Raw genomic sequence first — 144,179 nt, 5'->3', positions numbered from 1 at the left:
AAAGAATGTAAAACTGAATCACTTTGCTGTGTACCAGAAACTAACACAACATTGTAAATCAATTATACTTCAATTTTTAAAAATCAACAACAAAAAAGTATAATAGTAATAGCCTTCAAATTAAACAGAGATTTGGCAGGCAGCTGGAAGAACAGACTTCGAGCTCTCAGACAGGGACAGGATAGCCAAGGTCTGCACAGGGGTTTTACATCAGTTTAATATAGCTCTGTTTGATTAGGTTTGGATTTTTTATTTTTTCCTTCTCTTCTGATTTTAAGTTGATGGGGGAGATTAGCACAATAAAAGGACTCTACAAAATCAACTAATGTTTTTCTACTGAACTTAACTCAAGGGTGGACTGCTTAAAGTCCTGTCTTATCTGCTCAAATTCCTTTAGAAACTTCCTGGTTCATTCAGAGTAAATGCAAAGTGCAAGCTGATGTCCTGAAAGGGCACAGATGACTATCTCCCCTTTACCCTTGCACCTCGCCTCCTTCTACTCCTTACTCTGCCCTAGGCACACAGGGATTGTTTTTCTTCCCATACCCTGAGCTTGTCCCCTATCCTCTTGGGATTCTTTGCACTTTCTAGGCCCTCCCCTGAAATGGTCTCCATCAACTCACTCTCTAGGCTCAACATTTCATTTTCCTCCAGGCTTGATTTAAAAGGCCTCCTGTCCATGATGTCTCAGCAATTGTAGCCATTGGAAGCATAAGATTCTAACTATGTGTTTTATGATTTTCAGCTCACAGAGAGCCTCTGTCCAGATTGAACAAACTGGGAGGACTAGTATACTTGGCATAAATTAAAGAATATCTAAAAATCTTTCACACCAATGTGCTGACTAAATCATTCTCACCCTAGCCTTACAGGCCCCCAAAAATATGACAAATTGTCACTCACTTAAAATAAACAGGGGGGTGGTCAGTGGATAGGCATTTTTGATGTTACTACAAAGAGAGAGAAAAAAAGAGAAACTGTCAAAGTTCAGGCTATAATTATTCTCAAAAGTGTTTATGAAATACAGAATAGAGGATGAATTTATACACAGAGCAGTGAAACATTTTGAAGCTATTTGTATGTTTTTGTCTATTTGAGGCACATTCAAATAAGAGAAACTATAGTTCCACAAATTAGAAAAAAGTAAATCAAATAAATTCCATGCACTGAATATTATCTGCTTTGCTTCTGTAGCCCTGAAATGGACCAGATAACTAAGTGTGGACTGGGTGTCAGGGCACTTGCTTTCTTGTTCTGGTTTGTAAGTCAACACTACTTGAATGTGAACAGGATTCTTCACCTCTTGACACTGCCCTTAGTAGAATCTTTTCATAGAAAAATAGAATAAGGGGAGAAGTTAATTTTTACAGGGTTTAAGTATAAGATAGGCATTTTCAATATAAATTTTAAAAAAGCTTTCAGAAAGCATTCTATTTTACTTCAGTTCAGTCGCTCAGTTGTGCCCAACACTTGGTGATCCCATGAACCACAGCACACCAGGCCTCCCTGTCCATAACCAAATCCCGGAGTCCACCCAAACCCATGTCCATCGAGTCGGTGATGCCATCCAACCATCTCATCCTCTGTCGTCCCCTTCTTCTCCTGCCCTCAATCTTTCCCAGCATCAGGGTCTTTTCCAATGAGTCAGCTCTTTGCATCAGGTGGCCAAAGTATTGGCGTTTAAGCTTCAACATCAGTCCTTCCAATGAACACCCAGGACTGATCTCCTTTAGGATGGACTGGTGGATCTCCTTGAAGTCCAAGGGACTCTCAAGAGTCTTCAACACCACAGTTCAAAAGCATCAATTCTTCAGCACTCAGCTTTTTTATAGTCCAATTCTCACATCCATACATGACTACTGGAAAAACCATAGCCTTGACTAGATGGACCTTTGATGGCAAGGTAATGTTTCTGCTTTTTAATATGCTCTCTAGGTTGGTCATAACTTTCCTTCCAAGGAGTAAGCGTCTTTTAATTTCATGGCTGCAGTCACCATCTGCAGTGATTTTGGAGCCCCAAAAAATAGTCTGACACTGTCTCCACTGTTTCCCCACCTATTTGCCATGAAGTGATAGGACCAGATGCCATGATCTTAGTTTTCTGAATGTTGAGCTTTATGTCAGCTTTTTCACTCTCCTCTTTCACTTTCATCCAGAGACTTTAGTTCTTCACTTTCTGCCATAAGGGTGGTGTCATCTGCATATCTGAGGTTATTGATATTTCTCCCGGCAATTGTGATTCCAGCTAATGATTCTTCTAGCCCAGTGTTTCTCATGATGTACTCTGCATAGAAGTTAAATAAGCAGGGTGACAATATACAGCCTTGACATACTCCTTTTCCTATGTGGAACCAGTCTGTTGTTCCATGTCCAGTTCTAACTGTTGCTACATGATCTGCATACAGATTTCTCAAGAGGCAGGTCAGTTGGTCTGGTATTCCTATCTCTTTCAGAGTTTTCCATAGTTTATTGTGATCTACACAGTCAAAGGCTTTGGCATAGTCAATAAAGCAGAAATAGATGTTTTTCTGGAACTCTCTTGCTTTTTCCATGATCCAGCGGATGTTGGCAATTTGATCTCTGGTTCCTCTGCCTTTTCTAAAACCAGCTTGAACATCAGGAAGTTCACGGTTCACATATTGCTGAAGCCTGGCTTGGAGAATTTTGAGCATCACTTTACTAGCGTGTGAGATGAGTGCAATTGTGCAGTAGTTTGAGCATTCTTTGTCATTGCCTTTCTTTGGGATTGGAATGAAAACAGACCTTTTCCAGTCCTGTGGCCATGGCTGAGTTTTCCAAATTTGTTGACATATTGAGTGCAGCACTTTCGCAGCATCGTCTTTCAGGATTTGAAATAGCTCAACTGGAATTCCATCACCTCCACTAGCTTTGTTCATAGTGATGCTTCCTAAGACCCACTTGAATTCACATTCCAGGATTACATTATTACTAATATTATTATGGCCATTGCGAAAATTAAAATAGGTTGCAGGTCTTATCTGGGCTCTACTATTGCCTAGCTATGTAACTTTGAATCCAACGGTGAACTTGACCTCTGTGTCTTGTTCTCGTTCTTATAAGGAGGACTGATTGCCAACTGTGCTTGGTTGCCAGGTGAATCAGGCATCCTGCAAGCTAAATTCCTAGCTTGTGTAATATGTTCAATAACTAGAGATTGAGGTTATCACTTTTACTCCAGATTCCTAATTTTCTCATTTAATTATCCCAGGATGTAGGCAGGGTATAGGACTTTTTTCAATGGAGAATCTATTCCAGGACATCTAGATGCTATGATGCCTCATTAAGGTTTGACACTGATGTTTGAAGCTGTACAGCATAAGCTGTAGAGTTAAAGGGACACTGATGTGACCTCCTTTCCCTCTGTTGATATCACCGAAATTGCCAGTAATGAAGGAAGAGTGATCCAGAAACACCAGCTTCAGAGGCTAGCAAAGAAGAGGAAGCCCTGTTGAGCACCCCTGCCAAGGACATGACTGTAGGAATGCTGAAAGGTTGGAAGAGTGATATGGTTGATCATCTATTCTGGAGCCACTCCTTCTCCTCAAATCCTCTATTTTAGAGAAGCCCAAATATTTTGAGATGAAATGTGTGTGTTGTCATTTCAATTATTTTAAATTAATCCACCAAGGCTGAGAAAGTGGATGCTGAACTCAGGCAAAAAGACCAATATTTATCTGTGGCACTGCTTCATACAGCTGAGACTGTGAAGCCTATGCTTTGGCTTAGTCACCATGCTCTGCTAATCTTCTATAAGCTCTCACATCAGGGACCCTTCACTCCCTCATGAAAGCACACATTTCAACATACACACTTGTGTAATAAACAGATGTATATTCATTCTTCACAACCCAGAAATAGTGACTCATTTTGTTTTATATTATTTTTCCCTTTCCCTTGCCCCAGGGGAAGTTTGATTATCACTCCCATTTTTGCTATTACTATACCTGGTAGCTCAGCTGGTAAAGAATCCATCTGCGATGCAGGAGACCCTGGTTTGATTCATGGGCCAGGAAGATCTACTGGAGAAGGGATAGGCTACCCACTCCAGTATTCTTGGGCTTCCCTGGTGACTCAGACAGTAAAGAATCCACCTGTAATGTGGGATATCTGGATTCAGTCCCTGGGTTGGGAAGATTCCTTGGAGAAGGACATGGCAACCCACTCCAGTATTCTTACCTGGAGAATCCCCATGGACAGCGAGCCTGGTGGGCTGCAGTCCATGGGATTGCAAAGAGTCAGACATGACTGAGCAACTAAACAGCAACATACGTTCTATTGACTGTTAATATGGATGGACCTAGAGTCTTTCACATAGAGTGAAGTAAGTAAGTCAGAAACAGAAAAGCAAATATAGTATATTAGTGCATATATGTGAAATCTGGAAAAATGGTACTTTATGAGCCTATTTACAGTGAAGGAGCAGAGACACAGGCGTAGAGAATGGACATGTGAGCACAGATGGGGAAGGAGAGAATGGGATGGATTGGGAGAATATTATTGACATATATACACCACAATGTGTAAAATAGATAGCTAGTAAGAACCTGCTACATAGTAAAAGAAACTCAGCTTAGTGCTTGTTAATGACCTAGAAATGTGGGTTGGGGCATGAAGGAGGGAGTGAGGCTTAAGAGGAAGGGGACAGTAATATACTAATAGCTGATATAAACTTTTGTACAGCAGAAACTAACACAACATTATAAAGCAAATTTACTGCAATAAAAATAAGCAAATAAAATAAAATATTTACATCATGTCTTATAGTTATCTACTTTCAAGTCTGTGTATAAGTGAGTGGGAGTTCCTTGCAGATGATTTTACTCATACATTTGTTATTTGTCTAAGTTTCTCTAAAGTTATTCATAACGTCTATCCCATATTGGGGTGCTAAATAATTGTTGGTTAAGAAACTATATGATTACACACTACAAGGTTAGATATAGAAGATGGTTTTGAAGAGGAAAACAATGAGAAATGAACAACTGTATAAGCCAATCTCACCATAATTCTTATACATTGTCTCATGAACCTAACATAAATCTTAGCACATTTCTTCTTCTGATAAACTGCAGATGACGTGACAATGAAGTGTGGTGGTTGCACAGTCACATACTTATAGTCACGTTTCTATGGTTCTAGTTTTATCAGATTCTCTATTTGAATTTTCACATTTATAGTGTATTATTTTCCTAAAGGAACAGATGCGTTTTAATTGCAAGATGAATCCAGATTCATCAATTTGCTTGGAGGTCAGTTGGATAGAGATGCAGTGCTGGTGAGACTTGGAAGCAGATCCATAACATTTATGCTGTGGTAGATTTCACACACTGCTTAGCCTCTGGTGCTCCATTGAATCCCACTTTTCCTAATTGCAAAGTCTCCGGTGAGACTGCTCCTCGGTTATACCTATTACATTTGCAATTTGACACGTGTTTGTGGAACTGTCTGTGTCCTCTCCAACTAGACTATAAATTCCTTAAGGGAATGAAATGTATTACCTTTCCTTATCATAGGATATATAACATCTATTGCATGCTTAGTAAATAATAAATTATATATAAAAATAATGATATCTTCCAATCATTGAAGTGATGATTGCTCCAGTAATTGATTGGGAAGCAATATAGAGCACTACATCCCAAAATGAGGTGCTACAAAGTGTTGCTTTGGGTGTTTTCTATAAATGCATCTTTGGTCAGACTTAGAGCAATAATGAAGTTAAGAATAAAAACAACAGTAACAACAAACCACAACATCAAAAACAAAAGTGAGTTAGCAGTAGTAATGAGGATGATGGCTATAGTGTGAGGGCCCACAAGGTTCTGAAGGTGATTTCATATAACATTTCAAATCCATACCACAAAGTCAAGATTGGTTGTAAGTTCTGCATTACAGAAAGACAACTTAATGCTGGAATCCAGATATATTTGACTTTATTTTGTGTCATTTTATTTTAAGACACTTCTTCTTCAACATTTCATCAATATGAACATTTCTTTCTTTTTAATTTATTTATTTTAATTGGGGGCTAATTACTTTACAGTATTGTAGTGGTGGGGGACACATGTACACCCATGGCTGATTCATGTCAATGTATTGCAAAAACCACTACAATATGAGCATTTCTAAGCTCGATTTAGACACAAAAAAAGGTAGGCATTATCGATAGTTTTGAAAAGACATCTGTAATGTTATACAATGATATAATGGATTTGTTCATGAGTCATGAGGAGAAGGGGACGACAGAGGATGAGATGGCTGGATGGCATCACTGACTCGATGGACGTGAGTTTGAATGAACTCTGGGAGTTGGTGATAGACAGGGAGGCCTGGCGTGCTGCAATTCATGGGATCGCAAAGAGTCGGACATAACTGAGCAACTGAACTGAACTGAACACCATTATTGATATAATAGTGCTTGATAAGTGTTTGTGAAAGTCAAATTTAACTGTTTCTACCGTCTCCTCTTAAAAATGGATGGGATTCATTCAAGTAAAAGATTACTGACTTGCTTATGATCATGGCAAATGTAAAAGAATTCACTACACCTGTTTTCTAAGCTCATTTATTCTCATCACATATCTACAAAGTTCTGAAGATGAAAAAGTCCAGCTTGGTAATATTAACTTGTGTGCTCAGTTGCTTAGTCATGTCTAACTTTTTGTGACCCTATGGACTGTAGCCCACCAGGCTCCTCTGTCCATGGATTTTCCAGGCAAGAATACTGGAGTGGGTTTCCATTTCCTTCTCCAGGGGATCTTCCCAATCCAGAAATTGAACCCGCATCTCTTACGTCTCCTGCATTTCCCAGTGAACCCTAGAGAAGCCCAATATTAACTTATTGATATTTAATTATTCTATTAGAGGCTATCCTTGTTATAAAACTTATCATTTAAAAATGGATGATTTAGTGATTTTTCACATTAGATAAGTTTAATTTTATTTACAAATTATGGAGTCATAATTTAGAAGTACTATTCCATTGGCAAAGTCAGTCTCTGTAAGATCTTTCATTGTCTAAAACATGAATAGTTAACAAATTGAGGAAAGCTGTGGTTAATTTTTGAGACTGAAAAACTTAGTGCTCTGAGATGTCTTGGCTGCTCCTTGGTTTTTAATTCTTTTGTCAGAAATCATTCAGAACACTCAGAATCTGTACATACTTATGATGAGAAGGAAGGGGGAGGGAAGAGGACCATTAAGCCTACCCATTCTTGCTGCTGCCACTGCTTTCCAAGCATTTCCTGTCATAATTGAAAACCTGATTTAACCATTGCTGAGATCTTCAGCCTTATTGAACCCAGAAGAATCTGCCTTCACAATGAGTCATCAGAGTGAAATATATGAGCATGGAGTTTGTAGTCTTGATTTCCTTTCAAGAGCCAGCTCTGTAACTTACTAAGTTTAATATTTGAAGAAAATAATTCATTTTTACCTGAGCCTCTGTTTTTTCATCTCTAAAAACAGGGCTAAGAATCACACTTCATAGTATTGTAGGGCGCTATCAATAGCTATGAAAAGTACCTTACAAATTATAAAACATAGATTTATGAGTTTGTGTTTTGAAGTCAAGAGACAGAGGAGAAACTTTCTAAGGTCCCTTCAGTTATTTGACTACTGAACACTTTTAAGGTCCAGTTAAAAGCAAGAAAAATATTTCAGTGTCTTCCAGGTCTGAGCTCTATTGTTCTGTTATGGGCATGCATTCTTAGCAAGTTACTTCACTTTTAAGATTTTTAATGTTCTTATCTGCATGCAAAATGGGAAGGAAATTCTCCACAGGTGTATTTGTAAGGATCTGGTAATAAAGGATAGAAATACTAATAATACACATCTATTTTTAAAAAGACACTTTTTTGCTTTACGCTGGCAATTTATGCTAGGCCCTGTAGAAAACTTACTGGATTCATGATTAATAAAAGCAAAATAAAAATCAAAAGGTAAAATTAAGAAAAAAGGTACAGTAGGAAACAATTCTAAAGATCGTGAGCAGCATCTTTATAGTTTGTGTAGGAATAAATTGGACTTGAATTTAATGTGTTTCCATGACAATCAATATTACTTTTCTATCCGATGAGGACATTAAACAAAAAAGAGATGAAGTACAGAGCACATACTGGCATCCCTCTGGGGGAATTTGTGGACTAGTCATGTCTTTGGTACAGATGAAGGGCTGAGGGAGAAAATTGGCTGACACATTTCATATTTTCAAAAACATGAGGAAAAACCAGCTTGCTCATCCCTTTGGAAGTAAAATGTTAAACAAATAAGTGGAAATATGGCACTGCACCATGCATGATTGGGGAATGATTTACAGCCTCGGATACATCCTGATTTCAGGACAAGATCTTGCTAATTTTCTTCCCTGAACCACATTTGGACAAGTGTGCTTTTAAAGATAACTGTAATAAAATCTTATGTTTCAGGTCATACACTGTTTACTTCTAGAACCCTGGAGGAAGACATGTTTTTTCTTGGTACTTTCCTTGAAAGATCCCCTTTATGATTACCTTCTCTGGGTGGTCTCTGACCCCAACTCAGGGTCAAGGACTCACTCCCAGGCTGACTGAAATGCCCTCCTCTACACACCCATCATACATTCATCATTGCCATAAACACAAAGTATTGATGTTCTATGGCTTCTCTTTCCTCCATCAGAATATTAATTTTTAGGGCATGCACTAAACTCATTTTTTATCTTTGTGTTCCCAGAACCTAGCAAATAAGTCAGCATAGGAGCTTAGTTAGAATTTACTAGATAAATGAATGCTCATCTATATCCATACTTACCCTTCTTAGATATGTTGTGGTTTCATTGTCACCAGAGGCAAGTTCTCAGAGAGAACAACAGACAAGTATTATTTGGGATTGTAATCATAATTTGTAAAAATCCCCTTTGAATGCCCTTAGGTATAGAGAACTTGGAACATCTTTCTTAGCTTGTTGGTTGTGTGATATTCAAATACTAAGATTATCAAAAATCAAGATATACCTCTCAATCAGTCTAACTTGAATCCTCAATTAGAGAATGCAATAGTGTAAACAGACTTGAAATGGGAAGATGATGTTTTTATTTTTATTTATTTATTTATTTTCACTATCCTAAAGGAAATCAACCCTGAGTATTTTTTGGAAGGACTGATGCTGAATCTTGAATACTTTGGCAATCTGATGAAGAGCCAAGTCATTGGAAAAGACCTTGATGCTGGGAAATATTGAGGGCAAGGGGAGAAGGGGACAATAGACGATGAGATAGTTAGATAGCATCACTGACTCAATGGACACGAATTTGATCAAACTCTGGAAGACAGCAAAGGACAGGAAAGCCTGGAGTGCTGCAGTCCATGGGATAGCAAAGAGCGGACACGACTTAGTGACTGAACAGCAAGGGGATAGCAAAAGTTAAACTCACAGGGTATGTTGAGAATACAAAGGAGGATTATATGTCAAAGTTACAGTTCAGTACCAAGCACACAGTATATGCTTGTTTCTGTTATTGCCTTACTCCTATCCCAGCTTATAACTTTTGCTGTATGTTTATAACATATCTTACACTAGAAGTTGTAGTAGATAGTCTAAGACATCAAAACTAGATCTAGTTTATGGGCAGGCTCCATGGAAACTTCTAAATAAAGTAAAGATCCCTTTCATGTAAAAAGATCACTTGCTCCGAAGGTAATGTCAAGCTTAGAGAAGGTCTATCTCTAGTACTGTATGGTAGCCTAGGCTTTGGAAATGTGAAGACCTGCTTTCATACTTGGATTCTGCCCTTTACTAGCTGTTTATTTTGTGGTAGGTCATGCAACTCTCTCTCAGTTTCTTCATCTTTAAAACAAGATCATTATAAAGATTAAGTTAGAATTTAGCTCTGTGAGTCCTGGAATTATATTGATCTTAGTCACTGTCCATAACCCTAGATCCTGGCACTGTACATATAGTAAGTTCTTGATCCTTATTTCTGGAGTTAATGAACAGATGGGTTTGCTTACATAAGCTTCTTTATGCCTTAACAAACTCATATTGAAACCCACAGAGTCCTTACTGGTACAGAAATTACTTCAACTCATATGAGACTAAGTATATTTTCTCAGAATACTGCCTGTTTGCCTAACTACCTCCTTGGCTTGTTCACAAATTGACCTTAGCCTCCAGGCCAATTCCACAACTAGCTTTAAATGTTTTTCTATTTTTAATGTTCGTCTAAAAGGCAATCTACTCACAGAAACTTTTCTTTCCATCACCTTGATGTGTCTGTGTCTAGTAAATCAATCTCCCTCTTGCCTTTCCCAATTCTCCACCAAAAATTGCTACATAATCACCACTACACTTTGTACAGAGTGCCAATATTATATAGCATACAGTCTATTGTATAGACTGCTATTTTATGAGCCTATACAATATTGTAATCCTGCACTTTCTTATTTATCTCCCACTCTAGCATGCGTGCTAAGTTGCTTCAGTCATGTCTGACTCTTCATGATGCACACGAAGTGGACTGCAGCCCACCAGGCTCCTCTGTCCATAGGATTCTCCAGGCAAGAATACTAGAATGCGTTGCCATGTCCTCCTCCAGAGAAATCTTCCAGACCCAGGGATCAAACCCACATCTCTTATGTCTCCTGCATTGGCAGGCAGGTTCTTTACCACTAGTGCCACTAGTAAGCCCTTTCTACTCTATCAGTTCAGTTCAGTTCAGTTGCTCAGTCATGTCCAATTCTTTGCGACCCCATGAATCGCAGCACACCAGGTCTCCCTGTCCATCACCAGTTCTCGGAGTTCACTCAGACTCACATCCATCAAGTCAGTGATGCCATCCAGCCATCTCATCCTCTGTCATCTCCTTCTCCTCCTGCCCCTAATCCCTCCCAGCATCAGAGTTTTTTCCAATGAGTCAGCTCTTCACATGAGGTGGCCAAAGTACTGGAGTTTCAGCTTTAGCATCATTCCTTCCAAAGGAATCCCAGGGCTGATCTCCTTGAGTATGGACTGGTTGGATCTCCTTGCAGTCCAAGGGACTCTCAAGAGTCTTCTCCAACACCACATTTCAAAAGCATCAATTCTTCAGTGCTCAGCTTTCTTCACAGTCCAACTCACATCCATACATGACCACTGGAAAAACCATAGCCTTGACTAGACGAAGCTTTGTTGGCAAAGCAATGTCTCTGCTTTTGAATATGCTATCTAGGTTGGTCATAACTTTCCTTCCAAGGAGCAAGTGTCTTTTAATTTCATGGCTGCAGTCACCATCTGCAGTGATTTTGGAGCCCCCAAAAATAAAGTCTGACACTGTTTCCACTGTTTCTCCATCTATTTCCCATGAAGAGATGGGACCAGATGCTATGATCTTAGTTTTCTGAATGTTGAGTTTTAAGCCAACTTTTTCACTCTCCTCTTTCACCTTCATCAAGAGGCTTTTTAGTTCCTCTTCACTTTCTGCCATAAGGGTGGTGATCCAGAATTTGTTAATCCCAGTACTCTAGCCTTGACTGTCAATAAACGTTAAGTGACTGAAGTTTTCTTAGGAGACAACAATTTTTTTTTTCCAGGACAGAATCTTGATACTTTTCATCTCTTTAAAGCTCAAAAAACAAACAAACAAAAAAAAAAAACAAGCAAAAAATAGTCCTTATGGGAAAAACTCATAATTGTCCTCAAATATCTGTTCTCTCTGTCTTCCATGATAATAGAAAACTAATTTTTAACAAAGCAGAAGGGTGGCCAAACTAAAACTACACTATAAAGTAGGTGCATGTGGTTTAGTTGTGTCCAGCAGGTTGGGGAAATTATGCTGTTGCAATTTCTAGGAAATTCTTTAAAAGACATCTCCAAGTGCATTTTACCTTCTTTACCTCTTCCTTAATCTTGCTGCCTGGAACACGAAGATGATGGTTGGAGCCCTAGCTGCCATTTTAACCCAAGAGAAAATATCCTGGGGTATAGTAGTGAGCTAGGTTGAGTTGTAGTCTATTTCTGGAGTCGAATTGCTATATCATCTTGGACATCATATAAAGTATTTTACACTGTGGAAGATATACATATATATTTGCTTAACCATTGTTATCCTCATAACTTATAAGCAAACTTAAATAATGTGTGCAAACTTTTTTTCCTGTATTAAATTATTTTCAGAATTTATTCTTATTTATACATCTTTAATCATCCACATTCCTGGGAAATGTTTAGAGATAAAGTACAAATCTAGCTTACCAATAGTTCTTTAGAGGACTGTAGTGAGGAAAGCATAGTCCAAGAAACAATCAAAATATTGGAATTAATCAAAATGAAATGCTGTATTTTCCACTATGTTATCAATAGTTTGCAATTGGGATACAAAATAGATTCAAAAAACTCAGTTTTTTACTTTGCCCTCTCCACTCTTACAGCACAATTGAGGAATGGAAATCCAGACAGGTGTAAAATCCTCTCTAGATCTGTTATCCTGTGGGATACAGACTAAATATACTGGGATTCAGAGAAGGAAAACAGAATTTAGGTCTTTGTCAGTGAAGGAAAAGAGTCCACATTCTTCTACTTGTAACACTCAGGCTGCTTTGACCAACCATTTTAATATTCTGTATGAAACCATTTGTCATCTCTGATGTTGACTATTCTGAGAAGTGAAAGAATATAAGCAAAGATTGGAGATGGGAATAAAAAAAGCATGTTTTAAGAATATGGCTAAACATGAGTAGGGGATATACTCTGTGGGAGAGGGCAAGGGTTTGATGATTTGGGATAATAGCACTGAAACATGTATAATATCATATGTGAAACGAATAGCCAGTCCAGGTTCAATGCAGGATACAGGATGCTTGGGGCTGGTGTACTGGGATGACCCAGAGGGATGGTATGGGGAGGGAGGTGGGAGGGGGTTTCAGGATGGGGAACATGTGTATACCCGTGGCGGATTCATGTTGATGTATGGCAAAACCAATACAATATTGTAAAGTGATTAGCCTCCAATTAAAATAAATAAATTTATATTAAAAATTAAAAAATAAAAGGCATACCAAAAAAAAAAAGAAATAAAGCATTACTGATAAAAAAAAAAAGTGAATGGCGATATTACCTCTAGAGGGTAAGGGTGTTTATGTCCTTGGACTCAATGATGTGATCCTTGCAAACTTCTTTTCTTCAAAATAGGCCACAAACTCTTTCATCTCATTTTTGTCTAATGATTTTAGTAGCCTCTTGATCCCCAAAGAGCTTGGCACTTACAATCTAGATGTGAACACACATATACTATCTCTAATGAATTATAATAAGAACTATGATAGAAATATGTACAGCGTACAGTGGGAGTAGGGAAACAAGAACCTCTGAATCTACTTGGATGAAGAGTAGTTAAGAGGGAGTAAAAAATCAGTGATTAATCTTAAGGCAAAATTAGTTCACAAAACAAAAGGTAGGCTAAGAAGGAATGATAGCAGAATAATAAAAACTCTTGAAAATGGTTGTTATTGTTAAATATCAAGAGGTAACCTCAGGTGGAAAAGAGTAAGCCACATGCAATAAATAGCACAGAGAAGGAGAGAATTAGACTAGATGGGATTTTTGTTTTTAATTTTAGCACAAACTTGCTTTCATTATAGAAATTTTCATTTTTATCTATGGGTGACTAGGCTTGGTTTTGGAAATTGTAGGGGCAAAACACTCCACTTTGCCATTTTGGGGGAGCAGTCTGTTTTACTTTCTAATAATTTAAATCAGTATAAAATCAAAATCATCATCAGTATTGGACTTAAATATGCCTACCTACAACTTGGTAGAGTTTAAATATTTGGACTTTGGTGCTAAATGAGTTGGCTCACGTCTCAGCTTTACTACTTAGCTAAGTAGTCCTTTTATAGTTGCTTAACATCTCAGAACTTTTTACCTCAACTATTAAATATAGAGATATATACAATTATATTCTAACTATCACACTGTATTTGAGTTAAATAGATGCTATAAAGAAACTAGCACACAGTGGGTTCTAAAACCTGTTCAGTTCAGTCACTCAATCATGTCTGACTCTTTGCGACCCCATGAATCGCAGCACACCAGGCCTCCCTGTCCATCACCAACTCCCGGAGTTCACTCAAACTCATGTCCATCGAGTCGGTGATGCCATCCAGCCATCTCATCCTCTGTCGTCCCCTTCTCATCCTGCCCCCAATCCCTCCCAGCATCAGAGTCTTTTCCAATGAGCCAGCTCTTCACATGAGGTGGCCAAAGTACTGGAGTTTCAGCTTCAGCATCAGTCCTTCCAAAGAACACCCAGGACTGATCTCCTTTAGTATGGACTGGTTGGATCTCCTTGCAGTCTGAGGGACTCTCAAGAGTCTTCTCCAACACCACAGTTCAAAAGCATCAATTCTTTGGTGCTCAGCCTTCTTCACAGTCCAACTCTCACATCCATATATGACCACAGGAAAAACCATAGCCTTGACTAGACGGATCTTTGTTGGCAAAGTAATGTCTCTGCTTTTGAATATGTTATCTAAGTTGGTCATAACTTTCCTTCCAAGGAGTAAGCCTCTTTTAATTTCATGGCTGCAATCACTATCTGCAGTGATTTTGGAGCTCAAAAAATAAAGTCTGCCACTGTTTCCCCATCTATTTCCCATGAAGTGATGGGACCAGATGCCATGATCTTAGTTTTCTAAAACCTGTTAGTTACTCCTATTTCATCTTCCTTTAAGTCTTATTGTAGGACCTTTCAATCAGCTACTAATATTACTACATTATCTTTCTTTTTAGTTCATCATGATATCTATTTTTCAATATGAAGCTGATATGCAAATGAGTTTTCTTTGTGCTTTTGCACAGGGTTGGGATAAGTTTAAATAAAGGCATCTTGTCATAGCCACTGCTCTTCAAATGATTAACCGATCAAGCCTCTGGCTCAGCTGGTGGCCATGCTTTTGAGTAATTATTTTATTCACTGGCACTGCTTTTAATAGCTTGCTACATGCTATGAGGAGAATCCATCCCAATAAATTTAAATGAAATACTTTATGGAAAGACCAATAAACAGACAACAGAAAGCTGGTTCAAAATAATAATTAATATATTATTGACTCCCTCAGTAAGAGCTGGGTTTCTCATTTTAAAGATACTCTCTGGATTCTGCTTAGAGTCCTAAATATCTAACTCTTCATTTTTGCTTATAAAAATAATGTAGGTTTCAAAGCATACATTTCATTTGGTTAAAAATGAAGGACCCCTGGCTTGCAACATCCAACTTTTTATTTACCGCTATACTTTGCAGACTTATGACATAATGTGGATGTTGATAGAAAAATCATCTCCAATAAGTATTAAGTAGAGCTTGTCTTCCCAGTGAAGCCCATTTTATCTTTCAAGATTCAACTTAAACATTGTCTGTGTGATAAGACTTTCCCTGAAGTCTCCTCACTCCTGCCAGGTCAGGCCCACACTTCCCATCCTTGGTTACTTCCAACCTACCCCAAATTAGATCTCTCACAGTGTCAGTGATACTGTGTTTTGGTTTTGCTTTATATTCTTCTCACCTATGACTACTAGACTCTGAAATCCATAAGGGAAAAGACAGTTTTAAAGTCATATCATGTTTCTTTCTTTTTTTGTTAGCTCTTTATTTTTTATTGGATTATAATCACTGTACAAGGTTGTGTTAGTGTCTGCTGTACAATGAAGTGAATCAGCCACGTGTATGCATATATTCCTTCCCTCTTAAAACTCCCTCCCACCCCCACCATCTCACCCCTCTAGGGCAACTCAGAGGACCAGATTCAGCTCCTTGTGCTGTATAGCAGCTTCCCACTAGCTCTCTGTCTTACACACTATAGTATATATACGTCAGTTCTACTCTCCCAAAGATGGTACAGATGAAATTGTTTGCAGAGCAAGAATAGAGAAACAGACACAGAGAATAGACATGTAGACATGGGAGGGGGTGAGACGAATTAGGAGAGTAGGATTGACATCTTATTTTTGATTACTAGAAAAATTCTGGGGTAATGCAAATGTCTATATTTCACATAAATACATTTTCCTATTTTCAAGTTAACATGTACAATTTGTTGATGACTGCCCCACTGTGTATATTGTCCTGGAATAAGGTTGACAGATTAAATGTAAACTAGATACTTCATCAAATTTGAATGTCAAATAAACAAACAGTAATTGTTTAGTAAAAGCATGTCTCAGATGCTGCATTCAAATTTAACTGAGCATCTGGTATTCTTTCCTAAACTTGGCAATCCTTTCCCGAGGTGGAGAAAATTGGTATGATTTAGGTGAAAGAACAATTTTAGATGTACTTTAGTGATGTATTTAACTCCATTTTACCAAAGAGAAGTCCCCCTGGTTCATGAAAAATTTCTTAAGTGCCTCTGCGAATGGAAGGGAATGCTAAAGACAGCTTTGCTTCATGAGGCAATTGACACCAATACACCACTTAGGAGGAATTCTGTAGAATTTAGAACATATCTGTAATCTGACTGATATAACAGGACCTGGATCCTCTTGTTCCAAATTTGAGCAAATAGATAAGAACTGAGTTACAAACCAGATGAATTTCACACTCTCTTTCATGGATCTAAATGGCAAGCTGCTTTCTGGTTTACCACCAATCTTCCTTCTCTCCATGTCTCCTTTACTACAACTGTTAATACTAACAACTGAAATTTTTTACAAATATTCAAATAAGCACCCAAGACACTTTTACAGCTGAATTTTATATCAACTATGTAATTGTTAATGATATTTAGTTTTCTCCAGCTTCTGTGTGAAAAGGAGCTCATCACTTCTAGAGCCAGAACTTGCATCTTGGAGAAGAAAATTGTTTAAAAGCCTTTCCATTAACATTAGGTAGAATGTTGCCTTCCTATAACTTATATCCATAATACCTAGCTATGATTTTTGGAGCTACAAACAGTGATGTTTCTCCCCACATTGTATCATTTCAAATAACACAAAATATTTATTTTCTGTAACCATATCTTCTAAAAAATACTTACCCATAGTTCAAAGAGCTGAACAGATGCTCTCTTGACATTATTTTATCTCCAGTGCCTAGCAGAGTACCTGATGTATTATGGTAGCTCAATATGCATTTGCAAGGTATACAAATAAACCTTTCCTCTCCTGGCTCAGGGGGCTTCCCAGGTGGCTCAATGGTAAAGAATCCACCTGCAATGCAGGAGATGTGGGTTCAATCCCTGGGTCAGAAAGATCCCCTGGAAAATGAAATGGCAACCCACTCCAGTATTCTTGCCTGGAAAATTCTATGGACTAAGGAGCCTGGCAGGCTACAGTCCATGGAGTCACAAAAGGGTCACCTACAACTTAGTGACTAAACAACTCTTGACTTAGAAACTTAAAAGTGAAAAGAAAACTCCATGAGGTCAGTAAATCACATGATCATATTTGGATAGCATTCATTCAGTTAATCATTCACTTAACAAACAATTTTTGAGCACTTAAACTCTCTTTCAGGTAGGGATCTGTCTCCCAGTGAGTGTGGTGGTAAGTAAGAGAGACAAGGTTTCTACTTCAAAGATATGATGCTTTCTGTCCAAGTCCTCAATGATCTTCTTAAGGCAGTCAAAATTCACAGTTATTTTTAAAGTCTATTTAAGAATGCTACCAGATCAGGAACAATACATCAAACTATGGTAGGTGAAAACTAGACTTAGATTGTTTCAAGCCACTGGCTATTTAAAAGTTTTCTGTTTATGCAGCTAGATTTACTTTTATTAAGCAGATATCATGTCTTTCCCCTGTTATGGACACATGACAGATGACCCAGAGGTATCATTTGATTATTCTGTTTTGGAACATGTGATTCTTTTTATCCATTAGAGTCTTGATTTCATACCAGGAAGATAATCTGGTAATGCTTCATGTCCTTCCCCTGCTGAGAACTCACCCATCTTAAGTGCCTAATTGTCAACAAAAATTCCCTTTGTCCTTGTTGTGTCCAGGCCAGGATATCAGTTTCCTTTCAACTCTTTTCCTATATCTGATACCTCAACATAGAATTTTGTTATCACGCCCTGTGTCTGTGGCTGAGGGTCAAATGAAATCAGCTGGCAGAAATAAAGGGCTTGCCAAACAGGGTCCAGCCACGCAATAATTGTGCAGCAGCCCTTGCCAGGCTGTCGGCCATGGTATAAAGCAAGAGCCCTGAGACTTTGCATCCGAAGACTAAGTTCTATCCCTAAATCTTTCACTTTCCACCTGTGGAACCCAACACAAGTCACTAAACTGTGACTCAGTTTCTTCCTGTATAGAGTTGGAATAATGTTCATTAAGATAAATGAAATAATTCATATTTCCTTTAGAAGTCCTAGCAAATAGTAATTTTCCAATGCATGTTGGCCCCCTTTTCCCCTTCACATGGTAACTGAGAGATAAAATGAGAATTTATAAGCACAAAGGCTTAGTAGAATAATAACACTCACAGGGAATCCATTCACATGCTTATCCCCTTCCTCTTTATATCTAAAAGGGCTCAAAGTATAGAATTTAGGTTTTGAGTTTTATTCAAAACATTGCTAGAAGCCTGCAGAGACCCCAGTATAGGACTCCAGGGATCAAGAGATTATAGACAGGTTTAATAAGACCTATCTCCTACTAAACTTCAAAATGCATTGTAAAGCTTAAGTCTAACTGTGTTTTCCAGTAGTCGTTACCTTATGAGAATATGCACTAATATGTCAACATTTTTAAAAATATAATTATGGTTTAAGAAAATCTCATGATTAAGTCAGTGGGTAAAATTATTTCAATTAATGAGGTTGGGAAGAACTAATCATAGTCCTTAACACTAGTAATTTTGTTAATTCTATACAAATGCTTCAAGTTAGGTCTCATGATTATACACAGTTGATTTGCTTGTTATCTATCTGTGCTATCCAATGCTGAGAAATAGAAGAAGCTGTCATGACCAAGTCTACTGTTCTGATATATAAGACCCTGTAAATATCAAGAGCTTGCAGTAAGGATTAATTATGCATTGGTTTCACAGAGATTGTCAAAATGTTCATGGTGAAAAAGCTCTTCTCTCAAAACCACTAAAAAAATCCCATTTTCCGATAACTTTTTTTTTCACTCCTGGAGAGAAAAATATAGGCATTGATATTAGAAACAAGGGAGGCTTTTGTCATTAGAGTATTTTCTTTGTGCAAAGTATTCTGTAGAAATAATTTCTTTGTAAAGAAACGTTTCTTCAAAAATTTCCATTGGATTTATCAAGACAATTGCTTTCTTATTTTAAAATAACACATGGCACCTACAGCCATATGCATTTTAACTCTATTGACAGAAATATAATGTGCTTTCTAGAACCCAATTAATGGGGAAAATCATTTTAAGATAAATAGAATATCTTTATGAAAGCATTATAAAAATCTAAATAACATTCCCCCCTCCCCCAGAAAACTTAAAAGAGCTCTTTTGTCTCTGGATTGTATGCAATGAATAATGTCATCACAAATGCTTGACTGGGTTTTCTTGCCCAAGAATAAAAGAAAAAGAGAGAGAGAACGAGAAAGGTAGGTCTGAAATTTTCAATGCTCTTTTATTAATGTATCAATATTCTCAACTATAAACCAGGATTCTACTGCAAGTCATGCTTTGAGCATCAGATGAGGTAGTTAACTCTCCAACATGGTGAACGCATAGAATTTGTTAGCAGCAGCAGCATCATGTGGTTACTATGTATCCATATTTTAGATTCAGGGTTTTAAAATCACTAACTCAAAATTCTTCTTGGTAACCACATACAGAAATCATCCATAGAATTATTAATAAGGAATTACCTTTCAGAATAGAAATTGGTTAATCATATTGAAAAAAAAGTCAGAGTTTTAGTCTAGTCTTCAGCAATAAAATAGCTCATAAACCAGTAAGTAAAAATAAGTGATAATTACCATGAAAGGATGTTTTATTCTGTACAAAGTGGTTTCATTTATAATAGTTCACTTGATTCTAACAACCAACTGGCAAAATCATTATTATTAGCAAGCCAGATTAACTGATAAAGATAACTGACTAATTCAAACACACAAAAATAACACTCATTCAAACACAGACAGATAACAGATGCCATTACTAAACTTGAGTTACCTGACTCCTGAACTCCAGATTCCATTTATGAACACCATTGAAGAATTCTGAAAGGGTCCTAATCAGTGCTGAGTTATTGAAACGCTCTGTTTTGCAAATATCCTGGAGTCTAGTTCATGTGTAAAAGAGAAAGAAGAAAAGGAGACAAACAGAAGGCTGAATCCGCTCCTTGAGGTGGCCCAGAGGATATGCTTAGATGGAGTGATGCTAAGATAAGGTGGTTTCGTTGTTATTTAGTCAGCAAGTCATGTGCAATTCTTTGAGATCCCATGGATGGTAACCTACTAGGCTCTTCTGTCCATGAGATTTCCCAAGCAAGAATACTGGAATGGGTGGCCACTCAGTTCAGTCAGTTTAGTTCAGTCGCTCAATCGTGTCCGACTCTTTGCGACCCCATGAATCGCAGCACGCCAGGCCTCCCTGTCCATCACCAACTCCCGGAGTTCACTCAAACTCACGTCCATCGAGTCGGTGATGCCATCCAGCCATCTCATCCTCTGTTGTCCCCTTTTCCTCCTGCCCCCAATCCCTCCCAGCATCCTAAATGATCATATCCTAGGTATTCACAAGATATAATTCAATCGTTCACGCAGCAATTATGTGAGAAGCTGTGGATTAGTCAGGGAATATAATTTTTTTTTCAAATATTTATTTACTTATTTGACTGTGCCAGCTCTTAAGTGCAGAATGCAGGATCTCTCTCTCTCTCTCTCTCTCTTTTTTTTAATGTATGGCAGGATCTTTAGTTGCAGCATGTGGGATCTAATCTCCCGACCAGGGATCAAACCTTAGCCTCCTGTTTTGGGAGTGCAGAGTCTTAGTCACTGGACCACCAGCAAAGTCCCAGGGAATATAATTTTAATAAGAAACTGTTCCTACCATCAAAACACTTGCCATCTTGGGAAGAAGACAGACAGATAAACTAAACAGTTGAATTGGGTCATAAAGTTCAAGGCTCTGGTAAGGGACACAAGGTCAACAACAGCTCAGCTGTTCTGGAACTGAGGATGAAAAGAAGACAGTGTGTGTGTGTGTGTGGTGGTAAGGGGAGCCTGAGGTTCCAATACAGTTAGAGTAAGTGGGACTGGTTGCCCAGGGCTGTTTTTGGGTGGCAGTTTACTAAATGAAAGTATTGAGTCATTGCCGAATTTAGAATTTTCTAGAATTTTAGAGTTTTCTAGAATTTAGAGTTTTCTAGAAAAAAGTTTTGACTTTATAAAAACAAATGAAAAGACAAAAACCTTAGAATAGAATATAAAACTTATCTTAACACACACACACACACCCCACTACCTCTTCTCTATCCTTACTATACCTGGTGAGTTGTTTGCATGTTAAAAAATATCCTGAGTCATGAACACGAGCTAGCAAGTAAATAAAATAGCAATGGAACAATGAGCTACATATTTATACAACTGAAATAAACCTTTCCAAAATGGACACATTACTGCTCACACATGAAAAATGTGAAAATACAAAGCCAAAATAAAGTGAGGTTTGCTAAACAAAATTCCCTATTAAAGGGAAAATAGCTTCAGCAAGCTGTTTCCCAACACATTTACAAGTTATTGTGACCCTCTAAGATCCAAAGAAATTAAATGATTCTTTAAAAGTTGCATAATCTTAACCTACGAGTCTTAGTCATGCCACATATTAGACTGTAGGAACTATGTATATTACTTGCCCTATAATTTTGTTGAAGAAAAGCATAAGGTAAATGCATATTCATTCATTCCGTACTTATTCATCATCTACTATATACTATTGACTGTGAGAACTCCTGGAGGTATAACACAAATGTCCATATTCCACTGAAGGGAGAGACATAATCAGAGAACTACTCATACAACCTAAAATATGACACAAATGTATTTATGAGACAGAAACAGACTCACAGACAGAAAAACATACTGTGGTTGCCAAGGGGGGAGAGGGGCAGGGGAGGGATGGTGTGGGAGTTCGGACCAGCAGAGGTGAATACTATACACAGCACAGGAAGACAACAAGGTCAAGGGCTCCCCCGGTGGCTGTGGTAAAGGACCCGCCTGCCAGTGCAAGAGACATGCGATCCAGAAAGAGCCCTGGAGAAGGAAATGGCAACTCACTCCAGTATGCTTGTGTAGAGATCCCCATGGACAGAGGAGGCGTGCTATATTAGTCCAAGGGGCTGCAAAATCAGACATGACTTAACAACTGAACAGCAACAACCTACTACTGTATACAGGGAACTATATTCAATATCTATGATAAATCACAATGGAAAAAATATATATGTGTGTATACGAAGTCACTTCACCATGTGGCAGAAATTAACAACACTGTAAATCAACTATACTTCAATAAAATATTTTTTTTAAGTCACACATATAAATAACAATTAGAAATCTGTTATTACAAAAGGATGCTGCATTGTGCACACATTGTATAATAGAAAAGCAGCCTACTTGAAGGAAGAAATAAGTAAACCACAATCTGAAGATATGAAGATATGTTAGAGTTGATTAAAAATTTGGAAAGGTGAGTGATTAAGCCAGCAAGGGAATCTTCAAATTCTAGGGAGCTAGGAAAGGAAGTTTGTGACCAAAAAACAGGCAGTAACTAGGGGTCGTCAGGGGATAGGTCATGTAGTGACTTGTAGGTCAAGTTAAGCCTCTGCTATCTTTTTTCCCTCAGCAAAATCAGAAGTCATTAAAAGTTTAATGTAAGAGAAATAATTTGATCTGATTTGCTTTGCAAAAAAAAGCATCTTGATTGAAAAGGGCAAGAGTGAGTGGATGCTGTATGATAAAGCAAGTTGCAGGAGCTTGTGTTGAGGACGATAGATGTATAATTCTGTGTATCACATATGAGGGTGAGAAAGATGGAAGCTGCAAGTGAGATTCTGTGCCTTTAGATTATAAAATTAAGTGAAGCAATCATGGAGTTAGAGAATAATCAGACTGGAAATTGGGGAAGGGTGGGATGCAAGTAACCCTGTGTTATCTAGGCTGTTCTGAGTTTGAGGCATTTGGAACTAGACTTCCAAGAGAAGATGTTGAGTACATAGATGGCTGCAGGGGCCCCATGCTCAGAGATGCTTCATATGTCTAGATGTCTGTCCAGAGGGGACCAGTCACATAATAAAATATCTGTGCAAGTTTTTGCCTCAGCTGAACAATTACGGCTGGCCCCATAATTTGTCAGGTCTAGGGCCAAATGTGAGTGAAGGGCTCTGCCCGAGGGTGGGGAAGTGAATCTGTCCTCCCCATGGGCCCACTGCTTCAACTCAGGGTAGACGGATGACCCTGAAGGGATTAAACCTCTCCTCTGTGTCCAGTACCCAGATTAGGGGATGGATGACAGCTCCATGCTGACCCATCTGCTGAATGTGTGACGTCCCTGCCAGCCAAGGTCAGGGGTGTCTGCCATGCTCCCCAGCCTAAGAAACTGCACAGGGTATGCCTGACTCCAAGTCTTTCTCTCCATGTGTCCACATCAGGCAGTGGCAATGCACTGAAAGAATGTGGACCTCCCATTCCTGTTCAAATTGTGGCCCTAGGTAAGGGCGGGAACGGTTGCAGGGCAAGGAAGAGGAAGCCAGGCAGTTTGGGGCCTGGAGTACTAGTGAGCAGAAGGCAAATAACAGAGAATCCAACCTTAGAGACGTGGAAAGGAGATGGGAGCAAGTATCACACATGAACCAAAGCCCCTTTCCCCGGACGATCTTCCACTGTGCCATCAGAATTCACTTACAAATTCAAAGATCAAATAGTTAAGAATTTCAAGATGGTAATCACTGGGCTTTACGTCTCAAGCAAAGTGCCTTTCCGAGCGCCAAGCTCTGAGCCCTGTCCTGGTCACATGCTTTTGAAACTAGCTCTGCTAACCTGCAAAATAAAGTGTTATAAGCCCTAAGTCACAGAGGCGCCAGGGTTTTTCCTAAATGCTGAGTGTCGCACACGCACTGTGGTTTTTGAATTATTCCTGTTTGGTTTAATCATCTTGACCTTCAAAATTCCAGCCGATGCTAATAATATGGGTTGCAGTTAAAAATTAGGACATGTTTCCAAAAATCCTAAGTCAAAGAAGGAAACATTTATGAAGTACTTACTAAATGCCAGATATTATTATAGATAAATTCATACTAAATCATAACGTCTTCCTTCTGAAGTGAAATTATCACAATTATTAATTCAGTGGCTCTTTACCAAATAATGCATATTGAGTATCTACTACATTGCAGACACTGAGGTACTAGTTTGTCCTTCCCCTGTACTGGGCATATAATTTCATTTGATCCTCATAACTCAGCAAAGTCACTATTTTTATCTCCATTTTTTAGATGGTAACATTTGATGCTTAAGGAGATTGAACAACTTGCCCCAGTTCTCACAATACATAAGTATCAGAGGTGGGACTCAAACCAGTGTTTCTGTGACTCTGAACTATAAATCGTTCTCATAAGTTATCTGTATCAGATGTAAGGCTTGGAATTGTTCTCCATTTCAGCTTTATAAATGTTCCTTCTTAGATAACACCATTTTTATTGAAAGACAGAGGAACAAAATTCCTATTGTTTGGTGACGCTGGATACTGCTCTGTAATTCTAATCCAGCATGCTCTTCAATTTGACCAGTGAGGTAGGTGGTCAGGACAGGGGAGAGAGGCTTCCACCCAGTTTGGTGTCTGGTTTAGATATATATGTGTCTTTCTGGTTGAACTGGTTACTTCAGTGGCTTTCAATTACTTACACAGATTTCATTTGGTTCTTTTTTATTATATTCATTGCTCAGTCTGAATTAACTGTTCCTTTGGCTGGTTTGGTTTACGTATGATATAGATGTGTGCATGTGTTCATGCTGTCGCTCCAGTTGTGTCCAACCCTTTGTGACCCCATAGACTGTAGCCCGTCAAGCTCCTCTGTCCATGGGATTTCCCAGGCAAGAATACTGGAGAGGGTTGCTAGCTCCTACTCCAGGGGACCTTTCCAACTCAGGGATCGAACCTGCAGCTCCTGCGCTGGCAGGCAGATTCTTTACCACTGAGCCATCTGGGAAGCCCTAGAACATAGATGGTTTTACTTTAATATCCACATTGGTAAATATCTTCAATTCGTCCCCCACCCTAAAACAAAAGGTAGGCAAGTTTGTGCAAGAGAAGGAGATGTTTGTTTACTGAGAGATTCTACTGTCCAAGGAAGTTTCTGTTATCTCATTTAATCCTCACAACTCCTTTAGATATCGGGTATCACTATTCCCATTTTATATGAAGAAACTTAGAGGAAAAATGACATAGCCAAAAAATATCTATTTAATTAACACATAATAAGCATCTACTTTGTGTCATGTGTAGTGTTACTCAGTGAACATAATGACATATAAAAGAGATACCACTAATAAGCAACAGATGGGGTCCGGAATGCAAAGCTCTCTGGCATCAAAGCTCAGACTTCCTCCCAAACAGAAGGGTGAGTGCCATTCATTTTTAAAATTTTTGCCATTGCCCAGCATACTGTTACATACATGGTAGATGTGCTATAAAGGCTGAATTTAAAGATTATTTTCCAAATTCTGGTTATTAAACAAGGAGCACTTTCTTAAGTTTGCAGAGATTGAGTTCAGACTGAGCTAGCACAGAAAAACAATTGAACATATATCCTAATGTGGAGGAAAGACCAGCTGCAATTGTCCCTGGATGTCACTGGCCTCAGCACATTGCTAATGAGAGCCCCGTCATCTGTTTGATGGCTTGTGTGGTCCCGTTAGTTTTATGTTCTTCTGTGGCCAGAGACTAAACCCCTCACCCCAGCCAGCTGTCTCTGCAATTTATTTTGCTGATGATTAGGAAGTCTAAGCCAAAAAGTGTGGTTAGATTCACTTAGAATCACAGACCTTCAACACAGAAAAGGCTTTAGAGATTATATAGTTCATCCTAATATTGTAAATGAGGAAACAGACAAAGGTTATGGGAGTTTTTCAAAGACACATAGTTAGGCAGTAGCAGAGCCAAGGTTAGAGCATGTATCTCTTCACTACTGTATAAAGCCATACCAGGAACCTGACCACAAAGACAGGTTGTAGTGTCCTCTTTACATCTATTATTGTATAACTTTTAATGATACTCTTCATTCAGATAATGATTTGTAGTTTAGAAAGTTCTTTAATCTTCACAGTAATTTGGGGGTGTGGTTAGGGAAGGTATGATCATTTCAATTTTACAAATGAGAAAGCTGATATTGACTTTCATCTGGTTAGAAGCATCATTAGGTCTATGCTAGGCCTCTAATCCACCTCATGCGAAGAACTGACTCATTTGAAAAGACCCTGATGCTGGGAAAGATTGAAGGCAGGAGGAGAAGAGGACGGCAGGTGATGAGATGGTTGGATGGCATCACCAACTCTATGGACATAGTTTGAGTAAACTATGGGAGTTGGTGATGGACAGGGAGGCCTGGCATGTTCCAGTCCATGGGGTTGCAAAGAGTCGAACACAACTGAGAGACTGAACTGAACTGAACTGAGGGCTCTAATTCTCACCCTCTGAATTTTTACCTATTGCTCTCCCTTAATACCATGTTCCTTGAGTAGGTGATATTTTTAAGTAATCAATAAGATTCTAGGAGATTATTTGGAATCTAGTAATCCTTTCTTCCAGATAGTCACTATCATGTCATTGACAGAGACTGAGAAACAAACAAGGAAGAGCTTGATTCTACCCGTGATGAGCTGGGTGATCTCAGCCAAGCCATTTAACTTCTCTTTTTGTACTCTAAAATTGAATTAATAATATAATTGCTATATTTAGCCTACAAATAAAATGATCTACACAAATCCTATAAACACAGTGCTTTGTAATAATTGTAGACTCAGGGATATTTGTAAAGTCTCAGATTTGAGAGCCTAAGTAGCCATGGCTACTTAGCTCGAAGTTCTACTTAATACCAAGTTCTTCTGGGATAATTTGTATATATCTTTTTCTCTCTAAGACTTTCTTTATTTTTCTTGACTTAAATTGTTTCAAGCAAATTTGAATATATCAAATAAATTCTTTATTTCTTTATAGAAATAAAAAATATGAGATAAAATTTAAATCTGATTGCCATATAGTTATAATTACATACAAATATGAAATTGCTAAATACACCATCACTTGGTGGTGGTGGTTTAGTCACTAAGTCATGTCTGACTCTTGCAACCCCATGGACTGCAGCTCCCCAGGCTCCTCTGTCCATGGGATTCTCCAGTCAAGATTATTGGAGTGGGTGGCCATTTCCTTCTCTAACAATGTCACTTAAATATATAAAAATAAAGTATTAGGTTTAAAAAATATTGTTTTAATGTTGGGTCAATTTCTTTCTTTCAAATAGTAAAACAGTTTAAACAATGTGATGGAAGAAAGGGAATAAAGATGTGATATGACATGTGACAGTGAAAATAATTAAGTCAAAGATAGAATAAGAAAATATTAATTTATTTTTCCAACGAGTAAATGTTTGAAGAACTATTGCTTGCCAACAATGGTGTTTTTCCTTAAGGTGCCTCTAGTTTAATGAGAAAAATAAGCAAGAGAAGAGATATTTGCCAAGCAGAGTGATGTGACATAAAGCAGGAGAATGGCATTTGCTGAACAAAGGAGAGGTTGATTCAATGTGCTTGTGAAGGGCAGGGAAGGTTTCACAAATAGGAGACATCTGAGCTGATATTTGAAGAATAACTATTTTCACCAGGCAGGTAAAAACAAAGATAGTCAAGGACAAAGAAAAAGCATGTGCAAACTCAAGGAAAAATAAAGCAGCATAGAAGAAACAACATCAGTGGTTTTTGCTTTAGATGTTTTTCTGAAATTCTCTACTTAGAATTTTCTTCCCATCTTAATTTTTTGGGGGAAAGCATTTTCATTGTTCTTTTACCTTTTTTTTTTTTTTTTTAAATTGAAGCATAGTTAATTTACAATGTTGTGCTAGTTTCTGGTGACAGCAAAGTGATTCAGCTCTATCTATATACACACACCTATATATATATTATTTTTCGTATTCTTCTCCATCTTGATTTAATGCAGGATAGTGCATATAGTTCCCTGTCCTATGCAGTAGGACTTTGTTGTTCATCTATTTTACATATAGGCTCTTTCATTCTTTGAGACTTCTTTCACAGATCAATCTTTGAATCCTCAGTTTAAACTTAATGTCTCTTCTTTCGCTCCAATAGTATCTTGTTTCTATCTCTATAACTGGGAGCACTGTATTAAATGTATGTGCGTACCTGTTTGTTCCACTAGTATCTTAGCATCTCATATATGGGGATTACCTCATTTATTTGATGCTCAAATTACACACCACTGTTCTTAGAACATGCTAGCACTTCAAATGTTAATTAAATCACATGTGATAAAACTGTAACAATAATTTTTCCCATGCGTGAGAGGGAAGGATTTTTTTAACGTCAAGTTAAAAAGTCCATTCACATCGATTTCAAATGTAAGAGGGCATACAGAACTTTTTTTGCTCTCAGTTCTCTACAGAGCTGTTTTTAACCAACTATAAGCCCAACCAGGGAAGGACAAGAAAATATCCCGATGAGCTGTAAGGTTTTCAAAACAGTTCTTAACAATTAACCATCCCTCACTTGTTATAGCCTTTAACCAGTACTGCCAATTTCTCCTGCCATTTCCACCCAACCATAATAGCATTTTAATTTAAAAAAATCATTATTATCTGTAGGTTTTACAGATACCATGGAAATATCTTTTTTCTCATCTATATCATTACACATTTCAAAGCTGAACAGAATTATTTGTTTTAAAACCAGAGCTATGAAAATAGTTTTCATCAATACAAAAGCAGTAATCTTGTCCTTAAAATTTACCATCAAGGATAAATGCAGCAGCACGATGTCTATAAACATCTCCATATCTTTCTCAGAATAAAGTGCTCTTTTATTTCCATCATGCTGAGATCGTCAGTCTTTGATATAGTAATGGGAAGAAAATAACATCGAGAAGGTTAAGAATCACAGTTCCACAGCAATGTTATGGAGCCTCTTGTGATTCAGTTGAGTCGCTCAGTCGTGTCCGGCTCTTTGTGACCCCATGAATTGCAGCACGCCAGGCTTCCCTGTCCATCACCAACTCCCAGAGTTCACTCAGACTCACGTCCATCGAGTCAGTGATGCCATCTAGCTATCTCATCCTCTGTCATCCCCTTCTCCTCCTGCCCCCAATCCCTCCCAGCATCAGAGTCTTTTCCAATGAGTCAACTCTTCACATGAGGTGGTCAAAGTACTGGAGTTTCAGCTTTAACATCATTCTCTCTAAAAAAGTCCCAGGGCTGATCTCCTTCAGAATGGACTGGTTGGATCTCCTTGCAGTCCAAGGGACTCTCAAGAGTCTTCTCCGACACCACAGTTTAAAAGCATCAATTCTTTGGCCCTCAGCCTTCTTCACAGTCCAACTTTCACATCCATACATGACCACTGGAAAAACCATAGCCTTGACTAGATGGACCTTTGTTGGCAAAGTAATGTCTCTGCTTTTGAATATGCTATCTAGGTTGGTCATAACTTTCCTTCCAAGGAGTAAGTGTCTTTTAATTTAATGGCTGCAGTCACCATCTGCAGTGATTTTGGAGCCCAAAAAAATAAAGTCTGACACTGTTTCCACTGTTTCCCCATCTATTTCCCATGAAGTGATGGGACCGGATGCCTTAGTACATGACAATACAGAGACACTAGTCTTCAAGTCCTTAGTTAAATATTTATTGAGCATCCACTATCAAACTCATGGTGAGAACTAAAAGGAAAAATAATGCAGTTTCAATTCTTCAATGTTTCTTATTTTATATTAAAAAGACATTCAAAATTACCTTTCATATTTTTAAACACTCAACAAGGAATAGGTGTGATGATCATAGGTGTCTACTGAATGGGCATCTCCTCTGCTTCAGCCTCAGTGATGGATCCTCTCATATATTATCACATATAATATTTAAGAGCTTCCCTGGTGATTCAAGCAGTAAAGAATCTGGCTGCAATAGAGGAGACCCAGGTCCTATCCCTGAGTCAGGAAACTGCCATGGTGAAGTAAATGGCAACCCTCTCCAGTATTCTTGCCTGGAGTATTCCATGGACAGAGGAGCCTGGCAGGCTATAGTCCATGGGGTCACAAAGTGACCACTGAGTGATTAACACTTTCACTTTCAGAATATTTAAAACTAACCACAAGATGTAGCTTTTCCCCTTTCCATGGAATTTGAAGATTCAGGGAGTCTAAGAAAGTTGTTTTCTATCAAGCAACCGGTCAGAGCAAAGTGATCATTATATCCAGTGCCCAAACTCCTGCATACTGCCAGCTTTTTATGAATAATTCTTTTGGAACACAGTCACACTTATTCATTTATTTATTGTGTATGACTGCTTTTGCACTAAAACAGGTTTGCAGAGTTGTGATGGAGGCTATGTGTCCAGAAAGGCTTAAATTGCTTCCCTCTGGCCATACTGAAAGAAACTGCTGAATTATGCTCTAGAGCATAAAACAATGAAGGGGAATACATTTATTCAGCACTGCTACGCTATCCTATCTATGTTTAGGCCTCTATCAATACTCAAAATATAAGCTCTTGGGTCCTTTCTTGAAGGACTTCACAATTTATCCAACTGGTAAAAGATATAAAAACATAAGATAACCACATAACTATTTTGTATCAATTATTTACCCTCTTCCTCTTCCTACAGAATAAAAAAAAATATGCTTTATACATAAATTTATTTTTACTGACCTGGCAACCTTAACATTCGAGAAATGGTCAAAGGAAACTGTGAAAGGCATAGATAGTCACAGACGTTTATTCTTTTATTTTTCTAACATATCACTAGACTACATTTCACAGCTTCTTTTGCAGTTGTGGGCTTCCCTGGTAGCTCAGACTGTAAAGAATCTGCCTGCAATACACAAGATCCAGGCTTGATCCCTGGGTCAGGAAGATCCCCTGAAGGAGGAAATGGCAACCCACTCCAGTATTCTTGCCTGGAGAATTCCATGGATGGGCTATAGTCCATGGAGTCACAAAGAGTCAGACATGACTAAGTAACTAACACTTTCATTTTGCAGAACTTAGCCATATGCCTGAGTTCGAGTAAACAGGTTATGAACAGAAGTAGTATGTATTATTTTGAGGCCAAGATTTTCAAGAGTTGTCTGTGTTCCCTAAATGCCCCACACTAGCGGCCCTGAGAGAAAGGGACAATGGTGACAAGACCATAGAAGATGCTGAACCCAGAACAAGACAGGTCTCTATAAGAAGAGAACACCTTACAGTGAAGAAATCTCCACCTGAGGCTGTAGTTTGAGCCATTATACATTTTAGGCCTATTTGTTATTGCAGAATATCCTATGCTAAATAATAGAAAATCAGTACCTCGAAGTTATGTGTTGTTGTTGACAAAAATATAAACTATGTGGTATTGGAAAGTGATAAGGAGGTGTTAACTGGAGCCTGGAAAGGTAGAAATTCATTTAATTCAGTGGTAAAATGCATGGTAAAGCTTTTATCTCTAATAATTTGAAAGGTAGACCAGATGCCAGTAAGTCTCCAGCTCAAGTGGATAAAATGGAAAACCAAAATACTAGTATGTGTTAGCTATCATGTTACCATGTTAAGCAAGATATTAAGCAAAACAGATGAGCTCCATCAAGAATTGGTTACACTGAGAGCATACTGGAAGGAAACAGAGAACCCAGAACAGAGAATTTGCCGAGTTAGAAAAGTTTATTGTTTTGGGATTTAAAATATTGGGTTGGCCAAAAAGATCATTTAGGTTTTTCAAAGAACTTTGTGGCTAACCCAAGAGTAGGAATGAGATTGACACATACTTTGAGTAGTAGAAGACTATCAACAATTCTAAATTAAACAGAGGATTAAATTGTTTGGTAAAAATCAAATGAAAAATGGGAGAGAAAGGGATGGGGAAGGAAAGAAACAGAAACAGAGAAGGGGTATGTATGGCATTAAAGAAGCAGCAAAGAAATATACAGATATAAGATCTTTGTTTATGAAAGAGATTTGGTTGTTTTAACTGACTATATGTTAACATGACACAAGAAAACCAATGGATTAAAATTCCCTCCTAAGTTATCAAGGAAGTTTATATTGCCCCAAAGCCCTTGATTCTAAAATGGTTCTCAGGCCTCTAAATATTCACTGACAAGCAGTAGTCTAAACGCTTTATTATGTAAAACCCACTTCAGATCTCCATTCAGGACACTGGACAAGAAAGAACTCTCCAGAACTGAGAAGCAGGAACCATGCAGAAATGCAGAAAGGGAATTATCTAGGAGAGCACATTCAGTTTCTATTTAACAAACTGTTTCTGCTTCACTTTTTCATACAAATCAAGTATCAAGATTCCATCAATGTTGTGGACCAGTGACTGCTATGGTTTCCACATTCTTATTTTTCTAAAGATGAGTTTTTTAAGCGTGGGTGCCCTGTCTTGTACCTACCATTGCATAGTGTGCAGCATACATGTGTTTACAGGCTTCTAGAAGACAAAAGTCCTATCCAAACCCACACAATAAGTTTGCACACTTGCACACTACCAAAACACCCTAGTCTTTGAGATGGAAACTTTAACTCAATGGGAAAGATGACTATGGTAACACCCACTGACTTCTGTTTAAGATACGTGGACTAGCAAGGTCATGGTTTCTCAGAATCCGATTAGTAGAGATGTCACTACTAAGAAGAGTCTGATATAATTTATGTAAATTCCCTCTTTTCTAAATAAACACACTTAATGATACAGAACCCGTGTGCTTTGGGCATTTACTTAATAGATATCGAGTTCTTACTAAGTCAAAATGCTCAGGAAAGAGGTAAGAAGGGAATTACCAGTGGATAAAGATCTGTGTGTAAGAAACTGTACTGGAGATGAATCCACTTCTGAACAACTGTCTGATTACCTTCCTTTCAACTTTCACTTTTTTTTCATTTCTTTCTATGAAGGCAGCTTCTCTTCTGTATTTTCAAACTATCTAAGCTCTATTTCCTTCCACATTTCGAGATCCAAATTCTTTTCTAGGCTTCTTTCCCACTTGTCTTTTGAAAAATATCTAATTTCTTAAAGACTTCAGATAGCAAATCAGTGCTGCATTTAAATTAATTTCAGTTGTTTTGCAATACTCAGTGGCAAAGATATGGGAAGAAACTTGCGCCTGTTGATTGATGAGTACTAGCAATAAATCCAAAGTGAGCCTCTATAGGATTAAAGAATTTAAAGTAGTAAAGATTTTTAAAATTGATTGCAGGAAATTATTCAGAGTTGTTACATCCCATGTAGTTAAACAGAGTCTTCTTTAGAAGTGCTTCTACATGCAGATGATTAATTATACTGCAAACTTCCATGGGATTCCTTACAAGTCTTTTATATTGAAGCTGCTTATCCCTCCCAAATATACCTCCCCCTAACTAGAATACTGTTAGTTTTTATCAGTAACATTATTTAATTGTGTCACTATTCTTTAGACCTCAAATGCCACTTCATATCAGAAATAGAGAGTTGTCAATCTCTAAGGCATATATTTTAGTTCGCTGATTCCTAGAATGTCGACATTCACTCTTGCCATCTCTTGTTTGACCACTTTCAATTTGCCTTGATTCATGGACCTGACATTCCGGGTTCCTATGCAATATTGCTCTTTACAGCATCGGACCTTGCTTTTATCACCAGTCACATCCACAGCTGGGTATTGTTTTTGCTTTGGCTCCATCCCTTCATTCTTTCTGGAGTTATTTCAAATCCTGAAAGATGATGCTGTGAAAGTTCTGTACTCAATATGCCAGCAAATTTGGAAAACACAGCAGTGGCCACAGGACTGGAAAAGGTCAGCTTTCATCCAATCCCAAAGAAAGGCAATGCCAAAGAATGCTCAAACTACCGCACAATTGCACTCATCCCACACGCTAGTAAAGCAATGCTCAAAATTCTCCAAGCCAGGCTTCAGCAATAAGTGAACCGTGAACTTCCAGATGTTCAAGCTGGTTTTAGAAAAGGCAGAGGAACCAGAGATCAAATTGCCAACATCCACTGGATCATGGAAAAAGCAAGAGAGTTCCAGAAAAACATCTATTTCTGCTTTATTGACTATGCCAAAGCCTTTGACTGTGTGGATCACAATAAACTGTGGAAAATTCTGAAAGAGATGGGAATATCAGGCCACCTGATCTGCCTCTTGAGAAATTTGTATGCAGGTCAGGAAGCAACAGTTAGAACTGGACATGGAACAACAGACTGATTCCAAATAGGAAAAGGAGTACGTCAAGACTGTATATTGTCACCCTGCTTATTTAACTTCTATGCAGGGTACATCATGAGAAATGCTGGATTGGAAGAAGCACAAGCTGGAATCAAGATAGCTGGGAGAAATATCAATAACCTCAGATATGCAGATGACACCATCCTTATGGCAGAAAGTGAAGAGGAACTCAAAAGCCTCTTGAAGAAAGTGCAAGTGGAGAGTGAAAAAGTTGGCTTAAAGCTCAAAAACGAAGATCATGGCATCCAGTCCCATCACTTCATGGCAAATAGATGGGGAAACAGTGGAAACAGTGTCAGACTTTATTTTTTGGGGCTCCAAAATCACTGCAGATGGTGACTGCAGCCATGAAATTAAAAGACGTTTACTTCTTGGAAGGAAAGTTATGACCAACCTAGATAGCATATTCAAAAGCAGAGATATTACTTTGCCAACAAAGGTCCATCTAGTCAAGGCTATGGTTTTTCCAGTGGTCATGTATGGATGTGAGAGTTGGACTGTGAAGAAGTCTGAGCGCCAAAGAATTGATGCTTTTGAACTATGGTGTTGGAGAAGACTCTTGAGAGTCCCTTGGACTGCAAGGAGATCCAACCAGTCCATTCTGAAGGAGATCAGCCCTGGGATTTCTTTGGAGGGAATGATGCTGAAGCTGAAACTCCAGTACTTTGGCCACCTCATGCAAAGAGTTGACTCATTGGAAAAGACTCTGATGCTGGGAGGGATTGGGGGCAGGAGGAGAAGGGGATGACAGAGGATGAGATAGCTGGATGGCATCACCGACTCAATGGACATGAGTCTGAGTGAACTCCGGGAATTGGTGATGGACAGGGAGGCCTGGCGTGCTGCGATTCATGGGGTCACAAAGAGTCTGACACGACTGAGCGACGGAACTGAACTGAACTGAAAGGCATATATTAAAGACTATATATGGAAACCATGACAGGCTATTAAGCCTAGAAATATTATAGAGGTTGATTTTTTAACTAGTTAGTGAAAGAAACTTCTAGATCTTTAAATCTATCTAGTAAATAATGTTGCCATTCTTCAGTATCACACCATTAACAATATTATTTTTGCCATTGGCATCTTTTCTTCAACATTCTTTACCTAAAATAGTGGCTCCGGTCAAAACAAAGAGTACTTCTAGGATAGTTAACACATGTTAAATATTGAGTTAATATTTCAGTCTTTATGCCTGACATTCATAGATTTAAATTTCACCCAAAACTAATACAAACAGTCACAGGAGACATAGAAACAGACAAGTAGTTTTGAGAACTATATCATACATACCCATAATTCATTGACTGCAATTATAAATTAAGAAGTTAATTACATTTATTTAAATATTGAATCATTTCATTATAGTTTTGAAATGGCATTATCAATTCTTCACTGACAATAGGGAAGGTATTTTCTTATGATAGCTGATATCTTGTCTTTTTACATTTTTGACCTTGGTGAATTCATTTCACAACACTTGTTATCAGTTCCCTCATCTGTAGAATAAATAACTGAAATTTTACATTCTAATATAAGTGTTTTAGGTCAATGTTAACATATGAGAATTTGGACTTTTGGTATTTTAAAATATTCAGTAATAAACACTCAGAATTATTTTGTAAGCACCTTTGGAGTTACATGCAGTAAGTTCTCTTAGGGGCAAACTGATAGATTATATGACATCTGATCTAAATTGTCTTATCCAAGGAGCTTATATTAAAAGGAGTGGTCCATCCTTCTGTGATAAAAGATATCAAATGAACCCAGTCCCCAAAAATGATCATGATAAAAGTCAACAAAGACCCCTTCCTTGCTCTATGTGTCTATACCATAGTGAATATGTCTACTCTCACAAGTATCTAAACTACCAGAGAGTATGACTCTTACCTATACATCTCCTATCAGACTACATGGTCTTCTCTAGGTGCTTAATAAATGCTGAGTAGGTTTATCTAAATCCAAACTATATAGTTATTTCAGCTTTGTTTGAAATCAAAATATGATAAACTACATATGCCTACATGTCTACACATTTGCAGATATGTGGATATAGATTCATGTATGTGTATAACAAGAACATATTGAATGTCTATCATCCTGTAAGAAAACTTGATTATTTCTTAATTGAAAGAGAATGAGAAAGAGAGGCTTAATTTTTAACTTGAACTGAAAAAGTAAGGTATGAGTGAGGGGAGCTTGAAAAGTGAAGTCACTCAGTCGTGTCGACTCTTTGTGACCCCATGGACTGTAGCCAGCCAGGCTCCTCCACCTATGGGGTTTTCCAGGCCAGAGTGCTGGAGTGGACTGCCATTTCCTTCTCCAGGGGATCTTCCTGACCCAGGAATCAAACCCAGGTCTCCGGCGTTGCAGGCAGACGCTTTACCGTCTAAGCCATGAGAGGAGCTTGGTATAGTATAAACTGAAAAGCCACAAAATTGAGCTCCTACTCTAATCTCATGAGCATCTAGGAGGTGGCCTGAGGTGAAAGTGAAAGTGGCACTTAGTCAGGTCAGATTCTTTGCAACCCCATGGACTATAGTCCACCAGGCTCCTCTGTCTGTGGGATTCTCTGGGCAAGAATACTGGAGTGGTGTGCCATTCCCTTCTCCAGATCGGAGGTAAGTCGCTTAAAATCCCTAATCCTCAATACCCTCATGTATAAACCAAATTGCAAAGATTACTGTGAAGCGCAAAATCCATGTAAAAAATGGTTAAGAAAAATCTATTTATTAGTGTAGATTGTGTCTGAAATTGCAAATGTGCAGAGAACATATAGTTACGAAAGTCAATGAACAAGAATCTAATGCATATTTGTAAGGGACTACTAATTAACAAATATGTTTAAACACTCATGCAAACACATGCCTATAGATGGAAATATACTTACCCACATAGCACGCAGATGCATTCACTAAAGACACCACCATAACACACACATCAAAGTATTTATGTCCGTAGGTACAATTATTCCTAAGAAAACTCCTCCCAAAGAAGAAACTCATACAAAACTAATTTGCTCTTTCATCTAATTCTTTATTTAATAAAGTCAAATGTCATTCAGTAAGGTTCCCTGCTTTGATCAGACATTCAGACAACAAGTAAAACTTCTTAGAAAAAGGTACAAAGTGTATTAAATTTAGCCTCTTCAATAGTGATAGGCATTGGCATCATACCCACCTCAATCAGGCAAGTACTCAAGCTGCCCTCAAATGAGAAGGTGCCCTTCCAGACTCTGCGGGTCTCTGGTATTGACCTGCCCCATTCTCATTCAAGATATTAATACAAGATTTCTGCTCCAATTAGGTCATTTTTGTAATCTTTTGACACATTGGCACTATTCTTTTCACACCTAGCATATTCTAACCAGGCTTATTTTATCCAACTTTTTTGCAATAATTGCTTCTGCTTAATTATGTCACACAAGACTCTGTGGCCCAAGACAGATCACATTAAGTAACAAGCCATAGCATCCATTCTTTGTTCGGAGGGCTTCCTCTTTACTATTTCATTCAATACCCTAAGAACCCTTCCCGTGGGGCGGGCACTATTATTTCCATTTAATAGATGAGGGGATTGAGGTTCAGAATGGGTCAAATTACCCAAAGTAATTTTCAGATAATTTGGTAAAGCCAAAATTCAACTCTCAGAGAGCCAAGAGGTCTACTGCTCTGTTAGGAGAACCGTCTTGATCCTTGTAACAATATAACCTTCTATCCTTTCACCTGTAGTGTTTCTGTCAGGGTTAATGGATAAAACTCAACTAAGAAAGGTACTCAGCACATTGTCAGCATGTAGCGGGAATTCTATAATGTTGAAGGACTCCATAATGTTAACAGGAGTAGTAATATCCTGCTACTAGACTAGTAGCAGTAGTGATAACAGGCGTAGCAACAGCAGCAGTAACCCAGTACTAGTAGTGAGTGGAAGCTCATAAATACTTTATTAGATTCTCAGAGTGTCTTCTGTCCTAAACATGTCTCATTTGTAAGTTATCAAATGAAGAACAAAGATGTAAGTAATTCTGACTAAAGATATGTAATTATCTATTTAAAACAAAGCTCTGGAATTGCCTGCATAAAAGGAAAGACAGTTTAAACAGTTCTTCACATCTCTTTCTGCCTTAGGCATTTAGCATGATTTCATTAATGGCAGACAAAAAAAAAAAAAAAAAAATCCCTTCCTAGGGATTATATCCTTATCTTAAAGCTCTCTTTGGTACTAATTTCAATGTTTTATAGAATCTTTTGATTTAATAATATCTTGAAAATCTATGTGATATGTGTTCACAGAAAAGCGTGGATCCACATGGAAAATAGGAAGTTTCCAGTGTTTTTGTGAAATAAAGCTTTCAGTAACAAAAGCAGCCTGAGCTCTTTTGTGGTACAGTCCAGGTCATTTTTTTTTTTTTTTTTAACCTTTATATCCCCAGGAGCTAGAAAGGAAGCACATGGCTATTGAATTCATTCTCAATGCTTCCAACCCCCTCTACTTCTGCCAATGTTTTTTGAATAGTTTATTCATCTAACCTGTTTCTTTGGAACCAGCATCAGAAGATGCCATGGTACCACTGAAAGACGGAAAGCATGTATGTCTGAGGTCAGTTTCCTCCTAAAAAGACACTCATGCTTTTCAAGGCCAAGAAAGAGTTAAAATGCCTACTTGCTGAGAATTCTTCTGTGTGAAATGAATGGAAGCCTTCAAAAATGACAGAGTAGTGTTTAAATTCTGACCCCATCACTTTGGAGCTATATTACATTCACCCAGTAAGTTTCCCTTCCTAAACCTCAGTGTTTTTATGTCCCAAACAAGCATGATACTATCTATCTTTCTCCATGGCTATGTAGATTACACTGGATATACTGGTAAATACACTGGAAGCAAAGCTCTTAGAATGTTGCTTCATATATAGTGAACGGGAGGGGCAGGGATTAGTTGCTTCTATTTTGCCCATCTTTGCACTTACCAGGGACACATGGTAAGAAGTTACTCTTGACCAATCAATAGTAATAACAATCACAATACCAGCTTATATAGTCCTCCTGTGCCAGACATTTTTCTATGCAATCCTATTCAACACTTACATTAAGCAGATAAGGTAATTTTGGCACAAGATTAAATACCAAACCACTGATTCTTTACCAGCTGAGCCACAAGAGAAGCCCAAATGACAGGTTAGACCTGTGCAATCTGGCTGCAGATGTGACTCTTTTATATGTTACCATGGGAATGTTGATAGGCAGTGAGAAACTGCAATGGAAAGGTAATGAATGTGAGCTCTGTGTAGTGACCAGCTACACAGTTTCCTTCAATGGGCCTGCTCTTCCCCAGCACACGTCCTGTTAGCGACATGGAAAAGTCCTGCTGAGGTCTTCTACCCACTGATGCCTGATATGATCTAAATGATCTTCAGTTTCCTTTTCTGTTCCTGCAGATCTTTGCAGATCCTGTTGTCAATTTCCCTGCCTCTCTTTCCCAAATCTGAACCTGTATGTCTGCAAGCTGTTCTTGCCTAAGTGTTTTTCCTTTGCAGAATTGTTCAGGATCGCGTTTCCAGTTTGAACTCTGACTTTGTCTTTGAGATGGGATGTTACTTCCTCCTCTTGACTATATATATTTTGAAATCGATAGCCCTGGGGAAAAGCATCCTGCCTTTCTTCCCTAATCTCCAAGTATTCAGCCTGGTTTTCTAGTTTCAGCATAATCAGAGAATGACCATGTCATCAGTGTGACCTTTGACTGGGAAAGTGTCTAGAATTATAAGCTGGAAAAACCTACTCTCTTTTCTTTGCCTTTCTCCTGGGCCACAGCATTGTAATCCGGGAAGATCTTTCGTGTGTGCCCTTTTGATTTAACAAAAGCAGACAAAGGTTGGAAGCAAGGTGGCAGGAGATTAAGCCTGCTAAAACCAGGTGACCCCTTCTGGCTATAGGGCTTCTTCCTAAACTGGGAGAAAACTATCCCAGGAGGAATTTAGATATATCATTCTAAGTCAAAGAGAACCAGACATCGGTGTGTGAAAAAGTCAGGTATAATGCCATCTAGTGGACAGTTACAATTAATTCAAAAGTTAAAATAGTGGCTCCATTTACTGAGTCAGGCAGAGTTTGGCTATAGTTCTGAATAACTTCATCTATCCACTATATTCTCCAAGGAGTGACTGAGGACACAGGAGCATCCGTCTTAGGATGAAATTAACTAAGAAATTCTAGAACTCAGGAGCCCAGACAAGTTAGACTTCAGAGGAAAACCTATTTCTAATGGAGGGAAGGCCATGAGAAATACACTTGGACAAACAATTAAGTAAAGATGAGTCTCAGTCCTAATGATAGTGCAACACCAGGGGGTGGTAGATTTTGAGGTTTGGAGAGAAAATGTTGCCTGGGTGAACCCCATTGTCACAGAATGTTAGTCTGTGAGGATTGCCAGATTCAGTGAATAAAAATGCAGGAAACCAGTTAAATTTGTTTCTCATATAAACAACAAATCATTTTGCAGTATAATCATGTCCCAAACATTTCATGATTCATACTTATAATAAAAAAATAGCTTTTCATTTGTAATTCAAATTTAACTGGCTGCTGTGTACTTGGACTTGACTCAAAAATCCGACGGACAGCAGTATTTCCATGAAGAATTTCTTTTTGAGCATATATCAGTAAATTAATACATTTCTTTTTATGAATCCCTAGAAAAATTATAAGATATTGGAAAAAATGGGAAAAACCTTATAATTCTCCTATGATAATTAAAGTGTAATAAGCAACATAGCAACACTATAGACTTGAAAAAATCCTTTAAACTGGGCAAAAAGCAAGAACAGGACAGAAACTCTTGCTGATACTCAGAGTTTAAAGTCAAGGGAAACACTTCTAGGCACAGGATAGTAGTACATCAGAAAGAAGCCATTAATGTGTTATAAGTAAGTGTAGTCCCATCTGCTGTTAGTAATGGATTATTCTTGCAAATAAATCAAATATTAATAACTTTATATGCATAACATATTTTGCATAAATCCTATGAGTTCCAAGAAAAAAGCCAAATTTCTGGAAGCAAACTATGCAGTTGCATGGACTTCTTCACCACGTGATTTTGTGTGGTGCTGTTTATCCGCCTAGGAGATTCAAATGCTGTCTTTTTTAATACTACCCAATAGTACCCACTGGAGAAGGCAATGGCAGTACTCTTGCCACTCCAGTACTCTTGCCTGGAAAATCCCATGGACGAAGGAGCCTGGTGGGCTGCTGTCTATGGGGTCGCACAGAGTCGGACACAACTGAAGCGACTTAGCAGCAGCAGCGCTCGCTAGTGCTTTCCATTGTTTGACTATTTGCTATAGGCTACAATTCGTTGCACCTATCACATCCATAATAATGACTAGCGAGTCTCCAAGTGGGTCCCCAGTGACTCTCTCCTCTTGGTATCCACACCTCCTACAATGTACTGGAGTTGGTCTCTGGGCTCAAGAGAATATGGCAGAAGTGTGATATGTCACTGGAGAGTGTCTCTAAGGGCATTTTGACTGCTCTTTCTCCCTTGCTTTCTTGTTCTCCCTCTCATTCTCTCTCATCACCACTAGCTCTGGGGGAAAAACATGGTGTAAACAACCCTTAAAAAGGCCCATATAGTACTATGTAGACCATAGGTTCCCAATCCAGTTCTCATCAGGTCAAGAAATATATGAGCCATGAAAACCTTCCAATTCCTGGTAGTGGAATCCCTGACAGATAGTAATCACTCCCTGGATTAGGACCCTGTGGTCTGTATGGTGCTGAGTGCTTTGATTTGAGGTTGGACAAGTCAAGTCTGGAGAATGGAGGCAAGGATCTTTTTTTTTTTTTTCTCCCCAATGAAAAATAAGTTTATTCATTCCTGTGGCATAAAACTGTATGCTTCGAGTTTTGAAAAACTCTTGGAAAGATTTTTCTGTCTCTTCTGGTTGTGGAAGTCTTTTCTCTGCAACCAGTTGTTGAGATGCTTGAAGAAGTGGTAGTCAGTTGGCAAGAGTTCAGGTGAATATTGGGCTTCCTAGCTGGTGCAGTGCTAAAGAAACTGCCTGCCAACTCAAGAGACGCAGGTTCAATTCCTGGGTTAGGAAGATCCCCTGGAGTAGGAAATGGCAACTCACTTCAGTATTTTTGCATGGAAAATCATAAGGACAGCCCACTGGTGGGCTACAGTCCATGGGGTCACAAAGAGTTGGACACGACTGAGCACATATGGAGGATGAGGCAAAACTCTGTACTCCAATTCATTCAACAGCTGAAGTGTTGTCTGTGCGACATGTGGTTGGGCATTGTCTGCAGAAGAATTGGGCCCTTTCTATTGGCCAATGCTGACTGCAGGCATTGAGGTTTTCAGGTTTTCAGTGCATCTCATCAAGGTCATGGTCACTGTTTGGTGGTCTGCTGCTGGTCTGATCCATGACAGCTTTCTGAATCCTAGCGAAACCATTAGTAAATCCGAGAAGTATGGAGGCAAGGATCTTAAAAGAGGCAGATAAACTCAAAGCGTTCTTTCTCTAGACTCTGAATCTTTTCATATAGCCACTGAAAATACTGTACTGTCTTTAAAGTTTTAATATACTTGAATTGCATCTGCTTTATGATTTAGACTTTCTTAATATTTTTGTTTTTATATAATATACCCAGATCCTGTACCGCTTATTTTTGAATATCCATATTCCAGGTTTCTTCCTGAGAATTTTACAGACCTAACAGAGTTTCCTGATCCCAGTGTCATGGAAAGAAACTCAAGAGCTTTGAAGTGTGAACATTCCAGGTAAGGTGCTGATCTTTACTAGCTTTAGTACTTAACACTCCTGGTTCTTAGACCATTCGTTTGTTAAATAGGGCTAATAACACTTATGGGCTATATGAGAACAGAAAAAAAAAACTTCAATACGTTTGTCAAACAAGATTCTGATAAAGATAATTTATAATATTGCTATATCATTCAGTTATTATATCTACTGCTCTTGATGTTCATACAACAGATGTCTCAAATGTAGTATTTAAGCATAACATACATAAGTTTCACAGACTAAACAATTAACCCAGTGCCCAGGATAGCAAACAGAACAGTTTTGTCATCCTGAAAGTTCCTGTATCCATGTCCTCTCCTCTTTTAGGCAGAAACCATGTCCACAAGAGCAGTCCCATCATGAGTTCTAACATACTGATGAGTTTTGACAATTTTTGAACTTGACAACGACCTTCTAAATCCTCAAATCTGTCTGATTAAGGTAAGAACTTTGAGATGGAGTAAGTGACCTAGATTATTCAGATGAGCCCAAATGATCACTTGAGTCTGTAAAAGCAGAGAAACTGTCCTGGATATGATTGGTAAGGGAGAGAGAGAGAAAGCAGAGAGAAAAATAGAGAGAGAGAAAAGGAGAGACAGAAAGAGATATAGGTAGAGAGAGACACAGAAAGATGACAGAAATACACAAAGAAAGAAGGATAGGCAGAGAGATAGAGAGACAGACACAGAGATAATGAGGGAAGAAGGGTAAGATAATCCCACATTCCTGGCATTGTCACCTACAAACTGGTACTTGCCATCTACCTCTATGAGAATCAAATTCTGAGCCTCTGCAGCTGCTGACCTTCAACACACCTGAAAAGAGTTCAAAATGGAGATCAGGAATAAGGTACACTGGGTTCTAGGAAAAACTGGCAGAACAGGTGTTTAGAGAGTTTTTAGGAGAAGATTTTATGAGCCTAATTCTTGCATTACCTTGTATCTAAAAAAGCACTAAAATCCTTCTTGGTGACATCTGCTCCTCATGACTAGCAGTAACCTTCATGAGAGTATCCATAAACGTCTGCAAAAATGTGTGTCTGATTGCATGTACATCTCTTCACCAACATCACATATATACTCACCCGACCACAACCATCATTTTGGAGAAGTTTCTCAGAGCTACCTGAAATGCTGTCTCTGAGTTAATAGTCCTCACAACTGACAGCTCTCATGTGTGTGTGTGTTTTGTTTTGTCAGTCGACGCTGCACACTATGAGTGAGAGTCCCTTCTGAAACTACTTCCAGCTTCTGCATTCCTCAAGTCCTGGCCTCTTCCTCCATTATTAACAATAAAGGAAGAAGGTAGGGCCTGAGGAATGCAGAAAGCTTCTAGAAGATAGGAAATGGTAAACCACTCCAGTATTCTTGCCTTGAGAATCCCATGGACAGAGAAGCCTTGTAGGCTACAGTCCACGGGGTCGCAGAGAGTCGGACACGACTGAGCGACTTCACCTTCACCTTCTAGAAGATAGGAATGACTTTAGAAGGGACTGTCACCTACAACGTGCAGAAAGGAACATTAGACACTTTTATTTTAGCCCAAAGAGACCTGATGAGTCTTTGGTTTTAAAGAACTGTGAGATAACATATTTGTATTTCTTTAAGTCACTCAGTTTGTGCTGATTTGTTACAGCAGCAATAAGAAACTGATACAGGTTTATCCATGGGCTGGAACTGCTGAGTCATAGGGTAGGCTTTCACTCAACTTTATTGGAAACTGTCAAACACTTTTAGGTGGTTTTACCAGTCTATACTTCCACTAAGAGTACATGAGAATTCTAGTTCCTCTAGAATTCATTTAGAATTTTCTTTTGTCATTTTGACTTTTCTAGGAAAATCATACATACTGCCGTTCTATTTTGCATTTCTCCAATAATAAATGAGGTCAAACACTTTTCATGTTTATGGGACAAGCAATGATATCCCATCTTGTGATGACTGGCAAATCTTTCATCTATTTTTAATGTTTGAAGTGAAGGTGAAGTGAAGTCAGTCAGTCATGTTCGACTCTTTGTGACCCCGTGGACTGTAGCCTGCCAGGCTCCTCTGTCCACGAGATTCTCCAGGCAAGAATACTGTAGTGGGTTGCTATATCCTTCTCCAGGGCATCTTCCCAACCCAGGGATTGAACCCAGGTCTCCTGCATTGCAGGCAGACGCTTTAACCTCTGAGCCACCAGGGAAGCCCCGATTATGTTTACTCCTTACACAAGTCTAAGAGATTTTTTAAAAATATTCCAGATGAGTCATTTTTTCATGAGTCATTTTTCAAATGCAGTATCATCAATATCTTCATGTTTTCTTCTAGTCTTTTCATTTGTCTTCTACCATCTTACTGGTTGATGAAGACAAAACAAAAGATTAATATGTTCTTAACATCTTTGTATACTGTTAAAGGAAGTTTTTCCTATTCCAAAAATCATAAAGATTTTCTCCTATGATTTTTTTTTCTAAGTGCTTTATTTTTTACCTTTTATGTTCAGATATGCAACTGTCTTTAAGGCAAAAGTTATTTAAAAAAATCAGAACAGTGTTTTAAAGGATTTTTTTTTTTAATGTGGACCATCTTTAAAGTCATCATTGAATTTGTTACAATATTGCTTCTATTCTTTATGCTTTGGTTTTTGGTCATGAAGTGCATGAGATCTTAGCTCCCTAACTTGGGATCAATCCCACACCCCCTGTGTTGGGGGGTGAAGTCTTAACCACTGGACCATCAGGGAAGTCCCAAGACAAAATGTTTGAATATATATACACACACACACACACACACACACACATATATATTTGCAATTGAGAAAGGTCAAATGGGGTATGGAGATTTAAACATCAAATATAAAACAAGAGAAGAGAGTAAATTTTCATCTTCTGCTATGCTGATCTACAAAAGAAGTCTTCCCTGATACTCCAAAGTCAAATGAATCATTCCCTTTCTTAGACCCAGCATTGCTCAACATCACTCATGAAATGTACTTCATAACAATTGGAGATATTGTATGCAGTTGTACTTGGAGTCTTCTCCTCTGGATTGTTAGCTTCTGTGATCGATGGCTGCATCATTATTCATCTTTATGGGTCTCACAGAGTTAGCCCAGCATAAAACTGCTGGTGCACCATTATATGGTTGTTAAAAGAAAGGAAGGATAACCATAAATTTCTTTGCTTTACATCTACAGTTTGCATGGTAGCAGTACTCACTCTATGACTCAAAAAAGTAATGAAAGAAAGTGAAAGGGAAGTCGCTCAGTCGTGTTCAACTCTGTGACCCCGTGGACTGTAGCCCACCAGGCTCCTCTGCCCATTGGATTTTCCAGGCAAGAGTACTGGAGTGGGTTGCCATTTCCTTCTCCAGGGGATCTTCCCGACCCAGGGATTGAACCCAAGTCTCCTGCATTGTAGGCAGACGCTTTACCATCTGAGCCACCAGGGAAGTCAAAACATGTATTACAGTTCAAGGGACTTTTGGGTTTTATTATTTATTTATTTTGACCACACCACATGGCATGTGGGATCTTAGTTCCCAGACCAGGAATTGAAGCTGTGCCCCCTGCATTGGAAGCAGAGTCTTAACCATTAGACCACATGGGAAGTACCCCCCCCCCAAAAAAAAAGTAATGAAAAAATTTATTTTAAAATGGCATAAAAATGATCTGAGAAAACAAAAGTCTTAGAGAAAAAGAGGTGTTTTTTAGATAACCATTTGAACAGACATGTTAACATTTTATAGTTTTCTGTTCTCAGGTTTGTTTTTGGTGACTTGTACTTAAAATGCATATCAGGTTAATGGAGCCTGTAATCTTGAACTAAATTTTTTTAATTAATTTATTTTTTATTGACGGATAATTGCTTTACAGAATTTTGCTGTTTTCTGTCAAACTTCAACATGAATCAGCCACAGGTATACATATATCCCCTCCCTTTTGAACCTCCCTCCCATCTCCCTTCCCTCCCCATCCCACTCCTCTAGGTGGATACAGAGCCCTTGTTTGAGTTTTGTGAGCCAACGGGAATTTGTTGAACTACATTTTATGTTGTCAGCATCTCTAGTCAATCCATTTACAGACTCAGACTGCCATCAGAGAGCCATATGTGTTGGCTGAAAGTGCCTTCCCCTGTATTCTTTCTCATTGGTTCTTTATCAAGTTCATAAGATGTGCTTCCCTGTTATCTGGTATATTTACTGTTTTTTTTTTTTCTCCCTAAATTACTGGTCCCATAACCATGAAGTTTTCTATCATTAAAAAATACACTGATAATAGTGCTCTGGGATATGTTTTAATTGCCCCTTGTCTTACTTCATTAACTTGTTAAAGTCCACACGATATCTGTGCAACAAGATGAATTCAGTTTACCACTTAGACTCACCCATTTCTACACTCACACATTCTTGGTGTTTTAAGGATTCCTAGTCTAATTGTTCTTCTACTGGGATAGTAGAAAAACCAAAGATTTGAAATGTGAAAGGCACTGATTCAAATTCTAGCTTTCTCACTTACTAGCTCATATCCTAGTATTTATGAACAAACTTAAACTCATTTAACTTCTATTCTTTTAGTAAATGATTATTATGAAGACCCCCCCCCCCCCACCAAAATGCTTTTTGTTTAGCTCAATGTCTATAAAACACTCTGTCTTTAGTAAATGCTAGTTCCTTCTTCCTTCCTGGGGAAATAAAGTTAAAGGTAGATAAAGGACCCTGAATGAACATTTCAAAATGTATAGGAGGCTACTAGGAACCAATTAGGATTCTTGAGAAAAATATTAGTTTGATAAAATTTGAGAAGAGAGGGAATACTCCAGTGACAATGAAGGCTAGAGAAAGTAAAAGAAAATCTTTATAGAGTAAGAAGCTACCACTGATGAGTAAAGAAAGAGGGAGTGTTAGAGTAACGGTGCTCTGGAAAAGGCATGCCCTGCTTGTATGTGTTGACATTCCAGTGATCAGTGTTAGAATTCTTTCCTGACCAAACAAAACTTGGATGATTAGATTTGCCCTGGTGGCAGAGGAAGTTCTTTATCCCCCAGGATAGAGAGTCTAGGGCATGCGTGCTGAGTCGCTTCAGTCGTGGTGTTCAACTCTTTGTGACCCTATGGACTGTAGCCCGCCAGGCTCCTCTGTCCATTAAATTCTCCAGGCAAGAATTTGCCATGCTCTCCTCCAGGGGACCTTCCTGACCTGGGGATAGAACTCGCATCTTTTGCATCTCCTGCATTGGTAGGCAGGTTCTTTACCACAAGTGCCACCTGGGAAGCCCAGAGAATCTAGTGGACACCAGATAAATTGAAGGCATGGAGTGTTAATGGAATGTTAGACTCTTATCATAGCACTCACAGTAAGAAATTACCAAGACCTAGAACAGAACATCTGCTGTCACAGGAATAAAGAGGCAAATTCCTATCATGGCCAAAGGACATATAACTGAATAAATTAGTTGCATTAAAATTTAAACATCATAAAATAATTTCATCACAAATACTTGCACAGAGTTAACTATTGAAGTATCTCTTTGCATATGATAATTCACCCCAAATACATTTCTTGTCTAAATCCTGCTTTACAAGTATTAGAGCCACGAAAGAGATCAGTCCTGGGTGTTCTTCAGAAGAACTGATGCTAAAGCTGAAACTCCAATACTTTGGCCACCTCATGCAAAGAGTCGACTCATTGGAAAAGACTCTGACACCAGAAGGGATTGGGGGCAGGAGGAGAAGGGGATGACGGAGGATGAGATGGCTGGATGGCATCACCAACTCGATGGATGTGAGTTTGGGTGAACTCTGGGAGTTGGTGGTGAACAGGGAGGCCTGGCGTGCGGTGATTCATGGGATCGCAAAGAGTCGGACATGACTGAGCGACTGAACTGAACTGAACTGAAAGTCACTGTAAATATGCATGCAGCTTCAAAAACATTTTTACATGTATATATTTAAGTGAACATAATTATATTATGTATGTTGTATAAATTATAGACAAATCCATTACTTTTCATTTTATTTATTTATTTTTTACTGTAAAGATTGTTCTCAGCTTTTCCAATGGTATGGCAGCATTGCCTTACTAACCCCTCAAAAGAAGAAAGCAGATTCATTAATAGACTTTCTTGGTGGTTTGGATGATGCTGTAATTATGAATGGATTGCTGTTGACTCATCAAAGCAGTTTTAGAGATGGCCTGATGGATGAAATCCAGGTCCTGGGTATATAAGTTCATTAAAGAGTTCATTTTGCAAGCTGAAAGAGGGTGTATATCCTCGGCTAAAATTCAATTCATCTCATTTTACTATTAGCAGAAATTATTCCTGCACTTTTTAAAATAAATACCATTTACATGGAACCAACTTTGTATACATAGAACCAAATGGAAAATGTTAGTTTTCATTCCAATCCCAAAGACAGACAATGCCAAAGAATGCTCAAACTAACACACAATTGCACTCATCTTATACACTAGCCAAGTATTGCTCAAAATTCTCCAAGCCAGGCTTCAATAGTATGTGAACAATGAACTTCCAGATGTTCAAGCTGGATTTAGAAAAGGCAGAGGAATCAGAGATCAAATTGCCAACATCTGTTGGATCATCAAAAAAGTGACAGAGTTCCAGAAAAACATCGACTTTTGCTTTATTCACTATGCCAAAGCCTTTGACTGTGTGGATCACAACAAACTATGGAAAATTCTTCAAGAGATGGGAATACCAGACCACCTGACCTGCCTCTTGAGAAATCTGTATACAGGTCAAGAGTAACAGTTAGAACTGGACATGGAAAAACAGACTGGTTCCAAGTCAAGAAAGGAGTATGTCAAGGCTGTATATTGTCACCCTGCTTATTTAATTTATATGCAGAGTACATCATGAGAAATGCTGAACTGGATAAAGCACAAGCTGGAATCAAGATTGCCAGGAGAAATATCAATAACCTCAGATATGTAGATGACCCCACCCTTATGGCAGAAAGTGAAGAAGAACTAAAGAGCCTCTAGATGAAAGTAAAAAGGAGAGTGAAAAAGTTGGCTTAAAATTCAACATTCAGAAAACTAAGATCATGGTACCTGGTCCCAAAACTTAATGGCAAATAGATGGGAGAACAGTGGAAACAGTGTCAGACTTTATTTTTTTTGTCTCCAAAATCACTGCAGATGGTGATTGCAGCCATGAAATTAAAAGACACTTGCTCCTTGGAAGAAAAGCTATGACCAACCTAGACAGCATATGAAAAAACAGAGACATTACTCTGCCAACAAAGGTTCCTTCTAGTCAAAGGTATGGTTTTTCCAGTAGTCATGTATGGATGCGAAAGTTGGACTGTAAAGAAAGCTGAGCACCGAAGAATTGATGCTTTTAAACTGTGGTGTTGGAGAAGACTCTTGAGAGTTCCTTGGACTGCAAGGAGATCCAACCAGTCCATCCTCAAGGAAATCAGTCCTGAATATTCATTGGAAGGACTGATGTTGAAGCTGAAACTCCAATACTTTGGCCACCTGATGTGAAGAACTGACCTCTTGGAAAAGACCCTGATGCTGGGAAAGATTGAAGGCAGGAAGAGAAGGGGATGACAGAGGATGAGATGGTTGAATAGCATCACCGACTTAGGACATGAGTTTGATTAAACTCCAGGAGGTGGTGATGGATAGGGAGGCCGGGCGTGCTGCAGTCCATGGGGTTGCAAAGAGTCCGACCTGACTGAGGGACTGAATTGAAGTGACTGAACTTTGTATAGCTCATTTTGCACACATCACTTATAATCTTTGTAACACTGCTCAAGATGGTGCTTCCTTGGTGGCTCAGAGAGTACAACATCTGCCTATAATGCAGGAGACCTGGATTCGATCCCTGGGTCAGTAAGATTCCCTGGAGAAGGAATCCCCACTCCAGTACTCTTGCCTGGAAAATCCCATAGGCGGATGAGTCTGGTAGGCTACAGTCCATGGGGTAGCAAAGAGTCGGACACAACTTAGCTTTCTTTATTCCTTACAGGAAAATAAATGTATGGATATTAGGCAACTTGACCACACTCATAGTTAGTATGCATTAAATGCATGGTTTTAAATCTAATGGCTTTTCCACATAAGCCATGAGCGTTTGCTGTACCATATAAAATGTTCTGCATCATTACTTACAAACATTATTTGAGGTCTATGATACCAAAGTTATAGTTATCTGTGTACACAGGGATGCAAGGTAGCATGGGCGGTAAGTAGATAAATACAGATAGAAGTCATTTTCACTAGATGTACAAAAGTTTACTTTAAAAAATTTCACAATATGTATCAAAATAATTTTAGAATATCCATAGCCCCTGAAATTCCACATATGGGAAACAATTTAAGAATAGAAACAAAGATAAATACAGTTAATAATACTGTATTGTATATTTGAAAGTTGCTGAAAGAATGTATCTTAAATGTTCTCAGAACAAGAAAAAAAATACAACTATGTGCAGCGGTGAGTGTTAACTAGAGGTCGTGGTGATCCTTGTGCAATATATATACACAGATAATCATTATCTCTATACCTGAAATTAATATATGTCACTTGCTGCTGCTGCTGCTAAGTCGCTTCAGTAGTGTCCGTATCTGTGCGACCCCATAGACGGCAGCCCACTAGGCTCCTCTGTCCCTGGGATTCTCCAGGCAAGAATACTGGAGTGGGTTGCCATTTCCTTCTCCAATGCATGAAAGTAAAAATTGAAAGTGAAGTCTCTCAGTCGTGCCTGACTCCTAGCGACCCCACGAACTGCAGTCTACCAGGCTTCTCCGTCCATGGGATTTTCCAGGCAAGAGTAGTGGAGTGGGGTGCCATTACCTTCTCCGATATGTCACTCATCTCTCAGTAAAAAAAAAAAAAAAAAAGAGATGAATACAAATTTGAGCACTCAGATTTTTTTTCACATATTTTCATACATAAACTAAAAAATTAGAAAACTTCTATAACCAAAAATTAGTTAAGAGAATTGTCTGGAACATATCTGTATGATATGGCATTCTAAACACAAACACATGAAAAGATGCTCAACATCACTCATTATCAGAGAAATGCAAATCAAAACCACAATGAGGTACCATTTCACGCCAGTCAGAATGGCTGCGATTCAAAAGTCTACAAGCAATAAATGCTGGAGAGGGTGTGGAGAAAAAGGAACCCTCTTACACTGTTGGTGGGAATGCAAACTAGTCCAGCCACTATGGAGAACAGTGTGAGATTCCTTAAAAAACTGGAAATAGAATTGCTCTATGATCCAGCAATCCCACTGCTGGGCATACACACTGAGGAAACCAGAATTGGAAGAGACACATGTACCCCAATGTTCATCGCAGCACTGTTTATAATAGCCAGGACATGGAAGCAACCTAGATGTCCATCAGCAGATGAATGGATAAGAAAGCTGTGGTACATATACACAATGGAGTATTACTCAGCCATTAAAAAGAATACGTTTGCATCAGTTCTAATGAGGTGGATGAAACTGGAGCCTATTATACAGAGTGAAGTAAGCCAGAAAGAAAAACACCAATACAGTATACTAACGCATATATATGGAATTTAGAAAGATGATAACAATAACCCTGTATACGAGACAGCAAAAGAGACACTGATGTATAGAACAGTCTTTTGGACTCTGTGGGAGAGGGAGAGGGTGGGATGATTTGGGAGAATGGCATTGAAACATGTATAATATCATATATGAAACAAGTCGCCAGTCCAGGTTTGATACATGATACTGGATGCTTGAGGCTGGTGCACTGGGGTGACCCAGAGGGATGGTATGGGGAGGGAGGTGGGAGGGGGGTTCAGGATGGGGAACACATGTATACCTGTGGCGGATTCATTTTGATATATGGCAAAACCAATACAATATTGTAAAGTTAAAAAATTAAATTAAATTAAATTAAAAAAATTAAATCAGAAAAAAAAAGAATTTGGAAAAAAAAAGAATAAATAAATAAATATTTGTAAATAATATGTCATGTCCAACTCTGTGCCACCCCATAGACAGCAGCCCACCAGGCTCCCCGGTCCCTGGGATTCTCCAGGCAGGAACACTGGAATGGGTTGCCATTTCCTTCTCCAATGCATGAAAGTGAAGAGTGAAAGTGAAGTCGCTCAGTCGTGTCTGACTCTTAGCAACCCCATGGACTGCAGCCTACCAGGCTCCTGCGTCCATGGGATTTTCCAGGCAAGAGTACTGGCGTGGGGTGCCATTGTCTTCTCCGAATATACAAAGAAGGAATTATAAAATAATGTTATGCGAAAAGAAACAGAAGGTAAAACCATGTACATAAGCTGGTGAGTATTTTATATAATATGTCTGTTCATATCTTTGACCTATATCTCTTATTTATCTTCCTCCTCCATTTCCTCCTTCCTTCATACCTTCCTTCTTTCCTTCCTGTCTTCCTTTTTCCTTCCATCCTTTCTTTCTTTCCATCTATTCATCCAGATATCCATCCATCCATCCACCTTCTGACTATGGCATATATCAATGATGGTTGTCAAAGAAAATGAAATACTTTTTTTATTAAATTATTGTTTATAATTTTACTTTCTACTCTAAACATATATGTTTTCTGTTTTAAGATAAAATACACCATACCATTAAAAACAATAATGTCTGCTTGTAGTGCAGTAAAAAGACTTTCTTTTCACAGTTTTAAGGTTGTTATAGCCTGGATCATACTTGGCTAAAGTAGAAAAACGCTTATCCTGAATCAGGCAAAAAGGTACAAGGACTGGGAATAGGTAGAAATGAGGATACGGAACTAAAGGAAATTTAAAAGGAAAAAATGAGAGTAGGTGGTAATAGGTTTTTTTGAATGAATAGATAGTTCTTCTTAGAGGAACAGGGAGTGGGGAATGATAATTTTGAGAGAGAGATATATATATATACATATATATATATATAAAATAACTAAATAAGGATTATGTGTATTGTGTTAGCTCTATAAAAAAGAGTGTATGCACACTATACACTTTGTACTGAGAATTGCTGCCATCGGGTAAATAGTATTCCCTATTTAAAATTTTTATAAACCTCATTTTTTCATTGAAAGTATACTTAATTTAATATATTATACTTTTAATTGAAGTATAGTTAATTTACAATATTATATATTAGTTTTAGAGTTCCTTGGACTGCAAGAAGATCAAATCAGTCAGTCATAAAGGAAATAAATCCTGAAAATTCACTGGAGGGACAGATGCCAAAACTGAAGCTCCAATACTTTAGACACCTGATGTTAAGAGTCCACTCACTGGAAAAGACCCTGATGCTGGGGAAGACGGAAGGCAAAAGAAGAGGCTGACAGTGAATGAGATGGTTAGACAGCATCACTGACTCAATAGACAAGAACTTGAGCAAACTCTGGGAGGATAGGGAAGCCTGATGTGCTGCAGTCCATGGAGTTGCAAAGAGTAGGACATGACTTAGTGACTGAACAACAATGTTAGTTTCAGGTGTGCAACACAGTGATTAAATATTTTTATAGATTTTACTCCACTTAAATTTATTATACAACATTGGCTGAATCCACTGTATTGTAAATACCTTGTAGCTCATTTATTTTATACACAGTGGTATGTACCTTGTACTCTCCTATGCCTATCTGGCCACTCTCTCTTCCTCTCCCCACTGGTAACCACTAGCTCATTTTCTATATCTGTGAGTCTGTTTGTTTTTTGCCATGTTCATTCATCATTAATTTTTATATTCCACATGGACCATGTTTTTCCCTGGGTATATGCTCAGGAATGGGATTGCAAGGTCATATGGCAGCTCTATTTTTAGCTTCTTAAGGAAACTCCATAGTGTTTTCCATAGCAGCTGCATCAATTCACATTCCCACTAACAGTGTATTAGGATTCCTGTTTATCCATATCCTTGCCAACATTTATAATTTGTAGACATTTTGCTTCTAGTCTTTCTGATAGGTGGAAGGTAATATCTCATTGTGGTTTTGAGTTGACTATTTTTATTATTATAGTACTTTGATGATGATAGTTTTGTAATATAACTTGAAGTCACAGAGTGTGATACCTCCCACTTTAGTCTTTATTCACAAGATTGCTTTGGCTATTTGGGGTCTTTTGTGGTTCCATATATATTTTAGAATAATCAGTTCTACTGCATGAAAAATGTAATGGGTGTTTTGATAGGGATTATATTATATCTGCAGGTTGCTGTGGGTGGTATGGATATTTTAGCCATATTTGATCCTGGACTTTTGTTTGTTGGGAGCTTTTTAATCACAGATTCAATTTCAGTACTTGTATTTGGTCTGTTCATATTTTTTTTTAATTTCTTCCTGGTTCAGTCTTGGAGGACTGAACCTTTCTAAGGATTTGCCCATTTCTTCTAAGTTGTCCATTTTATTGGCATATAGCTGCTTGTGGTAGTCTTTTCCAGTTCTTTGTATCTCTCTGGTGTTGGTTGTAGCTTCTTCTTTTTCACTTCTAATATTTTTTGGTTTGGGTTTCCATAAAATGAGCTTTGTGCTTCCTATACCTAGATATCTGTTTCCTTCTTCAGATTTGGAAAGTTTTCAGCCTCAATTTTATGAAGTTCATTTTGATCTTTTTCACTCTCTTCTTCTTAAGCCTCTATAATGCCAACATCGATGCACTTGATGCTGTATCAGTGGTTTCTTAAAGTGTTCTCATTTTATAGACTTATTTTTATTTTCGCTGTTCTGATTGGATGATTTCCATTATTCTGTCTTTTAGATCACTTCAGTGTTCTGTATCACCATTTCCTGTTGTGCACCTTCTATTGTCTTTCTCACTTCAGTTATTATATACTTAATTTCTGATCTTTAAAAATATTTTCTAGTGCCTTATTAAAATGCTCACTGTGTTCATCTAACTTTTTTCCCCCAAATTCAGCTAGTATTGTTATTACCAATGCTTTGAACTTTTTATTAGGTGAATTATTTATCTGTTTCTTTAGTTTTTTCAGGGTTTCTCTCTTGTTCTTATATTTAAAACAATTTCTCTGTCTTCTCATCTTGCTTAACATTCTCTGTCTTTATGAAATTATGTAAAATAGTTTCCTATCCAGGTATGAAGGTGTGTCTTTGTGTGGGAGCCTTCTTATACAGTCCTTCTGTTCCCAGTGGTATTGTGGGAGAGCTGGATCTGACATGAACACAAGTCACATCTGCCTGCAGGGGGTGCTAGAAGCTAAACCCTTGGTAACAGTTGTGGCTGGAGAAGGAGGGGCTAGACCTGAAGGATGTGTGAGCCAGGGATTGTCAGCGGCTCAGTGGCCAGTACCCACCTACAGGGAGGCAGGGATGGGTCCCAAGTTACTGGAGAAAAAGCCCTGAAAGTTGGGTCCAGGCGGCTCCATTTCCTCTGCTCTGCTCGCTTACTGCACTGGCACCTTTACCCTAGAGGGTAGCAGTTCTCAAGCATGAGGGGCCAGAACCAGTGCCTGGTACAGGCCAGGGCCCATGCTGGGCTACTCCTGGCACACACCAGTAAAGTTTCGGACCACTCCCAGTCTGCCACCTCCATGAGTGCCAGCAAGGGTGGTCCTCTCCCCATTTGGATGCCATGTTGGGTTTTACCCAGCTCTGTCCCTCAAAACTGCACACTCTCCTTGGCATCAGTGGACCTTGCCCTGGTGGGAATCTGTTCCACAGAGCAAAAATGGTTGGCGTAGGCACTTGGCTCAAGTTGAAATATGCCCTAGGGTGGTCGTAGGAAACCAGCCAGAGTCCTGGTCCACTTCAAACTGCTTCCTTTGCTTTGTGTGGAAAGTAAACAAGTTTGCGTGTCCTCTTCAGGACTTCCTGGTGGCTTAAATGGTAAAGATTCTGCCTGCTGTGCAGGAGATCTGGGTTAGATCCCTGGGTCAGGAAGATCCCCTGGAGAAGGGAATGACAACCCACTCTACGATTCTTGCCTGGAGAATTCCATGGGCAGGGGAGCCTGGCGGTCTACAGTCCATGGCGTGGCAAAGAGTCGGACATGACTGAGCTATCAGCTAATAAGAACCAGTTTTAACATTTTCAGGTATTTTGTGACATGATTGATAAGCATAGAAATCACTAAAATTAAATTTTATACTCTTACAGTTAAATAAGTTACATTGCAAACAAAAGTAATAAGTACTCAAAAGTCATGTCTTCTTAAATATTTTGATACATTTTACTCTCAGCTATGCTCTTGAAATTATTTATATCTATTGTATCCATTGGAGAAAGGAATGGCAACCCACTCCAGTATTATTGCCTGGGAAATCCCATGGACAGAGAAGCCTGGCGGGCTGCAGTCCCTGGGATCACAAAGAGTCAGACAGGACTGAGAGACTAACAACACAATTGTATCCATGGTCTGGATATGCTATACAATGGTGTGCTACTGCAAATCTCTTTTCAGCTCCAACTTCAGTGATGCCACAATGCAACTAGAAATCAATAATTGTGAAAGTGTTCATACCATGGAAATAAATCAACAAATTCTAAAATAAGACTTTCATTTGTACCTTTCATTCCTGGAAATCTGGTTGTTAAATATTTACCAGCAACCACTGAACATATTATTTCTTTACAACTTCCTCTTTTTTCTCCAAGACATGTCCAAATATAACTTATAACTGTATTTGTCTATCATTCATTTTTCCATGATCATGGAAAAATAAAAGAAAAATCTATCACAGTCTACCTATTCCATATTTACTGAATGATAATAATTTTGGTATCATCCAGTGATATTGATACTGTGGAGGATATAAGTAAGTAAGTGAAGTCGTTTAGTCGTGTCTGACTCTTTGTGACCCCATGGACTGTAGCCTACAAGGCTCTTCTGTCCATGGGATTTTTCAGGCAAGAATACTGGAGTGGGTTGCCATTTCCTTTAAGGACAAATAAAATATAGTCCCTGACATTATGGAGGGAGAATAGATAGATATTCAAGTATACACTGCTCCAGTATTGAAATAATGCACATTTATATAAGACTGCTTGGGGCATCCCAGGTGGTGCAGTGGTAAAGGATCTGCCTGCCACTGCAGGAGATACAAGAGACATGGGTTTGATCCCTGGGTTGCAAAGATCCCCTGAAGTAGAAAATGGCAACCCACTCCAGTATTTTTGCCTGGGAAATCGATGGACAGAGGAACCTGGCAAGCTACTATCCTTGGGGTTACAAAGAATTGAATACGACTGAACACAACACATCCAAGATTGCTTAATGTTTAAAGTGTCTTTGTAAGCAATCGTCCTCATTTGATTCTCACAAACCTCAGGAAGCAAACAAGCAAACAGGTATTGTAAGTCTCAACAGAGATCAAGAACAGCACAGAGATAAAAGTAAAATCCAATCTACCTCCTTTAACTATGTGACCTGTGCCATTTGTATGCTCTACTGCTAAAAAACATTTTAGGGAGGATTTCCAAATTTCATCTACTAGACTCAATAAAACTATACCTGGATACACTGAGCTTTTCCAAGAAAACCTCAAAGGCCTATTATGGCAATCTTAAAATTATCAGTCTATTTTACAAAGTACAAGCACACAACGATTCTCTAACTCTGGATTCTCACAGCCGGGACCGGTGGATTGACAGAAGACACACACACGGCTACCCTTGAATCTGACTGTGCTTCGAGCATCTGGACACTGATGGACACATATAGTCTCCAGTCCTGAATGAAAAGCTATGAAGTGAAAAACAGTCTTTCAAACAGGACTGCTAAAAGAGACAAGATGCATCTAACGGGAGTGAGGAAGAGATAGGCTGTAACAGCGTGAAGAGGACCGCAGGAAGAAAATAACGCTTGAGAAGCCAGAAGCTCAGTCAGATCGATGATTTTAAATTGGAAAGGGAAAATATGTCACTTGCAAAAAATTGAATCAATCTGTATTTTTGTTTTTAAAGAGTGTTCAGTAGATTTCTGTGGGAAAAGTTATACAAAGGCTCAAAGAGACATGGTTGCATGGTTAGTCTCAGACCAAATCAATCCAAATATATTCCAGATAATTTAGTATAAGTTGATTAATGCCACTGTAAATGTAAATGCAACAAATAGAAAAATCATACAAAGGAAAAATGAAGTCACTGTTATTCTTGTTATTTTATTTTTTTAATGTATCCTTATCCTCTTTCTCCTTCGGTAACCTTAACTTCTTAAACTTTATCTCTTTATTTGATCATTATATAGAACACGACTATAAAATATACTGTAGTTTCTAGTTGACTCAGTACCTAAGAGATTATTGGACATATGCAGCAAATATGTCATGTTATGACATCAAAACATTTCTTTTTTCCCCAGCTTAAAAAGCAATTGATAATCCAAGTCTATCAATAAGGAAGATGAGGTTTTTTTCATGGACTCTCCAATAAGTTTTCTCTCCTTAGACAAAATACTTAAGAAATTTCACTTGACGGGGAAGAAGGGAATGCAGTATAAAAAGAAATGTGAATGAGATAATCTAAGTAATGATATCTGTTTGTAGAGTATCTTTGTTTATTTACTTTGTCTTATTTCAGTCCTTCTTTTATATCTGTATTATCATCCTCTTTTCCTTTAGCTCCAAAATTCTGCTTCATAACCTAAAGGGTATATGACTTCATTGAAAATTATGCCAGGAATGAGCCAATACTAAAGTAGTTAGTGGATAGACTCTCTCAGCGGTGTGGGAGGAGAATGAAACATTGATAACTGCATAGGCATATAGGCAGCAAGCCTGCAAAGCATAATGGGAAAGTTCAGACTTTGGAGCCTGTCTAGTCAAGGCTATGGTTTTTCCAGTAGTCATGTATGGATGTGAGAGTTGGACCATAAAGAAAGCTGAGCGCCAAAGAATTGATGCTTTTAACGGTGGTGTTGAAGACTCTTGAGAGTCCCTTGGACTTCAAGCAGATCCAAATAGTCCATCCTATAGGAAATAAGTCCTGAACATTCATTGGAAGGACTGATGTTGAAGCTGAAACTCCAATACTTTGGCCACCTGATGCAAAGAACTGACTCATTTAAAAAGACCCTGATGCTGGGAAAGATTGAAGGTGGGAGGAGAAGGGGATGACAGAGGATGAGATGGTTGGATGGCATCACTGACTCAAAGGACATGAGTTTAAGTAAGCTCCGGGAGTTGGTGATGGACAGGGAAGCCTGGCGTGCTGCAATCCATGGGGCCTCAAAGAGTCAGACACGGCTGAGTGACTGAACTGAACTGAACTAAGACTACCCTTATTTAAATCTGTTTCCTCATCTGTAAAAAAGGGCCAATAAGTGTACCAATTTTAGAAGGATTAAATAGTTAATACCTATAAAAAATCCTATAACTGCCAGAACATAGCCAAATCCATATAGTTTATATATAGTCATATATATATACATACATACACACACCCCAGTTAATGCCATATAAATTATATATTTATATAGATAATGGCATGTAAATTACATATGTAGATATAAAAGTCAATCATCATATATATGTATATGGATAGTCATGTAATTTGCAGTAACCATTTAAAATGAAAGTTGAATTTAATCAAATCAATAATTTTGTTTTAGAATTAGGAGAGAAGTAAGAATTTAATGGTAATTGTCTCATCACTTTTAGAGATTAATATGCTGACCTAGGGGCTATAGGAGGCCATAAGCTTTAAACAAAATTCATGAAAACTTTTCAAATAAGGGGATTAATTCTTTTATTAGTTATCAATGATGCATAAAAATGACCTAAAAACTTCGACTTAACCATATCATTTCTTACCTCTCACAGTTTCTATGGGTTAGATGTTCAAAATCAACCTAGTTGGATCTCTAATTAGGATCTCTAATTAGCAGATAGTGAAATGTCTGCTCAGGCCGAAATCATCCAAAAGCTCAACTGGTGCTAGGAGCCCACAGGTGGTTCACACAAGGATGGCAAATTGGTACAGGTGTGGCTTTTAGTTCCCCTCCACAAGGGCTTCTCCACAGGGCTACTTGAGGATCCTCAGGCCATAAGTTAGCTTCTAGACATAGCAAGAGCCCCAAAAGAAATATTCAATGCCTTTTAAGGCCAAATTTCAGAAGATACATTGTCATTTCTGTCACATTCTATTACTCATATGGGTCAACTAGGTACAATGTGTGAGGGGCCTACACAAGATCATAAATAACAGGAAGCAAGGGTCTTGGGAGCTATTTTCTAGGATGGCTATCACACTAATAATCAGTTCTCCTAAGGGTTGATTTAGACATGTGATCTACCCATCTGGTCTATTTATACTGTAGGACAATATATTCATTTCTGAATAAACATTTATTGGAGACTTACATGTCAAGCAAAATGTTACATATTTGGTTCCATGAATCAAAGAAAACAAAGATACAGGAGTATAGAGAAGCCAGATGCTTTTATAATAATCCAGCAGAGTCGGTGATGCAAAATACTGGACAGTACCAGTAAAAAGAGGGGGTATCTTGCTTCTTATCTCATGACTTTGGTTAGTTTAAGTTAGTCCCTCAGATTTTGAGTGATTCTAAGTTAAGGTATAAAGTTTAGAGCCTGGTTATAAGGAAAGAATCATCTATGGAATAATGGTAATCCCACCAAGTCAGAGATACATTCTGAGGCTTGGGCTCAAAACTCAGAGAACAACCAATGTGTTCATACTAACCTACAAAGAATAATGACTGACCGTGACTGAATTCACCAGGGTGCCATATGCAGGAAGTGAAGGAAAAATAACTTAAATTTTTGAGGGGTTATTATATGGAAGGAAAAAGGAACTATAAGTCACATGGAGATGGATTTCTATTCAATAAGAATAATTTTAAGGTGATTTGATTGGCTATAGCTTACATGGTTGCCTTATTTGGAAAAGCCTAGCTGGCTGTTTGTGATTGGTTGTTCATGTTTCTTTTTCTGATTCAAGTGCCTTGACATAGGCTTGGGTTTTTATTTGCTTATGCAGACCACCAAAGTATTAAAGCCAACTCAGTTGAATGGTCTCCTTATTTAATTTTTATGTAATTCTGTATATCATCTATCTAAATGTGTATATACATGATATATAATATATATTATATATATATATATAGAGAGAGAGAGAGAGAGAATAGATATATGTCCCTTGCATGTTCCCTGTATGTTCCACTGTTTGTTTTAAAAACAATAAAATGAAGTTTAAGTATGCATTATGAAAACTATAGGAGCTGAGCTTCTTATGACAATCAAGCCAATTCTCCAATGCATTCAGAGATACATACTATGTTAGTGAAATAAAAAGCTTCAGAAAACTTAAGTGGCACAAGTTTCATTTACAATAAAGATTGGACTCCCTGCCAAACTTGTCTTTCAAAAATCTAGTAAATGAGACAAAGACTTCTCCAAATTCCCTGACACCAGGCTTACACAGTATCTCCAATTTCAGAAAGGGGAGAGAGGGTAGAGTTACTTGGATTGCAGCACAGCTGCTAAATGGACTTGAACTGCAATCATCTTCTAATAAAAATATCATTAGCACATTTCAAATGGGAAGATACCTAATATCACTTCACAATTCTTATTTTAATTACCTTTTTCCTCCTCAAAATTCTAATGAAATGATTTTGCATTTACATATCTTTAATGATGTTTCAATCATCCATTATGAATATAGGCAATTTGCAACTTTTATTTAACATACTCACATGTGCACTGTTTATGAATTCCAACGTTTATTAGATAATTGACTAATTAAATCTTGTTTAGAGCTGAATTTGTTAAGCATGCCCCATAGACTTCATTTTTATTCCACTTCAATTCTGAAAGGCCTCCATGTTCTCTACTGTAAAACTCTGAATAAAAAGCCCTTATCCTCTAAGAGCTGTGGATTCCCACTAAGTTGATAAATGCATTTATCCTATTTCACTAACATCCCATGGATAATAAATATTAACAGCAGTAAGTCTTCATAGGATATTTGAAGTCACCTGGGTGTTATCATTTACTGACTCTTGCGGTTGCAATGGTATGAGGGCAATTAAATGTTGCTTTCTCCTAGGCCACTACACCAGAAGATTCTGGTTCATCGCTTAGAAATTCTTTTATTTAGTTTATAAACACACATGACATTATGACAATCACTGAGGTTATGTAAGATATTCAGAGAGATAAGAAGGCAAGAGTCTTTGGAGAAATAAATCTGAAAATACTGTGGTTTCTTTGCTTTGTTTTTATAGAATATAAGATTCCATGTTTAAGTATTAAGGGGAATTTGTCAAGCTTGGATAACTAATTCCATATTTAAATGTATTTAATTATCCAATACACAGCTGATTTTCTAAACTGTCCACACTGAATTTGCTGAATAAATGTTACAAATGAATTATATGAGGAATGATTGAAGTATTTAAAAATGCAAATACTTTCATATCTTGAGAGAAGAAAAAGTGAAACTGGAAACAATAATAGAATTTCTTAATAGTTTTCTCCTGAAACTTTGCCTGCTGATTAGAATAATGACATCAAGAGACATCACCAGTAACTACCTATCACTTAACACCAGTCTTTTTCTTACAGACCAGCTGAAACAGCTTTTGCAGAGAGAAGACACAGTGTTTTTTGATCACTGCAAGTAACATCAGGGTCACATCAAAGGTTCATCTGGGGTTTTGAATCCTCTTAAGATTAGACATACATTTTCAAACAGTATCAGACTTCCAACTTCTATTAATTTTTTTCTTTTATAAATGCCATATTCCCACCAACTATATCAAGCCATAATAATTTCAGTCACTGTAATTTTTTTAGACATGCTATCTTCTAGTATTTATATCTGCCAGTAGATATTGTGAAGAATTATTTTGAAGGACTCCATGTGGAATGGGATCATGGGTAAAGATAGGTACCATCCACTTAAGATCATGTTTATGTTAAAATGTGAGAAATAATTGTATGATAAGCCATATCCCATCTGTAGTCCTTGGGAATACAACTGAATGCCTCAACCAGTTTGTAGACTATGTTTTTATTTATTTTAACTTCCTTTATAATTAATGCTTTTTTTCCAGTTATCCATTATTACTGGATCTGGTGGGCTGCTGTCTATGGGGTTGCACAGAGTTGCACAGAGTCGGACACGACTGAAGCGACTTAGCAGCAGCAGCAGCAGCAGACATCTTATGATTAGTTCAAAGTTTTTGACACTTTAAGAATGCTTACCACAATGTAAGCAGAGTTGCTTTTGTTCACTATCTGTAGTACTTGATTTACTTATATCAACTTTTTCTTTTCCAAATGAGAATTCTTGCTCTAACTCTAGAACTTCAGAAGTGATATGTTATTAACTATCTCTTTATGGGAAACCTTATAAAACTACAGTTAATTATCCTCAAATATCTATTTGTATATCTCAACAATATCTCCACTGGTGTTTAGTGAGTCAATTCTACCTTATTTAAAATGTATGTTTATTTTTCCTTTTTGATAATCTATAAAATATTTAATGCATGTTACTTGCTTAGTCATGTCCAACAGTTTCCATGGACTGTAGCCCGCCAGGCTCCTCTGTCTGTGGAATTCTCCAGGCAAGATTACTGGAGTGGGTTCATTTCCTTCTCCAGGGGATCTTCCTGACCCAGGGATCAAATTCAGGTCTCCTGCACTGCAGGCAGATTCTTTACCATCTGAGCTATAGGGATATAGTAGTCCTTCAATAAATATAAAAGCAAACTAAACAGTTCATCTAATCTCAATAAGTTCATAGTCTAAAATGCAAAAGTAAGTATAATAATTCTCAGAAAAGAAAATATATCTTAAGTACATATAGAGTCAATGGGAAATCTTCCAACTTCTTGTTCCCATTTGAGAAAATTAGGTAAGAATAATAGAATACTCAGCTTTTAGATGTAACATCTTAGAAGTAGATGGCTTAGTCAAGCCATGTATCAGGAAAAAGATCCTTTCAGGCAGAGGGTACATAAATTGGGAATAGACATAAAGTAAGAAACTCACAACAGAGCAGTTGTCTGTAGTATAGTTGGATATTGTTAGACCCAAGATGATGGCATCCTGCTGCTGCTGAGTCACCAGTCTTGTCCGACTCTGTGCAACCCCATAGACAGCAGCCCACCAGACTCCCCCGTCCCTGGGATTCTCCAGGCAAGAACACTGGAGTGGGTTGCCATTTCCTTCTCCACTGCATGAAACTGAAAAGTGAAAGTGAAGTTGCTCGGTCATGTCCAACTCTTAGTGACCCCATGGACTGCAGCCCACCAGGCTCCTCCATCCATGGGATCCTAGAGGAATGTAAACTTCAATCAACCTTGTTTTTTCCTGGTTTTGTGAACAGAATGGGAACTACTACTCACAAACCCTTTGTGAAAGATGTTCAGAGATTAAGAGAAATAATGAATATATGAGTATATATATATACTCATATATCTATTTATAGATATATACATTCATATATATACACATATATATGATATATACATTCATATATATGAATATATATATTTATATGTGAATATATGCATATATACACAATGTGTATATATATGTTATATATATATAATTTATAGTAAATCATTTATGGTTCAGCAAAAGCAACTGAAGCAATTAACTCCTAGGTTCATGCAAGAATCATGCAAGAATATCTCTGAAACACTAAAGCATTGTAGAACTTCCTTTATGAAAAAGGTAACAAGTTTAGAGGAAACATATCAGCTTTCTTCCCTTTATAAGAGCATCATAACTGTTCATGGAAAATTTATTCCTGCCCTGTATAAATAACTCTTTGTGCTCATTTATAGATTGGTTCCACAAATTTTTCTTAAGTATCTACAATATACACTGCATACTTGTGGAAACAGTTATTAAACACACATGCACAACTGAATATAATACATTTTGAAATAGTTTGCAAAACATCTGGGAGAGAGAAAATCATGGAAAAATATACTTGAAAGAAATAATATTTATATGCGTGCTATCCTGAGTGCCTGAGAGAGTTCAGGTAAAGAAGTCATTTCTCTGCTGGGAGATTACAATGAAGTCATGAATGAGAGGTTCTACAGACACTAATTGTTGCCTTTGTAATTATTGTACATTAATTCATGCTTCAAAAGACATCTACTGATTCCTATCAAGCATGTGTATTCTATAAGTATTTTTATGATCTTGATTTAAAAAAAAAAAGTTCCTAAAGTATTTCCCCTTAAGACATACTTCTCTTCATATCAGATAAGATCAGATCAGATCAGTCCTTCAGTCGTGTCCGACTCCTTGCGACGCCATGAATCGCAGCACGTCAGGCCTCCCTGTCCATCACCAACTCCCGGAGTTCACTCAGACTCATGTCCATCGAGTCAGTGATGCCATCCAGCCATCTCATCCTCTGTCGTCCCCTTCTCCTCTTGCCCCCAATCCCTCCCAGCATCACAGTCTTTTCCAATGAGTCAACTTTTCTCAGGAGGTGGCCAAAGTACTGGAGTTTCAGCTTTAGCATCATTCCTTCCAAAGAAATCCCAGGGCTGATCTCCTTCAGAATGGATTGGTTGGATCTCCTTGCAGTCCAAGGGACTCTAAGACTCTTCTCCAACACCACAGTTCAAAAGCATCAACTCTTTGGCACTCTGCCTTCTTCACAGTCCAACTCTCACATCCATACATGACCACAGGAAAAACCATAGCCTTGACTAGACGAATCTTTGTTGGCAAAGTAATGTCTCTGCTTTTGAATATGCTATCTAGGTTTGTCATAACTTTCCTTCCAAGGAGTAAGCGTCTTTTAGTTTCATGGCTGCAGTCACCATCTGTAGTGATTTTGGAGCCCAGAAAAATAAAGTCTGACACTGTTTCCCCATCTATTTCCCATGAAGTGATGGGACCGGATGCCATGATCTTCATTTTCTGAATGTTGAGCTTTAAGCCAACTTTTTCACTCTCCACTTTCACCTTCATCAAGAGGCTTTTGAGTTCCTCTTCACTTTCTGCCATAAAGGTGGTATCATCTGCATATCTGAGGTTATTGATATTTCTCCCGGCAATCTTGATTCCAGCTTGTGTTTCTTCCAGCCCAGCATTTCTCATGATGTACTCTGCATAGAAGTTAAATAAACAGGGTGACAATATACAGCCTTGACATACTCCTTTTCCTATTTGGAACCAGTCTATTGTTCCATGTCCAGTTCTAACTGATGCTTCCTGACCTGCATACAAATTTCTCAAGAGGCAGATCAGGTGGTCTGGTATTCCCATTTCTTTCAGAATTTTCCACAGTTTATTGTGATCCACACAGGCAATGGCACCCTACTCCAGCACTCTTGCCTGGAAAATCCCATGGATGGAGGAGCCTGGTGGGCTGCAGTCTATGGGGTCGCTAAGAGTCAGACAAGACTCAGTGACTTCACTTTCACTTTTCACTTTCTTGCATTGGAAAAGGCAATGGTAATCTACTCCAGTGTTCTTGCCTGGAGAATCCCAGGGACAGGGGAGCCTCATGGGCTGCCATCTATGGGGTCGCACAGAGTCGGACACTACTGAAGCAACTTAGCAGCAGCAGCAGCAACACAGTCAAAGGCTTTGGCATAGTCAATAAAGCAGAAATAGATGTTTGTCTGGAACTCTCTTGCTTTTTCATGATCCAGTGGATGTTGGCAATTTGATCTCTGGTTCCTCTGCCTTTTCTAAAGCCAGCTTGAACATCAGGAAGTTCACAGTTCACATATTGCTGAAGCCTGGCTTGGAGAATTTTGAGCATTACTTTACTAGCGTGTGAGATGAGTGCAATTGTGCAGGTAGTTTGAGCATTCTTTGGCATTATCTTTCTTTGGGATTGGAATGAAAACTGAAATTTTCCAGTCCTGTGGCCACTGCTGAATTTTCCAGATTTGCTGGCATATTGACTGCAGCACTTGCACAGTATCATCTTTCAGGATTTGGAATAGCTCAACTGGAATTCCATCACCTCCACTAGCTTTGTTCGTAGTGATGCTTTCTAAGGCCCACTTGACTTCACATTCCAGGATGTCTGGCTCTAGGTCAGTGATCACACCATCGTGATTATCTGGGTCATGAAGATCTTTTTTGTACAGTTCTTCTGTGTATTCTTGCCATCTCTTCTTAATATCTTCTGCTTCTGTTAGGTCCATACCATTTCTGTCCTTTATCGAGCCCATCTTTGCATGAAATGTTCCTTTGGTATCTCTGATTTTCTTGAAGAGATCCCTAGCCTTTCCCATTCTGTTGTTTTCCTCTATTTCATTGCATTGATCACTGAAGAAGGCTTTCTTATCTCTTCTTGCTATTCTTTGGAACTCTGCATTCAGATGTTTATATCTTTCCTTTTCTCCTTTGCTTTTCGCTTCTCTTCTTTTCACAGCTATTTGTAAGGCCTCCCCAGACAGCCATTTTGCTTTTTTGCATTTCTTTTCCATGGGGATGGTCTTGATCCCTGTCTCCTGTACAATGTCACGAACCTCAGTCCATAGTTCATCAGGCACTCTATCTATCAGATCTAGGCCCTTAAAACTATTTCTCACTTCCACTGTATAATCATAAGGGATTTGATTTAGGTCATACCTGAATGGTCTAGTGGTTTTCCCTACTTTCTTCCATTTAAGTCTGAATTTGCCAATAAGGAGTTCATGGTCTGAGCCACAGTCAGCTCCTGGTCTTGTTTTTGCTGACTGTATAGAGCTTCTCCATCTTTGGCTGCAAAGAATATAATCAATCTGATTTCAGTGTTGATCATCTGGTGATGTCCATGTAGAGTCTTCTCTTGTGTTGTTGGAAGAGGGTGTTTGTTATGACCAGTGCATTTTCTTGGCAAAACTCTATTAGTCTTTGCCCTGCTTCATTCCGTATTCCAAGGCCAAATTTGCCTGTTACTCCAGGTGTTTCTTGACTTCCTACTTTTGCGTTCTAGTCCCCTATAATGAAAAGACATCTTTTTTGGGTGTTAGTTCTAAAAGGTCTTGTAGGTCTGCATAGAATCATTCAACTTCAGCTTCTTCAGCGTTACTGGTTGGGGCATAGACTTGGATTACTGTGATATTGAATGGTTTGCCTTGGAAACGAACAGAGATCACTCTGTCATTTTTGAGATTGCATCTAAGTACTGCATTTCAGACTCTCTTGTTGACCATGATGGCTACTCCATTTCTTCTGAGTAGTAGTAGTAGATACTTCTGCCTGTAGTAGTAGATATAATGTTCATCTGAGTTAAATTCACCCATTCCAGTCCATTTCAGTTCGCTGATTCCTAGAATGCCGACATTCACTCTTGCCATCTCTTGTTTGCCCACTTCCAATTTGCCTTGATTCATGGACCTGACATTCCAGGTTCCTATGCATAATTGCTCTTTACAGCATTGGACCTTGCTTCTGTCACCAGTCACATCCACAGCTGGGTATTCTTTTTGCTTTGGTTCCATCCCTTCATTCTTCCTGGAGTTATTTCTCCACTGATCTTCAGTAGCATATCGGGCACCTACTGACCTGGGGAGTTTCTCTTTCAGTATCCTATCATTTTGCCTTTTCATACTGTTCATGGGGTTCATACTTCTCTTATTCCATACTGTTCCTACTTCTCTTATTCCATCTTAAATTTCACACACCTCAAATCCAGAGTATCCACACAGTTAACTTCCCTAAAGGGATCAACAACTGAATTAACTTGACAAAAATCAGAACAGATATTCAGACTCATTGAAGCCAAATGAAAACAGCTCTAAATGACTGCCCTCCTTCTAGCCACCATGGACAAGCCCTGTTGCTATGAAGAAAAATATGTGTAGCCCTCTTTCTTCAAGCAAAAACTCCATTTAAAATCCAATGATATAGTTTTGGTTGGGTCCCCATTGATGGCTCAAGCCTTTCCCAGGAAGTTCTAGGATTCTAAATGCAAATTGCAGTGCTACAGAAAACATATTATCATCTGTGCAGCGGAATTCTAAAACAAGCATATTTTTTTTCTTCTCTTCCTTGACAAATGATATATTAGAGAGGGAACTAAAGGCCATCCTGTAAAAAAAATCTTTTTTCAAGAGAAAGTCCATGTGACAACTGTTTAGTATTCTTAGCAAAATGAGAAGCTTTGCATATTTAGACAACTGGTCAATCCTCTAGGATACTTTCTTCCTGCTGCCATAATTTATATGTTGCTATAATTTATTAATGTCCAATGAAGTGATGGACACAGTCATGGGCAGCTCTTGATATCACTAATCTACCTTTTATAGACAAAGACACTGAGATTCAGGGGTTTTGGATGACTAGCCTAACAGCAACTAGCAGAAGTTAGCGGGGCCTTCTCTGGTGTCTCAGTGGTAAAGAATCCACCTGACCATGCAGGAGATGCAGATTCAATCCCAGATCCAGGAAGATCCCTTGGAGAAGGAAATGACAGCCCACTCCAGTATTTGCCTGGGAAATCACCTGGACAGAGGAGCCTGGCTGGCTATAGCCCATGCGGTCACAAAAGAGTTGGACACAACTTAGTGACTAAACAACAGCAAGAGATCAGAGGAGGGGATTCGGTACTAAGTTGAAATTTTCATATTGACAGTCCATTGGAGTATCCTGGTGAACCCCCGCTTTACATCTTTTAGCTGTCATCCTTCCCTTCCCGAGTGTGTTACTGTGAAAAATCCACTTAACCAGGCCCTGTGGCATAAGAAAATCAAAGAACCCTGGCTTTACAATTCACCCATCTGGCCTAGTGTGGCATGTAAACCTTTTGGGTTATACCCCGCTACACCCAACAGAAGCAGTTCTTGGCACTGGCCTCATGAGACAGCTTTGTAGCAGCTACACATTTCATATTAGGAAACAAAGTGAGAATGGAGACTTTTTCAGGTATTTTGGAAAACATTATCTTTATAGAGAGCTCTATCCACATTGTCCACCACAATGTAGGAAAGGTTTCTGTAGGTTCTTTCATGTGGGATGGCAGAAAGGCCTTCCCCTCCGAGAGGACAGCATGGAAAAAGCCTGGATGCATGAAAGGCCTTGTCCCAGAGATGACGACAGATTTGGTTTTCTGTATTGAAACATGAGGTACTGTTAGAGATCTTGCTGAAAAGAAAATAGGGCCCATTTTGATCTTTTCCACCTACCTAAAGGGGGGCTGGCTTAAACCTGTGATCAATGTGTGGTATGTGTGTATTCATAGCTGAGCATCACAGGTTTTTAAGAGTAGCATGGCCTCATTTGCTTTGGAGAGAAAATTTTTGAGTAAGGGGTGAACTGGAGAAGTAAACTATGTATTGCAGGGATTAGGGAGATGGATGTAAAAACAGAGTTTGGGTGTTTTGCAGAATTTGTGCTTAAGCAACTATGACTCTACAATTTGCTAGAGCTAAAAAGAACTAATGGTGTATTTTTTATCTGTCAGAGAAGCATTCCATTAACAAACTTTGCTAGAAATTTATTTTCCTTTTTTACCTCCTAGGAGTCTTTTATACCCTAACATCTTTCTTTCCTTTCCTGAATGTAGTTTAATGCCAAAAATTGGCATTAAACTTAGGATGTTTCAACATTTATTTATGTCATGAGCATACCAAGGATTCTGAATTGATAAATGGAACCCCTTTATCTGTTTGGGTTAATCATATCTTGTTAATAAGAGTTAGTTAGGTGTAGGAATTCTTCAATTATAGAAGATAAATCTATATTCTGGAGATTGAATCTCCTCACTCATAGAGTCTCATCCAATGGTATAAGTTTTCTTGGCTACATAATCAGCATACTTGCTTATAGAAAAAATTGAGATCTACACCATGAAATTGGAACATAATTGGTAAAATCAATTTCTTGAGTAATGTCACAGGAGGATAAAGATCTATCAAGGAAGAAGAAAAGAAATGTGATTTAATAGTGCAAGCATCCATGATATTTCCTTAAAAAAAATAAGTTTATACATGGGCTGTCAGTGTTTAATTAAAACACAGTGAAACAGTGCATAACTCTTGATAACAATTTTCTCATGGCAATTATTTCCCTTACATAGGGTCAGTTGTACATCATAGGTAAAGTCTTACTCAGAAATTCAATTCTAGAACTATAATACAATTTGCCATACTGCAGTTTACCATTTAACAACATAATTTATCTGTGGAAAATAAAGACATTCTCTACTTTTTCTAAGTCACTATCTCCATATGGCACGTGAAAACTGTATTATATTGAAATTAGGACACATAGGATAAAAATAGTGACTCTGACTGAAGTTCTGCTTGTTCTGGGAAATACAATGCTCCACTCTTCTACTCTTTCGTCATATCTTTTGTTTTAGCCATTGCAAATCGTTTGTAAGTTCCAAACACACTCATATTTGACTTCCTACCTTTGCGTGGGCTGTCCCAATTTCTTGACAAAATCCCTTTAATTGTCTAACTCCTACCCACCTTAGAGTTTTTATCAGCAACCACCTGGCTGAGGCACACCTCCTTTCATTTTTAGCACTCCATGTTATACCTAATATCATAACTATTCAATATTATAATTCAGATTACCTTGTTCATCTCCACTTTCAAATTTAAAAATATCTAAAAGTAGAGAAATTAAAAGATGCTTACTCCTTGGAAGAAAAGTTATGACCAACCTAGACAGCATATTAAAAAGCAGAGACATTACTTTGCCAACAAAGGTCCGTCTAGTCAAGGCTATGGTTTTTCCAGTGGTCATGTATGGATGCTGAGAGTTGGACTGTGAAGAAAGCTGAGAGCTGAAGAATTGATGCTTTTGAACTGTGGTATTGGAGAAGACCCTTGGACTGCAAGGAGATCCAACCAGTCCATTCTAAAGGAGATCAGCCCTGGGTGTTCAGTGGAAGGACTGATGTTGAAGCTGAAACTCCAGTACTTTGGCCACCTCATGCGAAGAGTTGACTCACTGGAAAAGACTCTGATGCTGGGAGGGATTGGGGGCAGGAAGAAAAGGGGACGACAGAGGATGAGATGACTGGATAGCATCACTGACTCGATGCACATGAGTTTGGATGAACTCTGGGAGTTGGTGATGGACAGGGAGGCCTGGTGTGCTGTGATTCATGGGGTCGCAAAGAGTTGGACACGACTGAGCGACTGAACTGAACTGAAAAGTAGAGAAAGACTTAATTTTACTTCACCTAGAGTTTTTCTTCATAGTAAGCATCAGTTGAATCCATTCCAGTATTCTTGCTGGGATAATCTCATGGACAGAGGAGCCTGGTGGACTACTGTCCCTAGGGTCACAAAGGGTCTGACATGAGTGAATGACTGAGCACACACACATGAGTCAGGTAATTGAATAAATGTATAAAGCAACTGACAGACAGGAGTGAAAGCATGAATAAATAGGTGAATATTAGAAAAAACTCACATTATATTTATCGACAATCTCATCTCACATTTAACATAAGCTGTGCTACTGACAAGAATCCTTAATGGTCTTTATTAGCAGGCTAACCTAAGTGGAAATATAGTAGGCATTGGTGTATATTTCCATTAAATTGCACCTTGTTGGATTTAACATATTATCCCAGATCAGTGATAATTAAACTTTAATCTGCACAGGAATCACTTGAGTAAAAATGTTAAAATCTCATATTTGTGGTCCTCCCATTATGTTCCCTAACTCAGTTGATCTGGGATATGCTCAAGAATCCTGGAGGAGTAAACGGCAACCCATTCCAGTATTCTTGCCTGGAAAATCCTATGGACAGAGGAGCCTGGTGGGCTATAATCTATAGGGACACAGAGAATCAGACACAACAGTGATGGAGCACACACACATGAATGGTCAAGAATTCTGACTTAAAAAAAAAAAAAAGATACTTCAAGTAAACCTCATATAAATGATCCAAAAGTCTTATTATAATAAAGACTCTTCTACTGAATCATCTTAATTAACTTTTTTTTTTGCATTTACTGTCATGGCTAAACTTATTCCACCCTAAAAATATGAGTGCACCTTGCATTTTCTTATACAAGACACTGATTCCACATAAGAAGTTATATATAATTATATATATATATATATATTCACACACATATGTGCATATAATTTTAATCCTCACAACAATAAATCCTTTGATGTAAATCCTCTTTTAAACTTGAGAAGCAAAGCACTAATATTTTCATTCTTTAAATAAGAAATTAGAGAAATTTAAATTCAAAGAAATAAGTAGTAGAACTTGATCTGGGGTAGTCTACTTCCAGTTTTGTGTCCATTCTTCCATTAGATCCTTGGGAAAGAGAAGGTGTTAGCCACAATAAATCTGTGTCTACTGACAGTACCCCTGGAAGCCCTATTATTTATAATAGTCAAAAACACACCAAAACGAATCAACTGATGATGAATCTGAGGAGCACAGCTTTGAACAAAGCCAAAGTCTACACATATGCCCCTGGTCAATCAAGGCAGAGTGTTGTATGCGCCCAGTGAGACAACACATGAAGGAACTTCTTGGCACCTACCATGCATCAAACCTTGGTCTTACCAACAATGATCTCATCATTGCAGGCATACAAATGATAGTAAGACATTGTACTTGTCTTCATCACGTATAACCTGTTAAGGAAGAAAGATGAGTAAACAAGACATTTTATCATGATTGCAAATATGAGGTCCCACATGGACCTTTAGAGAACCCAGAGATTAATGCCAACCGGATAGATCAGGATAACTCCATGAAGAAGATAGTATATAAACACAACAGGAATGGTAATAAAGTAGCAACTCCACTTTATTCAAGTCTCTACTCTGTGAATCTGTGAGGTTTTCTGTCTAGTGAACTCCCTCAGCAGGATGAAGCTAAGGATTCAGTTTCATTTTAATTGCATTAAATCCCAGAAGACTAGGAAAATTGCAAATTCAGTCCCTGAAGTGAAAAGACTGTACTAGTATCAGTCTTCATGCTTAACTGAAGCAAATACAAAATCCACTAATTAGCAGAGGCAAAAAGAATAATTTAAGACCTTATTTAATTGAAAGCTCATAACTTACAACACAACAATTATTTAATTAGATCATCCTTATATTAATCTCTCTCCCTCATACTTAAAAATTCCATCAAGTTAGCTCACCATACTTAGGGATATAATAAAGTTTTCTGAACTCGTTTTTGTAGGGATAACCATTGTTATACATATTTAGGAATTGAGTTCTACAGATTCTACTTTGAGTACCCAATATAAAGGGAAAAACTGAAGGACAATTACATAAGGGTAAAATGGGATTTCAATATTTGACTGCTATTTATTCTTTCAAAACTTCCTATCCTCAAACTCTCAACTTCTGTAGTGGAATTATAAGTTATTTGAACTCTGTTAAAAATATAAACATATTTTCCAACAGAGGGAACTTCTCTTTGCCCATAAATACCCGAAGTAAAGTCAAAGTCGCTCAGTCATATCCGACTCTTTGCAACCCCATGGACAGTAGCCTGACAGGCTCCTCTGTCCATGGAATTCTCCAGGCCAGAATACTGGAGTGGGTAGTCGTTCCCTTCTCCAGGGATCTCCCCAACCTGGATTGAAGCTGGGTCTCCCACATTGCAGGTGTATTCTTTACCATCTGAGCCACCAGGGAAGCCCTAAAGACCAGAAATATATATGGAATTATCTTTAGTGACCTTTTGCATAGAGAATGTTCCAAGGAAAAACAACTTCTCTGTAACATATGGCACATTTACTAAGTTCTTTGATGTTCAATCCACTGTTGGTGCTCTCCTGTATGTCTGTGTTGATATTTCTTATGTTTTAACCATATATTAGTGAGCATTTGCTTCGCAGGTTGCACTAGTGGTAAAGAACCTGCCTGCCAATGCAGAAGACACAAGAGAGTCCCTGGGTTGGGAAAATCCTCTGGAGGAGGGCATGGCAACCCATTCCAGTATTATTGCCTGGAGAATTCCATGGACAGAGGAGACTGGCAGGCTATAGTTCATCGGGTCACAAAGAATCAGACACAACTGAAGCAACTTAGCACACACGCACACACTCAGTGAACATTTGTATGTACAAATCAGTGTGTTAGTTGCTCAGTATAACCCAAACATAGTTATACTTCCTTGATGTTTATTTTTCTACAGTTACAATATTTTTGATTATTTTTGCCCCATCATTATCACTTTGTAATAGCAAGCATTTTGCCATGGTCTTTGCAGAATTTTTGTCTTCTTTTCACTCACATCACTCTCTCTCATTCTCTTTCTCTCTCTGAGAGGTGTTTGGGATTTAATAATGATCCAAAGATTAATGATGCATAATTATGAAGTCAGTAGGAGGGACAGGGAATTTCAGTTTGCAGGACATTTCAACCAAATATGATAATCATGATGATTGAGAGTTTGGTTTCAGAGAAGATGCCTGAGAAGAAATGTTGTCTGGGATGAGAAATAATAACTGATTCAACCAGGTGAAAGGATGGGAGAATCTGGGGGGTCAAAATGAAGCAGCCCAGCATTGCACTACAGTCCAGGAAAAAGAATGAAGTCTAGAAGTGAAGTTTGGCTTATTTGAAAAACCAAATTAAAAAAACCTCTGTGATGGGGGAGGGAGGCCCATAAGAGAGGGGATATACAGAGAGAGTTATGACTGATTTGTGTTGTCATATAGTAGAAGCCAACACAATATTGTAAAGCAATTATCCTCCAAGTTAAAAAAGAATCTCAAAATGTGCATAGAATGTAGAATAAATAAAAGTGATGCCTAGCAAGAGACAAAATGCACAAATAAATAATGAAGAGATCAGAAGACCAGATCATGGATGACTTCTTACGAGTTTGGACTTGATACCAAGCAACGGGAAAAATCTTCAATGTCTCTGTAGTCCCCTATTAATTATGTTTCTCTCTTGTTCTATTTGTGTGATAGTTATTTGTTGACAAGTATTATCTCCTTTATGCAATATACTCTCTTTCAAAGTATAATTTATATCAGATTCATCACAGTTTTCATCTGCATAGCACAAGACTTATGATACATACATTTCTCAATTCACAGTTGACCTTCACAGGTGTTATCTCATTAAATTCTCATCATAACCTTTTGAGAATGGCTTACTCATTGCTCCCTATCTTCAAATAAAGTAACTGAGTTACAGAAAAATTAAATCACTGATAAATGGAAAATCTAGGATAGGAAAACTAGGAATTCTGTTGGCAACTTAGAAATGCTTTATATCTATATCAATAATCTAACCACTAGCCACAAATGATTATTAAGCTCTTGAAATGTGGCTAGTGCAGCTGGAAAATAGAATTTCAAATTTTATTTAATTTAAATCAAATTAAATTTAAATAGCCCCCTACCTAGGAACTGCCATATTGGACAGCAAAGCTCTATGTCATGATGTCTTGTCACTATTGCTTATTAAATGGGTGCTGAATAAGCACATGTGTAAACTGGGGGATTATTCCATCATTTTGCTATTTATACATTATTTTGGATTCTATATCAGTTACAGCCTTAAAATATTTTGTTTCTAGACCTCAGTGAAACCAGTATAATTTTTTACTATGCCAAGCCAAAAAAAAAGGTTCTTTCATAATTGATTTTCCTCATGAAAGTCATATATGCCTTAAGTTTTTAGAGCACTGTTGTAACAATTTAATATATATGAAATGAGTTTATTATATGTCAACTATAAGTTTTTAAAAATTAATAATATTCTTATGAATGGTTTTGTTTTTTCTTTAAGTTAGCCAGAATATCACATTCTCCATGCATTCTATGACAAGTAAGTAAATAAATACATGCTGAGTATATTAGTTTGCTGCTGCTGCTGCTGCTGCTGCTAAGTCGCTTCAGTCGTGTCTGACTCTGTGCGATCCCATAGACGGCAGCCCACCAGGCTCGCTCATCCCTGGGATTCTCCAGGCAAGAACACTGGAGTGGGTTGCCATTTCCTTCTCCAATGCATGAAAGTGAAAAGTGAAAGTGAAGTTGCTCAGTCGTGTCCAACTCCTAGCAACCCCATGGACTGCAGCCCACCAGGCCCCTCCGTCCATGGGATTTTCCAGGCAAGAGTACTGGAGTGGGTTGCCATTGCCTTCTCCGATATTAGTTTGCTAGGGCTACCATAAGAACGTACCACATATCCAGTGATTCAAATAACAGACATTTCTCTTCTTAGAGTTCTGGAGGCTGGGAGTCCAAGACCAAGTTGTCTTCAGGGTTAATTTCCTTTGAGGCTTCTCTTATTGGCTAGTAGATGGTTATCCCTCTGGGTATACCATTTCTGATGTCACTCTGTATGTCTTTATCGCCTCTTCTTATGAAGATGGAAACTCATTGTAAGACACCTCTTCAAAGACCCTAACTCAAAATACAGTCACATCTGGGGTTGATTAACTCAAAATACAGTTCCTGGGGTTGCTTAAGTCTTCAACATAAGAATTTGGGGAATGGGACACAATTCAGCCCATCACATCATCCTTTTGGACCCTCTAGATCTTTGTTTTTTCCAGGCACCTCTGAAGAGGGGTCTGAGAACAAAATTAGAGAGCATTAAATCATTTTTATAATGATTATGCACTTTTTAAGTGTATAGTCTAAAGCAAGAAGTGCTTGATTCAGACAAAGTACTTATCTTCTTCAAATCTTCATATGAAGAAAATTAGTGGAAAATGCCAGAGGCCAATCATTAATTTCCAACAAGCATTTTAAAGTACAATGGCCTGCAATTTTTTTATCAGGGTTTTGAAAATGTTAATCATTTTATTTTCTATATTAAAAATGCAATTATCATTAAAATTAATCCTGCAGGCTAAACATTTTTAAAGTATATTTCTCCCTTCAAATGTACTTCTGATTTTAACATTTGCTTTCTTAGCATAAGTTTAAACCCATGAAAAAATGGAAACTTCCTTTCTATGCAAGTAGTGTTTTTTTTTTTTTTTTTTTTAACTTTTGCAAACTTAAAAGGCGCAGGTTGGTAAGTAATGCCATAAAAGACTGGCCTCAGACCACACTGCTACTCCTGCTGCTGCTGCTAAGTCACTTCAGTCGTGTCCGACTCTGTGCAACCCCATAGACGGCAGCCCACCAGGCTCCGCAGTCCCTGGGATTCTCCAGGCAAGAACACTGGAGTGGGTTGCCATTTCCTTCTCCAATGCGTGAAAGTGAAAAGTGAAAGTGAAGTCACTCAGTCGTGTCCGACTCTTAGCAACCTCATGGACTGCAGCCCACCAGGCTTCTCCGTCCATGGGATTTTCCAGGCAAGAGTACTGGAGTGGGTTGTTAACTCTGGCTTTAATATCTCTACTCCCTGTGAACAATTAATATGCCTATCCCATGCGCTTATCAATTCCTAACTAAAGTTACATTGTTTTATATATCTTTTTAAAATTTCTTTCGGAGGGCTGAAGAAGGGACTCTTTGCTGCTTATCTTTATTTATTTATTTTTTTTACAGAAAATTTATTTGATATTTATTAAACTTAGTTTCTCCAGCTATGGTTTGGCATTATACAAAGCATCTTAATGACGCAGTAGAGTTAAAAACATCTTTACAAATTGAAATGTGATACCCTTGTCTCCAAATATTTTAATTGCCATAAATTTATTTAAAAATACACATTAAATGCATGTTTGACACTCAAAATGTTCTATAATCTCAATACCACAAAATACATATACTATACAGATGTGGAAAAATCTAGTTAGTATATAATACTTTGCTCACCATCAACAACTTTATCATGTGAAATGCACATACTGACTTAGAAATCCTAGCTTTTGAGTCCCAGAGTACCTCTGAAATTTTAATGTATTGCAACAAATAAAAATCACAGTATATAATTGAAATTTTGGTTGAAAATGTCAGATGCCTAAATATTTTGGATAGAAGCAATGTAAAACAAAGGTTTGGATCATATATAAAACAAAAGCATCCTATCAGACACTAACAGTACCTTTCTGCAGAATCAACAAGGCTTTTAATTTATCAGTGGCATTACCGCCCCTCCAAACATGTATACCCATGGCTGATTCATGTGAATGTATGGCAAAAACCACCACAATTTTGTAAAATAATTAGCCTCCAATTAAAATAAATAAAAAAATTTTAAAAAGAATGAATGAATAAATAAATTCAGATTGTTGATGATGCCATTTAAATGCTCCTATTATAAGAAAAGCTCTTTAGTAATCTCTGCTGATGTTCTTCTATAGAAAAGATTTGTTTTATGAAAATGAAGCAGCATTTCTATTTTGAACTTGCAAAGAAGGCTTGAGAAACATTATTTGTTTCTTTGGTGTATATAAAACAGTTTGAAGAACTAGTGCCTTCGAAGCTGAAATCTTTTAAGAAGGAAACTCGGAAACAAAAATAGCATTCCTAGCATTCAGGTAGGCTTGACTCAGATGATGTTTTTCTGTCAGTTATTCAGCATCCATCATTGGATGAGTGAAATTTTTCCTTTCTAATATTTAATTAGTACCAAGAGCAAATTCCTCCTCAGTAAAATTATGGCTGTTTTGTCAGTCTTTGAAGCTTACTTGAAAGGGGCCTCCTGATAACTCAGTTGGTAAAGAATCTGCCTGTAATACAGGAGACCCTGGTTTGATTCCTGGATTGGGAAGATCCCCTGGAGAAGGAATAGGTACCCTCTCCAGTTTTCTTGGGCTTCCCTTTTGGTTCAGTTGGTAAAGAATCCGCTTGCAATGCAGGGGACCTGGTTTCGATCCCTGGGTTGAGAAGATCCCCTGAAGAAGGGAATGGCTACCCACTCCAGTATTCTGGCTTGGAGAATTCCATGGACTGTATAGCCCATGGGGTCTCAAAGAGTCGGACATGACTGAATGACTTTCACTTTCACTTTGGATGCCAACACTATAAGTTGCTATTACAGGTTCTGGAAATACATAAATGGTTAAAAGACAAAATTTCTTTCCCAGTGAAGTGTACATTCAACTCTGGGGAAACAGAAAATATTCACAAAATAAAATTTAAAATATTTATATGTGATATAAAAGTAACAAAACAGAGTGAGGGAATAAGAAATGTTGTGAGGCATTATTTTAAATAGAGTGGAGAGATAAAGTGTTTTTTGGGAGGAGAGATTCCAAACAAAACTTTAATAAAGTGAGGGAAGAGCTGAGCAGATATTGAAAAATAAGTACTATGTTTTAAAATAGATAAAAATAAATGTAGTAAAGGAGTCCTCTGAGAAATTGAATTAAGTGCAATGCATTAAAAATGGTGTAATTTATGAGAGAGATACACATTTACATTGTATATTAGTTTCTTGGGGCTGCAGAACTGGATTACCACAAACTGGGTGGCTTAAAAAAAAAACCAAAAATTTATTTCCTTACAGTTTTGGAGCCTAGAAGTCTGAAATCAAGGTATCAACATGGGCACACTCCCTTTGACATCTTTCCAGTGATTTGCTGGCAATCTTTGGCGATTCTTGGTTTAAAGCTACCTAAAAGTTCAAACTTTACGTTTTCCCTGTGTGTCTCTGTCTTCATATGGCATCTCATAAGGATGCCAAACTGCATTAGGGGCCCACTCTACTCCAGTAAAACCTCATCTTAGTTAATTACATCTGCAATGACATTTTTTTTTTTTTTTTACAAAATTAGGGGCACATTCAGAGGTATCTTAGCATATCTTTGTGTGTGTGTGTGTGTGTGTGTGTGTGTGTGTGATGGAGGGACATGACTCAATGAATAGCATGGTGTTACTGAAAGGGATTTATTTGAAAATATACGCATTTAGTTAATTTTTATTGGCGTATAGATGATTCACAGTGTTGTGTTAGTTTCAGGAACACAGCAAAGTGAATCAGTTTTGCATGTATCCACTCTTCTTTTAGATTCTGTTCCCATATAGGTCATTACAGAGAACTGAGTAGAGCTGTCTGTGCCATACAGTAGGTTCTTATTAGCTATTCATCCTATATATAGTACTGTGTAGGATTTCTTACTTTGAGAGTCTTTTTAAAGGGAAGTCAGAAGAGTTTGGGATGGATAACAGAGGAGATTAATGACTATTTTTCCTTTGGGGGAAATACTTTTCTGTGTGTGTTAAAAGCAGAATTCTAAGAGGCAAAATAAACCTAGGTCTTCGATAAGTTTTAAGTAAAGTTCTGAAATGATTTTTTTCCCTCATAGGATTAAAAGAAAAGAAGAGCTGTTTTAATTCTGGCCTCTAGATCATTAGAAGTATGTCAAATGAAATATTTTTAATTTGAAGTGTAAGGTTAATTGGGCTTCTCTGGTAGCTCAGCTGGTAAAGAATCCACCTGCAAGGCAGAAGACCCAAGTTCGATTCATGGGTTGGGAAGATCCCCTGGAAGAGGGCATAGCAACCCACTCAAGTATTCTTGCCTGGAGAATCCCCATGGACAGGGGAGCCTGGCAGATGACAGTGGGGTTGCAAAAAAGTCAGACATGACTGAGTGACTAAGCATAAGGTTAGTTATGGTAAATTGAAATAAATAGTCTTCTTATGCCTGAAGTCAAAGATGAGATTAAATTAAATAATGACTGAGAATAATTAAAAACCAAGAACAATATTAAATTATACCTAAATTGCTGGCTTCTTTAAAAGCACATTCATGGACTATCTATAACTCCCGTTTAAGGCTATATTTTTTATTAAAATTTGACTTTTTTTTTCTGTTTTTGCATGTGAGTGTATGCATGTGTATGTGTGTGAGTGCCTCTGTGTGTGTATTTTCCAAATAGAAAAAGGTGAAAAATTATAAGATTACTTTTGAAGTCATGACTATTGAAATATTGAATCTGGTATGGAAGAAAAGTTTGGATACTTGGAGCCAGAAAGTATCAGTTTCTATCCAGCCACCACATATCTGTCTGTTCTTGGAAAACTTAGCTTATCATCTGCAATTAAATCATCCATTTGTCAGGACTGGTCAGAGGATTAAATAAGATAACAGAAATACAGCACCTACTCCTAATGTAACTTATGTAAGTCATGAGTGCTAATTCTCTTTATCTCTAGTAGTATTTTACTCTAATTACAGCCAAATTGCCAACGAGGAAATGACTAAGCCAATGTAATCATATAAGAAATTGATTATAAGCCATCTCTGTATATTTCAAACTGCCTAGAAAAATTCTCCATTTCAGTTAAGTGTTGAAAGAGTGAATGATAAAAACAGAAACTGACTCCAGCAAAAGTAGGTTCCTAATCCATTCATCTGCTGATGGACATCTAGGTTGCTTCCATGTCCTGGCTATTATAAACAGTGCTGTGATGAACATTGGGGTACACGTGTCTCTTTCAATTCTGGTTTCCTCTGTGTGTATGCCCAGCAGTGGGATTGCTGGGTCATAAGGCGGTTCTATTTCCAGTTTTTTAAGGAATCTCCACACTGTTCTCCATAGTGGCTGTACTAGTCTGCATTCCCACCAACAGTGTAAGAGGGTTCCCTTTTCTCCACACCCTCTCCAGCATTTATTGCTTGTAGACGTTTGGATCGCAGCCATTCTGACTGGCGTGAAATGGTACCTCATTGTGGTTTTGATTTGCATTTCTTTGATAATGAGTGAGGTTGAGCATCTTTTCATGTGTTTGTTAGCCATCTTTATGTCTTCTTTGGAGAAATGTCTATTTAGTTCTTTGGCCCATTTTTTGATTGGGTCATTTATTTTTCTGGAATTGAGCTGTAGGAGTTGCTTATATATTTTTGAGATTAGTTGTCAGTTGCTTCATTTGCTATTATTTTCTCCCATTCTGAAGGCTGTATTTTTACCTTCCTTATAGTTTCCTTTGTTGTGGAGAAGCTTTTAAGTTTAATTAGGTCCTGTTTGTTTATTTTTGCTTTTATTTCCAATATTCTGGGAGGTGGGTCATAGAGGATCCTGCTGTGATGTATGTCGGAGAGTGTTTTGCCTATGTTCTCCTCTAGGAGTTTTATAGTTTCTGGTCTTACTTTTAGATCTTTAATCCATTTTGAGTTTATTTTTGTGTATGGGTAAGAAAGCTGTGGTACATATATACAATGGAGTATTACTCAGCCATTAAAAAGAATACATTTGAATCAGTTCTAATGAGGTGGATGAAACTATCATACAGAGTGAAGTAAGCCAGAAAGAAAAACACCAATACAGTATACTAACACATATATATGGAATTTAGAAAGATGGTAACAATAATCCTGTATATGAGACAGCAAAAGAGACACTGATGTATTGAACAGTCTTTTGGACTCTGTGGGAGAGGGAGAGGGTGGGATGATTTGGGAGAATGGAATTGAAACATATATAATATCATATATTAAACGAGTCACAAGTCCAGGTTCAATGCACGATACTGGATGCTTGGGGCTGGTGCACTGGGATGACCCAGAGGGATGGTACGGGGAGGGAGGAGGGAGGAGGGTTCAGGATAGGGAACACATGTATACCTGTGGCAGATTCATGTTGATATATGGCAAAACCAATACAATATTGTAAAGTTAAAAAATAAAATATTAAAAAAAGGAAAAAAAATTTGCACAATTTAAAAAAATTAAAAAATTAAATTAAAAAAAAAAGTAGGTCCCTTATTCCTCAGGGACTTTTAAAAAGTCTTCCCAACCACATACCAGAATCTCTCTACTATTGTCCTGCTCTTAAGTCATCACCTTTTCTCACCTTGTCATCTGTAGTGGTTCCATTCTGGCTTTCATCTAATTAACTCTCTACATCATACCCAGGCTGAGTTGTTAAAATACAAATTAGTTGTCATCACTTTCCTCCCTACAAACTGCTGAAGATTTTCTGTTGCCATAGAGTGCAAAACAAAATGCTTTTCACAGTCCTTGGGGCTCTATGCGTGCAGGCTAAGTCGCTCAACTCTTTGTGACCCTGTGGAGTGTTCCAGGCTCCTCTGTCCAAGGGATTCTCCAGGCAAGAATACCAGAGTGGGTTGCTGCACCCACCTCCAGGGGATCTTCCTGACTCAGGGACTGAACCCACATCTCTTATGTGTCCTGCACTGGCAGGCGGGTTCTTTCCCACTAGCGCCACCAGCATTTGCTTACTGCCCTGCCCTCACTTCACATCACTGGTTCTCATGTTTGCTGGCCCCTGTTCCTAGACTTCAGACACAAGATCAGTTCTGCTTTGGCCCTTTGTTCATGTTCTAACTTGGCTTTCTCTCTCCTAGATCATCCTGTAATTTCAATTATCCACTCATTCCCTTGCTGCTGCTGCTGCTGCTGCTAAGTCGCTTCAGTCGTGTCCGACTCTGTGCAACCCCATAGATGGAAGCCCACCAGGCTTCCCCGTCCCTGGGATTCTCCAGGCCAGAACACTGGAGTGGGTTGCCATTTCCTTCTCCAATGCATGAAAGTGAAAAGTGAAAGTGAAGTCACTCAGTTGTGTCCAACTCTTCATGACTCCATGGACTGCAGCCAGCAGGCTCCTCTGTCCATGGGATTTTCCAGGCAAGAGTACTGCAGTGGGGTGCCATTGCCTTCTCCAACTCATTCCCTTACCCACTGATAAAAAGAAAATATTTACTGAGCATCTCCTATGTGTTAGGTGTGATTTAAGGAGTTGTTGACACAGGTATAAACAAAACAGACAACAACAAACCCCACTCATGTGGCTTTAATCTTTAGGGGAATATTGATGATACAAATACACAAATAAAGAGCCCATAGTAGGTGGTGAGTGCTACGGGGGAAATTAAGCAGGAAAGTAGTTTAAGGAGAACTACAGAGGAGGTATTCATCATTTTACTATCTCAAATGAATAATTTTAAAAACTTTGACAGGAAAGGGCTCCTTGGTAAAGTGAGTAAAGTTCTGAAAGAGATGACAGAGTAAAGCATACTGATATTGGCAAGAATATCACCAATACCATTCCTGGCAGAGAGAACTGCTAATGCAAAGGTTGAGGTAGGAGCTTGATGAAGGTACATCAATTGGAGCTTCATAACAGAGGTAGAAGGGAAGGAAGTTCAGTCAAAGGCATAATGGTATAGAGACGCCTCTGCCTTGTGTAGGACCTTCTGACAACTTTGCACATCATTCCAGGTAAGATGAAGAGCCATGGGTGAGTTTTGAAACTGGTGAGATTCTTTACCAACTGAGCAATCAGGGGAGCCCTAGAGTGACTGATAACAACTAATGTTTGCAGACAGTAGGATGGTTCTTCCTTATCATGATAAACACTTGTTGAATGAATGAATTCAGTTAATGGACTTTGTCTTTAAAAAAAAAAAAAGTTAATACCTACTTTCCTATTATGTAATATTGAAGCAGTAAAATAAACCCAATCCATGAATGCACTATTGAATCTTGGAAAACTAACTTATTTTTAGTGAATGCATGTAAACTATCTAGGAGTTAACTTGCTGCCTGTTGCTCCTTTGTCTTTTCCAGGATTAACATGCTAAGTACTAAGAAGCTAGACTTCATAAGCTTTTGTTTCTTTTTTTTTTTTTTAATTTTATTTTATTTTTAAACTTTACATAACTGTATTAGATTTGCCAAATATCAAAATGAATCCGCCACAGGTATACATGTGTTCCCCATCCTGAACCCTCTTCCCTCCTCCCTCCCCATTCCTAATTGCTGTGTTCACTGTGAAAATGACACCAAATCTCTGAAATAACAACCGCTTGACGTTCCTCTTCATAGCAATGTTTGCTAAAAGATTGAGAAGACCCAGGCAGTGTAGAAAATCCTTACTGTGTGTCTTTTTGTTTGTTTGTTTGTTTCTTCCACTGAGTATAGGGGCTTTCAAATGAAGAATAGCTCTGTTTCTTCCTGAAAAGAAGCTAAGTGATATCTCATCACACCTCTGATGTTAGCATTTCAAATTTAAACCACTCTGCTTTTCTATATGGTATCCAAAACAGTCTGAATCTATTCCATTATGTAGTTAAGAAAACAGCAATAAAAAGATAAAACATGGACGATTTGCTATTTAGTGCAGTGGGAAGAGACAAATGGGCTCTGGAAAGAGATTTTTTTTTTTTTGAATTCTTGTTTTGCCACTTACTCATGCTGTCATAACGGGCAAGTTACTCCCACTTAAGAGCTTTTTCATCTAGAAAAAAAGAGTAAGTAGTGTTTGTTGATTTAATGATACAATGTGAGTAAAGCACTTAATATAGTCCCCATCACATAGGTTTTCAGTAATTGTTGCTTACTCTTTCTGTAGTTAATGGTGGTGTTAGCCCAACTTTTCCCAGCTATCCTTTCTTGAGCTTCACCTTGATTCTTTTACTTGCATTGAGGAACAGGTGTCCCCACTTTTCCAAAGTTGGTTTTATGCCACTGCAATGGCACCCCACTCCAGTACTCTTGCCTGGAAAGTCCCATGGATGGAGGAGCCTGGTAGGCTGCAGTCCATGGGGTCGCTGAGGGTCAGATATGACTGAGCAACTTCACTTTCACTTTTCCCTTTCATGCATTGGAGAAGGAAATGGCAACCCACTCCAGTGTTCTTGCCTGGAGAATCCCAGGGATGGGGGAGCCTGGTGGGCTGCCATCTATGGGATCACACAGAGTTGGACATGACTGAAGTGACTTAGCAGTAGCAGCAGCAGCTTTTATGAAAGACCTGTGTTAGTATCCTGTTTTCAGTAACCAAATTCTTCGGATTTCTAACCAAGTTCTTTAGATTTCACTAAATAAATCTGAAGGTGCTTTTGCTTTTATGGAAAAAACAAAGCTAATTTCTTCTTTGCTTTACACTGTTTCAGTTATGAAAGTTTTCATAGGAATGCTCTATTTTGAGAGATCTAGAGAGACATATATCTTGCAACTTCACCAGAGAAAGATATCTGTCCACAGTTATCTTTATCAGATATAAGAAAGAACATGGTAATCACATAATAGAAAATACACAGTCATGTGTAACCACAGAGTGATATCTTTCCATCCAGGAAAGAGGGAATGATATTAAAGAAGTTACTTGACCCATCTATTCCTCAATTAATAAAATAAAGATAATAATGATACCTACTTGTCAGTCTGAAATGAAGTGATACATATACAATTGCTTTTAAAAAGTGCCTGATACATCATGCACGTATGTGTATTAGTTACTCAGTCGTGTCTGACTCTTTGCAACCTCATGGGCTGTAGCCCATGGAATTCCCCAGGCAAGAATACTGGGGTGAGTGGCCATTCCCTCCTTCACTGATACATCATATGTGTTGCATAATTATGAGCCCTTTTCTCTGAGAAGTTTCTCATGGATTGACTGTGCTCCAGAATCAGTAACACGCAACAGATGCTGCTTCCCACTGTCTCAGGGAAAATGTTGCTTGTTTGTTGTTGTTGTTGTTTTAATTCAAAATATGGGACTAAAAAAAGAGTGAGCCTTTGTTTCATTTCCATAATATCTTTCATTTAATCCTCTCTTCTCCTCCCATCTGGCATCCCATCCTTTTGCTTCAGCATCAGGTGAGGATCTGCAACCCGAGGGCAAATAACCTAGTAATCCTTCACACAACAGGCAACTGTTTTTAACATTAGATTTAGAGATTCCAAAAGGGAAATTTGTAGTGGGTAAAATAAATTCTATTTCTTTGAATATTAGAAATACCATTTTAAGAATTGCTGAATATATGAAAGATTGAGTACATGATGAGAAACTTTTTGGTATCAGCATAGAATTTTTCACCTGGTCATATTATATAAGTATAATAGGTAGTGCTGCTATTTACAACACATTAAAAAAAAAAAAACAGCTATATTTGAGTTGCCCTACCACTATATCCATACCAAAAGCATTGAATCTGAGTCATAAAATAACAACTGTGGAGACTGTGCAGTTAATAATTATGTCCAAGATAGTGGAAAGTGCAGAGTGATAGAGGCTTCTAAGTCAGAAGCTATGAATTTGAATACTGGGAGTTTTACTCATTTTCTGAAGTTGAATGAGATAACATATTTGGGGATTGACTTCTTCATGCAAAAGCTAAAGGCAATAACAGCTACCAAGTTGTATAATTATGAAGATGAAGATAAAATACATTTGTTACAGGTAAGATTTACCCGAAGTTATTTGAATCTTAACCTGACTGTGCCAGAGGTTATTATATATCCTTGGACCAACCTAGACTCAATTTTTAAGAGGCTGATTTAGATTGTAATTATCAATCTCTAGCAGACATTTAAAAAAAAATCTAGGGGATATGTTTAAAATACAGGTTTCCAAATCCTATCCTCAGAGATTTGGATCAATGTGCCAAATATATAGGTTGATATGCCTTGCATATCCTAGAAGCCCATGTTTAAGAAATTCTCTGGAGACTACTCCCAAAGATGGGTCATAAATCATGCTTTGGTAAATATTGGATAAAATGATCTCTAAATTTCTTTTTGGTTCTAAAAAGGCATGCATGTATAAAAGTACGTTTTTAAAATGTTAGCCCATGTTATATTTTCAACAGTAAGCAATCTGATTACAAAATGTGAGCAACTTTTAAAATTTTATACTTTTCGGGGGTACAACATATATACAATAACATTCATTAGCTTTATGTGTGTGACTCAATGAATATTTACAGATGCATAAACAATGTACTTACCACTTAAGCCAAAATATAGGGCACTTCCAGAACCTTAGAAAATTTCTTGATGGCTCTTTTCAGTCAATACCATAACCTAATCATCCCAAGGTAATCAGTTTTCTGACTTGTGTGTGTTAAGTCTTCAGTTGTGTCCAACTCTTTGTGACCCTACGGACTGTAGCTCACCAGGTTCCTCTGTTCTTGGATTCTCCAGGCAAGAATACTGGAGTGGGTTGCCATGCCCTCCTCCAAGGGATCCTCCTGGCCTAGGGATTGAACCCGTGTCTCTCATGTCTCCTGAATTGGCAGATGGGTTCTTACCACTAGCGCCACCTGGAAAGCCCACAAAGTACACACTGAATTCGTATACATCACTTATGTGTGTGCATACTTCCTCAGTTGTGTCCAACTTTTTGAAAGCCTGTGGACTGTAGCCCACAAGACTCCTCTGTCCATGGAATTTTCTAGACAAGAATATTGGAGTGCTTTGTCATTTCCTACTCAAGGGAATCTTCTCTATCCAAGGACTGAACAAGTGTCTTCTGCATTGGCAGGCAGATTCTTTACCCACTGTGCCATCTGCGAAAACTTATAAGGTGATAATACATGTCAGAAGTATTATTTATGATGTCTTTCACTTAACATAATGCTTATGAGATTCATTAGTATTTTATGTGTAGTTTTATTAATTTTAAAAATTTTTATTGAAATATAGCTGCTTTAAAGTCTTGTGTTAGATTCAGGTATGCAGCAAAGTGATTTCGTTATAGGTTATTATATTGAGTATAATTCCCATTCTATATAGTAGGCCCTTGTTGGTTATCTATTTTACATGTAGTAGCATGTATATTTTAATCCCAAACTCCTAATTTATCCTCCATCACTCCCCTTTCCCCTTTGGTAATCATACATTTGTTTTTTACCTGTGAGTCTCCGTCAATTTTGTAAAAAAGTTCATTTACACATTTCTTAAGATTCCACATATAAGGGATGTCATATTAGTCTTTCTCTGATTTACTTAGTATGATAATCTCTAAGTCCATGTATGTTGCTGCAAATGGCATTATTTCATTTGTTTTTGGCTGAGTGACATTCTATTGTGTATATATATACCATCTCTTCCTTATCAATTCACTTGTTAATGGGCACTTGGGCTGCTTCCATGTCTTGGCTACTGAACATAGTGCTGTTATGAATATTGGGATCCATGTATCTTTTTGAATCATAGTTTTCTCCAGATAAATGCCCAGGATTGGGATTGCTGAATCATATAGTAACTCTGTTTTTAGTTTTTTAAGGGACCTCCATACTATTCTCCATAGTGGCTGCCCCAATTGATTGTGACCGTTTAAAGTCCTGTGATAGATGACAGATAGATATATAGATGATAAGATATATGTCATATGTAATATCCAACTGTTACTTCATATCTTTACCAACACAATATTTTTCATCTTTTTATATTTTACCATTTATTTTGGCTGCATAAAAGTACTCAACATGATTTTAATTTCCACTTCCTTGACAAGACATGATGTTGAATATCTTTGTCACATGTTTAGAGAGCATTTGAAAGTGGCCTATAAACTAGAAAACATAGTGTGGTTAAGTGACTACTTAGTCTTGTACTCATATTTTCCATGTTTCCTTATATCGACTTGAGCATTTTTTAATGTATTTTGAAGTTTTCTTTTCTATATATAGGGATATATATATATATATATATACACACACACACAAATAGATATATATATACACACATATACATACATGCAATATAGTATCCCAACAAGAAGCTTGCATTTTCAGGTTATTAATGTTGTATTTTTAAAAAGGCTTTTGTTTTAATCTTAATAAGTTCTATTCATCAACCTCATATTTTATGATTAGTGAATTTTGTTTATTGCTTTAAAAATTGTTGAATGCAAGATCGCTACAATATTTGTCTTTATTCTAGGAGCTTTATTTTTTCAGGCTTTACCTGTAGGTCCATAGGCCATCTTGAATTAAATGTTATGAATGGTCTGAGGTAGGAGTAACAATTTACTTTTTTTCCATACAAGATACCCAACTTCTCCTGTACCATTTATTGAAATTGCTATCCTCTTCTCATTGAATTGCAGTGACATTGTGTTGTAAGTGACTTTTAAAGTGTGTTTCTTAAGACAGACAGACAGATAGACTGACAGACAGACACACAGACAGAAAGAAAACTATTCTTTTTGTTGATCTAAATTTCTATCTCTGTGCCAATACTAGACTCTCTTAATTATAGTAGAAGTGAAATATGGTAATGTAAGTTCTTCAAGATTGTTTTGACTATTTTGATGCTTTGTCTTTCAATATAAATGAATTAGAAATAGCCTGTCAGTATTCAACACATACATACCCTTCTTCTTGCATTATGATTGAGGTCAATTTGAGGAGAATTGACATCTTTACAGTTATAGCGTCTCTCTACAATTCATGAACATTGTACATTTCTTTGTTATTTTTGATCTTATTTAAGTTTTCTCAGCAATGGTTTTTGGTTTTCATAGTTTATAGTGCTTATGCATCTTTCGTTAGATTTTCCAAAATATTTAGCAGTCTGGAATGTTTATATAAATTTTATTTTAAATGTCAACTTTAAATTTTCATTTTCTAAATTTTGACTAAGATTAGAAATTGTGATTGTCATTTGCACATAGTCATTATTAAGGTCAAGAATAGCTATCTTTAATCCAATCACCTTGCCAATTTATTGCCTTGTAGGCTTTTACTTTCATAAGATTCTGAATTTTAAAACATGTCTAGCATTTATGCAGAAGTCACCCTTTCAGTACACGCAACTACATACATGCAACATGTTCTAGTTCATTCTTATAACATAAGACTTTTCAAGGTCCATGAGAACAGTAGTCAACGATTTGTGTTTCTCAAGATATTTTGTGCCTGAACTGACACAATTTTGAACATGTAATGATATTCTCGAAGTCCTTAGATTGTCTACATCAGGCATAAGGCCTGATGTCCTCTTTCGTCAACCAGAGCAAGCATATATGTATATTTTTCAAATACAACATCTTATCCTACTGAGAGCAGATGGAATCTCAGACTCTATGCCAAAATTCTTTCTAACAATTAATTCAGTTGGCACATAAGAGAGAACCAATTTGTAATCTCTAATTTAAACCTTCATTAAAAATTCTACAGCAAAATAGAGTGAACTTAAGCTATTGTTTCTATTTTCTGTAGTTGAACTTCCCTATTTTCTCTGGCTGGCACTTATCTCTAGAAGTGAGTGAACACACTCTATCATAATTAGGGCTATCTACAAAATGAAGAGTTTTCAGTTATTATATACATATATGTAATATACCTATATGGGGTTTCCCAAAGGGTGCTAGTGGCAAAGAATATGGCTGCCAGTTCAGGAGACATAAGAGAAATGGATTTGACCAATGGGTCAAATCCCTTGGAGTAGGACATGGCAACCCACTCCAGAATTGGCTGAATTGCCTGGAAAGTCCCATGGACAAAGGAGCCTAGCTGACTATACAGTCCATAGGGTCACAAAGAGTCAGACACAACTGGAGCAACTTAGCATGCACACACACGAAAATCTTGAATGTCAAACAGGTTGGATTTACCCAGTCTTGAAATTTGTGTATCTTTAACAACATCAAGAGAGTAAAGTGCATATTGTAACTGAGATATTTATTAAGATGACTAAAACCAAAATTTGAAATCTACTCCAAAAAAATTACACATATTTTTGCATATCTGCCATTTTAATTCATATTTAATGGTACTAATGCTCTAAGGAATGATATCAATATCGTTCTCTGGTTCCTAATATTAAAGGAGCTAAGAATAATTTGTCGCTAATCTGCCCAGCGCAATTATATTTGAGCTGGTTCAATCTGACTTTTCCTAATGATGTCATATTGGTGCCACTTTACAGAGTTTTAATGGGATTTTAAATTCTCATGGTGAAACCTTTATGAATCACTGTGTCTTTTTCTTATTCACTTGTTCCAAATACAGTATTGGCATTCTCAGTCCGTAACACGTGATTTTTACACAGGTTTTGCCTGGTTTGCTTTTTAATTGGAGGATAATTGCTTTACAATGTTGTGTTGGTTTCTGCTGTAAAACATCAACAATGAGTATACATATGTCCCCCACCGCTTAAACCTCTCCCTCCTCCCCATCCCACCACTCTAGGTTGTCACAGAGTACTGTGTTGAGCTCCCTGTGTTATATAGTAACTTCCCTTTGGCTTTCTATTTTACATGTGGTAATGTATATGTTTCAAGGCTACTGTCTCAATTTGTCCCACCCTCTCCTTCAACCACTATGCCCACAAGTTTGTTTGCCACCTCTGTGTCTCTATTCCTGCCCTGCAAATAGGCTCATCAGTACCATTTTTTTCTAGACTGCATATGTATGCATTAATATACAATATTTGTTTTTCTCTTTCTGACTTACTTCACTGTGTATAACAGTCTGTAGTTTCATCCACTCAGTAGAACTGACTAAAATTGGTTGCTTTTTATGGTTGAGTAACATTCTCCAGCCATCCCACTCTTGGGCATATACCCTGAGTAAACCATAACTGAAAAAGACACATATACCCCAGCGTTCATTGTGGCACTGTTTACAATAGTCAGGACATGGAAGCAACCTAGATCTCCATTGAAAAATGAATGAATAAAGAAGATGTGGTACATGTACACAGTAGAGTATTACTCAGCCTTGTTTTCTTGCTATATGATCTTTGAAATTTGCCTATGACTCAGGATGCCATAGCTCTCTATCCCTGACTCAAGACCCCTCTGTGTTTCTCATACATTTCCATCGGTTCTCTTTCTCTGGTGGTAGCTTCTTTACTATTTGCACGGAAAAGAGGGGTGTTGAAACCCTTAGGCAGAAAAAATATCACTTTTTGCTTATATTTAAGTTTGAAAATAAATTGATCCTTTCTTGCAATGACATGACACTTTCCCTGTGGCATCCCACAGGGAAACCAGTTTTAGCTTGATGTAAAATTTTAACAACTTCATACGCAACAAGGTGTTCACAAACCCTCTGTTTTAGTTCACTAAAAACAAAAGCCAAGCAATATGTCTACAACCAGAATGACAGACTCTGGTAGGCTGGCCTGATGTCAGTCTTACACATAAATGGCACATTGAAAAACACATCATAAGTTTCATTGCAGTAAAAGTCCCAATTTCTCAATTTCGGTCCCAACTTTTTCCTGAACTCACTGTGTGATATACCTTATTAACCTCTCTGGACTTCAATTTCCTTGATTAAGAAGGAAGCATTTGGTTTAAATAACTCTAAAGTTGTATCTAGTTCTCCTTGGGCCATAATGATATTTCTACAATAAATAATTTTTATCTTTAATTCATAACTGGGGACTTAATAACATATAAGCTTTTTCATTTAACTTCCAGTCAGAACTATCTCGCTTATTTCTAATCTATTTCTGGGCACATTTTGAGTGAGAAGACATCTACCCTCCAATTACAGGAGCCTGGAGCCTGACTTAGAAACCTTTGAAGCTTTCTTATATTCCCAGTAAAGACACATTTTTGAAACCTGTAAGACAGGGTGACATTTGTAAGGTTCAAGGCAGTGTGAACTTTGGCACTGAACATATTATACTATTCAGTTATACTTCCTGAAGTTTATACTTAATGTAGGCTTTATGCTGCTATTGTAAAACATACCTTTGAATCAAAGAAGAAAGAGGAAATATCTCAGTAAAGGTAATTTTGACACAGAGATGTCTATTGTTACTAGCAGAGCTTCTGAATACACTTGAACAGTTCTTGGCAGTAAAGAGGTTTTCATTATTTATTTTCCATCACATTCTAACAAGTAGGAAGGGAAAAAAAGAACAACCACTAAACGTCTATGTTTTTTGGCACTGTGTCAAGAAATAGGAAAAGAAAAATGAATCTCACAGTAAAGAATGGGATAGTATTTTATTTTTGTAATCAGCAGAGATGATTCTATTTCTTTTACAGAAACATCTCTATGAAAAAGTGTTAAATAATGTCTCAGTTAATACATTTTAACTGAGTAGGACAACTATATTCACTAATTTTAGTGAATTACTTATTTAGTGAATTCACTTATTTTAGTAGCTGTTTTAGAGTAGCATGTAATTGATGCTTATTCAAAGAATCTTCAGGATCGCTTGAATCAATGTGTGTATTTTACAGAGGTCACGATGTAGTCGGGGGTTGCTTTTGAATCCTTGGTTTCATTTCCCATTTGTGAAATGTTGGTTAAGAGACTCTCTAACCCTTAGTTTTCCTCATCTATGAAACCTGTAGAATATAATCATGGTTGTAAGTAGCTGGATAGAAATATTTGCCCAAAATTGCATACTAACTACTAGCCTTAGAGCTACATTAGATACAATGTATCTAAAATTTGAAAGCCATTCTTTGACTTTTGAAATCCATTCTTTGACTTTTGAAATCCATTCTTTGATTTTTGAAATCCAGTCTTTGACTTTTTTTGTTATACGGATTTACCTCCCTCCCAGGTGTGCTAGTGGTAAAGAACCTGCCTGCCAATGCACATAGATGTAAGAGGGGCAGGTTCGATCCCTGTGTCAGCTAGATCCCCTGGAGGAAGGCACGACAACCCACTCCAATATTCTTACCTGGAGAATCCTATGGACAGAGGAGCCTGGAGGGCTACAGTCCATAGGGATGCAAAAAGTCAGACACACTGAAGTGAATTAGCACGCACCTCCCTCCCAGAAAATATAATGTGTGTATGTTTTCCTCATGGTTTCCAGATGTACTAATATGATATATATATATAATCACATTACTATATGTTATATATATAGTATATATATATATATAGTATATATATATATATAGTATATGTGTTGCTTATATATAATGTATAAGATCTATATCATATGTGTTACTTACATAGATAGAATATATTATATATATGTGTGTATATATATAATATGTGTTACTATGTGCCAGACAGTCATTTTATCTATTTGATCCTCACAAAAATCATATGATACAAATATATCTTCTCTAATGTAGATATTTTGATGTAGCAATATCAAATTACTTATTCAAAGTCACAAGCTATTTAGTTAGAGACAAGATTTGAATCCTAGTGGTTTGGTTACTACTATTTGTTTTCTATACATTGTGATTATTGAGTTCCTAAAATAAGGGCTTCTGACTGCACTGGAGCAATACTTATTCAGTTTAAGTTTAATCTTTTCTACTGTATTTCCAGGAGACATAGGGAAATGCTTATACTATGGCAAAGTGTTGTTGGTAGGACAGAAACTAACCTATACCATATAAATACAATTATGTAAAGCTAAACATTACAAAATTGTAACCACAGTTGGGTTAAAGTAGTGAAACTTTGGCCATGTTACTTTATAGCATTTTCACATGTGAAAGGTAATTCTCATGACTGTGGAGGTTAGATCAGTGAGGGAATTGTCAGGGTGCTGGTTAGAAGTTGTTATAATTGTTCAAATTAGAGGCCAAAGAGACCTAATCTAGGAGACACCTGGAGCCTGAGTAATTAAAATGAAGCTGTAGTTTATTAGCATTATTGGTACTAAACTGTCAAAGTCAAAAAAGGCAAAATACAAAGTAAAGGACCAACTTTATTCTATTATATCTGTTTGGCCATTTTATCTATTGCTGCCCCTCTAACTCTCCAGACTGGGAAAGAATCTCAGTGCAAAAATGCAGACACTTTAGCAACATTTAAACTATGTCATCTCAAGATTTCTAATGCGTTCCCTTACACCCCACCCCGCCTCCAATTCTGATAACATTTTGCCTACCTACCCCCATCTCCTGCTTCTTTCCCGAAAAAAATTAAGATAAGGTTAAGAGATTATTTATGAAAGTAGGAAGCCATTTTTGACCTCAGAACAGTTTCAACAGAGAAGTGAGGCTAAAGTCAAATAGTGGTAGACAAAGGAGAAATGAATGCAGGAAGAAAGTGGAGATTAAAAGGAAAAGACTGCAGACACAGGAGAGTGAGACAAAGAGAGGGTGAGAGGGAAGGGTGGGAGGGAAAAATACAACACCTAATACTCTGATAACTTATAGCAAGAATCCAATATGTTGAAAGAATCCAATCCAAATGAAAGCTAAAGGAGAGAAAAGATGCTTTTAGCTGATGAATTTGTATATGAAAGTCAATCATCAAAAAGATAGTATTTGAATGACTTCCTTCAAATGTGATTTTTCTTTCTTTTTCTACTCAAGCATATTATATACATCATAAATATAGGTTTCAGGTCTTTACTCATCTAATGTAGAACTCAACCTATGTTTTTGCTCCCAAACTTACTATTTGACATAATTTATCTGTATTTTTTCATGTAATTCATTCCAAAATAGTCAAAGTTGGGTAGAAAGAAAAAATAGGAATTATTTCTTAGTCATTTATGCTTAGAAATGGTTCAGCCAATGTATGTGGATTATTTCCTATAACCCTTACAACAATCCAAAGAATTAAGCATGATATTTACTTGGTAGGTAAATAGAAGCTAAGAGAGGATTAGTGACTTGTCAGATGTTACTGCTGCTGCTGCTAAGTTGCTTCAGTCGTGTCCGACTCTGTGCGACCCCATAGACGGCAGCCCACCAGGCTCCCCCGTCCCTGAGATTCTCCAGGCCAGAACACTGGAGTGGGTTGCCATTCCCTTCTCCAATGCATGAAAGTGAAAAGTGAAAGTGAAGTTGCTCAGTCGTGTCCGACTCTTAGTGACCCCATGGACTGCAGCCTACCAGGCTCCTCCGTCCATGGGATTTTCCAGGCAAGAGTACTGGAGTGGGGTGCCATTGCCTTCTCCACTCAGATGTTACACAGTTATTTATTAGCAGAACTGGAGGTTCAAACAGGTGTATCTGATTTTAGAAATTATTCATATCTCACTGGAACATTAAGGTGACTGTGAGATAAAGATGTCACTTCTTGAACCATAAGTAAAAATTATCTGCAAATCAGCACCATGTTTCCCTTAGGGGCAGGGTAAAAGATTTCTGATTTTTTAGGCAATTATGTTACTTATCTAATATTTCTGTTGTCACAACCAGGTATGTTAAAAAATATACTTAAACTCATTCCATTTCTAGCCTCTTTGAGCATAAATATCTGATCCATATAATTTGTTTCAGTTTCTCAGATTACATCTACCCCAAGATGTTTTAGTTGACAATTTACTATATAGAACAAAAATGCTATTTTCTAAATAAAAGAAAATAAGTTTATATCAATAAGGAAATAACTGTATAAGTAATAAACTATTATCTTTTTGTTTACTTATGTGTCTATATATGGATATAGGGGCTTCCCTGATAGCTCAGTTGGTAAAGAATCCACCTGCAATGCAGAGACCCTAGTTTGATTCCTGGGTTGAGAAGATCCGCTGGAGAAAGGATAGGCTACCCACTCCAGGATTCTTGAGCTTCCCTTGTGGCTCAGCTGGTAAAGATTCCCCCTGCAATGTTGGAAACCTGGGTTCGATCCCTGGGTTGGGAAGATCTCCTGAAGAAGTAAAAGGCTACCCACTCAAGTATTGTGGCCTGGAGAATTCTAGGACTGTATATAGTTCATGGGGTCTCAAAGAGTATGACATGACTGAGTAACTTTCACTTAACGCACACATATGTATATATGTAAGAAATCTGAGATAAATGAGCTTGATAAAAATCTCTAGGGAAAGATGAGTCTTTCTGAGTATTTTGTAACTTGCTTTCATTTATTAAATTTTGAGTTGATTTTTTCCACTTAAGCTAAACTGCTTCATTATTCATATTTACTGAAGGACATAAATAATGTTGATTTTTATAATATATCCAAAAGCTCTTTTTACAAAATCACTAGGAACTAGGCTATAACTCATTGCCAATGCATTAACAACTCATTAGAACATGAAATTTATAAGAATCTTTGTTCAGCCAAGGGAGAAAGGATATAACATTTAATCACCAGTGAGGTAAATACTAAATATACCACAGATGGACTAGAATGGGGACAAATTATTATGTACTCAATATTTAAAAAAAAAAAAAAAAAAAAAAAAAAAACCTCTTGAAATCTCTTATAGGACATTGTTCCACTGCATTTTAACTCTCTGCAAACCTGACCCTTAGCATGGAACACTTTACCTTGCAAAATAACTATGTCAACATGATGGCTGGAAAAGTAACCATGTTTCCAACATTCTCAATGATATCTGCTGTATCAAGGCCTTTCACTTTTCTTATCCAACATCCAAACATCAGGCCCTTCCATGGTATCTTTAAAATGGTCATGTGTTAGGAAAATGGTGAGAAAAGTCATTCATTCTACAGTCATTCACAATGCTGTTTACTGCCTCTTTAAAATAATCTACTGTGGTCAGTTTGAGAAATGTCTAGGGAGAGGAAAAAGAAAATAAGGAGACTTTCTGGAATGGGTGAATTTAACTCAGATGACCATTATATCTACTACTGCGGGCAGGAATCCCTCAGAAGAAATGGAGTAGCCATGATGGTCAACAAGAGAGTCCAAAATGCAGTATTTGGATGCAATCTCAAAAATGACAGAATGATCTCTGTTTGTTTCCAAGGCAAACCATTCAATATTACAGTAATCCAAGTCTATGCCCCAACCATAAAGCTGAAAAGCTGAAGTTGAACAGTTCTATGAAGACCTACAAGACCTTTTAGAACTAACACCCAAAAAAGATGTCCTTTTCATTATAGGGGACTGGAATGCAAAAGTAGGAAGTCAAGAAACACCTGGAGTAACAGGCAAATTTGGTGTTGGAATACGGAATGAAGAAGGGCAAAGGCTAATAGAGTTTTGCCAAGAAAATGCACTGGTCATAGCAAACACCCTCTTCCAACAACACAAGAGAAGACTCTATACATGCACATCACCAGATGGTCAACATCGAAATCAGATTGATTATGTTCTTTGCAGCCAAAGATGGAGAAGCTCTATACAGTCAGCAAAAACAAGACCAGGAGCTGACTGTGGCTCAGACCATGAACTCCTTATTGCCAAATTCAAACTTAAATTGAAGAAAGCAGGGAAAATCACTAGACCATTCAGGTATGACCTAAATCAAATCCCTTATGATTATACAGCGGAAGTGAGAAATAGATTTAAGGGCCTAGATCTGATAGAGTGCCTGATGAACTATAGAATGAGGTTCATGACATTGTACAGGAGACAGGGATTAAGACCATCCCCATGGAAAAGAAATGCAAAAAAAGCAAAATGGCTGTCTGGGGAGGCCTTACAAATAGCTGTGCAAAGAAGAGAAGTGAAAAGCAAAGGAGAAAAGGAAAGATATTCCCATCTGAATGCAGAGTTCCAAAGAATAGCAAGAAGAGATAAGAAAGCCTTCTTCAGCAATCAATGCAAAGAAATAGAGGAAAACAACACAATCGGAAAGACTAGAGATCTCTTCAAGAAAGTCAGAGATACCAAAGGAACATTTCATGCAAAGATGGGCTCGATAAAGGACAGAAATGGTATGGAACTAACAGAAGCGGAATATATTAAGAAGAGGTGGCAAGAATACACAGAAGAACTGTACAAAAAAGATCTTCATGACCCAGATAATCATGATGGTGTGATCACTGACCTAGAGCCAGACATCCTGGAATGTGAAGTCAAGTGGGCCTTAGAAAGCATCACTACGAACAAAGCTAGTGGAGGTGATGGAATTCCAGTTGAGCTATTCCAAATCCTGAAAGATGATGCTGTGAAAGTGCTGCACTCAATATGTCAGCAAATTTAGAAAACTCAGCAGTGGCCACAGGGCTGGAAAAGGTCAGTTTTCAATTCAATCCCAAAGAAAGTCAATGCCAAAGAATGCTCAAACTACCACACAATTGCACTCATCTCACACGCTAGTAAAGTAATGCTCAAAATTCTCCAAGCAAGGCTTCAGCAATATGTGAACCGTGAACTTCCTGATGTTCAAGCTGGTTTTAGAAAAGGAAGAGGAACCAGAGGTCAAATTGCCAACATCCGCCGGATCATGGAAAAAGCAAGAAAGTTCCAGAAAAACATCTATTTCTGCTTTATTGACTATGCCAAAGCCTTTGACTGTGTGGATCACAGTAAACTGTGGAAAATTCTGAAAGAGATGGGAGTACCAGACCACCTGATCTGCCTCTTGAGAAATTTGTATGCAGGTCAGGAAGCAACAGTTAGAACTGGACATGAAACAACAGACTGGTTCCAAATAGGAAAAGGAGTACGTCAAGGCTGTATATTGTCACCCTGCTTATTTAACCTATATGCAGAGTACATCATGAGAAACGCTGGACTGGAAGAAACACAAGCTGGAATCAAGATTGCCGGGAGAAATATCAATCACCTCAGATATGCAGATGACACCACCCTTATGGCAGAAAGTGAAGAGGAACTCAAAAGCCTCTTGATGAAAGTGAAAGTGGAGAGTGAAAAAGTTGGCTTAAAGCTCAACATTCAGAAAATGAATATCATGGCATCTGGTCCCACCACTTCATGGGAAATAGATGGGTAAACAGTGGAAACAGTGTCAGACTTTATTTTTGTGGGCTCCAAAATCACTGCAGATGGTGACTGCAGCCATGAAATTAAAAGACGCTTACTCCTTGGAAGGAAAGTTATGACCAACCTAGATAGCATATTCAAAAGCAGAGACATTACTTTGCCAACAAAGGTTTGTCTAGTCAAGGCTATGGTTTTTCCTGTGGTCATGTATGGATATGAGAGTTGGACTGTGAAGAGCTGAGTGCCTAAGAATTGATGCTTTTGAACTGTGGTGTTGGAGAAGACTCTTGAGAGTCCCTTGGACTGCAAGGAGATCCAACCAGTCCATTCTGAAGGAGATCAGCCGTGGGATTTCGTTGGAAGGAATGATGGTAAAGCTGAAACTCCAGTACTTTGGCCACCTCATGCGAAGAGTTGACTCATTGGAAAAGACTCTGATGCTGGGAGGGATTGGGAGCAAGAGGAGAAAGGGACGACAGAGGATGAGACGGCTGGATGGCATCACTGACTCTGATGGACGTGAGTCTGAGTGAACTCTGGGAGTTGGTGATGGACAGGGAGGCCTGGAGTGCTGCAATTTATGGGGTCGCAAAGAGTTGGACACGACTGAGCAACTGATCTGATCTGAGCATCAGACAAATACAAAGCTCCAATCAATCCTGCATTCATTTTGCAAGCATTTAATCTAAAACTTATTCTGTGATGGGTGCATCATAGTTACTATAAATACAGCACAGAGAGGAGGAGGATGCAGACCTTGTGCTCAGACACTTATATAACTAACTACAAAATACAACCATGTGATTGTAGCAGTATGTTACTTTATATCTGTAGCTCAAATAGCACAGTGCATGGTACATGCAATGCCCTCAATAAACATTAGGGCATTGTTATATATAATATTAAAATCATAGGTACATCATGTATGCATATATACCACATGTATTATATATCATTTATATGCTATATATGTTATTATTATTTAAAAGTACTTTTTTTATATTCTGGAAAGAAAGTAATACGTCATCACTAGGATAAGGAAGGATAATCACAAAAGCTTCCACTGAAAGTTTGACAAATTAGATTGATCTTGAGAAACAAACTAGATCATATTAACAGGAAAATAAGCAGCAGATTTTTTTTTTTTTTTTTTTTTTCCCGCCCATGCTGGGTCTTCATCGTTGCATGTGGACTTTCTCTAGCTGTGGTGCGCGGGGGCTACTCTCTCGCGGTGCACAAGCTTCTCACTGCGGTAGATTCTCTTGTTCGGAGCACAGGTGTGGGCTTCAAAAGTTGCAGTGCATGGGTTTAGTTGCCCCACAGTGTGTGGAATCTTCCTGAACCAGGGATCAAATGCATGTCTCTTACATTGGCAGGTGGATTCTTAGCTAATGAACCACCGGGAAGTCCAATGAGCAGAATTTTGAACCAGACATATAAGCAGTAATTTCCTTACACCTGGGAAAGAGGTGCTTATGTATTAATCCTGAACTTTAGAGGATCAACCTCCATCCTTTCTCAGGTCATGTTACTCCTCCCCCAGAGCCCAGAGCACACCTTCTAGACCATTCTCTAGATACTCAGGTCACTTGAGTTCCCAAGTATGTGCAATACTTTTTTCCAGCTTTAATCTTCTGAGTGCAGATTGCACTGTATTGTCATAACAATACTACTGAATAGTGGCCAAGACTTGGTTGATTGTCAGGAGTGTGACTGGAGCTCTGAATAATGGGCTGGGTTATTCAGATGTGTAGGTTTCAGAACATAGACCATTGTGAAGGCTTAGGGTAATTTTCATTTGTGCAGCCACATTCTGGAGTAGAATTCTGAGGGAAGAAGACAAATCTATTTTGAAGTAAGTCTTCAAGACCATTATCAAGGTGTACTTGACATAGTAATAAGATAGGATCCATTTATTAGTTTGAGAGCTGATTTGCGGTTTTTCACTATCTATATATAAGGTAGGTGGCCCTCCATTTGGATGTTTGTCCCAGATTCTAAAATTACAAGGGATAGGCTTGTAACCTAACCAGGAATGTAAAATTTCCCCAATCACAGTATATGGATCCATGTGACAGAATTATAGAAAAGAAGAATAAATAATGGGGAGGAAAAGATGACTAGGAAAGTGACATTCAAGTCAGATCACAAAAGACTGATGCTAAGGATATGAGATTTAACTTAATGGTGGTTTGGTTATGGCTTCCAAGGTTATCCATGTACAAATTTTTAGAACCTGTGAATATGTTATGTCATGTGGCAAAAAGGATTTTGAAGATATGATCATATTACAGATTTTGGGATGATGTCTGAATTATCCAAAGGGTTCTAATCTAATTCCATGATTTCTTAAAAGCTGAAACCCTTTCCCAGCTATGTTTAGAAGGTGAGACATGGGGGTAGAAGAAAAGTAAGAGAGATTCAACATTACTGACTTTAAAGCTGAAGAAAGGAAACATGAGTCAAGGAAAACAAGTGGCCTCTAGGAGCTGGGAAGAGCAAGAAAACAAATTCTCCTCTGGAGTCTCTAGAAAGTAATGATGCCTTGATTTTAGCACTGTGAGACCTGTGTCAAACTTCTCACTTTCAGATAATAAATGTGTGTTATTTTAAGCCTCTAACTTTTTGTTAATTTATTACAGCTCCAATGTAAATGTAATAGAGGCAGCATCACTGAAAGTGTTTCCAGAAAATCTTGTTAGAAGTTAAACAGTGATAAATTCCTGCTGTAACCTTTAGGAATTATTTTGTCACAAATAATAAGATAACCTGACAAATAGTGTTTTACATAGGTAATGTATTTTCCTGCTCTAACTAGAAGTCCAGAGGTAGGGACTCTGGGCTAGAGCAGCTGTGCTAGGACCCCAAATTCCTCAGCCTTTCTGCCCTCCATTCCAACAATTCAACTTGTGTGCTCATGGTCACAAGATGCCTGTTGTAGGTTTCACATCTGTGTCTGAGAAAGGAGGAAGAAAGGGGATGAAAACATAGGAAGCATGCCAACAAAGGAGAATCTTCCTTTATTTTTTTTTTTTTTTTTTTTTAAATTTTAATTTTATTTTATTTTTAAACTTTACATAACTGTATTAGATTTGCCAAATATCAAAATGAATCCGCCACAGGTATACATGTGTTCCCCGTCCTGAACCCTCCTCCCTCCTCCCTCCCCATTCCATCCCTCTGGGTCGTCCCAGTGCACCAGCCCCAAGCATCCAGTATCGTGCATCGAACCTGGACTGGCAACTCATTTCATACATGATATTTACATGTTTCAATGCCATTCTCCCAAATCTTCCCACCCTCTCCCTCTCCCACAGAGTCCATAAGACTGTTCTATACATCAGTGTCTCTTTTGCTGTCTCGTACACAGGGTTATTGTTACCATTGGCCAGGACTGGTTTACTTAACCAACTTCTGGATAAAAGGAAGTCACAGATAAGAGGGTTTTATGTGGACACATTGCCAGAGCTCTGATAGTAGGAATAATTAGCAGAGGGAAACTGGGAAGATAAAGCAGGTTTCTGAATTGTGGGACTTATCAAAGCTTCTAAAATGTTAGTGTGTATTGTCACTCTCTAAGAGAGTGATATACAGTGTTTTCCAACTTTATCTGAATAAGGACACATAACTTTATTTTCATACAGAGGAAGATTTCCCCAGGCTAGTAGCACAGACTGTAAAACATTGTTATAAAGAAGGGTAGCTATCAAAGGATTCTGAACAATTCTGAATGGGGAACAGCCTGATCCAATTTCACTCTGATAGCAGTGTTGCCATGGGTGACAGGGAGGTATCACTTTGCATAGCCTGTTGCTCATGCTCCATCCAAAGTGCAAGATCAGTGGATACAGGAGGGGCACTAAATACTCCCTACAATTAGGTTAAGACAGTAAATGCTTTAAAGTTCTCAGGATCTTATCTCTTAAACTTTGTACAAGTGTTCAGCAAAACAACTTACTAATTGAATGATTGATGCAGTTTCCAAGAATCTAAAGAAACTGATTTAACCTTTGCTTTAGTTAAGTAGGTATACTTGAAAGACTTTAGGAAGCTAATAGTCACATCAAGGTTTTGCTTTATAAGTGCAAAATACCATTGAGAGTTTTGAAGGAATCTGTAGTAGTACTGAATCCAGAGTAGTACTGAAGAGAGTACTCACACCAGAGGTTAGAGAAACTATCATCACACAGCTGTCCCCTGGTGATCTTAGGGCAGAAGCCCAGTTCTCTCATTATCCAGAATAGGTTTTTTCCTATTATTTCATGAGACTATTGAGCAGTAAACTTTTACCTGATGTAAGCATTAAGTTTCAGGGGATAGGATTAGAATGCAGTATATGTGCATGTATAGACCTCTTTTCCTTCTATAAAATAAGACTATCATCTTCTACTTTCCACTGCTTCCCAGGAGTTTAAATAAACGAGTTTTGGTGATGCCTTTATGATGATAATCGAGTTCTACTTTATTTCAAATAAACAGAAAATCACCTCACTGCTGCAACTAAGTTAACATGTGTAGACATAGCTGTAAATTCAGTAATATATTTTAATATAACTTGCTAGGTTCATCACACATTATTGAGTTAAAGACAGAGCCCTCTGCTGGGGGATGAAGATAGAGGGGTATAGGACACATGCTTTTGGTCCTCAGAGAGATTTTACTTTGGGTAGAGAAGAAAAAGATTCAGAAACTGGCAACTAAACCTGCAAGATAACCAAGGTTGAGGAAGAGAGATGAGATTTAAGCAGAGGCCACATCATTAAAAGAACTCTGTTTACTACAGACTTGGGAGGCATCAAATGCTGTCCAGGCTTCAGAATTACATCAGTGGGACTCAAGAAGAATCGCAGAGTACAAGCTTGGCTTACAAAACAAGAAAAGAAAAAGAAAATGAGACCTTCTCTCTCTCTCTGCTACTCTCAACTGCCTCTCCTCTGTGTTCTGGTAATACCAAGGGCACATCCATAGCTTTAGCAATTGTTTCCATACTTTACAATACTGTTTATCTGTGGGTGCAACCAAACGTTTTCTGATCATCTATAGGTAATTGATCAATGTACTTCAATATTTGCCTCTTCCATGCCAAGCAGGGTGCCAGGCTTAAGTCCTGGGTCAATGCTGATTAGATTAAATATTAAGTTATGAAAACATTCCTGGAGAAGGGAAAATTCCTCCTCCATATTTTTATTCCTTTGAATATAATACATTTATAACTTGTAATACACAGTTAATGATTAAATAATAAGTTTTATTCAATTTATCAATACATTCCAACCCTCTTGAGCTGTCAGAGAAGCACCCTGCAGGTCTGGAAATGTATTGGTCAGCAATGTAGAGTCAGCACATTCAAGTACAAATTCCATGTCTGCCACTTATTATCCTTGAACTTCGAGGCAAGTGATCTGACTTTTCTAAACCTCAGTTTCCACAGAAGAAAAATGGAGGTAATCCATTTAACAGATGACCATTAAGTGTATATAGATTTTTAAAAGACAAAGATTTTGTCGTAAAGATAAAATTACCTCATGCATGTTATAGCAGACACTCTTTGAACTTGAATGGTATCCCCTGGCATCATTTGATGTGGCTGGGAAGCAGAGAGCTCCATGCTAACTTGGGTTCACCTTGACTTCTGGTGACCCACATCAGGTAGAAAGGGTCTATCTGTCTCTCTTTCTGCATCACAAAGATAGAACCTAAGTATAAACTACTGAATTTAGTTAATAATAATGTAGCAATATTGGTTCATCACTGGTAAAGATTTTAATGATAGGGAAAAGTATAGAAAGATGTTGAATTTCCTGCTCAGTTTTTTTTTTTTTTTAATAAACCTAGAACTGCTCTAAAAAGAAAGCTAATTAATTTTAAAAAATAACAATCTAGTGCATATGTGCTTATTTCTGATCTAAAATATCAGCATATTGAATTTTGTGTGTGTAATGCATGTCAAGGGTTCATTTCTTAATCCAGGAATAGCATTCTTACCTTTGAATATATAAAGTGTTTCACTTCACGACAATGACACACTTTCCTTGTTACTAGGGTGGCTGAAAGACAAGTACAACTAGAAACCATTTAAAGTGATAATATAGTTTCACATAAGCTTTACATCTAAAGGAGGCACTGTTATTCTGCTTTTACAGTTGAAGAAACAGGCTGAGAGATCTAAGATCAAATATCACACATCCAGGAAGCCGTCAGTCAGAATTCAAACCCATTCATTTTTCTTAGCATCCGTGATGCCTTTAGTATTACAAAGATAAATACATCTCTTCCTCTCTCTATATATAATTATATATCTTGGCCCTCTACAAGAAAACTTGAGCCTAATTCTTCAGTTACTTGACAAACAGCATAGCTTGCATCCACGATATGCCACTGAACCATCTTTGTCCTCAAAATGGTAACTTAACTAGTAAACAATATTTTTTTTTCCAAAAGATTACCATTAAAATAATGAAAGCAATAAAGTAATGGATACATTTCTGGATACAATATTTTGTTCATTTCCCTTGATTTATTCACAGGCATCTCTAACTAATATTTATACCAGAGAGAATTCCCTTTCCAAATAAGCAGTTAGTATTCTAGGAATTATTAGCCAGTTGGTTGCCCTGAGCTCAGCATAGAACCTTGGATATTACAGGGCAATTATATAGAGATGTATGATCCGGGTAAGATTGTAACAAGGAATCCTTCAGAGAGGGTAGGACTCTCTTCCTCCTAACTTTGGATATGACATTTAAAAAAAATTATTTATTTGGCTGCATCTCGTCTTAGGTGTAGCACGCAGGTTTCTCTCCAGGTGTGGTATGCAGGCTTAGAATCCCCTCAGCAGGTGGAATCCTAGTTCCCAACCAGGGATCAAACCCAAGTCCTGTGCATTGGGAAGGCAGATTCTTAATCACTGAACCACCAGGGAAGCCCCTGGATATGACTTTTTTGACATACTGAATCTTTCCTTACTCAACTCAATGCTTGTGTGTTGTAGGTGCAATGCTTGTGTATTGTAGCCCATATGTGCCTGAGGTTCATTTGTATTGATTTTTGCATGCATCTTTAAGGACAGGGACTGTCTTCTTCAGTATACAAGTATTAATACCACTACCTCAATATTGTTGAAAGCATTGGGTCATTGACTCAGAAATCAGAAAAATGGTTAAAAGCAAAACAAAACAACAGCACAATAAGAACAACACAGAGATAGTCCCAAGATAATTAGCATTGCATCTGCAGTTAAAAACATTACAACCCTAACTTTATGAAAACAAATGCTTTTGTTTTATCTACTTTATGTTATTTTATTTTACTAGTCTCTTTCCTATTAAAGGTATTACAAATCAATTATGTATATAGCAATGAAAACTGCAGGTATAATCTCTAGGCAACAGATCCTGGGACATACTTTGTACTTTTTGTGGTTTAAGATAGCATATAAATCATAAATGTTTCTTTTTCCTTTATTAAAGACAGTAAAAATCTATTGTTGTTGTTGTTGTTATCCCTATAACTGAATATTTTCTATAGTGGAACCTAAAATCTAAAGTCACTTCTGGGATCCACACTACCTCTTTGCACATTCTTCACAAGAATTCCTCAGATACATCATTTAAACTCTTTAACAAGCTGATCAAACACCATTTTCTCACTTTAAAAATTAACATTGCAACATATCACCTTGAGAAAATTTCCAAATCTAGAATCACTACCTTCAAAACCCTTTTCTACTTAGCTCCTTCCTCCATATGGACCACATGCTGCTCAACTCCTGCTGGACTGAGCACCAACAGCTGCACGGGCCTCGCTCACACCCAGGGCCCTCCAGCTTCACTTCCTAGAAGACTGTCTCCTCTTCCTCACTGCCTTCTTGCCCTAGTTATTCTACCTGCCAGCTGTCATCCTCTCTTCACAATTGGCTAATTCAATACTCCTTCATCTTTCAACACCACTCCCAGAAATACCTGCTCTGTTAACCGTCTCTGCTGCTGCTGCTGCTGCTGCTGCTAAGTCGCTTCAGTTGTGTCTGACTCTGTGAGACCCCATAGACAGCAGACCACCAGGCTCTGCCCTCCCTGGGATTCTCCAGGCAAGAACACTGCAGTGGCAGGTGGTCCTAGGATGGCGGAGGAATAGGACGGGAAGATCACTTTCTCCCCCACAAATTCATCAAAAGAACATCTGAGTAAATTCCACAAAACAACTTCTGAATGCTGGCAGAAGACATCAGGCACCCAGAAAAGCAGCCCATTGTCTTCAAAAGGAGGTAGGAAAAAATATAAAAGACAAAAAGAGAGACAAAAGAAAGAGGTAGGAATGGAGCTCTGTCCCGGGAACGGAGTTTTAAAAAAAGAGAGACGTTTCCAAACACCAGGAAACACTCTCACTGCAGAGTCTGTGGCTAGCCTTGGAACCACAGAGGTCAACATAACCAGGAGGAAAAATAAATAAAGAATTAAAACCCACAGATTACATGCCCATCAGTAACTTCCCCAGCAGAGAAGCAGTGCAGATGCTTGCATCCGCTGCTAGCAAGCAGGGGCTGGGCAGGGAGGCATGGGCTGCATTGCTTAGAGTATTGACCGGGCCTGAATGCCCCGAGGGCAATCTGAGGGAACTAACTTGGGATAGCAAACCAGACTGTGGGATAGCTACCCCACGAAAAGCCCTAACCTAAGACACCACCAGGCCTGCTCACAGAACAAAGGACTAAGAAGAGCTAGCCTGCTGCAGACAATCCCTCTCCAGTGACAGGCAGCCAGAGCCGGAAGGGGGCAATCATGGCCCCAGAGAGGCATTATCTACCAAACTTCAAGCAGGCTTCATTGCTAACTAAGACTTCTTGGGATTCTGGACGGTCAACATCCACCTGAGAAGGTGCGCCAGTTATACACTCAGAAAACTGAGTGGCAGGGACGGGGGAGGCGATAAATCGCAGTGACCGCACTCACCAAACACCTCAGCACCTGAGCTGCTCATAGCTGGGAAGGGCACAAAAGGCAGGCCCACCAAGTCTGCGCCTCTGAGGAGTACCCGAGTACCTGAGCCTGAGCAGCTTAGACCTGAGAAGTGCATACAACCCAGGGCCAGCCTTAACAGTTCCCGGCAGAACAACCTATAGCCTAAGCAGTGTTGACAGGGAAAGCACACACTTCGTAAGCAGGGGCAGGCCCAGTGTGGATGAGATGTTGCAAGCACACGCCAGTGTTATTTTTTTGTGGCATCCCTCCCTCCCCACAGCACGACTGAACAAGTGAGCCTAAAAAACTGTCCACCACCGCCCCCTTGTGTCAGGGCAGAAATTAGACACTGAAGAGACCAGCAAACAGAAGAAGCTAAAACAGAGGGATCCGCCTTGGAAGTGACAGGTGCAACAGATTAAAACCCTGTAGTTAGTACTGACTACATAGAAAGGGGCCAATAGATCTTGAGAAATATAAGCTGGACCAAGGAACTATCCAAAAATGAACTGACCCCACACTGCCCACAACAACACCACAGAAAGTCCTAGAGATTTTTACTATTTTTACTATCATTCTTTATTTTTTTTATTTTTTAAAAATTTTAAGTCCTCTATTGCTCCTTTAATTTTCATTTTTATAACCTACTATTACTTGCCAAAAAAAAAGAGACCCTATTTTTTAAAGCAAACTTCATATATATATATAGTAATTTTTATGATTTTTTTTTCTTTAATATTGTATTTTTGAAAATCAAACCTCTACTCTAGATTTTTAATCTTTGCTTTTTGGTATTTGTTATCAATTTTGTACCTTTAACAACCCAATCTTCAGTACCCATTTTTACTTGGGAGCAAGATTACTGGCTTGACTGCTCTCTCCCACTTTGGATTCTCCACCAGGTCGCCTCTATCTCCTCCCTCCGCCTTCTCTTCTCTACCCAACTCTGTGAATCTCTTTTTGTGTTCCAGACAGTGGAGAACACTTAGGGAATTGATTACTGGCTGGATCTGTTTCTCTCCTTTTGATCCCCCCTTTATCCTCCTGGCCACCTCTGTCTCCTTCCTCCCTCTTCTCTTCTCTGTATAACTCTGAACATCTATGAGCAGTCCAGACTGTGGAGAGCACATAAGGAAGTGATTACTGGCTAGCTTGCTCTCTCCTCTTTTGATTCCACCTCATCTCATTCGGGTCACCTCTATCTCCCTTCTCCCTCTTCTCTTCTCCATGTAACTCTGTGAACCTCTCTGAGTGTCCCTCACTGTGGAGAAACTTTTCATCTTTAACCTAGATGTTTTATCAATGGTGCTGTATAGATGGAGAAGTCTTGAGGCTACTGTAAAAATAAGACTGAAAACCAGAAGCAGGAGGCTTAAGTCCAAATCCTGAAAACACCAGAGAACTCCTGACTCCAGGGAACATTAATTGACAGGAGCTCATCAAACGCCGCAGTACCTACACTGAAACCAAGCACCACCCAAGGGCCAACAAGTTCCAGGGCAAGACATACCAAGCAAATTCTCCAGCAACACAGGAACACAGCTCTGAGCTTCAACATACAGGCTGCCCAAAGTCACTCCAAACCCACTGACATCTCATAACTCATTACTGGACACTTCATTGCACTCCAGAGAGAAGAAATACAGCTCCACCCACCAGAACACTGACACAAGCTTCCCTAACTAGGAAACCTTGACAAGCCACCCGTACAACCCCACCCACAGCAAGGAGACTTCACAATAAACAGAACTCCATAAACTGCCAGAATACAGAAAGGTCACCCCAAACACAGCAATATAAACAAGATCAAGAGACAGAGGAATACCCAGCAGGTAAAGGAACAGGATAAATGCCCACCAAACCAAACAAAAGAGGAAGAGACAGTGAATCTACTGATAAAGAAATCTGAATAATGATAGTGAAAATGATCCAAAATCTTGAAAACAAAATGGAATCACAGATAAATAGCCTGGAGACAAGGATTGAGAAGATGCAAGAAAGGTTTAACAAGGACCTAGAAGAAATAAGAGTCAATATATAATGAATAATGCAATAAATGAGATCAAAAACACTCTGGATGGAACAAATAGTAGAATAATGGAGGCAGAAGATAGGATTAGTGAAGTAGAAGATAGAATGGTAGAAATAAAAGAATCAGAGAGGAAAAAAGAAAAATGAATTTAAAAAAATGAGGACAATCTCAACAACCTCTGGGCCAATGTTAAATGCCCCAACATTCAAATTATTGGAGTCCCAGAAGAAGAAGACAAAAGAAAGACCATGAGAAAATACTTGAGGAGATAATAGTTGAAAACTTCCCTAAAATGGGGAAAGAAATTATCACCCAAGTCCAAGAAACCCAGAGAGTCCCCAATAGGATAAACCCAAGGTGAAATGCCCTAAGACACATATTAATCAAATTAACAAAGATCAAACACAAAAAACAAATATTAAAAGCAGCAAGGGAAAAACAACAAATAACACAGAAGTGGACTCCCATAAGGATAACAGCTGATCTTTCAATAGAAACTCTTCAGGCCAGGAGGGAATGGCAGGACATACTTAAAGTGATGAAAGAAAATAACCTACAGCCCAGATTATTGTACCCAGCAAGGATCTCATTCAAATATGAAGGAGAAATCAAAAGCTTTACAGACAAGGAAAAGCTGAGAGAATTCAGCACCACCAAATCAGCTCTCCAACAAATGCTAAAGGATCTTCTCCAGACAGGAAACACAAAAAGAGTGTAAAAACTCAAACTCAAAACAATAAAGTAAATGGCAATGGGATCATACTTATCAATAATTACCTTAAACATAAATGGGTTGAGTGCCCTAACCAAAAGACAAAGACTGGCTGAATGGATACAAAAACAAAACATATATATATATATATATGTTGTCTATAAGAGACCCACCTCAAAACAAGGGACACATACAGACTGAAAGTGAAGGGCTGGAAAAAGATATTCCATCCAAATAGAGACCAAAAGAAAGCAGGAATAGCAATACTCATATCAGATAAAATAGACTTTAAAAAGAAGGCTGTGAAAAGAGACAAAGAAGGACACTACATAATGATCAAAGGATCAATCCAAGAAGAAGATATAACAATTATAAATATATATGCACCCAACATAGGAGCACCGCAATATGTAAGACAAATGCTAACAAGTATGAAAGGAGAAATTAACAATAACACAATAATAGTGGGAGACTTTAATACCCCACTCACACCTATGGATAGATCAACTAAACAGAAAATTAACAAGGAAACACAAACTTTAAATGATACAATAGACTGGTTAGACCTAATTGTCATCTATAGGACATTTCACCCCAAAAAAATGAATTTCACTTTTTTTTCAAGCACACACGCAACCTTCTCCAGGATAGATCACATCCTGGGCCATAAATCTAGCCTTGGTAAATTCAAAAAAACTGAAATCATTCCAAGCATATTTTCTGACCACAATGCAGTAAGATTAGATCTCAGTTACAGGAGAAAAACTTTTAAACATTCCAACATATGGACGCTGAACAACATGCTGCTGAATAACCAACAAACCACAGAAGAAATCAAAAAAGAAATCAAAATATGCATAGAAATGAATGAACATGAAAACACAACAAACCAAAACCTGTGAGACACTGTAAAAGCACTGCTAAGGGGAAGGTTCATAGCAATACAGGCTTACCTCAAGAAACAAGAAAAAAGTCAAATAAATAACCTAACTCTACACCTAAAGCAACTAGAAAAGGAAGAAATGAAGAACCCCAGGGTTAGTAGAAGGAAAGAAATCTTAAAAAGTAGGGCAGAAATAAATGCAAAAGAAACAAACGAGACAATAGCAAAAATCAACAAAGCCAAAAGCTGGTTCTTTGAGAGGATAAATAAAATTGACAAACCATGAGCCAGACTCATCAAGAAACAAAGGGAGAAAAATCAAATCAATAAAATTAGAAATGAACATGGAGAGATCACAACAGACAACACAGAAATACAAAGGATCATAAGAGACTACTATCAGCAATTATATGCCAATAAAATGGACAACGTGGAAGAAATGGACAAATTCTTAGAAAAGTACAACTTTCCAAAACTCGACCAGGAAGAAATAGAAAATCTTAACAGACCCATCACAAGCACGGAAATTGAAACTATAATCAGAAATCTTCCAGCAAACAAAAGCCCAGGTCCAGACGGCTTCACAGCTGAATTCTACCAAAAATTTAGAGAAGAGCTAACACCTATCCTGCTCAAACTCTTACAGAAAATTGCAGAGGAATGTAAGCTTCCAAACTCATTCTATGAGGCCACCATCACCCTAATACCAAAACCTGACAAAGATGCCACAAAAAAAGAAAACTACAGGCCAATATCACTGATGAACATAGATGCAAAAATCCTTAATAAAATTCTAGCAATCAGAATCCAACAACACATTAAAAAGATCATACATCATGACCAAGTGGGTTTTATCCCAGGGATGCAAGGATTCTTCAATATCCGCAAATCAATCAACGTAATACACCACATTAACAAATTGAAAAATAAAAGCCATATGATTATCTCAATAGATGCAGAGAAAGCCTTTGACAAAATTCAACATCCATTTATGATAAAAACTCTCCAGAAAGCAGGAATAGAAGGAACATACCTCAACATAATAAAAGCTATATATGACAAACCCACAGCAAACATTATCCTCAATGGCGAAAAATTGAAAGCATTTCCCCTAAAGTCAGGAACAAGACAAGGGTGCCCACTTTCACCACTACTATTCGACATAGTTTTGGAAGTTGTGGCCACAGCAATCAGACCAGAAGAAGAAATAAAAGGAATCCAAACTAGAAGAGAAGAAGTAAATCTCTCACTATTTGCAGATGACATGATGCTCTACATAGAAAACCCTAAAGACGCCACCAGAAAATTACTAGAGCTAATCAATGAATATAGTAAAGTTGCAGGATATAAAATCAACACACAGAAATCCCTTGCATTCCTATACACTAATAATGAGAAAATAGAGAAATTAAGGAAACAATTCCATTCATCATTGCAATGAAAAGAATAAAATACTTAGGAATTTATCTATCTAAAGAAACAAAAGACCTATATATAGATAACTATAAAACACTGGTAAAAGAAATCAAAGAGGACACTAATAGATGGAGAAATATACCATGTTCATGGATCAGGAGAATCAATATAGTAAAAATGAGTTTTCTACCCAAAGCAATCTATAGATTCAATGCAATCCCTATCAAGCTACCAACGATATTTTTCACAGAACTAGAACAAATAATTTCACAATTTGTATGGAAATTAAAAAAACCTCAAATAGCCAAAGCATCTTGAGAAAGGATGGAACTGGAGGAATCAACCTGCCTGACTTCAGGCTCTACTTCAAAGCCACAGTCATCAAGATAGTATGTACTGGCACAAAGACAGAAATATAGATCAATGGAACAAAATAGAAAACCCAGAGATAAATCCATGCACCTATGGACACCTTATCTTTGACAAAGGAGGCAAGAATATACAATGGAGAAAAGACAGTCTCTTTAACAAGTGGTGCTGGGAAAACTGGTCAACCACTTGTAAAAGAATGAAACTAGAACACTTTCTAACACCGTACACAAAAATAAACTCAAAATGGATTAAAGATCTAAATGTAAGACCAGAAACAATAAAACTCCTAGAGGAGAACATAGGCAAAACACTCTCTGACATAAAACACAGCAGGATCCTCTATGACCCACCTCCCAGAATATTGGAAATAAAAGCAAAAATAAACAAATGGGACCTAATTAAAAGTAAAAGCTTCTGCACAACAAAGGAAAGTATAAGCAAGGTGAAAAGACAGCCTTCAGAATGGGAGAAAATAATAGCAAATGAAGCAACTGACAAAGAATTAATCTCAAAAACATACAAGCAACTCCTGCAGCTCAACTCCAGAAAAATAAATGACCCAATCAAAAAAATGGGCCAAAGAACCAAACAGACATTTCTCCAAAGAAGACATACAAATGGCTAACAAACACATGAAAAGATGCTCAACACCACTCATTATCAGAGAAATGCAAATCAAAACCACAGTGAGATACCATTTCACGCCAGTCAGAGTGGCTGCTATCCAAAAGTCTACAAGCAATAAATGCTGGAGAGGGTGTGGAGAAAAGGAAACCCTCTTACACTGTTGGTGGGAATGCAAACTAGTACAGCCACTATGGAGAACAGTGTGGAGATTCCTTAAAAAACTGGAATAGAACTGCCATATGACCCAGCAATCCCACTGCTGGGCATACACACAGAGGAAACCAGAAATGAAAGATACATGTGTACCCTCAATGTTCATTTCAGCACTGTTTATAATAGCCAGGATATGGAAGAAACTTAGATGTCCATCAACAGTCAAGTTTATAAGAAAGCTGTGGTACATATACACAATAGAGTATTACTCAGCCATTAAAAAAATACATTTGAATCAGTTCTAATGAGGTGGATGAAACTGGAGCCTATTATACAGAGTGAAGTAAGCCAGAATGAAAAACACCAATACAGTATACTAATGCATATATATGGAATTTAGAAAGATGGTAATGATAACCTTGAATGCGAGACAGCCAAAGAGACACAGATGTATAGAACAGTCTTTTGGACTCTGTGGGAGAGGGCGAGGGTGGGATGATTTGGGGGAATGGCATTGAAACATGTACAATATCATATGTGAAATGAATCGCCAGTCCAGATTTGATGCATGATACAGGATGCTCGGGGCTGGTGCACTGGGATGACCCAGAGGGATGGTATGGGGAGGGAGGTGGGAGGGGGGTTCAGTATGGGGAACACGTGTACACCCGTGGCAGATTCATGTTGATGAATGGCAAAACCAATACAATATTGTAAAGTAATTAGTCTCCAATTAAAATAAATAAATTTATATTAAAAAAAAAAAAAAAAGAACACTGGAGTGGGTTGCCATTTCCTTCTCCAATGCATGAGAGTGAAAAGTGAAAGTGAAGTTGCTCAGTCGTGTCCAACTCTTTGCGACCCCATGGACTTCAGCCTACCAGGCTCCTCTGCCCATGGGATTTTCCAAGCAAGAGTACTGGAGTGGGTTGCCATTGCCTTCTCCAGTTAACCGTCTCTAGTTTGAGGTTTATACCTAAGTGGACACACTTAGATCCTACTCAACATTCCTCCTCTACTTTAACCTTCCTAACACAATACCGGTTTCGTCGTCTTCGAATTGTTTTTCTCTGATCACTGCACCTTGTTATTTCAGGATGAAGGTCTTTGAGACAGAGCAGGAGGGAGAGATCTCAGCTGGTAAGGTAATATACTATACTAGATCCCTGCACTGGTCTGGATTACTGGCAAGGGGAGACCTGGCTTCAAATTTTGACTCTGCAGGTTACAGGGTGCACAGTGTTTGACAGTTTTACTTTTCTGAGACCCAGTTTTGTAATATTACAATGAAGATTGTAACATCACTTTTATAACATTATTATGGGGATTAATTTATATTAAAGGCCTAGGACAGTTCTTGGCACATTGTAGGTACTCAAAGAGAGGGAAATTTTATATATGGAGTTATAAAGACTCTTCTGTATAGAATACTGGAGGTATTTTCAATGAAACTTTAGAATCCTTTAGCTATATTATTTAACTTCCCTTGCTAATCTTTACATTATTGTTTGGACATTTATATATCTGATATGTACATATATATGTGTGTGTGTGTGTGTGTGTATATATATACATATATAGTACTGAAAATCATTCAGTCGTGTCCAACGGTTTGCAACCTCATGGACTGTAGCCCACCAGGTTTCTCTGTCAATGGAATTCTTCAGGCAAGAACACTGGAGTGGATAGCCACTCCTTTCTCCAAGGGATCTTCCCAACCTAGGGATCAAACCCAAGTCCCCCGCACTACAGGCAGATTCTTTACAGTCTAAGCCACCAGCAAGTCCATATAACATATATATATATAATATATATATATATATATATTATATATATATAACATATATATAATTATTCTATGTGTAATTATTTATAGAATGATATATACATTCACATTTCCTTTATATGGTCTTTTTCTCTCCATACACACACACCCCCATATGAAGAAGTATAGTATTATATTTCTGTAACCAGAATAAAATATAGATTGTAGGGAGAAGTATAGTGAAGTACAAGAAGCCCCAAACCTGGGTGAAAGGGATTTGGATTCTGACAACCTATGGCATCTGTTAGTGGATGACCTCATATAAGTTACTTAAGACTTATCAACCTCTCTTTCTCTTTTGAAAAATAAAGGAAATACACTCTGACAGAATGAGTTATTTCTAGGATTTAAGATAACAGTCTATGAGCAATGTACAGTGTGTATGTGTGTGTGTGTTTGTGTGTATGTGTGTGTGTGTAGTATGTTTTCCTAGAAGCAATAGTTCGAGTATTTTTCAATTTGGTGTTTGTGATAGTTTCAGAGAACTGACATAATAATGGGAACTAATCCTATATATTTGTACTTTTATCCCCTTTAGGATGTTATTTACCTCTTATACAACACTGTACTCTGACAAAGCCTATTGTATAATAAATACTTGATTCATTTTTACAGAAAGCACAGTAGGAACAGAGGAATGGAGAGAAGAGAGGAAGATGACAGCAGGGACTGAAGCAGGGATGATGTCATGAGATTGCTTCAAAACTCATCACAGGGCAGACTCGTGACTATGTCTAATGTCTCTTTTCCCATCAAAATTCGACTGCCAAATTTTCACAGAAATGTTCCTTTTTAATGCCTTTCATGCTTGGCATCTGGACTCCCTATCAGCTCTCCTGAATGCCACATATACCTCCACATGCTTTTCACTGTTCTTCTCAAAGGATGTGCCACCATTTATAGCATCACCTTTTTCATCTGGGTCATCTGTTTTATGGTTACACCAAGCTCTTGCCAAATCTGTAAATGAGCTCAGAGCATCCCTTCTTTTGGAGGATTCTTCATTTTTATCCCTCTATTCTGTACTTCATGCTGGGATTGTGTGTGCCCTGTCCACATGTTATTTTTCTTTCCAAGTAAGCTGAGCCAGAGACTAGTGGAGCAATTTAACAAGAAGTAAAGCCATTTTTGATCTATTGGAAATCTTTGACTATAAGTGATATTAATAATATTCCTATGAGTAAAATGAGATCTACTGGCCTGGTAACATACTGGGCCTATTCTATTCTGTCATGGGCTGAATGATTTCCCAGTGAATTTTGCAGGTTAAAGTCTTAACCCTTAACCTCTAGTACTATATAAGAGAACAGTATTTGGAGACAGAGCCTTTAAAACAAGATAATTAATGTAAAAGGACTTCCCCAGGGGCTTAGCAGTAACGAATTCACCTGCAGACTCAGGAGGTGCAGGAGACACGGGTTCAATCCGTGGGTCAGCAACGAGTTGGACTCAGCGATTTAACAACAAAAACAATTAATGTAAAACGAATTAATAAGGGTAAGTCCTAACTCAATATGACTCATATCTTTAAGGGAAGGAAAGATTAGGACCCAGAAATGCACAGAAGAAAGATCATGGAGAGAGAGAGGGAGATGGTGTTCCCTGGTAGCTCAGATGGTAAAAGAATCTGCCTACAATGCAGGAGACCCAGGTTCAATCATTGGGCCAGGAAGATCCCCCTGGAGAAGGGAATGGCAACCTACTTCAGTATTCTTGCCTGGAGAATTCCATGGACAGAGGAGCCTGGTGGGCTACAGTCCATGGGGTTGCAAAGAATTGGACACAATTGAGCAACTTAACACTTGCATTGACTTGATGACCACCTAAGGTCAAGAAGGGTCCTAGAAGAAATCAGCTTTGTTGACACCATGATCTTTGAATTCTAGCCTTGGGGACTATTAGAAAATATATTTCTGTTTTTTAAGCAACAGGCTGTTATACTTGGTTGTGGAAGTCCTAGAAAATTAGCATTTATATATACTTCATTCCATGTTGCTCATGGTATCCTATGAAGAACAAATAACTATCACTTTCCCCTTTTTATAGAAGGTGAAAGTAAGACCCAGAAATACCATTTGAAGGAGAAAATCAAGCCACTGATCAATGTGATTAAATACAACCTAAAAAGGCAAATATAATCTGAGGCAATGGCTTTGTAGCCTGATACTCATATATTTAATACATTTCCAGTTACCTGTGTCATTCAGTAAACTAAGTTTAATTGTATCTTTTGTGTCAAGCATTGTGATCTTTGTTGAGGATGCAGAGAAATAAAGCTTGGTTCTTCCTCCAAAAGCTCTTGGCATTTAGAGATAAGGCACACAAAATAGATTCCTTTAATGTGTTGTAATGGACACCCATCTAACTGTCAGAACTCTAGACACAGACATGATCGACTCTGTTGAGGATCAAGAAAGCCCTTTTAGATGAAATGATGACTCATCTGAGCCTTGAAGCATGAGGTTGTCAGAATAATGGCCAATAATAGCACCTCAGATGAAAACAATGTCGCATGTTATTATTTAGTTACCAGCTGGGCAGATAAGCAGATGATAGAGAAATGCAAACTGAGGCACTCCTTAGCCATTTAAGGTTTTCATCTGGACCAGCTGTGCTCAGAAATTGCTCCCCTGAGCACAGCCTGGCTACCCCCAGCTCAGCTACCTGTAAATTGTGGAAAACCCATCAATCCTGATGATAGACTGACTGACTAAACAACTGCCTTATATCTGCCCATTTATTTTTAATCTGGGCTGATAATACTACCAACCTCTTCCCTGCAGAGTATATATGAAGATAAATGAGGTAATTTATGCCATAAGGTTCCAAATTCCTTAGAGAAAAATGTTCAAATAAATTTACAGTCATATTATATATTCTTTAATAAATATTTTATTGGATGTGCATAGAATATCCATGATCCCTTAAGATTTAGGGGGAAGATCCTAAATCTTCCGCCTAAAGAAAAGACCCCTAAGCCTTAAACTGCCAAAATCCCAGAAGATAATTTAAACAATGTGATAAGTAAGTAAGTTGACCTATTTCTCATTTTAAAGGCAGAAATAAAATTACTATTCATATGTAGGAAAAGGTTTCCTTCTATGCTAAGTATGAGTAATATTAACATAAAGCTTTCTCTTTCCTGAGAAATACTTCTAAGTTGAGCTAATTTTGCATGAAAGAAACTCAGACAAATACAAAAGCATAACCATGAACAGTAATCATAGTAGCAGGTCCTTGACTAACAAATCTAATCAATCCCTTCATGCTGCTCCTGAGATGTTGGGCACGAAAAAGCAAGGGTTTTGAAGTCATGAAGACCAGTGTTTCCCTCCATTTTCTTCCAATTATAAGCAAGTGGGTGGCACAGTTAGTAAAGAATCTGCCTGCCAATGCCAAGAGATGCAAGAGACACGGGTTTGATCCCTGTGTTGGGAAGATCTCCTGGAACAGAAAATGGCAACCTACTCCAGTATTCTTGCCTGGGAAATCCCATGGACAGAGGAGCCTGGCAGGCTACAGTCCATGGGGTTGCAAAGAGTCAGACAGAACTGAGCACACACGCACAGCTTTGGACAGGTGACTTAAACTCTTTGTACCTCGACTTGCTCATCAATAAAAATGGAGATATTAATAAGCAGTGTGAAGATGTGTTGCATGCATGCATGCTCAGTCACTTCAGTCATGTCTGACTCTTTGCAACCCCATGGACTGTAGCCCGCCAGGCTCCTCTATCCATGGGATTTTTCCAGCAAGAATACTGAAGTGGGTTGAAGGTTTGTTTCAAGTACCCAAAGGTAACTTTAAAAACACCTAGTACTCTTGTCAAGGTATTATAGGTGGTCACCAACCATGATATATTGTTCTTTCCACAAAATGTGTGGTTTCTAACAGGCATGGTGTTAGACTAAACTTTAGGACTTAAATGACAACTTATTAAAAGATGACTACTATTATCTTATTTAATAGTAACATCTGCTGGATCATAGAAAAAGCAAGAGAGTTCCAGAAAAACATCTATTTCTGCTTTATTGACTATGCCAAAGCCTTTGACTGTGTGGATCACAATAAACTGTGGAAAATTCTGAAAGAGATGGGAATACCAGACCACCTGATCTGCCTCTTGAGAAATTTGTATGCAGGTCAGGAAGCAACAGTTAGAACTGGACATGGAACAACAGACTGGTTCCAAATAGGAAAAGGAATTCGTCAAGGCTGTATATTGTCACCTGTTTATTTAACTTCTATGCAGAGTACATCATGAGAAACGCCAGACTGGGAGAAACACAAGCTGGAATCAAGATTGCCGGGAGAAATATCAATAACCTCAGATATGCAGATGACATCACCCTTATGGCAGAAAGTGAAGAGGAACTCAAAGCCTCTTGATGAAAGTGAAAGTAGAGAGTGAAAAAGTTGGCTTAAAGCTCAACATTCAGAAAACGAAGATCATGGCATCCGGTCCCATCACTTCATGGGAAATAGATGGGGAAACAGTGGAAACAGTGTCAGACTTTATTTTTCTGGGCTCCAAAATCACTGCAGATGGTGACTGCAGCCATGAAATTAAAAGACGCTTACTCCTTGGAAGGAAAGTTATGACCAACCTAGATAGCATATTCAAAAGCAGAGACATTACTTTGCCAACAAAGGTTTGTCTAGTCAAGGCTATGGTTTTTCCTGTGGTCATGTATGGATGTGAGAGTTGGACTGTGAAGAAGGCTGAGCACTGAAGAATTGATGCTTTTGAACTGTGGTGTTGGAGAAGACTCTTGAGAGTCCCTTGGACTGCAAGGAGATCCAACCAGTCCATTCTGAAGGAGATCAGCCCTGGGATTTCTTTGGAAGGAATGATGCTAAAGCTGAAACTCCAGCACTTTGGTTGGCCACCTCATGTGAAGAGTTGACTCATTGGAAAAGACTCTGATGCTGGGAGGGATTGGGGGCAGGAGGAGAAGGGGATGACAGAGGATGAGATGGCTGGATGGCATCACTGACTCGATGGATGTGAGTCTGAGTGAACTCCGGGAGTTGGTGATGGACAGGGAGGCCTGGCATGCTGTGATTCATGGGGTCACAAAGAGTCGGACACGACTGAGCGAGTGAACTGAACTGAACCTCCTACAGTAAAGATGCTAGCACTATCAGTATTCTATAGGTCAGGAAACTGGACTTTAGAGAGATTAATGCACTTAACCAAATTCAAAATATTCATACATGGCAGACACGGAACTGCATGCCAAAATCAGTAATGGGAAGACTGTGCTCTTAAAATCATCAAAGGTGCCTTCTATAGAAGAAGCAACTGGTGTGTATGTGTGTAATTAACTCTGTAGGCAAAGATTTAGTCTTGTTTCTATTGAATAATGATATTGATTATATCTCAGATTTCTACAGCATATTTATATTTTATCAGGGCGTGTGTGTGTGTGTGTGTGTGTGTGTGTGTGTGCATAAAAGACAACCTTGCAAAGCAGGACTGAAGAAATCTTCCTCATCTTTTAGGGGATAAAAGAAATTCTTAGAGAATGTAAGTAATTCTATTATATGTATGTGTGTTAATACACACATATGTATCAAAAAGGTGTCATTTTACTTTTGAATAATTAACTACTCAACTCTCTACTGAGCCACTCTGGTGGCTCAGATGGTAAAGAATCTGCCGGCAATGCAGGAGACCTGGGTTTGATCCCTGGGTCAGGAAGATCTCCAGGAGAAGGAGTAATTCTCCGGTATTCTCGCCTGGATAATTCTACAGACAGAAGAGCTTGGAGGGCTACAGTCTGTGGGGTCACAAAGAGTCAGAGATGACTGAGCATGCATGCACAACAAAGAAAGTGTTGTATATCAGCCACTAGCATTGCACGCAGGAGGTTATTTCTGGACTGTGGACAGAAAGCCCTGGCCAGTAGCTTCATCTGAGTGCTTTATTAATCTTGCAGACTTAGGAAAATCATTTAAATATGCTCAGTGTCACCTTGTTAGCTAAACATGGATATAAAACTATTATTTAAGTTTCTTACTTCACAGGGTGAAGATTACTTTGCTCTATCAGCAGCAGGGATGACTCCTCAGGACTCCCTCGGACTCTTTCGAAACTAATTTAGTCCTCTCTCTTTCTAATCCCAATGCCTTGCATTTAGAATTTCCTGCCCTATCTATCATTCAGGACTGATTATTCAGTTAGACTCTCTTCACAGGTTGGTTTTCATTTCTCCCCAGCTACTCTGCCTCGGCTTATTCTTCTCAAGGTCATGTTCTACAGCCTGGGGACATTTGCCATTCCCTTCTCAGCTCAGTCCTGAGGAAAATATACGACAGAAAACTCAGATGTCTGGGCTGCTTCTGGTTTGATAGAATGATCTGGACATACTATAAAAGAGATGAGAGAAGGGAAATATGGGGAAAAGAGCAAAGTTCTGAAGTTAATAATAGAAACCAAGGAAAATGCGGGTGCAGGTTGGCTGTACACTCTCCTGGGGAGAAGGTAAAAGCAGAATTTTCAGGAAGCAGATGTGCTTTCAAAATCTCATGTGACCCAGACATTTCCCATCCAAGCAGCCCAAAGTTCATGAACAGACTTTGTGAGAAATGTCACTGTCTCCCGTCTTCCTCTCCTCGTGTCTGTAATAACCAGAAAAAAAATATGGTGGTGGTGGAAAGGGATTTGTTTAAAGAGAAATCTACTCTTCTCCCCCGAAAAAGTTTCCCAGGTCTTAAAACTGTAATTATTACCAAGACCTAAATACAATGCCCTAGAAATTCTTACCTTTTTACTTGAGTGGGCAGAATATAGGCAGATTCTACTTAAATTCAGATAACCCACTAATCATGGATGGATGTGAGAGTTGGACTGTAAAGAAAGCTGAGTGCTGAAGAATTGATGCTTTTGAACTATGGTGTTGGAAAAGACTCTTGAGAGTCCATTGGACAGCAAGGAGATCCAATCAGTCCATCCTAAAGGAAATCAGTCCTGAATATTCATTGAAAGGACTGATGTTTAAGCTGAAACTCCAATACTTTGGCCACCTGATGCGAAGAGCTGACTCATTTGAAATAACCCTAATGTTGGGAAAGATTGAAAGCGGGAAAGAGAAGGGATGAGGATGAGATGGTTGGATGACATCACCACTCAATGGACATGAGTTTGAGTAAACTCCGGGAGTTGGTGATGGACAGTATTATAGTATGGACTGGCGTGCTGCAGTCCATGGGGTCTCAAAGTCAGACACGACTGAGCAGCTGAACTGAACTGAACCCACAAGTCACTACATTCCCTGAGAGGAAACATCTCAAGGGGCAAGGCAGGGTTTTGCATGTCCTGTCTCCTCATAACCCCCTCTTGGGATAGAATGTTGAGAACTGTCCCAAGTAGTGGGTTGTGATGACAGGCAAAAGGGGTGGTTAGGAACAACTGCAGACCTGCTGCTTCTAAGCTCATTCCCACCCCATTCTGGACCAACACAATTATATTTACTTGCTCCCTTGGGTGACTGTACCTTAGCTCCCACTTTCTCCAGGATGCCAAATGCACTAGCTGTGTATGAATGACGTATCTTGTGCACTTTAACTTTTTTTTCATAATAAAATATTCAGGTTTTTTATTTTTGTCTATTTTAATCTAAGGCCCTCATTCCCATACTGTGTTCTCAGGTATGTGGGCAATTTCAGGGATAAGTCAGTAGCAGCTCCGGGTCTAGTCGGCAGGAATGTTTTTTGTTGCTGAATCACCAGAGAGAACTATTTGGAGTGTAGAGCCTATTAAACTACCTCCTTTTTGCCAATTAGAGCCGACTTTTCTGCCATAGTGTCCTGCTGAAACCCCTCCATCTTCAGCATTTCATGAGAGACTAGGTTCTAACTGGGTTGCCCCATGGCTTGGTCTCCTTCCTACTGAAAGATTGGAAATTGGTCTGAACAGAAAAACGTGTGCATAGAGGTTAGGAGAGGCTGGGCCAGGTAAAAGGTGCAGAGAGGGGAAGCCAAGATTAGGCAAAGGTCATCTGTATGTGTGATAAATGATTCCTGTTGCAGAGCTATAATCCCAGGGCACAGGATTCGTTTTATACACCAGATCCATCTTTCATCTAACTGGGCTAGGCTGACCATGGACAACAGGGTGTATGTGTTTATCAAAAAATGTAAGTTGGTAAGGAAAGGTTTTAAAAACGATGCCTCTGTACCCATCTTGAGCTGCCCAGGGATGGATATATGAAGCAAGGACAAGATCCTTAACCTTTAACAGTTCTAGGCTTTTCTTCCTTGGCTTCCAGAGAGACCATCAGCAATGGCTTCTCTGTGGTTCCCAGAGCAGGTCCTGCCCTGCTGCAGCAGTGATTAGTATCATGGTAGCTAAAGGAGAAAGGGGAGGGGGGATTTCATGTACATGCTATGGGATCATTGCAGACCTACCTCACTGTGTTGCATGGAGCAAATGCCATAGAACACACTGGGTGACGTGTGTCTGATCCTTGCCTCCTGCAATGCTGCCCCCCTTTAGTTATTATATGTGTCTGGGCTTTGTAGGACTTCACAAGTAGCTGATTTGGGGATTGCTAGGTGGCCTAATTTGTGTAAATATGTGTTGGTCTTCTCCATGTTCTTTTGGGGTTTTATTGTTTACAAACTTCTTTTTATATTGAGAAAAACAGCCAAAGCATCTTTGACAAATGTTCTGCACCAAACAAAAGGATCTGAAACATAAGCTTCGGGGCCCCTCTTCTTGAAGTGGGAGGAGGTGGGTCTTGAACACCTTCTTTTGTGTTCCCCTTCCTCTATTTCCTATTTCAAACAATATCTTCTGTCCTAAAAACTAGATTCCTAACCCCTCTTTCCACCTTCATGCCCCGCAAAATAGACCATACACCTATATATTTAATTTGTGGGGTATCTATGATTAAATGATTTGTACAAAAATCCTGGCGAAGCTAAGAACTCTCCATCCCTTGTTCCCAATTTCGAGTCATGCCCATTCCTTGATGTGATGCATGCTAAAGGGACTGCTGTATTTGGATGGATTAAGACCTACTTTAATTTCTAATTCAAGGATAAAGAGGAGCAATCAGAGTCCTTCCATGTAGAAGTTGGGGCAGGGAGACCACAAAAGGAAAGATGAATGTATAGCCAAGTCACTCAGAAACTTGTTATCCCAAAGCACTCATCTCACATGCTAGCAAAGTAATGATCAAAATTCTCCAAGCCAGGCTTCAACAGTGCGTGAACCGTGAAATCTCAGACGTTCAAGCTGGATTTAGAAAAGGGAGAGGAACCAGAGATCAAATTGCCAACATCCATTGGATCATCAGAAAAGCAACAGAGCTTCAAAAAAATCTACTTCTGCTTTATTGACTATGCCAAAGCCTTTGACTGTGTGGATCACAACAAACTGGAAGATTCTTAGAGATGGGAATACCAGATCACCTGACCTGCCTGAGAAATCTGTATGCAGGTCAAGAAGCAACAGTTAGAACTGGACATGGAACAACAGACTGGTTCCAAATTAGGAAAGGAGTACATCAAGACTGTATATTGTCACCCTGCTTATTTAACTTATATGCAGAGTGCATCATGAGAAATACTGTACTGGATGAAGCACAAGCTGGAATCAAGATTGCCAGAAGAAATTTCAATAACCTCAGATATGCAGATGACACCACCCTATGGCAGAAAGTGAAGAAGAACTAAAGAGCCTCTTGATGAAAGTGAAAGAGGAGAGTAAAAAAGTTGGCTTAAAATTCAACATTCAGAAAACTAAGATCATGGCACCTGGTCCCAAAACTTAGGCAAATAGATGGGAAAACAGTGGAAACAGTGACAGACTTTATTTTGGGGGGCTCAAAAATTCCTGCAGATGGTAACTGTAGCTGGGAAATTAAAAAAAAATATTTGCTCTTTAGAAGAAAAGTTATGACCAGCCTAGACAGCATATTTAAAAGCAGAGACATTATTTTGCCAACAAAGGTCCATCCAATCAAAGCTATGGTTTCCTCAGTACTCAAGTATGGATGTGAGAGTTGGACTATAAAGAAAGCGGAGCACCAAATAATTAATGCTTTTGAACTGTGGTGTTGGAGAAGACTCTTGAGAGTCCATTGGACTGCAAGGAGATCCAGCCAGTCTATCCTTAAGAAAATCAGTCCTGAATATTCACTGGAAAGACTGATGCTGAAGCTGAAACTCCAATACTCTGGCCACCTGATGTGTAGAACTGACTCATTTGAAAAGACCCTGATGCTGGGAAAGATTGAAGGCCAGAGGAGAAGGGGATGACAGAGGATGAGATGGTTGGATGGCATCACCAATTCGATGGACATGAGTTTGAGTAAACTTCAGGAGTTGGTGATGGACAGGGAGGCCTGGCATGCTTCAGTCCATGGGGTCGCAAGAGTCGGACAGGACTGAGTGACTAAACTGAACTGAACTGAAAGAAGCTTATGTCAAAGTAGCCACAAAATTGTTTAATAGGAGACAGATGAATGTAACTCCATATATACTGTTAGAAACCAAAGCTTTGCATGAAATCTTGAATTTATGGCGAGGGAGGGGGGTTAGAAAAGCAAATACCCATCTGTTCTTTTCCTCATCCCTTCTTCTCATTCATGAATTTCAGGAGATATAGCCCCTTAGGCTTTGGTGGCCCCGTGTGGGCAGTATTTATTTGATGGCTGATTTTGCTGTGCCAAGTTACTTCCTTTCCCATTTACTATCATTTTGTAAAACACACTCTGACCCTTTTCCCTTCCCTTTCTTTTTCTTGGCAATACACAATGAATAAAAACATATTGGTAGCGAAAAAAAAATGAGGTCTGAGTTTCAAACAAAGCTAAGGAAATGGTAATGAAGGTAGGTTTAATGTAGTTGTGGTTCAAATTTGATGAGAATAAGCAAGGAAATTGATGTATCTGTAAAACATCACTTCTTTTGTTCAGTGTGATTTTATGGCAGTCAACTCAACATGTTTTATAAGTTCTTCTAAGATGTACATTTTTATTTTTTATGCTCCTGAAATTGGGATGCATTTTAAAGCAGGCCACTTGAGTTACTTTAATTGGCATCTTTTTTTAATGGCACAAAATAGAAGTGCATCTTAAAACTAGCAGTATATTAGAGTTAATGAATTATGCTAATAAATGGTGAATAAGCATTTAAATTGCACAGAAAGAGAAACCCTTACAATTCATTTTAAGGTTTCCAACTTTCAGTCAGTAGTTCTCGAACTTTGATGTACATCAGAATCATTTGGAGAGCTCATTATAATAAAATTACTACCTCTTCCCACCAATTTTGGATTTAGTACCTTTACATTTAATGCTGATACTGCTAGTGTGAGAGCAACTGCCATAGGTAATTTGGAAAAAATTAATTTTTTAACCTCAGTGTTTAGTACCATTAATTTAAAACTTTAAGTTAGACTTTTATGATGTCACACCTAGAAAATTAGCATTGCCTTCTACATTTTCTCATTACTTCCATTCTCTTCTCATTCAGAACCATCTTTCCTATTAAAAATAGTATTATCTGTTAGTACTTATCCTCTCAAAATATACACACACACACACCTTCATTTACAATTGAAGACCCTTTAGAGTCAGACCATAATCTTCCTGAGGTAAGGCTACTCCTTAAATGGTTTGACCTAGATTTAGCCCAAGAAACTTTTGTCCACTAGTTCCCCCATATGTCAGCTTCTTCCCAACCTTTGCACTGATTTTTTGTTGTTCATCTAGAACATAAAACTCTACATTAGTCCAACAGACAGCCTTACAGACTCAGCACTAAGACCATCTCCTTCAATTTTCCCATGTCTGCACTGAAACATTTCTTTTTTTTTAGACATTCACTTCTTAATATGAGGTCCATTAACATTATTGTATAGAGCATATTGCGGGGAGCCGGCAGGAGGACCTCCGCCCGTGGCAAAGGTCATGAGGAAGGAGGCTCGACATACGCAAAGGCGGGATCGAACCTCAGGAGTCCCCCTTGAAATTCTCGAGCATCTACCCCCATAACCAGAGCCTGCCTACTTTACTACTTTGTGCTCTCACCCACACCTCTGACTTTACGGGGGCTGTCCCCCACCACCTTTTTCAGAGAAGGTGTTAACTTAGCACTCCAGTTAATAATAATTCCTGGGCGTGACAGGAATGTTTCAACCTACAAATTCCTCTGAAGGTTCTCTAGCCTGCCTGACAGCCTTGTCCAGCCACATGTGATTGCTCACAGCCTCCCAACCGTGAGAGGCACGAGATGCTTTAAACCTTCTAAAAACAGGTTCTTTAGAGAAGTTAGAAAACTATTAGTATAAGTATAGTGGGCTGATTAGAAATTGTATTGGTGAAGGGTTTTTCACTTGTTGAGCTAATGTTCGCTGCTAAGTCTCCACATCCCCTGCCCTTACACACATTAATGAATATATAGAAGAAATAAGTATTAACCTTTGATATTAATCACGTTGGACCTTAGGCTAAGTAAATTCTTTCCTTAATTAAAACCCACTACACCCTCACCCTATAGGAATGTAGCTTTATTTGGTGCCTTCGGAAGGTGGCGTCTGTTTCAAAAATAATCACCCCTGGAGAAATAAGTGTCCTGGTTGACTGACCGTTGTCACAAGGAGAGGGTCATAAATTGTCAGCAGGCCCCCTGGCCAGAAGATGATGTAACACCCCAAGACCTCTGTATACATTTGTATGAAGCACCTGACTTTAATAAAAGTCAGGACTGCTGTCCCCATGTGACTTTTGTATAACATCTCAGTGTATAAAAACAGACCCTGGAAAATAAAAAATGGGATCAGTTTCTCGAAATACTGGTCTCCCCATGTCGCTCTCTCTCTCAAACTCTGGCTGAGTCTCCTTCTGGAGCATGGAATCCACCAAGCTTACTAATTTTGCCTGGGCTTCTAAGATCCGACTGGGGAGGCCTCAATGTCTCCTCTCCTTCGGGAGAATGGAAGGACGCCTGCGGCCTACGTAAGTGGTGCAAACTTCTTGTCTTGAAGTTTTATTGGTCTCCCACGTAAACCAAGCAACTCAGCCTCTTTTCTCCACTGAATTTTCCTACTGAGCTATCCTCATTCTATTACTCTTTATATCTCTAATTAATATTTAATTAAAGCTATTGTATCCTGATCACCGAAGCTGTCTCTTCTTCAAATTTCCCTGGATCCACCGGGGCTGGACCCCAGCAGCGTATTACATAGTCATTATGTGAGTTTGCTTATTTCTTCCCTCATTTGGACAATATCATTTCATGCTAAGATCATGTTTTATTTTATTTCATTATTTTCTTGAATGTTTAACAGAATCCTCGGCACATAGATGGGACTCAATAAATGCTGTTACATGGAATCATATTGAAATGAAGCTATATATCCTATTAAATTAGTGCTTTGGGGCTAACATGTATGCAAGTGGTCATTGTACACATATGGTTCTATTTAATTTAACCACAGTTTACTAAACATTATGTGGAAGTTATTATCTGAGACACTGAAAAGAATAGAGGTGGAAAAATACACAAGATCAATTAAGCAGTGCATGTATTTATTGAACACCTATAACATGTTGAGTACATCTGAGAACCTTTCAGAGTAAAAGGCTAATGATATTCTACCAAGGGGCAATGTTTGGAAGAAGCCTGTAAAACATTCTATTGAGTTAGAGCCTCAGTATCGCTTCTTGTAGTATTCCACTGAGGTTTAAACAAAGAGCTATCCAAAAAGAATTAAATCATACTCACTGGGGCCAGAGGAAAGATGGTCCCCTCCAGAGCTGAAAGGAAGCAAGTGCATTTCAGAAATAAATGACTTTACATAGACACACAGGCCTCTTGAGGATGGAGCAGGCACTTCAGCTGGAAAGCTCTCAGACTAAATCAGATAGCAAAAGGTCACAACTGACAAAAAGGTAATCTCTTCTATTTTTTTTTTTTTAACATATCTCAACCTTAAGAAGAAACTACTTTAAGCCTCTTAATGACTAACTCAGTTTCAAGTGTAAATTGAAAAACGATAGGCCAAGATATTGCTTTGGTTCAGAAATTTGGTAAACACATACTTGGCTACAATACTAGCATGGTTAATTAAATAAAGTATTTTGTTTTAAAACTGCACAGGAAAAAGGAAACAATAAAGCTTAAGGTACATTATCTGCTGCTCCTAACATCTATCAAGATTCCTAGATGAATTTTACATGGCAGAGGCTCTCAAGTAGCAACAAAAAAGGGAACTCTATGGAAATGGAAAATTCTAGACATAGCTTTTCTAATTTATGTTGACCTAATTCACCTTCCAGGAATCACTGTGTCTACTCTCTATTGTACAAAAGCTTATCAACTAATAATATTTGAGATTAAGAAAATTCACAGAGCCAAATAATGGAACTCTACATATGCAAACCTACTTCTCCCAGCTGTCAATTCTCTTTATCTGCCAGTCACCCCACCCTAAACTGCTAAGCATCACTCTTCTGCATGTCTTCAACATTGAGTTATTTATTTTAAAATCTGTTTCTTCAATTAGGTGCACTAAATGCTTCACTGGAAGAAATGAGTTTTTATTAGGTTTCCAGAAGAGACCCTTCTGAGATTATGTCTATGTTATAATTCAGAGGATATCACAGTCCTTCAATGAATCATTTAAATTATTATTGCAATTTGTACTCTACCCTTGTAAATAAATCTCTACCAACAATAACTTTAAAGTCAAAGGAATATGAAGTGTGACTGTTAAAGATTCAACACAGGAAACATATCAGGGTTAGAAAAAATTAAATTTTTATCTATCCCCCTATCTTAGCCCTTCATTCAAAATTAAATGCAACTATAAATTGTTCCAGGTAGAGTCAATGTTTTACTCCTCACTCTGAGAAATATGAAATAAAAATTAATTCAACTGAAAAATCATCACTTAGATTTAGTTTTCTCTCTTAGAAATGGAATTGCCTTATAATCTTTTGATTGAAAGGGAATATCACTTGAATATTAGACATGGTTACTAGAACCATTTATATTTTCATAAAACTAAGTGTTTCCCATATTACAACATATAAAAATTGACCTAAAAAATCCCTACATTTTCCTATTTCTATCAAGAATAGAATGCAACTTGATGGGTTTATTTGTGGGTGCTTTAATCTTCCACAGGAGTAAGCCTTTCATGCATGGTTCTAAACAGTGAGGACAGAGTGGAAATTAAGAATATGAGTTCTGGTCTCTGATTATTGGGGTTCAAATCCAACTCCACCCCACTTCCTGGATGTGTGACCTTTGCAGTAAGGTACTTATTCATTCTGTGCCTCAATCTCCCAACCTGTGGTATGGAGATAATTCTAATAGCACTAATCAACAAAGGATAAAAATAATTGATTACCTTTTTAAGATACAATTTTCAAATTACATGTGACATAAATCACTTACAGTTAGCCCTAACTCAGGATAAGGGCTTAGTAAATGGTTTCTGGGCTTCCCAGGGGGCTCAGTGGTAAAGAATCCACCTGCCAATGCAGCAGCCACAGGAGACAAGGGTGTGATCCCTTGGTCAGGGAGATCCCCTGGAGCTGGAAATGGCAACCCACTCCAGCATTCTTGCTTGGATAATTCCACAGACAGAGGAACCAGGTGGGCTACGAGGAGGAACCATGGGGTCACGAAGAGTTGAACATGACTGAGCACGCACACTTGCATGCAGATTGCTTCTATTTTTGTTGAAGTTTGCATTTATCTGGAAGTCTGAGATTCTTGTATGATCCAGTTCTCTACCCCTCAGTAACAATGAAAAGGGTTTCATTCATTCAGCAAATGTGAGAATATATAATGTTCAACAAAAATACTATTCCTGACCTCAGGGAATGTATAGGTTTTATGGGATGACAGACCAGAAGCGATAACTCAGTTTGTAAATTTTCATTTCTCCATTTACCAAAAAAAGAGTTAACCTATATTTATTTTAGTTCTTTTTCTCCTCTAAAGGGCTAGATTTTATAAACTAAGTTTATGTGTAGATAAGATTTCCCTGGTGGCTCAGACGGTAAAGTGTCTGCCTGCAATGCAGGAGACCCAGGTTCAATCCCTGGGTCAGGAAGATCTCCTGAAGAAGGGAATGGCAACCCACTCCAGTATTCTTGCCCCCCCACCCACCCACCCAAAATAGGGGCTGTGAATAAAAGTTGTAGTTTTGTCCATCATAAATCTGTACCTCTGGGAATAAATGTAAGGATGAGTATGAAAATCTTTTCAAAGATATCCCTTTGTTTTAATAGTGGAAATTTATTATCAATATAAAATTCTATTATTTTTAATGATTTTAATTAACAATGATAATTATAATTTAATCAGATCTACCATTAATATAGATTTTAAAAGGTATTTGCTTACATAAAATAATAAATCCCACATAATTTAAATGGAGTTATAAAACAATATGGGCTTCTGAAGAGTGGTAGTGGTAAAGAACCTATCTAAATGCAGCAGACACAAGAGACACAAGTTTTATCCCTGGGTTGGGAAGATCCCCTGGAGAATGAAATGGCAACCACTCCAGTATTCTGGCCTGGAGAATCCCAGGGACAGAGGAGCCTGGTGGGCTACAGTTCATGGGGTCAAAAAGAGTGAGATACAAAATAGAGGACAGAGTGGAGTCTTACAAAACAATATAAGACTACTTTGTGGGTGGCAATATTAGGGTCTATCAGTTCAGTCGCTCAGACATGTCTGACTCTTTGCAACCCCATGAACCACAGCACACCAGGCCTCCCTGTCAATCACCAACTCCCAGAGTTTACACAAACTCATGTCCATTGTGTTGGTGATGCCAACCAGCAGTCTCATCCTCTGTCGTCCCCTTATCCTCCTGCCCTCAATCTTTCCCAGCATCAGGGTCTTTTCAAATGAGTCAGCTCCTTGCATCAGGTGGCCGAAGTATTGGAGTTTCAGCTTCAGCATCAGTCCTCCAATGAACAGCCAGGACTGATCTCCTTTAGGATGGACTTCTGTCCAAGGACTCTCAAGAGTCTTCTCCAACACCATAGTTCAAAAGCATCAACTCTTCGGTGCTCAGCTTTCTCTATAGTCCAACTTTCACATCCATACATGACTACTGGAAAAACCATAGCCTAAACTAGATGGACCTTTGTCGGCAAAGTAATGTCTCTGCTTTTGAATATGCTATCTAGGTTTGTCATAACTTTCCTTCCAAGGAGTAAGCGTCTTTTAATTTCATGGCCACAGCCACCATCTGCAGTGATTTTGGAGCCCAAAAAAATAAAGTCTGACATTGTTTCCCCATCTATTTCCCATGAAGTGATGGGACTGGATGCCATGATCTTCGTTTTCTGAATGTTGAGCTTTAAGCCAACTTTTTCACTCTCCTCTTTCATTTTCATCAAGAGGCTTCTGAGTTCCTCTTCACTTTCTGCCATAAGGGTGGTGTCATCTGCATATCTGAGGTTATTGATATTTCTCCCAGCAATCTTCATTCCAGTTTGTGCTTCCTCCAGCCCAGCATTTCTCATGGTGTACTCTGTATATAAGTTAAATAAGTAGGGTGACAATACACAGCCTTGATGAACTCCTTTTCCTATTTGGAACTAGTCTGTTGTTCCATGTCCAGTTCTAACTGTTATGTCCTGACCTGCATATAGGTTTCTCAAGAGGCAGGTCAGGTGGTCTGGCATTCCCATCTCTTTCAGAATTTTCCACAGTTTATTGTGATCCACACAGTCAAAGGCTTTGGCATAGTCAATAAAGCAGAAATAGATGTTTTTTTTGGAACTCTCTTGCTTTTTCAATGATCCAGCGGTTGTTGGCAATTTGATCTCTGGTTCCTCTGCCTTTTCTAAAACCAGCTTGAACACCTGGAAGTTAATGGTTCACGTACTGTTGAAGCCTAGCTTGGAGAATTTTGAGCATTACTTTGCTAGTGTGTGCGATGAGTGCAATTGTGCGGGAGTTTGAGCATTCTTTGGCATTGCCTTTCTTTGGGATTGGAATTAAAACTGAAATTTTCCAGTCCTGTGGCCACTGCTGAGTTTTCCAAATTTGCTGGCATATTGAATGCAGCACTTTCACAGCATCATCTTTCAGGATTTGGAATAGCTCAACTGGAATTCCATCACCTCCACTAGCTTTGTTCATAGTGATGCTGCCTAAGGCCCACTTGACTTTGCATTCCAGGATGTCTGGCTCTAGGTGAGTGATCATACCATCGTGGTTATCTGGGTCATGAAGATCTTTTTTGTACAGTTCTTCTGCATATTCTTGTTACCTCTTCTTAATATCTTCTGCTTCTGTTAGGCCCATAAATTCAGCCATTCCAGTCCATTTTGGTTCATGGATTCCTAAAATGTTGGTGTTCCCTCTTGCCATATCCTTTTTGACATTTCCAATTTGCCTTGATTCATGGACCTGACATTCCAGATTCCTATGCCATATTGTTCTTTATAGCATCGGACTTTACTTTCATCACCAGTCACATCCACAACTGGGTGTTGTTTTTGCTTTGGCTCTGTCTCTTAATTCTTTCTGGAGTTATTTCTCCTCTTATCTCCAGTAGCATATTAGAGACCTACTGACCTGGGGAGTTCATCTTTCAGTGTCCTATCTTTTTGCCTTTTCATACCATTCTTGTGGTTCTCAAGACAAGAATAATAAAGTGCTATGCCATTCCCTTCTCATGGACCACATTTTGTCAGAACTCTCCACAGTGACCCATCCATCTTGGGTGACCCTACACAGCATGGCTCATAGTTTCATTGAGTTAGACAAGGTTGTGGTCCATGTGATCAGTTTGATTAGTTTTCTGTGGTTATGGTTTTCATTCTGTCTGCCCTTTGATGGATAAGGATAAGAAGTTTATGGAAGCTTTCTGATGGGAGAGAAGACTGAGGGGAAACTGGGTCTTATTGTGATGGGCGGGGCCATGCTCAGTAAATCTTTAATCCAATTTTCTGTTGATGGGTGGGGCTGTGTTCCTTCCCTGTTGTTTGACCTGAGGCCAAACTATGGTGGAGGTAATGAAGATAATGGCCACCTCCTTCAAAAGGTCCCATGCAGGTACTGCTGCACTCAGTGCCCCAGACCCTGCAGCAGACCACCGCCAACCCACACCTCTGCTGCAGACTCCTGGACACTCATGGACAAGTCTGGCTCAGTCTCTTGTGGCGTCACTGATCCTTTCTCCTGTGTTCTGGTGCACACAAGGCAACCTCCTCCAAGAGGGCTTATGCCATACCCAGGTCTGCTGTACCCAGAGTCCCTGCCCCTGTGGCAGACCACTGATGACTCATACCTCCACAGGAGACACTCAAACACAGTTCTGACTCAGTCTCTGTGGGGTCTCTGGGTCCTGGTGTGCACAAGGTTTGTTTGAGCCCTCCAAGTGTCTCTGGTGGGTATCAGTTTGATTCTAAATGCATTTTTGCCCCTCCTACCATCTTGCTGGGGCTTCTCCTTTGCCCTTGGATGTGGGGTATCTTTATTTGGTGGGATCCAACATTCTCCTGTGGATGGTTGTTCAGCAGTGATTTTTTTTTTGGAATTCTCACAGGAGACGATGCATGCACATCCTTCTACTCCGCCATCTTCTTCCCACCAGGGTACTGAATGAGATTTTTGCTGTGACATTAACTTTGAAGGCTTGTACAGTGTTACCCAGAAGAAGGACGTTGCAAACCACCTCTGTATGCTGTCTATCTCAGGCCAACTCTGATGCGCACATTGTAGGTTCTGCCAGCAGGCAATCGGAAATGTGAGGTCATTACTGTCCACACAAGGTCTTTGTGTCCCAGCTGAGTCCTCTGGGCTGGAGAAGAAAAGCCTGGAGGCCCAGCTGCACCGCCCCCAGGGGTCCATCATTGTCTGCCCAGCAGCCTGCACCATGGCCCCGAGCTACAGCACTGCCTCCTGCACCTCCTTCCAGGCTGAGCTAGCCAGCCTGAAGCAGCATCACAGGGAGCCCTGCTCCCACCCCGGGGACCCCAGAGTCCTGAGAGAACGGACTTCTCTGGGTGCTCAGTGGTAAAGAATCTGCCTGCCAATGCAGGAGATGTGGCTTTGACTCCTGGGTTGGGAAGATCCCTTGGAGAAGGAAACAGCCACCCACTCCAGTATTCTTGCCTGGAAAATCCAATGGACAGAGGAGCCTGGTGGGCTATAGTTCATGGGGTCACAAGAGTCAGACATGACTTAGTGACTAAGCCACCACCGTCACTTACATTGTTGGTGTAAATTGGTACAGCCATTATGGAAAAGAGTACAAAGTTTCCTTTAAGAAAATAAAACTAGAGCTACCATATGGTCCAGCAATCCCACTCCTGTGTATATATCCAAAAAACCAAAAATTCTGATTTGAAAATATAGATGCACCCCAATAATTATAGCAGCATTATTTATAACAGCCAAGACAGGGGCATAACCTGAATGGATAAAGATGTGGTATGTATGTATGTATGTACATATATAAAGGAATATATATATATATAATGAAATATTATATAGCCATAAAAAAAGAATGTGTGGACCTAGAGAATCCCAGGGATGGGGGAGCCTGGTGGGCTGCCATCTCTGGGGTCACACAGAGTCGGACACGACTGAAGTGACTTAGCAGCAGCAGCAGCAGAGATCATCATATTAAGTGAAGTAAATCAAAGACAAATGTCAGGTATTAGTTACATGAAGAATCTAAACAAAATGATACAAATGAACTTATTTACAAGCAGTAACAGATTCTCAGACATAGAGTAAAAAAAAACAAAACAAACATATTTCCCAAAGGAGAAGGGGAGGGGGATAAATTAGGAATTTGGAATTAGCAGATATAAACTACTCTATTAGATGAACAATAAGATCCTAATAGCACAGATAACTGCAGTCAATATCTTTGAATAGTCTATAATGAAAATAACCTAAAAATTATACATATATTATAACTAAATCACTTTCCTATATACTTGAAACATTGTAAATCAGCTATATACTTCAATAAATAAATAGCTAAGTCAGTTTAAACAAATAACAGAGATAGACAGTACTACATATGATTCACTGACATTCACATGCCTCGTTTTTATAGGAACACGAAACAACATTGAATTTAACCTTTGCCTTGGCTGTTAGCTCAGCCTCTGTGACCTTTAACATAACACACACTGGCCAGCCCACAGCTGTGGATCTACCTTCCTATGGCCCAACTTCTTTTTTCCCCCATTGTAATGGTGGCCAATATCTCCCCAACAGCCTTAGGGGTGTCTATGAGTTCCCTATACTCGCTTGACAGCCCCCATTCATCAAGGCTAACCACAATAGAGCCCCACATACTAGTGGAGAGCCACCCCCAGGATTTCCTCTGCAACTTTCAGGATCACCCCACAACTTTATGGGCCTAACTAACTTCATTAGTGAATGGCTACCCTGAAGTTACACCTGTACCTTTCAGGCCCCACACGTTAGTGGACGACCCCGCAACTCTCCATCTCTGTATCATATCCCGACATCTTGGTGCTCACAGGAGTTTCCTCAGTCTCCTGGCCACTCTGCCACTTGCTGGGCTGCACCCTATAGGCCTGCAAGCCCTGTGCTGGCCCAGCTTTAAGACCAAAGAAAAGCCCAGAGTCAGTAACAGAGACGTCAGTGGTTAATGGATGGGAGAGCTTATCTGTCTTAAAGCAAGGTCCTGGAATGGCGGTGTGGACGCTGGGCAGGACATGGCAGTAGGCTTTGCCTCTGGCTAGAGGTGGTTACCGGAGAAGGCAATGACAACCCACTCCAGTACTCTTGCCTGGAAAATCCCATGGACGGAAGAGCCTGGTAGGTGCAGTCCATGGGGTCGTGAAGAGTCGGACACGACTAAACGACTTCACTTTCACTTTTCACTTTCATGCATTGGAGAAGGCAATGGCAACCCACTCCAGTGTTCTTGCCTGGAGAATCCCAGGGACTGCGGGGCCTGGTGGGCTGCCATCTATGGGGTTGCACAGAGTCGGACACAACTGAAGCAACTTAGCAGCAGCAGCAGAGGTAGTTACCGGTTATAAGGGGAACTGACAACAGGTTGGCTCATCAGTTACCAGGGAAACTAGCAGAGGAGCAAGCTACTCACTGCCCCTTTGACAAGCTCTCCAGGTGGAAATGTTCAAATCTAAATGTTAGAACAATCACTGCCTGGGGTAGAAGCAAATGTGTAGGAAGGTCAGTCGTGTGAGTACGGTGGGGGTGAAGCAGGCACTGGTCCACCAGGGGATGTACAGAGATTAAGATGTACACCCATCTTGGGTGGCTAGATCATGCAACATTTAAACATAAATCCCAGTGAGGGTAATTTCAATATCTAATAAATAAGAAGAAATCTAGAGAGGTCTGCAAGAATCATTTTATACAAACTGCCAATGTAAGATGAGAACAATTTTCAATCAGACATAGTAAGAAGCTGGAGTTGGATGTCATTGTGGGCTCACTTCTTATTGCACATTTATCAGATTACTTAGCTAATCCACCCAACTTTGTATCTTCTAAATATAAAGTGAATGAAGTCACAACTAGGAAACACCTTTACTCAAGATTTTTTTTTTTGTTTTTCTCTTTGTTTTTAGCATTATTTCATTTTTTGCATGAAATATTAACCTAAAACAATTCAGAGTATGACAAAAAAGTGGAAGCAGTCTATAGGGATCAATTATTCATATTTATTCTTTTAGACTCTTCATGAACATGTTTTGCAAAATATGTGAAAGAATTAAAGAAAAAAAAGTAATTTTCTCCAAACTCGAGCAAATATTTCTGAATAGATAACTATTCTTTAAATTTCTCTATCCGCACTATCATCTCTAATTTACATATATATAGCTTTTAATAATTTTTCTTAAACCACAGTTCAGCTAAAGTGATGCATTTGCTCAGAAATCTGCAATCTCCCCCATTGACAATTTTCAACTAACCAGCCTGTTATTTATCTCACTCTTTAACCTGCCTGTAACCCAAATCTTAGAACTCATTTCCTCAAGTGTCTTTTTTCTATTCTGCCTGAATCACTAGCTCTGTCTATACTTCTGTCCTTCTCACCTCCAAGCCTTGGGCCCACACAAGGAATGCTTTCCCCTCCTTTTGCCAGCCCTTGAAGTCCACCTAGCTCCTGTTGTCTTCCTGAATCCCTTCCTGATTTATTTATTCAAAAGTAAACTTTCCTTCCACTAGTATATACACATTAATTACTATATTTCAATTAAGTAATTTTTATATTTCAGCTTCCGTTTTATTTTATACTTAGTTTACCTACCCTACAAAATGGAAAGGAATAAAAAGAAAATGGCATGTAAATGTCATTTTTAGATTCTATATATATCATAAACATAAGCTGGGCTTATTTAATTCTCAAACATAAAAATAATAAAACTGTTATAAAGCCATTACGACAATTTACAGATAAGGAGACTGAAGTAGAAGTAAAATAATCTGAACTTTGTTTTGAATTAGAAATTAGTAAAGCCAATCTGGGGCTTCCCAGGTGGTACCAGTGCTGAAGAACCCACCTGTCAATGTAGGAGATTTAGATGCAGGTTTGATCCCTGGTCAGGAAGATCCACTGGCAGAGGGCATACCAACCCACTCCAGTATTCTTGCCTGGAGAATCCCATGCACAGAGGAGCCTGGTGGGCAACAGTCCATAGGGTTGCAAAGAGTTGGACATGACTGAAGTGACTTAGCATGCACACAAAGCCAATCTACAATGCACTCTATATTATCTACTGTATCACAGTACTTTAGTTTTGAGAAATATATATAAAAGTAATGCAAAACTTAAAGGACCATTGAATTCAATGTATTATTATTATTCTTTTTTTGACATTTTTATTCCTTTTTATATTTTTTATTGAATTATATTTGATGTGCAATATAAGTTTCAGTGGTACAGCAGAGTGATTCACAATTTTTTTTTAATTTATATTACATTTATAGTTATCACAAAATATTGGCTATATTCCCTGTGTTATACTATACATCTTTGTAACTTATTTTATACATAGTAATTTATATAAATGTATATAATTATTATTATAAATTATTTTAAAATATTTTATATATTACATGCTTATATATAAATTAAATATATATCTATATATGTAATATATTTATATAGATAAATATATACTATATATAAATATATTTATAAATATGTTTATATATTATATATAAATATATTATATATTATAAATTGTATAATTTATGTAAATTACCGTGTATATTTAAATTTCTATAATTTGTATAAATTATAATTAAGCCATACCCTTATCCTGACTGCCCCACACACACAGGTAACCACCTCTTTGTTCTCTGTATTCATGAGTCTTTTTTGTTTATTTGTTTTATTATTTTATATTCCACACATAAGTGAAATCAGCTGGTATTTTTTCTTTCTCGATCTGACTTATTCCACTTAGCATAATGTACTCTACGTCCATCCACATTGTCACAAATAGTAAGATTTCATTCTTTTATGGCTCAGTAATACTCCATTGTATACATTAGATTGCTTCCATATCTTGGCAATTGTAAATAAAGCTGTTATGAACACTGAGGTTCATGTATCTTTTCAAATTAGTGGTTTTGGATGTTTTTGTATGAACAAAACAGGAGGGGATTTTTGAGTGATCTGGTAGTTCTATTTTTTTTTTTAGTTTTTGGAAACACTTCTATAATGTTTTCCATAGTACCTTCACCAATTTACACCCCCACCCACAGTGTGTGAGGGTTCCCTTTTCTCCACATCCTTGCCAACACTTGTTACTTGTGGTCTTTTAGATGCTAGTCATTCTGACAGGTGTGAGGTTTAGTGGGTTTAATTTACATTTCTCTGATAATTAATCAAAATGAGGGTCTATTCATGTGCCTATCGACCATTTGTTAGTGCTCTTTGGAAAATTGTCTATTCAGGTCTTCTGCCCATTTTTCATCAGGTTCTTTGTGGTTTTGATGTTGATCAGTATGAGCTGTTTGTATATTTTGGATATTAATCTCTCACTGGCCATATCCTTTGCTTCTCCCATTC

This window comes from Bubalus bubalis, chromosome 5, assembly GCF_019923935.1.
Source record: "Bubalus bubalis isolate 160015118507 breed Murrah chromosome 5, NDDB_SH_1, whole genome shotgun sequence".
NCBI classification, from domain to species: Eukaryota; Metazoa; Chordata; class Mammalia; order Artiodactyla; family Bovidae; genus Bubalus; species Bubalus bubalis.
Note: the sequence above shows the minus strand (reverse complement) of the source record.